General features: G+C 39.3%; 2 protein-coding genes across 11 annotated transcripts; one reads left to right on the top strand and one right to left on the bottom strand.

The window, feature by feature from the left end:
- The first annotated feature begins 4,143 nt into the window (after window positions 1–4,143).
- Window positions 4,144–13,476, top strand: RAB33A (RAB33A, member RAS oncogene family). Of its 2 annotated transcripts, none has more exons than XM_088028645.1 (2): window positions 4,144–4,428; window positions 13,021–13,476. In XM_088028645.1, the coding sequence occupies exons 1-2, from the start codon at window positions 4,159–4,161 to the stop codon at window positions 13,474–13,476; spliced, it is 726 nt and encodes a 241-aa protein (XP_087884771.1). In that variant the 5' UTR covers window positions 4,144–4,158. The 2 variants fall into 2 exon arrangements, with proteins under 2 accessions (XP_087884771.1, XP_027978532.1); XM_028122731.2 differs by having other exon boundaries at window positions 4,159–4,416.
- ZNF280C (zinc finger protein 280C) lies at window positions 7,118–85,519 on the bottom strand. 9 transcript variants are annotated; one of them, XR_015769424.1, is made up of 26 exons: window positions 85,419–85,519; window positions 81,135–81,180; window positions 80,970–81,016; window positions 73,762–73,908; window positions 71,442–71,507; window positions 71,211–71,347; window positions 66,807–66,921; window positions 63,735–63,905; window positions 63,480–63,589; window positions 55,709–55,926; window positions 51,784–51,941; window positions 51,010–51,110; window positions 50,085–50,231; window positions 43,876–44,007; window positions 42,290–42,588; window positions 41,679–41,819; window positions 34,857–34,919; window positions 30,756–30,874; window positions 30,540–30,612; window positions 26,748–26,892; window positions 23,655–23,944; window positions 18,680–18,751; window positions 16,302–17,053; window positions 15,392–15,541; window positions 10,294–10,454; window positions 7,118–8,540 (listed from the first exon to the last, which is right to left on the bottom strand). XR_015769424.1 is itself a non-coding variant. In XM_028122730.1 (20 exons), the coding sequence occupies exons 3-20, from the start codon at window positions 80,998–81,000 to the stop codon at window positions 30,400–30,402; spliced, it is 2,244 nt and encodes a 747-aa protein (XP_027978531.1). In that variant the 5' UTR covers window positions 81,001–81,016; window positions 81,135–81,180; window positions 85,419–85,519; the 3' UTR covers window positions 28,878–30,399. The 9 variants fall into 9 exon arrangements, 1 of the variants encoding a protein (XP_027978531.1); XR_015769426.1 differs by lacking the exons at window positions 15,392–15,541; window positions 23,655–23,944 and adding an exon at window positions 11,213–11,490; XR_015769423.1 differs by lacking the exon at window positions 23,655–23,944 and having other exon boundaries at window positions 7,119–8,540.
- Between the last annotated feature and the right edge of the window lie 25,644 nt (window positions 85,520–111,163).

The following is a 111,163-nucleotide window of genomic DNA, read 5'->3' as shown; positions in this document are numbered from 1 at the left end:
TGTTCTCTTGTTTTAGGCTACTACTCGGTACTAAGCCTTCCGGATTCTCTGGCTGTATTCCACTTCCAATCTTTCCATAAGGTCCGAGCCAGAGCACCTGGCTTACTAGATTCGGAATGGACTTCCGTCTTTTACAAATTGCTGGCACTTTCCCACCCAGCCCGTTTTTCTAGGAGAAGTAATCATTCCGTGCTCTCCTTCCCCATATCGTTTTTATATTGTGCAATTCTATTCCTAGGTGCTGTACCAGGTGCTGCGGATAATCTCCTACTATTATGGCTTCTGTGCTTGAGAGCAAGGATGCTGGCAAAAAGAGTTTGTGCTTTGCAGAGAAATGCTACGCAGGACTTTCGAGTTGTGGGAGGAGTAGGGTGAGGGGCTGAGTGTAAATAGGTGTTTTGACTCTCCCAAATGTGAACTGAGTTGGAAATAAATTTTTTGACTGTTTGCAAAACATAAACATAGGTCTTTTTCAAAGTTTGGGGTTACGTATTCATTTAACAAGTATGTAATGAGTACTTGCCACTTGGACTATATTATGAAAGGGGCTCTGGAGCATGTGGAAAGTATAGGAAGTGGTCACTAGTTGGGGAGATGACACATACTATCATTTAAATAATATGGAATGTCTCCTTCAGTGCCAGAGCAAGAGAAAAGTGAATAGGATGGAGTAGCTAAGGAAAGACTTCGTGCAAGTGTTACTTGAGCTTTGTCTGGAGGGATGTATAGTAAAATTCAAATAGACAGTGGAGGAGGAGGAATGACATTTCAGATGGTGAATACACTGGGACCAAAGGTAATATTTTTAGTGGTTGAGCACCCCTTGACTTTGGATCCAGTCTTGCCCAGGTTGAATCCTGGCTCTACCACTTGGGCAGGTCACTTAACTGTGCCTCACTGTCCTCATTTACCAATCTCAAGGGTTGTTGTTATGAAGATTAAATGAGCTAATATTTGTCAAGTATCTTAGAGGAAGCACCATGCTGTTTAAAAAGGCTTAGAGGTGTAAAACAAAGAAACAAACCCCAGCACATTTCTGGGGGACAGTGACAGAGAATATGTACTAGGAAGTAGATAAGGACAGGTTAATATTCTGGGGCCAGAGCTGACCTGGCAAAAGAATTTGGCCCTAATCTTGTAGGTGATGAAGTTTTTTTTTTCTAGTGGAATAGGGATAGAGAATGAAATCACAAGACCTCGTTTTAGGAAGTTTAACTCAGGAAGCAGTCTTAATTGGGTGAAAAAGGTCCAGGGTCCCCTCAATGTTCAGAAGTGCAGGCAATGGGTGACTTTTTACCTAGGGCTGCTTTGGGGGATAAATATTGAAAATATCAATTTCACAATAGGGTAAAATTATTTATATTAATATATTAAAGGCCTGACAGACATATTTCTTACTATTTCTAAAAGCCAATAACGATAATAAACATGGAATACAAAATTAATCATATCTGTTGGGGAAAGAGGCTTTGGAAAACACAGTCAAAATCATGATGATCAGGTGCCTATGAAAATGGCTGGGTATATTTGAAAGACAATCATTTAGTGATGCACAATTAACACAAAGAACAGGTGCTGTATAGCACATTTATTTTTGCAATAGATGCAATGAGGTACTTTAAAAAATCTCTAATTAAAAATTATATTTCATCATGTTTTTTTGCAAAAGCAATAAACACACAACAAACTAACTCCAAAAATATAAGTGAAAATTTCCCCAAAATCTCACCCCACAGAGGTAACAAGCACTTTTTATTAGGGCATGGTGCCCATTTTGAGATACCATATTTCCAGAAGTCAGTGTTTCTACCTTACAGCTATAATATAAACTCTCAGACTCAGTGACAAGTTTTTGCTGGAAGCACACATCTAAATAATCTCACGTGGATGTAATGGTTTTTTGTATCTCTAAGAGAGTTAGCATTGATTCTATGAGTTGGCGATGCTTCTTTTCACTCTACCTACTGGGTATGCCTAATTAATAGTTACCCCCACTTTTGTAACTACTCTTCTGTAGATAATGATCACCAGGAGCATTACAGATACAGAGGAGAATGATGCAACAAAGTATATTTAGACATCAGCCAATCAAAAAGCCAAAATACTGTACAGTGAAGATTGCTATTCACACTGTACCATAATAATTGGTATTCATAATGATGACCTTGGATTAGCCACTTAAGATTAAATCCTTCTCGAGATGGTTTTAATATAGTAAAATCTAGGGTTTTAGAAATGGGTGACTCACATATTTTGGAAAAGGGTTAGCTATAAGTATATCTGCTAACTCAGCTAAACAGCTTATTAACTAGAAGACCCCAAGTTTTCCCAGCCATTTTGAGTAACTTGGACTTTGGCTGAGCGGTCACATTCCAACTTGCTTACAGATCTATCACCGATTCACTGAATTGTTTTTCTCATAGTGGGAATGGACTTGGTCACGTTTGTCTCTTCTGCCGCTCAGCCTCACACACAAGATGGCAGCTCATGTGCACCGCTGGAATCCCTGACTTCGATGGCATTAGCAAGTAACTCATATGTCGGTGCTACTGACATATGTCAATATTGCCTTGCCTTAGCCTATGAAATGTGTGAGAGGAGGGATAAAGTCTTAAAAGCAAACAAAATGGGTGCATTTTATTGTATGTGAATTGTACCTCAGTAAAGTTGATTTCAAACAAGCAAATTGTGAACCTGCATCAACCTCAAGAGAAGGAATACAGGTCTCCAACAAGATGTGTGATGCTTAGTAAGCTTTGGGAAGCTGCCCCCTAATACCGCAAGAAAGTTCTGTTCATTTATCATCTTCCAAGCATAATCTAGGCTTCTGGCAAATTAGACCCAACCACTTTGTTCTACATTCAGTTGCAGAGGGGTGAACCCTTCTAGGGGTTTCCAATTCCTTTCAAAACTCCACCATTCTGAAAGGACTTATGATTATATGGACATTATATCATATGGGAGACACTGTGGGGCTTATGCCATGTCCCAAGATCCCTCCACCTGGGTCAGTAATGGTTAGCCCCGAAAACAAGATTCCCTTTGGCTGGCGCTGCCACCACTAGCTTCCCCCCTTCCCCTATCCCCCGTTTGGCCCTCTCCGGCGGCGGGCCTTCCCTATTGGCCAGCCAAACACAACCGACTGCGACAGCCAATGGAAGCCGCTCTCCTGAACATTCAGAGGATGGGTGCTCGTGGTGTGATGAGGGGAGGTTGGCGCCTGGCACGCGCCCCCCTACATCTGGCAAGTCGGTGACAGAGACAGTAACTCCCCCTACACACGCACACCCCGTGCCCCCGGCTCCCTCCTGGCAGCTGCGCGGGCCCCCACAACCCAAGGCATGTCTTGGCAGCGCCCTCCCCGGCTCCTTGGGGCGCGCGAGTGCACCTGCTTACTCAATAAGACACAGCATCCCTTTATCCCAAGGCTTGGGAGGGGGCCCGAGGAGGCGCGGGGGGTGAAAGAGGTATCTCTGCCCCTCCCCACCCCCCTCCGAGTCGTGTCGCTCCGGGGCCGAAGTGCTCCAGAGATGCCTTAGGGTGCAGCTCTTTGTCCTCTCCAGCTGTGCTCCCTGCCCGCTGACCCCGCGCGCTCCGAGAACGTGGGGGCGGGGAGCCCGCAACCTATAAAATAAATGGGGGCAAGGAGAAAGGAAGACCTTCCCGGGGCGGCGTGTGCCGCTCTCCTCACCCCCTCCCTTCCCTCCTTAAGCTTCCTCCCTCCGGTGTGTCCCTGGGGTCCAGGCAGGGGAGGGTCTAGGCAACGGCGCGGCGGCGGCGGCGGCGGCGGCCGCCGCCGCTTGGGGAGCGCCGTAGAACCGCCCGCCCGAGTGTCCGGTCCGAGGGCGCAGGCAGAAGGAGGAGGCTCGCGGCCGGCTCACTCTCCTCCATCTCTCTCCCGTTCGCCGGCTTTTGTGTTGGTGCCTCGGAGCGGCAAGGAGGGTGCGCTGGCGGAGGAGGGGGGCCTGGGGAGAGAGGCACCCCCTTCACGCGCGCGCGCACACGTTGCCGGCGCACGCACACACGCGCGGACATACACTCACAGACACGCACACATACACACGCACAAAGCTCGCTCGCCTCGAGCGCACTAACGTGGCCGTTTTCTTTGTGTGGAGCCCTCGAGGGGGGTTGGGGCCCGGGTCCGGTCCGGGGGAGATGGCGCAGCCCATCCTGGGCCATGGGAGCCTGCAGCCCGCCTCGGCCGCTGGCCTGGCGTCCTTGGAGCTCGACTCGTCGCTGGACCAGTACGTGCAGATTCGCATCTTCAAAATCATCGTGATTGGGGACTCCAACGTGGGCAAGACCTGCCTGACCTTCCGCTTCTGCGGGGGGACCTTCCCGGACAAGACTGAGGCCACCATTGGTGTGGACTTCAGGGAGAAGACCGTGGAAATCGAGGGCGAGAAGATCAAGGTGATCCAGACGGTCAGGTCCGGGAAGGGAGGGATCTGGGAGGGGGCCTCGCCCGAGGCATCGCTCCAGTGGTTGTAAACGTCCAGCGCGTGGCCGTGTGGCCGCTTGCCGAGCCCAAGACCCTCGGCACCTCCTCATTCCCTTTCGCTTCTCTCAGTGGCCTGGTTCCCACCTCACCCGTTTTGTTTTGCTTTTTAGGGCTGGCGGGAGTGGTTACACTCCTGCCCTTTGCCCCTGCCTTGACATCTGCCACAGGAAAAGCCTGTCTGATCCCATCCTTGATCCTGAGCCAGGAGCAGTGGCACCTGTGGGCAGAGGGAGGCATCTCTTGGTCCTGGTCTGTGGGATAGATCCCAAAGCACTTTACACATCCTGGGGTCTCTTCTACCTCCTGGGTGTGAATGGGCTGCAAGAACCCACTTGGGCTTAGTTAGCCCTGAGGCATTCGAGAGGGGGAAAAGATGGAAATCCAGAGTGAATGAAAAAGAGCTTTATTTTAAATTACGGCTTATGGTTAAGCTTAGGGCTGAGGTGGAATAGGGGTGAAGTGGGGGTGGTTCTGGCACAAAGCCGTGAGCCCTTTTAAAGCAATTGAGACAGGGTCACACACCAGCCCTGCATATAAGAGACAAACTTGTTCTCTTGGAGCAGTCTCTCTCAAATGGTCTCTTCTTTATTTGTCTTCGATACCTAATGAATGAACTGCTTCATTACTCATTCTGTTTGTATTGTCTTCAGCAGGCCTTTGTAAAAATGCAGAGCAACTTATCTGGAGGCCAAGGAAAAGTGTCTTGCTCCTCCCCCCTCATCAGTTTTTTTTTTTTTTTATCAAATAGGCTAAGCACAGATATTCTTGTCTGACCGTTTATGCTCACTTTAGTTCACAAAAGGTAGAAACCTGATAGGACAGAAATAGTTCAGTGGGCAGAAATATTTCTATGTGCAGAAGGAGGACGTGACAAGGGCAGCTTCATGCGTCAGGGGAGCACGGGGGCCGGATGAGGGGCAGGAACGCGCCTCAAAGGGCGCTGGGCACTAAAGGCCAACCCCTGGGCCCACAGCTGGGCTTTGCTCAAGGCTATGGTCTGACCCTGTCCGGTGAAGGTCAGCCTCCCCCCTGCTGGTCAAAGAGCCCAAATGACCCCAAGGCCCCTCTTCTGGGTGATGTGGAGAGAAGGGCTGAGTAGTGGAGAAAGATGAAACACTCTGAACTGTGCACAACTCTGGATTCCTTGATTATTAAAATGAAGGTGTTTTATTTTATTATTATTATTATTATTATTATTATTATTTCTTGGATGAATGTGTTAAAATGGCTTCAGAGACTGGGCCAAGGCACTAGATGTCAGGAAGATGGGCAGCTCAGTCCTGGTAACAAGTGAGTCCCAGGGTCAGGAAGATAGGGCACTGTTTTGAAATAGTGACCTTTTTGTCCCTTGCATTTTGAGGGGAATTGCTACATTTCCTTTTTAAGTTAAAAGTAGCTATCCGTCTCTATCCTTTTCTAGGGCTCTTACGTTGAGGTTTACTTGGTTTGGACTTTCTCTGGTGTGTCTAACTTCTTTCATGCAAGGTTGTAAGATTCTGGAATTTCTAAAACATGCCTTTTTTTAATGCAAAGTGAGAATATACTTACAGATGTGCTCTTCAACCCTCAAAGGCCTTAACGCTTAATGCTATTGCTTGCTTAAAATCAAGTGTCCCATTGAGCCAAAGAGTTCTCTGGATTTAAAAGAGGGGAAATAAGTCCACCTGAAATTCCTATGGAGGCAAAAGGAGCGTTTGAGAGTTTGGGGGAGGAGGGAGGAAGCCAGAAAGTGGGAAATGGGAGAGAAAAACAAGTGCAAGAGGGCCACTGCCCACTGGCCTTGGGGAAATTTTTAGAAGACTCCTTCCCTTCTAACACCCCAGTACTTAGCAAAACTGGGTTTTACAGTCTTTGCCAAAGATTCCAGACTTTTTCCCAGAGGGCAGAGCCTGTGACAGTGTGACTCACCAGAAACAGAGCTCAGCACAACACCATGTGCCGATAAGTGCTTAATACAGGCTTTTTTGGGAAGATGATATTTTCGAGAGGGCAGAGCCTTGTGACACTGCTCCCCGAGGGGCCCCCTGAGTGCAGATTCTGAAGGAGCTCAGGGTGCGGGGCGGGGGCGGCGAGAGGGTGACTCTGCCTCTTATGAAGCCGCTGCAGCTCCGGGGCCCAAGGCAGCGGGCAAGAGCGGCGTGTCTGTGGGAAGGCGGCCGCAGGGCAGCTAGCACCTGATCTAGAGGGGAGGAGATTTTGCCCAACACTCCCGCGGGCTGGGAGTTTTTCAGGGAACAAATGCCAAACCCCTGCGAGGAGGTGACTGCTGAAGGCTTTTCCCTTTGGGGGAAGCGGCCCTAGACCACAGCCAGCGATAGGAGTGCCAGCCCCCACAGGGCCAGGGTGGAGAGGTCTGGGCAAGCTCTTCCCCGGCCCGGAATAGGGTGTGGCCTCTGCTGGGCTGCCTCCCTGGGTCCCCTGCAGGGGGATGGGGGACTGAGTTATCGGATTGGGGGCTACTCTTAATTACCAGGGCCATCTCTAGGGCTTCGAGGCCCCATTTGGTGTCTCCAATCCATGTAGCCCCGCCCCCTCCCCATCACAACATTTATAATCCAGTGTTTCCTGGTTAACATGAACATCCAGGAAAGCTTCCAATGAGTAGACAACAGCAACAACAATAATAATACTAACTGCTATTTATTGATTAAACCAAGAGCCCGGGCTAGGTGCTTTGCATGCACTATCTAATTTGATCTTCACAGCTGCCCTATGCAAATCAGACTGTTATTATCAGTCCTATTTTATAGATACGGAGACCAAAGGTAGGTTAAATAACTTGCCTAAAGGCGCTTGGATCTGAGCCTCCCTTCTTTGACCCTTGAGCCCAAGCACTCCTCTGTCTCAGTACCCTGCCTTCCCTGGGACAGGGTCCGGATTTCCACGTGGATTCAGAGCCCCTGCTCTTTCCCGCGGCTCTCTGCTCTGTGGGGGCAATCTCTGGCCCTGGGCAGTGTGCTCAGGGGTGGGTAGCAGGCGGGGCAGCCAGCCTTGTGGGCTCTTCTAGGCCAGGGGCCCCGGGTTATAGCCCTGAACTCAGGAGCCTTCAAGATGTCTCCTTCAACTGCACCCCAGACACTGAGTTGAGTGCCTGGGTTTTACTTTTTGCACCTTGACTGTCTCCCTTTGGATGTGGAGAATCAGAGAATGTTCAGAGATAGAAGAGACCTTAAAGAATCTCTAACCCAATGTCCTCATTTAACAGATAGGAAACCGAGGCTTCGAGAGGGAAAGTGACTTGCCCAAGATCACATAGGGACAGGCTTACCGCTCAGGTCTCCCCATTCCCTGGCCGGTGCTCTTCCCTGGCAATTTGGGCTAGTCCCATGGTGTGCCCAACCCACGCAGTTACTTATGACAGGGACACGAGGGGCATCATACAGGAAAGATGACAAGTCTTCCTGACATCAGCCTTTAATGACAGGATGTGTCCATCTCCTACAGGTTAGGTCAATCATATTGAGCTTGCCTCAGCCCCAAAGCACTGGAAAATGCCAGATAGAAGTGGGGGGGGGGAGATGGAATGGGGGAGGTAAGAGAGGGGAGGCTCAGAACTAATTTTTGAGCCATTCTTTGTAAATTCTCATGGAATTTACCCCTGCTCCTGTCTAGTTTGGTTCGCCCCCGACAACTGGGCACCCCCTCTGCCCCAGCCGTCCGGACCAGGGGCGAACTGCAGGTCAGCCATGGCCATGGGCAGGTGCTGCCCAGGACTGTGGACTGTCTTCCTCTGCTGAGCACTTGGACCAACACCTTCCCGTGTTACATTACTGAGTGGATGGAGGCTGAGCTAAGTGTTCCCTCAGAAGCTGCCTGCAGTCAGAATGACATCATGTCTTCCTTAGGGCTTCTGAGCTTCCATCTTCTGCCAGTTCGCTTAATGGCTAATTATCTCTCAGTGTGTGTTTCTCTGTCGGCCTTGCTGCCTCTCTTTCTGCGCGTGAGTTTCTCTTTGTCTCTGTCCTCCTTTGCCATTCTCTGTGTCAGCCTCTTGTGTGAATGGGTGTGTATCTTAGACGCAGATGGGACAGTCCAGCTAGTTGAAAAAAGATTTGTTTTAGACTTTTCCCATCATCCACTCGGGCATCCTCCAAAGGTTACAGATGTATTTGTCTCCCTTTTTCCACTTCTACCCTACCCCACTGGCCTCCAACAAAAGGACATTCATCTATAGAAAGATGCCAGATATGTTCCCCAGGGAAAAGAAATACCCATGTCAGCTAAGAGCACGTGCAGGGGTGGGGGATTGCTGAAACTTGCTCAGGCAGCGGTAGCCCCGGGAAAATGGTTTAAAAAAACTAGATTTATCTTTGGCAGCTCCCCACACTCTGCCCCTCGACCCTCCTCCACCAGGACAGGACCCCCTGTCCCTTTGGGCCTGCCCCCAGCCACCCATGGCATGTTGCTGGCTCTACTCTCCTCTCCCCCTCCCCAGTGACTGCCTTAGCTTTGGCTCTCGCCCATCATCAAGAAGCCAAGCTTTCCGGGCTTTCCAGGAGGAGAACCAGTGGATCCAAGGACCAGTGCTACCAGGACAGCCGATGGGCCTTCTGAGACCATGGCAACAACTAGCACCCAGGTCTCTCAATTCCAAGGCTACTGCTGGGCATTTCCCACAGCACCTGCTCAATTAGTTGTCGGGCCAGACTTGATGGTGGAGGTTTCGGGCCAGGGAGGAAGGGAGAGTGTGCATTAGGCACTGTGTCATGTACTTATAAGGAATGCTAATCTTTACAGCATCCCCACAAGACTGCTGAGGTTATCCTCAGTTTGCAGGGGAGGACACTGAAGATAGAGTAAGTAGCTTGCCTAAGGACACCTGACTAGTAATAGCACATGATTGTGCTGAGGTTTGTACCCAAGCTGGTTTGCCTCCTCTATGCCCCCACTAGCCCTTGGAGAGAACAGAGGATCTGGGGAGCATGTACGTGGCTAAGGGGCAGTCAGCACCCCTGGCTACTGTGTGGATGCAGGGCCCACAGGAAAGGAAGAATGGATGAGAGGAGTACCAGCTGGAAAGCGGAAGGAGATGCTTTCACTGTCTGGCAGGGAGCGCGGGTTTGGGAGGATGCTAAGAACAGGGACACCAATCCCCCAAACAAAATGAGGTCATTTGTGTGCAGTGAACCGACTGCTGTGCTCTCCCTTTGTGATGGCTCTGAGGCCACACCATCCATTCTGATTTTCTGCTGTGAGCAGCCTGTTTCCTGGCTCACTGCTGGCCATAGAGAGGGGTGCAAAAAACTTTAGGGTGGGGTTTATAAGGAGCTAGAACAGAGCAATGCTACAGTTTAAATTCTGAGCCTCCAAACAAAAGCTTCAGGGCTCCCCATGGCATTGGAAAGGCAAAGGAGGTCTACAGCAGAAAGGGTCTTCCCCCACAGCTCCGGCAGTTTGGATGGTGTATACAATTCCGAAGCCAAAGAAAAGCCAAACAGCCAACCTACTCAGCCCCAAACACCTCACACACTCCCACCCGTGTTCCTGCTAGTGGCAGGTATTTTTAGAGTTCTGAGCTCATGGTGTTAAAGCATCTGCCACATGCCTGAGGGCTGGTAGGGATTCAGCCTTGCTCAGAGGCAGGAGTTAGGACTACTGGAGGGTGGGGGTGGGGATCAGGAGCCAAGTGGTAATGATATTCTTGCGCTATACCCGCTCTCTTCCCACTGACCTCCATCCCTTTCCTCGCCCGCTCTCCCTTCCTCCCTGCTCAGAGCACTGGCGAGGTGGAAGAAATGAAATCTTTTCTGTCTCTGCTTTCTGACGCAAATCAGTGTTCAAGGACTTACGTTTTTCTGCGTAACCAAAGTCGAATGTTCTCTCTGAAATCGCCTTGGCAGATATGTAGGATGCCAGACTGCTTGTAGTTTTGGTGGCTCAGGCCAGTACTGCTTTTTGATGATGATGGATGATGATGATGATGGCGGTGGCAACCATGGTGACAAGTGATCTGATGCAGAAAAAGAACTGCTTACAAGTTTGGCTGGAGAAATGCCAAGAGCACTGAGGAAATAACTAGAGAACAAATAATATATTCTAAGTGGTGTGGTACAGGGGCGCCTGGGTGGCGCAGTCAGTTAAGGGTCTGCCTTTGGCTCAGGTCATGATCTTGGGGTCCTGGGATCGAGCCCCGTGTCAGGCTCCCTGCTCAGCCAGAAGCCTGCTTCTCCCTTTCCCCCTGCCCCTACCCTCTGCTCATTCTCTCTCTCCTCCCCTCAAATAAATAAATAACATCTTTAAAAAAATAAATGGTGTGGTACAGGCTCAAAGTGCAATAGAAAGTTTTAAGAAAAGAGAATTTAAGAGAAGTTGGAGAAAAATGGAGTTTTAGGAAGAAGGCAGACGTGACCTGAGCCTTGAAGGCTTCACCAGTTCTGCTGGGGAAGGATGGACTAGCAGGAGGGAACAACCCGGGTGTAGCCGAGCAGTCTGAAACCAGGCTGGGTGGAGTGGAGACTCCTAGAATCAAAAAGACTCTGCTGTAGTCCAGCAGTGAGGAGAGGAGGGTCTGGCCTAGGGACATGAAAATCAAAATAGAAGAAGGGGTGAATCTGACAATCGTGCCAAAGGAATGTGGCAGTCATGTCCCTAGAGGAGATGAAGGGGAGCCTGGACAATGAAAATTGATGTTTAGAATGATGAGGACTCTGGGGCCCTGTAAGATCTTCACTCAGCAAAGAGATTCAATTATATTTACCAGATACTCACTGACTGCTAACTCCAAATAAAGGCTATACTTGGTTTTAAGAGCTGTAGTAGTCAATTAGTGACCATAATCCAATCTTCTTTGATAACTGAGAATTGTATAGGGCCTTGGGACCATCATTCTGATTACGAATTTCTCTTCTCCAAGACTTTGGATGTATAAAGGGAAGTAGATGGGGCTGAATGTATGTTGACTCCAGGGTATCCCTTGGGAGTTGCGTCTTTGTATATGTTACTGATATCAGCATTTTTCCTTCATAATTTGGCCTTTATCCCAAAAGCTAAGATGCAGAAGAAAAATCCAGTGAGCTAAATTGCCTTTTACATACCAAAGAAGTGAACTTAAGCTAAAAGGTGAGACTTTTAACACTAACTTTGTTTTCTTTAAAAAGTCATGCAAATAATGCAAGACAAAGTGATATATGTTTATAGTAGAAAATTTGGAAAATACAAAAAAGAAAGAAAATAAATACCATCTGTAGCCCACGGCCCATAAATAACCATTAATCTCCTGGTACATACACTTCCAGTCTTTCCTAGGCATATATCTATGTTTAATATTTTTCTGAGAAATTGGGACCATAGTATACGGAAAATTTTGTATCCTGCTTTTTTACTTCCTGATACTTTATGAGAATTTCCTCTTTGAAAACATTATTTTTAATGTATGCATAATAGTCCATTGTATAGATATGTACATACATTTTAGCTATTCTCTTACTGAGATTTTAGGTTATTTCCTGTTTTTAAAAGTATAAATAATACTGCAATTAAGACCTTTGTACAGAATTTTGACCACATCTCTATTTTATATAGCTTTCTGGAAGTGAGATTATAGACTTGAAGAATTTTGAATATTTTTAAGGTTCTTAATAATGCCAAATTGCCCTCCAGAAAAGTTCACCAATTTACATTCATTTTTCAACTAAAAGCCTTAAGATTTTTTTAAAAAAGGATTTATTTATTTATTTGACCGAGAGAGAGAGAGAGAGAGAGAGAGTACAAGCAGGAGGACCGGCAGGCAGAGGGAGAAGCAGGCTTCCCGCTGAGCAGGGAGCCCGATGCGGGGCTCGATCCCAGGACCCTCGGATCAGGACCTGAGCCGAAGGCAGACGCTTAACCAACTGAGCCACCGAGGCACCCCCAAGATTTTTTGACTCAAGATTTTCAACTAAAAATTTTAAGAAAAATTTTACGTCCCTGAGAGAAACCTCTCTCTATACTTTGATAAATCCACTCTGCCAGTCTGTGTCAGGGCTTCTCACCACATTTTTGTTTTTTGAAGATTTTAATTTTAATTTTATTTTTTTAAAGATTTTATTTATTTGACAGCGAGAGAGACACAGCGAGAGAGGGAACACAAGCAGGGGGAGTGGGAGAGGGAGAAGCAGGCTTCCCGCGGAGCAGGGAGCCCGATGCGGAGCTTGATCCCAGGACCCTGGGATCACGACCCGCGCCAAAAGCAGACGCTTAACAACTGAGCCACCCAGGCGCCCCTGTTTTTTGAAGATTTTAAAATTTATTTATTTATTTATTTATTTGTCAGAGAGAGAGAGAGAATGAATGAGCGCACAAGCAGGGAGAGCGGCAGGCAGAGGGGAAGCAGGCTCCTCGCTGAGCAGGGAGCCCAGTGCGGGACTGGATCCCAGGATCCTGGGATCCTGACCTGAGCTGAAGGCAGACGCTTACCTGACTGAGCCACCCAGGCATCCCTCTCACCACGTTTTTTTCATAAGATCACAGAATCAAGTTTTCTCCTATGCATTCTTGTTTCCTTTTCTGACTCCACATATGGGTTTTGTATCTTCCAGGTTCAGGTGTGGGACACAGCAGGTCAGGAACGCTTCCGCAAAAGCATGGTCGAGCATTACTACCGCAATGTGCATGCAGTGGTCTTCGTCTATGACGTCACCAAGATGACATCCTTCACCAACCTCAAGATGTGGATCCAAGAATGCAATGGGCATGCCGTGCCCCCACTAGTCCCCAAAGTGCTTGTGGGCAACAAGTGTGACTTGAGGGAACAGATCCAGGTGCCCTCCAACTTAGCCCTGAAATTTGCTGATGCCCACAACATGCTCTTGTTTGAGACTTCAGCCAAGGACCCCAAAGAGAGCCAGAACGTGGAGTCAATTTTCATGTGCCTGGCTTGCCGATTAAAGGCTCAGAAATCCCTGCTCTATCGTGATGCTGAGAGGCAGCAGGGGAAGGTGCAGAAACTGGAGTTCCCACAGGAAGCTAACAGTAAAACTTCCTGTCCCTGTTGAAACCAAATGGTGTAAATACAAGATCCATTATTACTGGAGTTTTTTCTTTCCCTTTTTTTCCGTGCCTGCATAACGCTGACACTTGCTTGTTTCCATAAAAATTGATATTAAAATAAAATTTGTATAGATTATCACATGCCTTTATGTCTTGCTTTCCTCCAAGAAGACATTTCTGATTGTGCTGAGTAGAAGAGCAGCCTGCCCTCCTAGAGCAGTACACTTTGCCAAGGCACACTCCCTACCAGCCTTCTATGCCACCTGAATCATTCGAGTCACTTCTTCAGGACTAATTCTTTCTGTTACTCAGTGTCATCAGTGGGCAGAAACACCCAAATGGGGTGGGATACAGGCCAGACATGTTTTTCTAGGGTGCTAATGAAGGTGGAGGATAGAGAAGTCTTGAAAGGAAATGTTGACTCACAAATATTTCCTAGGTTCCCTGGATTTCGAGAGTAGGTGGCTCTCTCCTTATTTCCCAAAGCTTAAAAATAAAAAGTATAGGGGCGCCTGGGTGGCTCAGTCATTGAGCGTCTGCCTTCGGCTCGGGTCGTGGTCCCGGGGTCCTGGGATCGAGCCCCACATCGGGCTCCCTGCTCAGCGGGAAGCCTGCTTCTCCCTCTCCCACTCCCCCTGCTTGTGTTCCTGCTCTCACTGTGTCTCTCTCTGTCGAATAAATAAATAAAATCTTTAAAAAAATAAATAAATAAAAAGTACAGGTCTCCCAAGGGGCTCAGTTGGCTTCCAAAGTAGTTAAATCCTGCTTCCCATGTTTTACCTTAGAGTCTCTGACACCCACAGTGGTACTTTTTGAAGAGGGTAAGGCTCAAGCCAACAATCCGTTATGCCCCCAGATCCTTGCTGGGTGCTATGGAGGAAACACAGCAAGAGGAGGATTTGTCCCCTATGTTCAAAGACCCTCTGATCTTGTGGGAACAATGTACACACTGAAACCACTTGCAAACGAAAATTAGACAATGACATCACCAAGTTCGAGTCTGTGCTCTGGGAATTGAGAGCGTTATGTACTCAACATTAGGGAGGAGTCACCGAAAAATAACTGACCTTGTTTTGTATGTTGAATAGTGTTACATTAGGATTGGTAAAGAGGAGGGGGCTGGGCCAAAGTAGGGAGGCAGGAATGACCTTGGGGGTTGAGTGAAAGGATAAGAGCTGAGCAGCCCTAGTGGGGAGCTGAGGGTAGGAAGGCCTACACAAGAGGCAGGACAGTTTGTTGCTCTTTGAGTCACTGGGAGTTTTTGGTGGCTCTCCAGCAGGAGTCCTGTAGGTATTTCTTAAATGTCTGGTCCTATGGATGCGAAAGCCCCCCGTCCAATTGTTAAAGCAACTAAGAGTGGCTCTAAAGGCATAACTACAGTAGCCCCAGCTAGATTTCTTTGTTTTGGGGGTGCTCCTTAAGGCTGCTCTCTTGTCAGAAGCCCACAGAGAGAGGGTCCCAGGCAGACGGCCCCTGAGCACTTTCCCCTGGTAGGTGAACTCAGGTCTGTCCCCTGTCCTCCTCCCCGTCACCCCAGCAAAAGGTAGTATGTACCAAATGTGCTTCCCACCCAAACAACTAGCCTGTCCCTACAACCTTCTTCCTCTAGAACTGGCTAACTCCGCACCCCATCCCCATCCCACCCTCCACCCGGCCTCAGGCTGAGTCCCAGCCCCCAGTCTGGTTTTCATCCCTTGGCTTCTGCCTGGATCTGTCTTTGGAGCCTGCCTAATACCCCCTGGTTAGGGCTGTGTTTTCTTACTAGTTGTCCCCACCCAATGCCCTGCCCCTGAATCTCCCCCAAGCGGCTGGGAGCCTGTTGTCTGTTGGCGAACTGCCTGCCAAAACCCCTGTTGCTATGCTTCTCCCCAGCAGAATAACCTTGGGCCTTGTCTCAGACTTGAGATGCTGACTCCTTACCCGGGACACGACCTGCTATTGTGGTGTCTTTGGGTTCTTGACCTGGCTGCAGGGCCAGATCATCTCTCAGTGGCCGCAGGTACGCTCGTCCATTCTGGTGGGTACATTTCAGTCCAGGTCCTGGCCTGTCTTGGTCAGGGACCTTCTCTGCTGTAACAGGGTCAAGATAACAACCTTCTAAGTCCTCTAATCAGGATTGCCTCTTCTAGACCTGAATTGCCTCTGACACCTTTTAGGCATTCAACAAACATTTATTGAGCATCTACTATGAGCCACTGTGCTAAGCCCTCGGGATATGTAGGTGAACAATATAAAATTCTGCTCTCATAAAGGAGATAGGCACTAAACAAGAAATGAGATCCATATGAGAGGATTTGAGAGCAATAAGGACTCTGAGGGCGATAAAATGGTAAATGGATAGAAAGTGAGAGAGGGGGCGGAAGGGCAATATATTAGATAAAGTGAACACAAAAGATACCTTTGAAGAGATAACATTTGAGCTGAGACCCGAATGAAGAAAAGCAACCAGGGGTAACGTCAGAAAGAGAACCCCGAGCAGAGGAAAGAGCAAATGTCAAGGCCCTGAGGCAGAAGTGAGGTTGGTGCATGTGAGGAACAAAAAAGAGGCTAGTGTGAGCAAGGGGGGAAACATGGGAGATGAGGTTGAGGAGTAAGTAAGGCCAGGTCTATTGGCTAGGGTTTTATTTAAGTGCAGTGGGAAGCCAGTGGAAAGTTTTAGCATCATCTAGACTCGGTAACCTTTGGAAAGATTCAGGAGGCTTGCTGACCAGCAAGAAAGAGGGAAAAGCCTCTACTTTTCTTAGCTCCTCTGAGAGGAATAGACACCCTTCCTGGGTAACTCCTGAGTGTGGGTCTCAGGGCTGTCATTTCCATGCTGGCTGGTCCCCACCTTAAAAACCAAACTCTGGGGGTGCCTGGGTGGTTCAGTTGGTTAAGCGTCTGCCTTCAGCTCAGGTCATGATCCCAGGGTCCTGGGACAGAGCCCCGCGTCGGGCTCCCTGCTCGGCAGGAAGCCTGCTTCTCCCTCTCCTACTCCCCCTGCTTCTGTTCCTGCTCTCGCTGTGTCTCTGTCAAATAAATAAATAAAATCTTTAAAAAACAAAACAAAACAAAAAACCAGACTCTGAACTTCCCCAAGACTATCATCTTTTGGTCCTGCGAAGGCTCTTGTAATTTTGCAGTGACTATAGCAGGCACTCACCAATCCTACCTGCCTCTGTCCTCTGAGCCTCACCTTCGTGATCCTCTCCTTACCTGCAGTAATGACACTGCTCTCCCTCAGGTACCTGGGAACAGAGAATCCTGAGAACCTCCGGGCTTCACCCAGTCTCCTAGCCCTAGAACTTTCTGCTGGCACCAGCAGGGTGGCACAATGGCACTCAGGCCTCCATCAGACTGAGCAAAAGGATTTGGGAATGGGCTGTTCCTAGAATGCAACCAGAGGGAGGGAACTCAGGAGGCCAGAGAACCATGACACCCTTGTTGTTGTGAGGGTGGTGAGGAGCAGGAGAATCAAGTGAAGTGAGGTGCTTCCAGGCCTCTCATTCAGCCTCACTATGTCTCTGGAATGATCCATGATGGCCAGGATGTCTCCTCTACAGCTCCTCTTTACTTTTTGGAGCTATGCCCTTGAATCTTCACCTGTGTAACAGAGACAGAACCCAGAGAAATAACTACCAGCATTTGAATGCCTATTATATGCCAGGCCCTGTAATAAAACACTATATTCCTTCACTAGCTCACTTAATGCTCCCTCAACCCTATGAGGTGGGAATAATGATTTCCATTTTACATATATGAATATAGATGTGCTGACAGATTTAGTGACTTGTCCGATATAGTAGGTGGTTAAGCGAGATCTGTCTTACTTCAGTCTAGGCTCTTTCAGTGATATTATACTGTCTTTCTAGCTAGTTCCAAGCTCCAGAACTCTTGCAGGGATTGCAGGTTCAATAGAGGTGGTCCCCCTGACCCATGGGGGTTTGGCAAGCAGGTCATTCAATATCCAGGAGGCCAGAATGGGAACATTCCTTCTTGAATGGGATGCCTGATCAGGTCTCTGCAAGAAGCCCAAGTGGCTGACAGAATTGTCAGCTCTGAGCCAAAGGAGTCCCAAGATATCCCTGCCTTTGGACAATAGCTGGGAACCACAAAGACAGCTGGATTCTGCTGCTCAGCCTTTGAGGCTGTAGGATATTGTCACTGGTCCCCCCCCCCACCCCGACCCACGAACTATCCCTCTCCCAGTATCTTGCATTTGCTCAGGCCTCCAAATTCAGCCTGATGACTTGCTTTGGCCAAGTTCACTGAGGCTGAGGACTGTCTCAGCAAGATCCTTCAGTCAGAGAACCCAAGACCAGATGCTGCTCTGAGCACCACCACCTACAGCAGTGCCCTGGAGGGATACCCAGCCCAGAAAAGCTGGAGAAGCCCACCCACCAAGTGAAACTGACTGCAGCCCACCCTGAGTGTGGGGAGGGGATGGCGAGTGTGGAGATGTGCTGCGAACTCCCTAGATAGCAAGGCTCAGCTTCTCTATAGCAACTTCGAGTAGCAGATGCAGAAAGAGGTCAATGATTATCCTCTTGTAACACCTGAGGGGACAGAGTCACTGCCTTAACTTATAGGCTCTCCTCCACTCACCATCCCTCATCCCCGCACTGGGAGAGGCCTTGCTCCCTTTGGAAGGACTGGTCTAGGCGCCACTGCTTTCAAATCTTGTTCCGACTCCAAGTCCCCTTGAATATCCATGACCCTAACAACTGGCGCTGGGGCAGCAGGACCGAAAGAGAGGTCCCAGAAATTCCCTTAGATTAGCGGCTCCAAAATGCTGGCTCATAGCCACCTGCATGAACTCACTTGGCAACCTGTTAAAGTACAGATTCCTGGGATACTAGCCCCAGACACCCTGATCTACTAGATCTGGGGGCAGAGCTCAGGAATCTGTATTTTTAAAATGTCCATAGTTGGTTCTCATGTGCCTCCCAGGTTTCTTCTCTCTGGCACGTGTTCTCTCTCTCTGGGTAGCTGGGTGTCCCCAGGCTTCCTGATGAACTCTCAAATCAGAAACTACCTTTCCCAAGCCAGAGCTTCAAAACTAGTGATGTGGGCAATCATGGAACCCAGCTTCCGTGAGGACCACTCCACACAAGACACAGCTTGATAATTCAATAGAGATTGCACGTCTGCTGTGTGCCCTCTGCTGGTTAAAATTCATGAAGGTTGGAAAGTGTTCACCAGTGGGAGTTAGAACTGGGGTATACCGACCATTTCCTTGGTTGGAAGGCTGTACAGAAGCAGCTAATCCTGGTCCCAGTTTGGGCACTTAGACACCTGAAACTAGAAGGGTTACTAATTAAAAAAAATAGCTTTATTGAGGTATAACTGATATATAAAAAAACTGAACTTACTTAATTTATACAATGCGATGAGTTTGGACATAGGCATATACCCATAAAATCATTACCACAATTAAGGGAATAAACATATCCATCACCTCCAAGTTTCTTTGTGCCCTTTTTTCGTGTGTGTGGTAAGAACACCTAAAATTTGTTAAGAGGGGAGATCTCACGTTAAGGGTTACTCTACGAAGTAAGCTACCTCTCCCGAATCACTAGGGCTCACCTCTCCTCAGGGAAATCTGCAGACTCTGGTAGGGACTACTAGCATGGCAGCAAGGAGGGAGAAGAGACATTGTGAAGCACCTCACCTGCCCAGGGAGCTAGATTTTGAAGCTGGGTGGGTAAGGAAGCCTGAGAGTCTTAGGAGATACTATTGAGGGCACAAGAATATTCCTCTACACCAGTTGAAAAAGACTGGGAAACAGACCTCAAGACCTGAGCTGACTCTATAGTTGGTACTTAATCCCTTCCCTAGTGATAAATTAAGTACTGTGACCCTTTGCATTTAATCTTAAAGTACTGGAGGAAGTGTCAGGTAAAATCATGGATAAGATGGCCTACCTGACACTTACCCAGCAATCCCAGGTGGAAATCCCAATGCTTCGGATAAAGAGGGTGTGCCCCAGGTACTGTGGTTTTGCCTCTCCTTCCAGGGAGATCATTAGATGCGAAGAATATCAGACCTAGCCTAGTTTCCAACCTCTATTCCTCCAACTGAAATAACATTAATGGCAGCGAACTTTTTTAAAAGACTTTATTTATTTGAGAGAGAGTGTGTGTGAGAGAGAGATCATGAGCAGAGGGGAGGGGCAGAGGGAGAAGCAGACTCCCCACTGAGCAGGGAGTCCAATGCAGGACTAGATCCCAGGACCCTGGGATCATGACCTGAGCCAAAGGCAGACGCTTAACTGACTGAGCCACCCAGGCGCCCAACATTGTTTACTATGCACCAAGTATTCGGTTATGTGCTTAACATGGACTATCATGTGTAATCCTCACAATAACCTGTGAGGCATGGAATGATCAAAGTAGCTTGCCCAGGGTCGCAATGCTGCCCAGTGTTAGAGCAGGGTGTGACCAAGATCTGTCTAACTGCAGAGCTAGTCACAATGCTAACTTCTCTTATTCTTCTCTATTTCTCTTAAGCCCAAGAGGAGGATATGTTCCTGGGCCTGGGACTAAGGGCTCCACTGCTGCTGCATTTAGGACTAAGTAGTAAATGAGTTGGGAGTTGATGCTAGATGCCAGGTCTTGAACTGATTTAATCACTATTAGCTCAGCTATAGGCCCAGAACCTGGGGACAGGGAATGAGTGGGCAACCGAGGACCAAACTGTCCTCCTAGGATGGGAGGGCAGGATAGGGAGATGGAAAGTCTAGGAATGGGCTGGCTCTAATAATCGGAACTGTTTTCATTCAGAAGAGGTATTTTAGAAGACCTTCTTGCACACCATTTGAAATGGGAAGAAATGACCTCTAAGATCCTTTCCGGCCTTCCATTACTATGAACAAAAAGGGTGATCATGCATTAGCTTTTTTTCATGGTCCATATGTATTTTAAGCCACCTATGAAGATAATGCAGTTTTAGGCCTCTGAATGAGGATTGTTCATTTGTCTACAGATCAGAATCAGCTTTGAAATTGTGCATAGCTTTTATTAATGAAAATGCTCAGATTTGACTAAAACAGGGGCAGGGAGGATAATGTTTCTGTAATGTGAGCAAGTCAGTACTTTTTTTTTTTTAAGATTTTATTTATTTATTTGAGAGAGAGAGAATGAGAGATAGAGAGCACGAGAGGGAAGAGGGTCAGAGGGAGAAGCAGACTCCCTGCTGAGCAGGGAGCCCGATGCCGGACTCGATCCTGGGACTCCAGGATCATGACCTGAGCTGAAGGCAGTCACAACCAACTGAGCCACCCAGGCGCCCCAAGTCAGTACTTCTTGATACTGTTTTCAGAATGACAAGTGAAATCAGTTTGCTCAGCTGTAAAATGGGATTGAAAATCATCGTTACAGGATTTTTTTGAAGATTTAACTAAGATAATACATGTGAAATGCAGTTTATGGAAAAAAGTTTGTATACTATACTTATTCAATTCCTCTGATATAAAGGGCAGTGGGAAGGAATGAAAATGGAAGACTATTCAGGTTTTTCCTGATCATTCAGTTTTGAAAATAAAGCTGCATTGAATATATTCTTCTTTTAAATTATTCGGAACTGAAATAATTTGACCACAAAGCTACTTGAAAGTCACCAGAAGAATTAAATAAACTTAAAATCACTTCACATTGTGGTCTTTAGGACATTTGATTGATTGATTGATTGATTTTTTTAAAAGATTTTATTTGACAGAGAGAGAGAGTGAGAGAGGGAACACAAGCAGGGGGAGTGGGAGAGGGAGAAGCAGGCTTCCCGCCGAGCAGGGAGCCCGATGCGGGGCTCGATCCCAGGACCCTGGGATCATGACCTGAGCCGAAGGCAGACGCTTAATGACTAAGCCACTCAGGCGCCCCTAGGACATTTGAGACAACTGGTTCAATAGCCTAGTTTTCTAAGCTTGAGATACTTACTGATTCACTCAAGAATTCTTATGCTACAGGGGTGCCCGGGTGGCTCAGTTGGCTGGGCATCCGACTCTTGGTTTCAGCTCAGGTTATGATCTTGGGGTTGTGGGATCAAGCCTGGCATTGGGCTCCATGCTCAGCAGGGAGTCTGCTTGTGATTCTCCCTCTCCCTCTTCCTTTGCCCCTCCCCTCCATTTGCATGCATGCGTACTCTCTCAAATAAACAATGTTTTAAAAAAAGAATTCTTATGCTCTAAGGCTCTGAAGATTTGCTAGACAGAATTACCCCACTCTATTCTCAAAATTTTATCAAGAAAAGAAAAGTGTACAACTTGGGCGCCTGGGTGGCTCAGTTGGTTAAGCGACTGCCTTCGGCTCAGGTCATGATCCTGGAGTCCCGGGATCGAGTCCCGCATCGGGCTCCCTGCTCAGCAGGGAGTCTGCTTCTCCCTCTGACCCTCTTCCCTCTCGTGCTCTCTCTCTATCTCATTCTCTCTCTCTCAAATAAATAAATAAAATCTATAAAAAAAAAGAGAAGTGTACAACTTAAAATCTTCTGCATTATAATTAATTTAGTCAGGGAGATATACTGGAGAAGATGGATAGCGGGGAAGGAGATAAGGGGAAACAGAACAATTCCAAGACTGAGTAACACTATCTTTAACCTCTGAGAAAAGGCAACTTCTTAATCATTTCAAAGTCCTACAAAAAGAAAGCCCACTTTACTGTTGGTATTTACAATGACACTTTCCCACAAAATTAATAGTATTGGATAAGTAGCCGAGATTCCTGGAAATGAATTCCTGGTAATTACTAAAAAGCCTCCCATAAGGAAAGGATTCTCTAAGCACGAAAGACATGTTTTTCTCCAAGGCAGATTGGATTCTACACTAGTTTTCAACAAGGCAGTATCGTTTCATAGCCTTTAGACAGAACTACACTCATTTCCAACGTTGGAGAATTACACCACATGTAACTGAAGCACTGTGATAAAACATCATCCACCCAGCAGTTCGGAGGAATGTACCGCGAGACCTGGGAACTACAACACAAGGTTCCAGATAACCGCAGTGCTGATGGATTGCCACTAAAACTGTCAAGGAGAAGATTCTACTGATGAGTAGCTTCCAGGGTCTCCTCTCAGCAATGGTAATAGTAGTAACAGCAACGGAAGCAGTAACAGCAGAATCCGCAGGAAGAGCACTAACATGATTGGTAATAGTGGGAGCAGCAGTATTTATCGACTGCCTTCTTTCTGTCAAGCCAGTGCCAAATTTTGCGCGCGTGCGCACACACACACACACACACACACACACACACATACACTCTCTAATTGTTAAAGCAAACTTGTGAGAAAGTCGTCATTACATACCTTTCACTGATGCGAAAGCTGAGGCTTGAGGTAGTTTATTTGAGGTTACGCAACAAACCAGGACGTAAACCTAGGACTGTCTTATTTCAAGGCTTAACTCTATGTACACCAGCATACATCACAGTGGTATGGATAAATAGGTATTTTTAGTGTGAAGGATTGCAAACAATTGAAGAGATACACCTTAGCCTCTCCGAGTTTGTTGAGGATAGCAAGCTTTTCCAGGGAGTTGAATAACAAAGTGACAGGAGGGAGGCTGCAGAAGGATCTCAAAATCAGAGAAGTGAGGTGTGTGAGTCTGAGTGTGAGGCAAACCATGGTGTGGTCAAGGGAAAGGCAGTATAATTTAGGGAAAATACCTTAATACTATTTTAAAAAGGCAGTTATGACTCAAACGAACCTAGAAACATTCATAGACATTCCATAAAGATAGAAGTCTGGTGGGCTTAAGACATGAAGAATCTAATGGTATGCCGACCTTTAGTACTATGTGCTTCCCCAGTGACTCTCAAGAAAGACACAGTGGTTAAGGAAAAGAAAATTACCAGAAATGATTGTAGGAAGGTCATAATGAAAAATAGGGTGGGGGCGTCTGGGTGGCTCAGTTGGTTAAACACCTGACCCTTGATTTCAGCTGGGGTTGTGGTCTCAGGGTCGTGAGACTGAGCCCCACCTCCAGCTCTGTGCTCAGCAGGGAGTGTGCTTGGGATCCCCTCTCCCTCTCCCTTTGCCCTCCCCCTGCTCTTGCACACACTCTCTATAAATTACATGAATGAATGAATGAATGAATGAATAAATAGAAAAATAGGGTAAAGATTAGGGCCATTCTATCTGAATAAAATGAAAACAAAAAATCAGGAAGGGTGGTAATAAACTAACAATAATAGTAAAAATGGTGACTTACATTCCTGTGTGCCAATCACTGTTCTGCTATACACATGTATGAAGTCATTTAATTCCCTCAGCCTGATGAGTAGGTGCTGTTGTTTACATTTTACACATGAGGCACAGAGCTCAAAGTCACACACATGTAGTCATTGGTAGGGTAGGAACTCCATCCCACCTAGGCAGTCTGCTGCAGAGCCTGGACTCGTAGCCCCTCCAGCACACTGCCCCTTGAAGGTACAGGGAGGGTTTACTCTGGAGTCTGGTATTGAAGCTCATAATCTTAGTGTCAAGGAAGATCTCTTGAAGCTGTGTAAGCAGGAAGTAAACTTTAATAGATACTCCTTAATAGATAATAATAGGCTGAAAATAGTAATGGTTTCAAGAAAAGTAGGCAAGTGGGTAGATTGATAAGCTAAGCATAAGTTATAGAGAGAAGCTAGATGTTATTATGGTAAGAGTCTGAAGCTTTTGGAGTTTGAAATAATGTAAAATGACGATGCCCTCCAACACAAATTACTGGTCTGTTCCAGTTATATATTTCTGAGGTTTTATAAACATCATAATGAGCATACAATTTTTTCCTGATATAATTTCTAAGACTATGAAAATGGCTATTACTAGCCTCCAGCTACATATGCCACCTTACAAATGACTCATGAACATGAATGAAATGTCTAGAAGTTCATCTTAGTCAATGCCCTCATTCAACTATTTTTTATTTTTCAATTCAGAAAATCTGACAATAATTAATCTAGGTCAGCATTCTCCATACTGTATCTTATGGAGATGAATGTTTAGAAGTTATTAAGTAGGGGGGGGGGGAAATTCCAGGATCCAGTAAGTGCTCACTAAATTCTAGAGAACCACAGACCACATGTAGCATGAACAATCCCGTAATAAAGAATCTGTGCAACTGTAACCCAGTATTTCCTACATTTACTTGGCCATGGCACCTTTATGTTGCAGACCATTTATAAATTATGGACATTCATTCCAGATCTAGATACTTTTGGACAAGTGTTACTTTTACAAGAGTCCAGGAGGGGAGTTTTCCATGCGTAGGAGTAATTGGGGGTATTTTGTTCTCTCAATGTTTAAAGAGTCCCTGTTTCTGCTATTAGGGATGGTGGTATGTGGCATTCTGAATTCATTTTCTCCTAAGAACAATTTATACCAGCCACTCCTTAGTCTCCTCAGCTGATTCCCTCTCATCTCTCTAACCTCTTATTGTTAGCATGCCCTGGAGCTCGGTCTGTGGACCTTGTCCTTTCTCTATCCCTGTTCTATTTGTGGTGATCTCATAGTCTGTGACTCTTTAATAAATTTAAAGGTTACTGACAGCCTGGACTTCTCCTCTAAACTCCAAACTCACACATTAGGATGTCCAGGGCATCCCCACTAGGATATCTATTAGGCATCTCAAATGCAAACATGTCCCAAATCAAAGTCTGCATCTTCCCTCCCAAATCTACTCCCCTCCTTTAGTCTTTTCCATTTCAGTTAATAACATCACTTTTCCAGTTACCTAGGCTAATGACTGTGCCATCCTCCACACTTTTTCTCTCATACTTCATATCCAAACCATCAACAAATTCTGTTGGCTCAACCTTCAAGATATATCCTCAATTGAGCCACTTATCACCTACACTCTCATTATCCTAATTAAACCTCTATTAACTCCCAAATGGATTATTACAACAGCTTCCTAGCTTATCTTCCTGATTCTGCCCTTGGTCCCCTGCAGCTTGTTCTCAAGACAGCAGCTAGGGTGATCCTGTTAAGACTGTAATAAAGAATTTTTGTGGGGGCACCTGGTGGCTCAGTCGGTTAAGCGTCCGACTCTTGCTCTCAGCTCAGGTCTTGATCTCAAGTGGCAGGGTCATGAGTTCAAGCCCCGCACTGGGGTCTGCGCTGGGCATGGAGCCTACTTAAACAAAAAATTTTTTTTTTTTGTTTTTCATTGAGGTATTAAAGACTTCTCCATTCAGAATCCACTAATGGCTTCCTATCTCTGAATGAAAGCCAAATCCTTACAACTACCTAGGAGGCCCTATACTACATGGTCCACATCACCTTACAGGCCCCATCTCCTACTACACACTCCCCTGTCCAGCGCCACTCTACTGTAGCCCCATCAGTCTTGTTGCTGTTCCTTGAGCTAGGAATGATCCTACTTCAGGACTCATTCTACCTTTCATTGTTATGTTAGCTGAGTTTTATTAGGTTAGGTTAAAAAGGTTTCCTTCATATTCCTGATTTGCTAAGCTTAAGGTTTTTTTTTTTTTTGTAGAGGTGAGATTCACATACCTTAAAATCAAAATTTAAAAAGTCAACCATCTTAAAGTGAACAATTCAGTGGCATTTAATACATTCACAATGTTGTATAACCATCTTTACTTAGTTCCTAAACATTTTCATCACACCCCAAGGTGAACCCTGTACCCATTAAGTAGTCACTCCCCATTCCCCACTGCCCTCTCAGCCCCTGGCAACCACCAAACTTTTCTTCATCTCTATGGATTTAACTATTCTGGATATTACACATAAATGCAATTATACAATATGTGATCTCTTATGACTGGCTTTTTTCACCTAGCATGTTTTTGACGTCCATCCACCTTGTAGCATGTATCAGTACTTCATTCTTTTTATGGCTAAATGTTACTCCATTGTATGAATATACTACCATTTATTTATTCCTTCATCTGTTGGGCTCTTTCCGTCTTTCAGCCATTGGGAATAGTGCTGCTATGAACATGTATGTACGAGTATCTGAGTCCCTGCTTTAGATTCTTTTGGATATACACCTGGGAGCAGAATTGCTGGTTCATATGGTAATTCTATGTTTTAACTTCTTGAGGAGCTGCTGAACTTTTTTCCACAGTTGCTGAACCATTTTACATTCCCCTCAGCCATGTGTGAGGGTTCCAATTTTCCCTTCAGGACTTTTGCGTTTGCTATTCTCTCTCTGGAATGCTCTTCCAATAGATAATCCAGTGGCCCACTTCCTCACTTCCTTCAGGTCTTTACTCAATGTCCTCTTCTCACAGAGGCCTGTCCTGACCACCAGATTTAAAATGGCAACCTCCCAACCCCAGCCCATACTTACCATCCTCCTTGCCCACTTTATTTTTCTCCATAGCATTGATCATCATCTAACACACTACTTAATTTTCTTAATTTTTATTGTCGTCTTCAACCATTGAAATGTAAGCTCCACCAGGGAAAAGATTTCAGTCTGTTTTTTCCAGCACCTAGAATAGTGTTAGGCACATAGTAAGTGCTCAATAAGTATTTGCTGAACAAGTAAGTGAGGCCCAAAGAGATGTTTTGGCAAAGTGTGACAAAAAGGAACAAGAAACTGTCTCTGTAGTTCAGAGGCTATTTTTCTAAGAATGGTGATGGATTGAAACTGAGCCAATCACAACTTTTATTCAGCTATAACCTTTTAAAAAGCACACATGCAAGAGATGGCTATTTCTGAATCAAGTGAAAGAACTATTTAGAAAAGCCTGAGGGTAATGGGATCAAAATGTCAAGCTAAAACTCATTTGCCCCAATTAAAACTCAACTAACTGCCTATAAGCAGCAAGTTTAGTATTTACCATTTGAAATGTTTTAAAGAAAGTAAAAAAAAAAATGGTGCTACAGGACACAGAACTTTAATAAGAGTATTATACTTTAAGAGGATGAACCTAATACATGCTGTTAGAAATAGAACCCTATGGAAGAACAAAAAGACGTACCCCTACCTAAAGTATTGCTATAGCATCAATGTAGTTTATCATATCCTCAAACTATAACAGAGCCAGGGAAAATATCTGCATACAAAAAGAGAATCTATGTTGAAACCACAGAGAATTTATATCTGGACAAAAGTTTAAAACTTGGTGTAATTAGTACTGGATTTTTCACTTGAAAATGGTTAAGATGGCAAAATCTATGTTATATATTTTCATTACAATTTTTGAAAAGTAAAAAAAAATGGATAGAAAGATGGTGGATGAACAAACATTCTGGGGACTATATGGAAATAAAGACTCGAACATTGCCAAGTCTACTATTAAGAAACAAGTATGAGTAGAAACACTACTAAGAAACACTTTTGGAGATTTTGGAAAAATCATTTACAGCAGAAATCAGTCTGGAAAATTAAAACTAATGGATTCAACTTTTTTTTTTAAGATTTTATTTATTTATTTGAGAGAGAGAGAATGAGAGCACAAGAGGGAAGAGGGTCAGGGGGAGAAGCAGACTTCCTGCTGAGCAGGGAGCCCGATGTGGGACTCGATCCCGGGACTCCAGGATCATGACCTGAGCCGAAGGCAGTCGCTTAACCAACTGAGACACCCAGGCGCCCTGGATTCAACTTTTTTTGACTATGAATTATAGGTAGTAAGAAGTGGTCACTGAAACTGGTTTTCAATATGTTTCTGCTATAGGCTGAATGTTTGAATTCGTATGTTGAAACCTAATCCCTAACGTGATGGTATTAGGAAGTATGGCCTTTGGGAGATGACTGCATCAAGAGGGTGGAGCCCTCATGCGTGGGATTAGTACCCTCATAAATTAGACCCCAGAAAACTCTCTCACCCCTTCTGCCAGGAGGATACAGCAATATCCTTCTACGAACCAGGAAGCGGGTCCTCACCAGACACTGAATCTGCCAGTGCCTTGATCATGGACTTTCCGGCCTCCAGGACTGTGAGAAATACATTTCTGTTGTTCGTAAGATATCTAGTCTGTGATACTCTACTACAGCAGCCCAAAGGGACTAAGACCATTTCAAAGTACAATTGTGAGTACAAAGCACAGTAAGTTCTGATGTTAAGATGAAAAAACCACTCATGATTGAGTCAAACAACTTCAGAGCCTGACCACCTTAATGGTTATTAAAGGTCAAAAAGGGACTTTGCCAGTCTCTAAAGTTCAAGAAATTAGTAAAATATACATAGTGAGCTTTTAACTGTGCTGGAGGAAAGACTGTAAGATGCACTCAGTAAAGCTCTCAGTCTGTAGGCCAAGCAAGCAAGCTTCCATGTAAGAAGCAAAGCAATGCTCCTACTTACATGATAAAATCTACAGCTTTTACATGAATAACTCCTGAGGCACTTTACCAATACAAATTTTATTAAAAAAATAAGTAATAACATCAAACTGTTCAGCAAATCTATATTCAATGTAACCAAAATAAACAAACACCAAAATAAAAAAAATATACATCTATATATATATGGGCAAGAAACAAGTGCATTTTTTGGTCCCAATATTTTCTGAATATATTATCTTTATCCAAAGGAATTACATTAATGGCTAAGAAGATATTATGTATTAGATGTACAGAAACATAGCTTTAAAATTTGTTTTAAGCTCTGTAGGAAGTGTTTTTTTGCCAATTATTTATGTCTTTGAACTGATAATCACTAAGATAATGATAGTCCCAAGAGAGACAGAGGATGTAATAATGTCTAATGGTCTGAATAATTACCAAATCTAGAAGCCATCAATAAGTAGCTACATGAAATTTGTAGAGAATTCTAAAGAATTTCTTGAGGTTCTTAACAAAACAAAACAAACACAAAACGAAAGTTTTAAAGAGAAGAGATAAAAGTGGACATAACAAAACACACATTAATAAATTTGGTGAAGGACAACATAAAACCAAGATAAAATTAAACTTAAAAAATTTGAATATTAGTATTGCTGAAAACTCCTAGGGTTAATACTGGATAAAACTTCAAATGACAGTACAAATAACTATAACTTTGGAACTGTAATTTTAGAAACTTGTTTTCCAAGAACATGAAAGTAACCTTGGTTCCCTACACAACCAGTTTTTATATTCCTTGGACTGCATGCAAACTAGACAAAGATTAAAGGGCAGCAGCCAAAATGATTAAACTTCAACTTGGATGTTGAAGCAATGATTTGATGGGTCTTTCTTGGTTAGAATGAACCCAATAAGCATAAGATCAAAAACCAAAGCCCCCAGTGGGAAGTTGTGCTCAATTTGGTGGGCCTTGAGGTCATCTCTGGCCAAATTAGCATCAGCCTTATGGGAGGCCAGTCATGAAGGAAGGGACTCTCCCCAAGGTCTGATTTCTTAAGGCCGCAATCTAGAGGAGGTCTCACAGTCAAATAATTCACATTCCTTGGAAAGAGAGAACAGGCATCAGTTGTGTCCATCGAAGGGGGACACTGACCAGGAGTATCCTGGACATTTTTTGAAATTTCTGTGTTGCTTCTGCATCTGAAAAATATGAAAAATAGAACAATGACAGACAAGGAAAGAGGAAAAAGACAGCTATCTGACCTAAAAATGTAAGACTCATAAGAAATTAACTAAGAAACCAGACAAAACAGACAAAGAAAATGAATAGCCATATCATTTGGAATGCAATATTCTGAAGGGAAGTACAGCAGAGAAAAACACAAATTATTTTAAGCAAAGCAAAAAAAGACCATAGCAACAAAAGTTATTTTTGGAGAGAGCCAACTGGAGAAAAAAGCATATGTTAAGATATGTTAACCTGACACAAAGATAAGGTGGAATAAGAATCTAGTGCCATCTGAAAGCTGAAAAGAGCTGAATCAGAGCTAGTGTCATGAACTTGGCTGTTTAACCGCCTTCGTGTGAGAAAATACTTCAGAAGTTTGAACTTAGGAAACTGCCTTTGTATAAGAAAACACTTCAGAACTTTGAACTTAGGAAATTCCAACTTGTCTTGCACCAGGTTGCACGAGCTCCATAGAGCAGGAATCTATTTCAACAAGCGGCTTTAAAAACAAAAACAAAAACAAAATACTTTAATATTTTTCATTTCTATTAATGATACATTTAAAAATGCAACAGTGCTAAAATCCATCAAAGAAAAATGCACTAAATGAAAATAAAACTTACTCAGAAGTGGGTTCAGAACTGAGTTCAGAAGTGGGTTCAGAATCGGGTTCAGAAGTTGAGGTACTTTTGGGAACTGAAATTAGAAGAGTTTTATGTTTAAAATAGTATAATGAGTGAGACTATTAACTTAATACAGAAGAGCCCATATTGTGGCTGATCAAAAATACTGGAATAAATATCAGAAATTCAAAGTAACACAATTATATATACACATACCATTCTCTATTATAACTTGGCAAGTATGAGTTTTACGTTGACACAAGTGTTTAGCCATACGGTCTAAACCAGAAGAATCAGTTAGGAAGTCACATTTAAGGCACACGAGAGTAATGCCCCTATGAAGAAAAAAAGAAAGCAAAGGTTTTTAATCTTTTCAATCTTTCATGAAAGTCCATATAGAAGTTCAATAATTATTTTTCCATGTAACAACTCTTGATGTGCTTTTTATGTGTCATGACCATCAATTTCCAATTTTGTTATACAAGCCTGATTTATCTGAAATGGTACTCTAGAAAATGATAGAGCCATGTTTAAGTTATGCTAACATTCAGTGCTTTGTAAACTGTTCCCTCTCATATTGGTTGCTAAAAGACAGGAGTTAAGAGACCTAAAACCCAGTGGTGGCTCCACTAACAATTTGTATAGCTTGTGCAAGTCACATCCTTTCTGTACCTTCGCCCATCTGGAAAACAAGGATATAATACTCGTTCAATATACATTTGCTTTTCTTTTTTAAAAAGATTTTATTTATTTATTTGACAGAGAGAGAGAGCGAGGGAGAGAACAAGCAGGGGGAGCAGTAGAGGGAGAGAGAAAAGCAGGTTCCCCACTGCACAGGGAGCCCGATGCGGGGCTCGATCCCAGAACACTGGGATCATGACCTGAGCCGAAGGCAGACGCTTAACCAACTGAGCCACCCAGACGCCCCTCAATATACATTTTCTGAGGACCTTCTTTACACACTCCATATTACTAGGTGTTGTGGATACAAGAGTGAACAAAAAAAGAGGGTAAACTCTGTGGAGCCTATAACCTAGTATCTTATTTTAGTGGTGATAAAATTAGAAAAGAAATGGGAAAGTTTTAAAAATAAATCATGTAATTTAATTATTGTTATTATCTGTCAGTTAACGAGCATAAACATACCTTTACAGTTCACTGAATACTTTAAATTTAAGTACTTCACTTGTATAGGAATAAAAACCAGTAGCATACTTTAGATTGACTTCTCCCCTGTGGCTTTAGGTTTTTTTTTTTTTTTTTTTAGATTTACTTATTTTGAGAGAGAGTAGGGGGAAGGGTACAGGGAGAGAATATTTCAAATCGACTCCCCCACCGAGCACAGGGCCCACCTGCCAGAGGGGGGCTTGATCCCATGACCCATGAAATCATGACCTAAGCTGAAACCAAGAGTTGGACGCTTAACTGACCGAGCCACCCAGGTGCTCCTATTGTAGCTCTAGTCTTAACAGCCCGCTGTATATTTATACCTGGCTGTCATATGCTGGCACATCAAAAATGATCTTCATAAACTGAAATTGTACTTCCGTCCCCACCCCTGAAAACCATTCCTCCTAACTAATCTTTCTTATGATGTCATGCTCCCAACACAAAGGCTCAAAATTATTTGACTCTCTTTGTTCTTAGAACAGCCAATATTTCAAATATTTTACAATATTAACAATTTATTGAGCACTTAACTTTGTGCCAGGCTGAGGGTTTTAGACATATTATCTCATCTAAATCCTGTAACAAACCAAAGAGGTAGGTGCTAAAATTTTTACTTTTTTATAAAGGACAAGGTCAGGTTTAATAACCTACCAAGGCCAAAATTAGATTGAAAATGAGCCCTTTGGGGCACCTGGGTGGCTCAGTCGTTAAGTGTCTGCCTTCGGCTTGGGTCATGATGCCAGGGTCCTGGGATCGAGCCCCGCGCATCGGGCTCCCTGCTCAGCGGGAAGCCTGCTTCTCCCTCTCCCACTCCCCCTGCTTGTGTTCCCTCTCTCGCTGTCTCTCTAATAAATAAATAAAATCTTTAAAAAAAATTAAAAAAAAGAAAATGAACCCTTTGATTCCAGAGTCCATGTTCTTAAACAGTGTGATACCAGTTCACCAGCTTAACCCAGATTCTTATTAAATCAGACTTAACTACCATAATAATCTTAAACAGTCTATGTGTCCCATGCAGCTCCATCTTACCTCATATGCCCTCCACGTTGATCTTCCTTAATTCTACACACAGAACACCAACAGTTTCCCCAATGGGTCCAAACTCCCTAGCCTAGTTTTCAAGGATTTCATAATCTAGATCTGAGCTCAAAACTATTCCCCCAGACTTTGATCTTAATACTATGTTATATAAACTTCATGCTTCATCTAAATTGCACTACTAGTCATTCATTGTGTATGCCTTCTGCTCTTTCCTTTCTGTACTTTTATTTATACTATTTCTTCCAACGAGAATGCCCTTGTGTTTCTTCTAAGTGGAAGTCTCTCCTCCCTTTGAAATCAGTAACTCTCACGGCACTTATTATGAACCTTCCTGTATTACTGTAGTTACTTATATTCACACCTTATCATAAATTGTACATTCCTTGAAGGTTGGTACCAAGCCTTCTTCATTGTCAACTTAATAGGAACTGCTACGTTGTGTTATACATAATAGGTGCACAATAAATAAAAAATGAACATTGCATTGTAACAAAACAGTAATTACAAATTTACTGTTTTATAGAATTATAAATATGTTAAGTCCCATACACAGAAATTTATCAACTTTTTATTTAAATCTGAGGCCCACCCAAGTTAAGAAAAAAGCATCTCAGATCTTTAAAGTCACAGAATGAATTCAAGAATCAAGCACACAACTAAGCTTGACAACAGTGAGGTAAATAAAATTAAACTCTCTAATCTTTAGACTTAATAAATCCCTTTTCATTCTTATAAAATTTTTCAGTAAAATTCTACTTCCTTGAATTTAGTAATATTTTAAAAATAGCACGAATATATTTTTGCAGTAGAATCAATCTTTCCTCTGCCTATGAGCTGTTGGTCCATCATCCATATATGTCATTTTCAACATATACACTAATTTACTCAAAATATTTACAGAATGTGTACCATGTGTCAGGCACTATTCAATGCTTAGTAAGCATCTGACATAGACAAATATCCAAACCATACACATTCTAGTGAGAAGACACAGATAATTAACAAAAGAGTGAAGTATGCAACATGTTGGAAAGTAAAAAGTGAACAAAAATAAAATAAAGGGGGATAGGGAGTGGTGGGAATGGAGCCCAGGGGAAAGAATGCTATTTTAAATGGAGTGGTCAAAGAAAGCCTCACTCATTGGACTAGAGACTTGAAGGAGATGAGGGAGCTAGTCCTGCAGATATCTAGGGAAGAGTCAACAAGCAGAAAGAATAATATGGGCGCATGGGTGGCTCAGTTGGTTAAGTGACTGCCTTCGGCTCAGGTCATGATCCCGGAGTCCTGGGATCGAGTCCCACATCAGGCTCCCGGCTCAGCGCGGAGCCTGCTTCTCCCTCTCACCCTTTCCCCTCTCATGCTGTTTCTCTCTCTCTCTCTCTCAAATAAATAAAATCTTTAAAAAAAAAAAAGAAAGAATAATAAATACAAAGATCTTGAGATCTATCATCCCCTCCTCCACTTTCCCACTAAGTGAAAGCATCAAAATAAGTACTGGCTAAACTTAAGTCTTTGTCTTAGCCTGGTGCTACCAAGATCTTGGCACTGTAATTTCAAATAGCAATGACAACATGAGCAAAATAATTAAACAAAGGAATATGAAGTCAAAAGAAATCAGAAGAACGTGGAAAAAAATGATGCTCAGTGGATTTCTGAGCTAAGGGTGTGTGGTATAATCAAAGTTAATTGTCAGTGCCTTTAGAAATGTTCATCAGCAATTCCTTTTGTAAACAGGTTGTGTACTTTTATTTCAAAATTAAAAAAAAACCCTAAGAATTGTGAAGGCTATATATTGACCAAAACCAGTGTTACTCAATTTAGTAGATATCTTAAACATCTTTCTAACCTTCAAATATTGTTGGAGAGCCTTATTTTTTATTTTATAATGCAAATCCATGAAAATTTCATCTTAATGCCTAACACCACTGCAACAAAGTTTAGCTAGAAAACATAGCTATTTCCTCTTCGATCTATGATATAATGAATAGAACTGTCTTATGTCTGGTAGCAATCATTCATTTTCCAAACTAGGTACTTAAACATCAGGTTAAAAAAAAGTTACTACAATTTTTCAAAAGAGAGAATGGAAAAAGATCAACTAGTTACCTGAGAGTTCCAGAATGCTTCTTAAAAATATAAAACCGTTTACTTGGATGGTCGCTATGAGAGCTGGAGAGACAACAGACAAGTGAGATTTTATTATACAATAAGTCATATTAATTTTATGACCATATTTCAAAGTCCATGTTTAGTTTCTTAGTTTTGAATAAAAGATCATGACCTAAATTATTAAATTCTATTCTTCTGCTTTAATTCATTTTTTATCTTACATTTCATTTTACCTGTGTATTTTCTAACAACATATTTCCCTGAGAATATTCTTAAATGATCAGTACCCTCACCATTATATAAAAAAAACCTCTCAAAGTTAAAAATGTAAAGAGCATCAATTTAAATTTTTACAATTAAGAGTTAAAAACAATCTAAAAGGTATTTGTTAATAATGTATTTTCCTATAATATAAATTGTTATGAATAATAATTATCCCTTTCTTATCTTAATATACTTAGCAAGTGGGGAGAATCTGAATGACCCTTGAAGTAAATGCTACTTGGGCTAAATTACATTACCTTTACCTGCCATCAGTAAAACGAAACACTTAAAGAATCTTTTGCAATTATTAGGAGAGCCTTTAGGGAAAGCAAAGCAGAGCTCATGAGTTAAAACAATATTTCTTTTATGCACAGAACAAAAAAAAAAAACACTAACCAAGCTTTGCAGCCAATGGCATTAGCTTTTATACCCCCTTTTATTTTTATTTCTAAAAGATTTATTTATTTTAGAGAGAGCGCGTGAGCAGGGGGAGGAGTAGAGGGAGAGGGAGAGAGGATTCTCAAGCAGATTCCCTGCTGAGTATGGAGCCTTGGCATGGAGTTTGACCCCAGGACCCTGAGATCATGACCTAAGCCAAAATCAGGAGTCGACCACTTAACTTACTGAGCCACCCAGGCATCCCTATACCCCCTTTTAAACTGATAAGGAAAGCTTTCCTGAATTAGAAAGTCAGGTGGGATTAGCCAGGACTAGCATAGCACAGTATTACTCAAAGTGTGGTTCATGGACCAGCAGCATCCATATCACGTGGGAACTCAACAGAAATACAAAGTCTCAGGCCCTACTCTAGACCTGCTGAATTAATTGCTGTCAGTGAGACCCAGAAACCAGTTTCAACAAGTTTTTCAGGTGATTTTTTTTTTTAAGATTTTACTTACTTATTTGACAGAGAGAGAGCACAAGCAGGGGGAGTAGCAGAGGGAGAGGGAAAAGCAGGCTTCCCGCTGAGCAGGGAACCCGATGTGGGGCTTGATCCCAGGACCCTGGGATCATGCCCTGAGCTGAAGGCAGCCACTTAACCGACTGAGCCACCCAGGTGCCCCTTTTCAGGTGAATTCTTATGCAAGCTAAAGTTTGAGAAACACTAGCTGCCCTAGCTTGCACTGACAGACCCAAACCAGCCAACACACCAGGTCAATGATTATCATTAGACAAAAGGTAACTATCACCAGCATACCATGTACGCATGGGAAAAAAAAAACACGATTCTGGCTAGCTATAACCCCATGAAAATAGCTGCAGAATAGGTGCCATGCTGAATACAAAGAACTGCTCTCTCAAGTAGATAAGACACATATTTAATATGAGGCAGAATAGCTGAATGGTACAGAACTCAAAGGAAGGAATGATTCCTATGAGTGGCTGTGGTGATCATATTCTTCACAGAAGAAGGTAAACTGAGAGGGAAGAAGAGGGGCAGTCCAAGGAATAACAAAGAATATGGAAAACCACTTTAGATATTGAATATGAAACAAACTATATGTTGGGGAAGATTAATTTGGGGGGCCTGACTTGTTACAGAGTTGGTGTGGGCTGGGAATAAAGGTACTCAACCTCTAAGAAAATGAGACTCTGTAGGTACAGAGCTCAAGTCTATGACAAAAGTCCACACTGGGTCAGGGTGTACCATTCGGGGGGAGGTACCTGAGGCAACAAAGGAAGCAAGACACCACTGAATTAGGAGAAATGCAAAGGCCCTTAGAAAAGCAGAAGTGGATACTTTCAGTTCTTTATGAGGCTAGTAATGAGTAAGTGCTCCATGTGTGTGATAACAATGCAGTGCAAGGTTGGGGCTCACTGGAAATTAGGAAAAGGTTATAAAGGAAGCCTGAGGCCAAATGGGAATATTTTGGGATAGAATGGTATTGGAGGTCCTAGAAGACAGCTGAAGGACCTATGGAAAATGGGAGGCAGGAGGATAGAATGACCATGGGTTTAAGAAACACTAAAAATATTTTCCAATTTAATCTCCTATAAATTAGGGGCAGAATTAAAGCTCCATTGGGGCAGCCATGTGTTTGGCACAGAATAAGAGACCAGCGTTCATAATTGCTATCAAAATACCAAGAACATTTTTTGCATAACTGGAAAAAAAAATCCTAAAGTTTGTATGGAACCGCAAAAGACATCAAATAGCCAAAGCAATCTTGAAAAAGAACAAAGCTCGAGGTATCACAATTCCAGATTTCAAGATATACTAGAAAGCTGTAGTGATCACCACAGTCTGGGACTGGCACAAAAACACACACATAGATCAGTGAAACAGAATAGAGAGCCCAGAAATAAACCCGCACTTAACATGGTCAATTAATCTATGACAAAGGAGGCAAGAATATACAATGGGGGAAAAGACAGTATCTTTGACAAATGGTGCTACAAAAATTGGACAGCTACATGCAAAAGAATGAAACTGGACCACTTTCCTACACCATACACAAAAATAAACTCAAAATGGATTAACGACCTAATGTGAGACCTGAAGCCATAAAGCTCCTAGAAGAAAACATAGGCAGTAATTTCTTTGACATCAGCTGTAGAAACATTTTTCTAGATATGTCTCCTCAGGTAAGGGAAACAAAAGCAAAATTAAACTATTGGGGCTATACCAAAATAAAAAGCTTTTTTTTTTTTTTTAAAGTAAGCTCCATGCCCAGTGTGGAACCCAACACAGGGCCTGAACTCACTTGATCCTGAGATCAAGACCTGAGCTGAGAGTAAGAGTTGGAAGCCTGACTGACGGAGCCACCTAGGGGCCCTCAAAATAAAAAGCCTTTGCACAGCAGAGGAAACCATCAGTAAAACAAAAAGGCATCCTACTAAATGGGAGAAATTTGCAAATGTTATGTCTGCTTCTTCCTCTCCTCCCCTGCCCCGCTTGTGCTCTCTCTCAAATAAGTAAATAAAATCTTAAAAAAAGAGTACAATTATCTTGATGAGCACTGAGCAATGTATAGAATTGTTGAATCATTATATTGTACTCCTGAAACTAATATAATTGTATGTTAATTATACTTAAATTAACAAAATACCAGCATTCTTCCCAGCAGTATACTGAGAGAAAGATTTGCTGGGGCCTGGTTTAGAGCAACTGAGGTATAGAAATCCCTGCAGTAGTTGGGAGGCAGAGTGGTAAAGTGCAGAAGGTGGACATTCAGGAAGCCATTATGAATGGTGGCAGATCAAGAGAGCACCATGGGCTTCAGAAACTTAAAGTGTATTATTTTCAGTTGATGCTCCACATTTCCACAAATGACACCTTGAGACAAACTGAGCTTAAAGAGTATTGGGGTGATGGTAGTTTGGATCCCAGACAGTGATGTCTGACTTATTTTTGTTCTTTATAGATGCCAGTGGGTCAAAGATGAAAATATCTATCAAACTGATGAAGAGATGGATCTCAGGAAAACTCAGCATTGAAACTGGAGGATTTACAGTTGAAAGGTAAAACAAAATTCTGAGTGATTAAGGAACCAAGAAAAGGAATGTAAGGAGGCAAGAAGAGTTGAAAAAAAGAAAAGGAGAAAAGGTAAGGAAATAAAGGCAACCTACTGAATGGGAGAAGATATTTGCAAATGACGTATCGAATAAAGGGTTAGTATCCAAAATATATAAAGAACTGATACAACTCAACAAAATAATCCAATTAAAAAATGGGTAGAAGACATGAACAGACATTTCTCCAAAGAAGACATCCAGATGGCTAACAGACACATGAAAAGATGCTCAACATCACTCATTATCAGGGAAATGCAAATCAAAACTGCAATGAGATATCACCTCATACCTGTCAGAATGGCTAAGATCAAAAACACAAGAAACAACAAGTGTTGGCAAGATTGTGTAGAAAAAGGAACCCTCATGCACTGTCGGTGGGATGCAAACTGGTACAGCCACTGTGGAAAACAGTATGGAGGCTCCTCAAAAGGTAAAAATCGAACTACCCTAGGATCCAGTAATTGCACTACTGGGTTTCTGCCCAAAAAGTGCAAAACACTAATTCAAAGGGATACATGCACTACTGTGTTATTGCAGCATTATTTATAATAGCCAAACTGTACAAGCAGCCCAAGTGTCCACTGACAGATGAATGGACAAAGATGTGTGTGTGTGTATATAGCTATATGTATATACACACACATACACAATGGAATATTATTCAGCCATAAAAAGAATGAAATCTTGCCATTTGCAATGATGTGGATGGAGCTAGAGAGTATAATGCCAGGCAAAATAAGTCAGAGAAAGACAAACACCATATGATCTCACTCATATGTGGAATTTAAGAAAAAAGCAAATGAGCAAAGGAAAAAAAGAGACAAAACCAAGAAACAGACTCTTAACTACAGAGAACAAACTGATGGTTACCGGGCGGGGGGGGGGGGAGGTGGGTGGGGGAAGGGTGGGATAGGTGATGGGGAATAAGAGCATACTTATCATGATGCGCACTGAGTAATGTATGGAACTGTTGAATCACTATACTGTACACCTGAAACTAATGTAACACTGTATGTTAACTATACAGGAATTAAAATGAAAAACTTAAAAAGTAAAAAAATGTCTGAGGCAAAAAAAAGAAAAGGTAATGAAACAGAGCAGTAGCCAAAAGGGAAGAAAAACATTATGGTAACATATTAAGAGAAGTTGAGAAGATTTTCAAAAGTGAGTGATCAAAAGCATCAAATATTCTAAAGAAGTCACAGAAAAGTAAGAATGGAAATTAGTGAGTACATTTAGTGATTAGGATATGACTGACTGATAATTTTTAAAGGGGCAGCTTTAACTAATAGGTGGGGGTGATACTCAAATTACAAAGGGTAAAGAAGTGGCAAATAGGTAGTAAAGAAACTCTTTAAAATGTTGACGGTAAAAGGAAGACAAAAAAATATGCAAAGTGAAGGCAAATCTCCTTCATCCTAAAAAAAATGCCTGAAAATATGTGCAGGCAGAAGGAATGTGGTAGAGAAAAAGAGATGAAATGAAGACACAAAATAACTGAATGAGGTTGTGGGGAAAATGGAAGGGACGAGGGGCAGTATTTGCTTTCAAAAAGTGAGAAATGTCTTTTTCTGAGATTTATGTCTGGATAAAGGGAGAAAAACCTGAGGTAGAAAAAAGTTAATCTTGGGAAAAATGAGAAGGATGGCCTCTGAGTAATTAGTAAGAACAAGACTAACAACAAAGAGACTAGAATAAAATCTTGAGGGTACTGAAAAGGATTTAAACAGATGTAGATTAAAAAAACAAAGAGATTTTTTTTTTTTGCATCTGTAATCACCATACATTACATCATTAGTTTTGGATGTAGTGTTCCAGGATTCATTGTTTGTGCGTAACACCCAGTGCTCCATGCAGAACGTGCCCTCAACAAAGAGGTATTTTTAAAAACAGAACGAAATTAAAGTTAAAAATCACAAATTCAGAGCTAATTAAATCAAGTGTAGTTTGGTAGTTTAGAAAGGAGCGCAGCAAAAGATCGAAAAGGATAAGAGATTCACGGATAGCAAGGTTTAACATGTCTGAAGGTTAAAAAAGATTCTAGGATAAAAAGCAAGCAACATTCACAACAGATGACCTTAAGGGTCAGGCTGATAGGAAGTCAGATTGGTGCAGCTGGACTGGAAAGAAGGGTCAAGACTCTAAAAATCATGAGGTAATGAGAATTCAAAATGAATACTGTATATGATGAGCTAAGTTGGGACACTGGTAAGGAAGGGGGTACAACTTAACAGAGGGTCTTGTTATGCTCTGCACGAAAACCACTTTTATTAGTTATATCTTATTTCTGACTGAAAATAAATGGAACTACCTTAGTTTGAATAATCAACTTAGCATATTTATATCTGAACAATTTTTATGTATTTAAAAAAATCCTTCCTGAAAGAATAAAGTAAGCTTCTACAAATGAGGTCCAAATGAAGTAATGTGGTCTCTGACGTCTTTCTCTAGCATAGAGTACACGGTAGGTGCTCAAATAAGATAAATTGAATTGACGTGTGAAAAGGAATTCTAACAGTAGCATCATGACTAGAATATCCCTATAGTCTCTCATTTCACATTTCATTCTTGAATGCAAGGATAAATGGCTTGAATGACTAATGGGCAGAAAGATGGATGAAAAGAAGGGGGAGAAGCTGGGGAGAAATTCTTAGCATCTTTGACAAACCTGAAGTCTCTCAAAGTGACTGCTTTGAAAAGGATAACACTCATGGAGTTACATGTATTTATGTGATAAATATTTTGAAAACATTAAAAATTTTTATGTTTGAGAATAACCACTTTTTAAAAGACTTAGAAAAACAAATTTCCCAAACAAACCTATTCTAATTTCATTGGTCTAACTGTTCTTAAAAATTTCTGTCCCCCTAATTTCATGATTTATTATGTTGGAAAATAATATTAAGTAATATCCTAGAAGTTCCCTATTGCTCAATCCTTTTAGCTCCTTGATGTGACAACTATTAGGACAACTTTATTTTTAAAAAAACAAACATCTTAAATGGGAATTTTGATTGGTGGTGTACATGTTTAACTTACCTCACCATATGATTTATAAAGGCCTTGTTACAGTTAGTGTTGTATTTGCAAAAATTACAGTGGATATATATTGAAAAGTGGCTTGCAAAATCTTTTATTTTGGAATGACACTCAATGCACTTGTGAACTCCCCGACGACACCTTGTAGAGACAGAAAAAAAAGATGAAAATATATCATGAAACAAAAATAATAAGGTAAAGCCTCATTCATGTTTTATTAACTGAAGCTAAAATGTTTAAATTAACATCTTTAAGTAGAGACATAATTTGAAAATTTGATTTGAAACAATAAGCTAGAATAAAGTGTCAAAAATCAAACACCAGTTAATGTTTCCCTGGAATAAAAAGGATCACATTAATCAATTCAACTATCACAAGATATAAGCACAAAATAGATTAGTGTAATTGATGATAATTATACAATGAACACTAATTCCAGTTCTGCTCAGCAGTTGTAAAGAGTACCTTTTTTTTTTTTATCTGCTTAGCCTTTATGCCAGACAAGTGATCAGCACGTAACCATGCAAGGGATCTTTGTGATATGGTAAATTATATTAAAATAAACCTTTAATATTCAATTAGTATTATATATCTGGAATAAAAGATATTACCTTAAGTTCTTCAAAGCTATGCTGATTTTATTCTTTCTGTTGCGTTGTTTCTTTTGCTTGTAAGAGGTTTTAGTCTTGCATTTAGATGCACCTCTACCTCGCTTACTGGTATTAGGTTTAGCTGCCTGAAGCTTACTTGTCTTAGATTTACTTGGATTAGATTTTGTGGAATTTTTAGCAGCTGTACTTTTAGACCTCACAGGTGAGAGCTGAAAAGAAGAAGTGCTTGGAACACTACTACTGGGAGATGATGTAACCGGTTTTGAATGAAGCGGTCCAATTGAGGCTCGAATAGTAACCTATAAAAATGAAGGCAAAATATATACATATTTTAGAAAATTAATCATCGCATTAATATTAAAAAGTTCACTGCATGCCTTGACATTATAGTCCATTGGTTTTTGACAAGGATACCAAAACAACTCGGTGGAGGAAACAATAGTCTTTTCAAACAAATGATGCTATAGCACAACTGGATATCTACATGCAAAAGAATGAATTTGGACCCCTACCTCATACTAGATACAAAAATTAACTCAAAATGTATCAAGGATCAAATTATAAGAGCTAAAACTACAAAACTCTTAAAGAAAAAATAGATTAAATGCACTTCATAAAAATTTTAGACTCTTGTGTTTCAAAGGACACTGTTAAGAAAGTGACAAGACAATCCACAGAATGAGAGAAAGTATTTGCAAATCATATTTCTTTTTTTAAAAAATATTTTATTTATTTGTCAGAGAGAGAGAGCAAGCACGTGAGAGAGCGCATAAGCAGGATGGGCAGCAGGCAGAGGGAGAAGCAGGCTCCCCACTGAGCAAGGAGCTGGATGCAGGACTCGATCCCAGGACCCTGGGATCCTGGGATCATGACCAGCTGAAGGCAGGCACTTAACCAACCGAGCCACCCAGACATCCCGCAAGTCATATTTCTAATAAGGGACTTGTATACAGAATATATAAGGAACTGAGAGTAGACTCAGTAATACCAACTTCAACAAAGTATGGCATTCAAGGCACTATGATAGATGCTAGGGACACAAAGATAAACTAAACATGATTCTTGACCTTATAGTCTAGCAGCTGAAGCAGACATATATGCTGCAAAAGCTCACGAACAGCCTACAGAGTATTGAAACAACTCACTGACTCAGTCTACAGTTAATCTAGTTGCACTCACTACAAAGGAATATGCTCCAATATAGCATGTGTCAATTAACTTAAAAAAAATGGATATTAGTTTTTCTTTCCAAACATAAGAATGACAAAACCTAAGAGATGCCTGGCTGGCTCAGTTGGTTGTGTCTGCCTTCTGCTTGGGTCGTGATCCCAGGGTCCTGGGATCGAGTCCCATATCAGGTTCTTTGCTCAGTGGGGAACGTGCTTGTCCCTCTGCCTGCCGCTCCCCCTGCTTGGGCTCTCTCTCTGACAAATAAATAAATAAAATCTTTAAAAAAGAATGACAAAACCTAAAATTAAATCTTAATGACAAGCAGAAGTTAATTTTTAATATTACAGATAAAGCCAGGCAGGAATTTATTTCTACTACCACACGAATTGTTAAAATACAACATATTTAAAACTCACTTTTGTACCAGGAGGCAATCCTTCTAGCTCTTTAGGCTTTATAAAGGTCCGATGCTGGGTCTTGTGATCCAGTTTCTCTTTGCAGGTCAAAAATTGCAGTCTGCATTTTGTACAACGATGAACTCCTTTTTTCTGTTTACAAAAAACATTAAAAATACTATCAGAAATAATAACTTCTACCACTACAAATCCTGGGACCTGAAGTTGCTCTTAATTGTAATTGCTAAATAATTTTTAAAAACCAGTATTTTACCATATCCCATCATAAATAATGCCAAAATATTATTTCATTTTTAAAAACACTGCTTGCATTAGTATTTGAGTTTCAAAAGTATTTGTGGGGCGCCTGGATGGCTCAGTCGGTAGAGCATACAGTAACTCTTGATCTCAGGTTTTTAAGTTGGAGTCCCACATCAGGTGTAGAGATTACCTAAAAAAAAAAAAATCTTAAAAAAAAGTATTTGTTACCATATAGGCAATCAAAATGAAAATTATATCAGTTAGTTTAAAATGTGACAAGTCCTATACCTTTGTAGTGTGAAAGCTTAATTATAAATTTGAAGTATAAACCATTCAAGCACATGATACTGTGAAAATGAGTTAATTTTTAATCCTAGAAAAGACCAAGTTATTTTTAGTTTTTAAAATTTCTATTTGTTTCATAAAAAAACTGAAATTCCTACAGCCAAACAAATTTAATTAATTTAGATTTAAATAGACACAGGTGGCTAGTGGGTGTGATATTGGACAGCATGGGTGTAGAAGTACAAATCAGAACAACTGATCCCAATCTACTGTCAGAGAACCCCTTGACTAGGTCCCTTCTCAAACTCAGGCCTATTATTATTTTATCAATGGGAATTAGGACCCAAGAGAGATCTAAGTCATTTGCTCACAGCTAGTTGGTCTTCTAGTATATATTATCAACTGCAATCTTTATGTATACGTTCTCACTAATTAAAAAATATATTTTATATTTATATGTAAATTTAGAACATACAAATGCAAAAGAATGTTTTCTCCAAAGCTACATCTCCACAGGCCTGTCACTATTTCCATGTAAAGCACAAATAATCACTTAGGAAAAGCAAATGAGTTAACATAAACGAAAGTAACTAGCAGTTACTGGTGCACAGCAGGCATTTGATAAATAGAAGTTCTTTAAAAATTTCAAAGCAGGGGCGCCTGGGTGGCTCAGTCGGTTAAGTGCCTGCCTTCGGCTCAGGTCATAATCCCAGGGTCCTGGGATTGAGTCCTGCATCGGGCTCCCTGCTCGGCGGGGAGCCTGCTTCTCCCTCTCCCTCTGCCTGCCGCTCCCCCTGCTTGTGCACTCTCTCTCTGTCAAATAAATAAAATCTTTAAAAAAATTTCAAAGCAATATAGAAATATGTTTGTATATTACTGTTTTAGTTTCATTTTTAAGACCATTTTAGAAGTATGGTGTATCGGATCATATCATAGGTACAGGCAATGTAAACAGATTCACCTAATACGTGCTCAAGAGAGAGAAGGAAAGAGGGAAAAAGATCTCAGTCAAGAAACAGACAGCAAGATCACAGGACAGATAAGAAAATTCCCCAGAGTACAGTTCCCAGAAGTCTTTTCTCTGCCTGTACCTATATCTCATCCAGTTTCATGATTTTAAATAGTATACATCCAATTGCCTACTTGACATCACTACTTGATATTTAATAGGCATTTCAAATCAACATGGACAAAACTGAACCCTAGATTTCCCCCCATACACCCTGCAAAGAAAAAAAACTCTGTTCCTTGCCTAGTCTTCCCAATATCTCAATATATGGGAACACCATTCTTGGCAGTGCCTCAGGACAAAAGAACTCGGTTACTCTTAACTCTTGTCTTTCTCTCACACCCCACATCCACCAACCCATTAATAAAACCTGTCAGCTCTACCTTCAGAAACAATCTTTCCACTTTTTTCATCTGTTCAGCCACCATATCAGTCCAAGCCACTCACCTGGACTCTGACAATCGCCTCCTGCCTTCTTGTTTCCACTCTTTCCTCCTAACAGTCTCTTCTCTCCATAGCTGCCAGAGTCATCTCTCACATGCTTAAAGCCTCCAGTGGCTTTCCATACATACCAAAATCCTAACTCTGGCTCACAAGACCCTACATCATCTGCTCTGCACTCTATTTGTACAATCTCCTTTCCTACTGCTCTTCCTCCGCTTGTTTACCATGCTCCCGCCACACTGGCCTTGCTGCTCCTTGAACATCTAGATATATGCTCAACTCACTGCCTACTTACTGTTCCCTGTCCTTGGAATGTTCTCTCCCAGATACCCACACAGCTAACCCGCTTATTTTCTCTGGAGAGGCTCTCTTTGACCCCCGCCCCCCGCCAATATATAAAACAGAAACAGCTCCTCACCTCCTAAGTCCTGGCACTCCCAACCCTCACATGTTTTCTTCCCATGGTATTTATCACCAGCTGGCATACATATACATTCAGACATAATACACATACTTTTTCCACTACAATGCAAATTCCAGAGAGCACAAACTTTGCTTTGTTCACTTCTGTAAAACAGTCCCTGGCATACATTAAGCACTCAATAAATATTTGTTAAATAAATAGTGAGGCAGACAGCAAGAGATTGACAGAGTGTGCACATGAGCAGCAGGCACAATTTAACTAGTTCAAAATGTCTGCCATTTCATTCAATGAGCATTTACCCAGAGCCCTGGGATGGGAGACATTAATCTACTATTCCCTTAGTTGGACTCAAGTCTAGCATATCTCTCTTATGCATGTATGCTTGAGATGTGGTAAGGAGGAAAATACAGTACCTCTTAAATAATATGACATTCAACCAAAAAATTGGTGATCTGTTCCAAGGATAGAGAATAACCTGTCTGGGTTGAACGTTCTGACAAACATACTGTATTGTTTGGGTGATTTGAGGAATTTTCAAGGCTAATTCTGACTATCTGTAATATCTGCTTTGAGACAGTGTCAGTAAAGGATATGACTCTATGATAAAACCTCGGGCTTTAAGTCTATTTTTGGCTCTACCATTTATGAGAGAATATGATATTGGGCAAGTAACTTATTCTCTATAAAGCTTTGTTTCCTTATCAATGAAATGATCAGATATCTGTTTTGTAGGGTGGTTGAGAAGACTAAACAAAATAATGCAAGTAAAAACACTGTGACTGTCATATGGCAAGTGATTAGTATATATTTACTTGTGATTTTTATAAAGATCTAATAAGAATATCTAACATATCTAAAATCCCTCATCCTTTCTTAAAAATTGTGTGAACTGTATTTGTTAGCTCCAAAATCACTTAAGCCATGCTAATATGTTTTTAGGAAAAGGTTACAACTAAAGTCTTTAAAAAGAATAAAATGAGCCATATATTCAATAATTCCTAATATCTAAAATCACACTTATATTACCTCAATTACAAGTATAGTCCTGCTCAGTTATGGTTTTTGAGTCTTTTGTGAACAACTGTGTAAATTGCAAGTGCTTTGAAAAATGTGTGATGATCCTTCTGATTAATAGAGTCTTTCCTCTGTTGAATGCTGACTGCCTACCTCCTAGGTACTCCAAACTCACAAAAACTGGGCACCGATGGTGTGTCAGTAGTTCTCAAGACTACTCCCAGGTTTGATGATGCAGTAGAACTTACAGGACTTAGAAGTTATTATACTCATAGATATGATTTATAATAGTGAAAGGATACAGAGCAGGAGTAATAAAGGAAAAAAGTGCATTGGGTGGAGTCTGGAGGATACTGGCACCAGCTTCCAAGCACCCTCTCCCAATGGAGTTGCAGAGGACACGCCTCAATCAATCCCCCAGCAACTAACTGCAGCAACAGGTATGAAGTGCTTTTTACCAGGAAAGCTCTCTTGAGTATAAGAGGCCAGGTTTTTTTTTAAAGGGTTCAGTCACCCCATCTTCAGTCTTCCAGAAGAAAAGCAGGTGCTCACCATAATCATACTTTTTGTACAAATGATCTAGAAAAGCTGGTACAATATGGCTCAAGGTTCCAGGCATGCAAAACACTCATCAATTAATAACAAAGGCTCCATTTCCAGGAGTTAGCCAAGGGCCAATTATGCAAGTATGCAAGTAGACCCTTCTGAAAATGTACACAATTTGAAGAACTCAGACCTGCTGGGTTAACTCTTTCCTATACACATGGCAAGTTAAGACATACAGTTCAGGGTATGAAGAGTGACTACAGATCAGGTAAACCACTTAAGAGACACAGTCCCCATACCAAGTCCATCCATCTCTTACCTTTCTAAGGATACCATTACTCTCCTTACATCTATACCTCACTCCGGAGCTTAGGAAAGCATGGCAGAAAGCACTATGTTAAAAGCTTCATAATAAAATAGAGCCAGTGTTTTACATCTCATCCTTCCTTTCAAAATCAAAGGTCAGGGGCGCCTGGGTGGCTCAGTCGTTAAGCATCTGCCTTCGGCTCAGGTCATGATTCCAGGGTCCTGGGATCGAGCCCCACATCGGGCTCCCTGCTCCGCGGGAAGCCTGCTTCTCCCTCTCCCACTCCCCCTGCTTGTGTTCCCTCTCTTGCTGTGTCTCTATCAGATAAATAAAATATTTTAAAAAAACCCAAAATCAAAGGTCAAAAGATGGAATAGAGAACCAAGACCAGCGTTTTCCGAACTATTTCTCAAGAAATGTTAATAGGTATTGTGCAAATAAATGGTTAAATAAGTCTTGGAAACAATATGTACAATATCCCTTCCTTGGAGATTTATGAGGTTTTCCAGCATTTTAAAAGCTCTAATCTTAAAAATAAAAAACTTAATTTTATAAATCTAGCCATTTACTGAATTTGTTTTTCCAGGAGCAATTTTAGAGTGGAATATCTATTAACATCTGATGGAAAACTGTTAGGGAAACTCTAGAATAGAAAGATTTTGCCAGAGGTTCTTAACGGTGATATGCCATACCAGCATGTTGGAACCATCCCATTCATAACATAGGTGATCCTGAATGTACTTGGATATTCTACTTTTTTTTTAAAGATTTTATTTATTTATTTGACAGAGAGAGTGAGAGAGCACAAGCAGGGGGAACAGTAGAGGGAGAGGGAGAAGCAGGCTCCCCGCCAAGCAGGGAGCCCGATGTGGGGCTCGATCCCAGGACCCTGAGATCATGACCCGAGCCGAAGGCAGACGCTTAACCATCCGAGCCACCCAGGCGCCCCTGGATATTCTACTTTTGTAATTTTTTTTCAATTAACAACTACAAGTTAATTTCATGATCATCTAATGACTGGAACTGAAAACAGTGTTAGCACCAGTACTGAGTAAATTGGCCATGGCAATGCAATCAATAATAAGAAAATGTAATGAGCTGATCAGTGAGGAGACAAAACTTGATTACATAATCACATTAAGTAAACTCACTGACTTCTAATTTTGGCAAAGGTACTGTTGCTCTTTCAAACACTCAAGAATAGGCTTACGGTTTCATCAAAGTTTTCAGCCTAACTAAAGGATGGTCTAGTTGTGTCAGTAAAAGACCCAGCAAGAATAAAATGAGAATTCAAGAGAAAGGTAGAAGCACTAACACTGGTATCCCAGAAATTACATAGCAGAACTGGCAAAAGTCATCTAGGAAACAAGTTGTAACCTAAATATAGTTCTCTGGCATAGTTCACATATCTAGAAATAAGTGTCATTGCTATTTCCTTTGTCACTGGCTGCTACAGAAGACCATTATGGGTTGCTAATGACAACCACATGTCTTTTCATAATGAAAAGCTAAAAAGTAGAAATGAAGTTTGAAGAGGAGGAAAAAAGATTGAGTCTTCAATCTTATTCCCCAGTTCAAACATATCCTTTTCCCTGCTCTTGATTAACTACCTTCAAAATCATTTTCCATTTTCACCACTCTTAGACCCCTGAAATATTCAACTTAAATATTTCACCCATCTTCCCTTTTCCCTTCCACTCTAGGGTTCCTGTTTCTACCTTTGTTTCCGTATTTTCACTAGTCAAGAGCCTCATCACCACTAGGAAGCAGACAAAGAAAAGAAGTGGAAGTTTCAAAAGTCATTCAGCATAAATTGTAAATTAATTGTGTCATTTGGAACCACTTAACTTTCCTTTTAGAACAAATCTAACAAATGCTCGAAGTTTTATATATCTACCTTTTTACTAAGACAAAATGAGCAAATAACTGCTAAATCTCACCTGATGCTTCATGTAATGATTCATGTAGGGAGTTGCCATTCTACTAACTTTGAGGCAAAATGGACATAGCAAGTTCTTAGTGTTTTCATGGGATGTTCTAAAATGACTTTCTACATCAGAAAATGTTGATGATCTAAACTGGCACACCTAGAAATATAAAGAAGGTTTAGTTTAACTTGAAAGTTTATAACTGATACGCAATTACATCAAAGTAGCAATGAGGAGTCATTTGTTTTAGAGGAATATTATGCACTACTAATTCAGCTCTGTTGCCTATATACAACCAAGAATTCTAGCACTGAAAATAGGAAGTATAATCTTTGAAACAGAAAAGTTACGTTTCAAAGTTTAGGGATCTATTTCTAAATATAACCAGATTTCCTTCTTCTTCTCAGATCTACTACCCTCCCTACCTTGCTTAAATTTTCAAACTCTGACATCTCTTGTCCTAGAAAGTTCTTCCTGCTGTATAAAATAGAATATTCTTTTCTTTGGATTTTAAATAGCATCCAGGCTATGACAGGAAATTTTTATCTTGCTATCTTATTGGGAACCACTTCAAATTCTGGAAAAATACTAGTCCCAAAGCATTTAGTTCAGTTCCCCATAACTAATGGCATTTCCTATCTCTCTGTCATGTCTATATTCTTCTCTACATGGTAAGAAAATCCATATATTTGTCTTCTCCAGCAGGGCATTCTGTCTGTCTAGTAGAGGAGTCAGTAAACTGTAGCCTCCAGTCCAAGTCCGAGCCACCATCTCCACATACAACAGTTATATCAAGGGAGTTTCCACTATTGAAGAGGGTCTTCAATTTTAGTAATTCATTTTATTCTAACGGTTAAAAAGAGCGATAGAATAATACTATTTTGTGGCACATGAAAATAAAACCAACACCGAAGTACATGATAAAATGAATATGTACCTGGCAAATATATGGCATTTCACCGGGTTTATGAGTGTCCTTCATATGTTGCAAAAGAGCATGTTCTGTTTCAAATGATAATTCACAGATTTTACAAATAGCTGAAAGTGGAAAAAAACACATTACACCATTTTATGGATGTATATAAACAAAAGATTCATTTTGTACATCCACAACAGCAATAAGTAGTGATAGTAATCGTGGTGGTGGCTCCAACATTTCTATAGTTGTTAACTCCGTAATATTGTTCCATGGACTTTACTTACATTAGCTTACTTCTCATGCCATCACTGACAGAGTACTGATATTTTACCCCCATTGTTCAGATGTGGAACTTGAGGCACAGAAAGATTAAGTAACTTGCCTGAGATCTCGCAACTATATTAAGATACAGAACTGGAATTTAAATCCTAGCTAGCCCCAGACTCTGTGATTTTTAACTATCATTGCACTTACTTTTCTTATGAGAGTGTAAATCAAGACCGATGATTTCATACTTGCAGACCAAAGAATCTGATTTTCTAACTTAGCCCCCTACATACAATGAACGCATGAGGTATGTGAAGGAAGTTTCTATGTACAAGAGAGACTTCAGTTTTAGCAAGCAATTCTACTGAAAAGTTTCTACAAGTTAAAATGTGTTTTTCAACTGTGCCCTCAAATCCAAAGTCTATTTCTTATTTTTAGGTTTTTTATCAGAATTCTTAAGGATTCCTCATAGTTTAGATGACCAAAATCATTACTGTTCAAGACTTCAATAAAACCATGACTTACTAGAAAACTCATGGGGAGTGTGTGTGCTCTCAATGTGACACTGCAGCTGGAACGGCGTGGGGTACTGACGGTAGCAGTGCTGGCAGGTGGTGTGGTTTTCCCAGCTCTCACTGTTCTGTTTCTCAAGTTCCAAATGGTGCTTCATGTGGTTCATAAACCTGTAAGTGATTGCCAATGGGTGCAAATATGCAGATTTATAACCAAGAGAAAAAACCTCTCAAATAAGGATTTGAACCTAAATGGTAAAAATGCAGTTGTAGTACTCAAAATATCTCCAAAGCTTTAAAGTCCTCTAGAAAAGTATGCACTTTAAATAATCACATTTATTTGTTTGTTTGTCAGTCAGAGGGGGAGAGCAGAGGTAGAGCAAGCCCGATGGGGGACTCGATCCCAGGACCCTGGGATTATGACCTGAGCCGAAAGCAGATGCTTAACCAACTGCGCCACCCAGGTGTCCTAATAATCACTTTCATTAAGTGGCTCAGTAAAGATTTTTCTTTCCATCTTTGTTTTAAAATAATCCATTAATATAGTTCATATGAAATACCACTAGTTTGCTAAAACTCTTCATCATTATTTCATATTTAAAAATTTTTGTAAAGAACAACATGCTCCAGGGGCGCCTGGGTGGCTCAGTCGTTAAGCGTCTGCCTTTGGCTCAGGTCATGATCCCAGGCTCCTGGGATCGAGCCCTGTGTCGGGCTCTCTGCTCAGCGGAAAGCCTGCTTCTCCCTCTCCCACTCCCCCTGCTTGTGTTCCCTCTCTCGCTGTGTCTCTGTCAAATAAATAAAATCTTTAAAAAAACAAAAAACAAAAAACAGGCTTCTTTTCCATACATGAAGTACTATTTACTTTTGAAAATAAAATCCTTAAGGAAAGAAAACCCTATCACCAAAAGCAGCTACAGAGTCCTGAGAGAAATCTTTTAAAGACCTTAAAGATATACAATAGGTTGTCTGCTGCTTAATGGCAAATTAGTATTTTTATTTGTGGTTTGGTTTCTAAATGCATGTACTAGCAATCTTAATACCTATAATTACAAGAACTTTTCTTAATTACAAGAACTTTTGTTTTATTTAATGATGCTGGTTTACTGTGAGCACAAACACTTCACTTTTCACAGACTGTGCCCTCAGAAGCACAGTCCATTTTTCAGCTCTACATTCCGCTGTCAGATTCCATAATAGGTTTCTTATGAGAAGGAACGGTGACCTTCAATGGCAGAGAGTACAATATAAAAAGGCAGATCTATTTCATAGGGCTTATTAAAACTTTTTACTAAATTTCAAAGTAAAGTTATTCAATCAAATTAACAACTTTAATATGCAGTCAAATATTAAGTTATTCATTATGAGTCCCAAAAGGATATAATCATGAAGTGATTATGTCTTTAACCTAGATAGCAACTGTAATATGCAGGCTTTAAGATTTATCTTTTCACATCTCCTGCTGATGGTACACTTTGAAACATCTTTTTTCCTCCTTTAATTTTTTTTTAAGTAGGCTCCACACCCAACGTGAGCCTTGAACTCATGACTCTGAGATCAAGAGTCATATGCTCTGCCAACTGAACCAGCCAGGTACCCCCTCCTCCTTTAATTTTAACATCATCTCTATTAAAATCTGTTTTAAAAAATCCTAGTTTTGCCTAAATATTTACATATAAAGGTCATGAGCCATTAACCTTTCAGCTCATAACTTTAATAAATAAAATCTATCTGTATAAAGTGATCTGTTAACTAACTAGCTATGTCTCAATTATTACACTGCCCCCATCAGCAGTGCACGTTTCTCAAACCAGCAGATGGAGATGTGGGAAAAAGCAACCCCCTCAACAAAGCTATTCTTAGAATAAAATAGCCCTAACTGGTTTTAGTGACACTTAATATAGGAAAAAATAATCCTACAATATCTTGACAGGGCAGAGAGTAGAAATCTTGAACTATTAGCTTCTATCATTCTCTAAAACCATCAATTTGCCATCCTAGATTTTACCATTAAGGTAAAATGTTATTTAACACATATTAACATCTTTGGTTACCTAGTGTCTACTGTTCAGGTTTTATTTGCTAAACAATATGTCAAAAATGCTACAAAATTTCTAAATGTTGGGGCACCTGGGTGGCTCAGTCGTTAATCGTCTGCCTTTGGCTCAGGTCATGATCTCAGGGTCCTGGGATCAAGTCCCACATCGGGCTCCCTGCTCAGCGGGGAGCCTCCTTCTCCCCCTCCCTCTGCCTGCAGCTCCCCCTGCTTGCTCTCTCTTTCTGACAAATAAAGTCTTAAAAATTTTTTTCTAAATGTTATAAAATATGCTTAGCTTAAAATTTCTAGATATTCTGATAATCTGTAACCAGTCTTTTGGAAGGAAAACAAGAAAAAAGGAAATTTCATGTTTAATAGTAAATGGACTAATCTTACGGGAGAAAACAAAAAGCTATTGTTTAAAGAACTTCTAATATCATATGCCTAACATTTAAGTATAATAAGGAACTTAAACAGGGACCCACTTTTCTATGTATTTTACCAAATTTGCTAATTTTATTTTCTGATACATTTTACTGTAAAAAGGTAAAGATATGGAAGCAGGTCACAGAGTTCTATTGTAACACTGTTTCAGTGTTATATCTCAAAGCACAATTCTCTTCTGTTAAGCTACTGGGCCATTAGCAACTGATGGCTGTTAGGGCTTGATAAAAGGAGGTAAAGAAGTGTGAAAACTCATATGAATAATATATGTGAAAGGTCTATGAAAACTATAAGGCACTACCACAAATGTAGCATTCATAATTGTTTCAGGTTTATATTGCAGTGCATTTCAGGGTTTTTCTATGTACTTCATTTTGGACTCAAGGATTCATCAGACAATAAAATAAATGCTAGGCTTAGAAATGACCTATAGGACACTTAAGAATGTTAGTTACAAAGGACAGTTATCAAGGGTAAATATCTTTAAAAGTTTACATATACATGTGTGTATGTGTGTGTGCCACAATATACATACATATGACTATCTCATCTAAGGGAAGTGCACTGATGTCTACAATTTACTCTGAAATGTAAAATAAGTCAGATAGAGTCTATGGATGAACAGGTATGTGGTAACACAAGTGAGGTAAAATGTTAATGGTAGAATCAAGGTGGTAAATATACAGATGTTCACTGTAAAATTTTTTCAACTTTGCTGAATATTTGAAAATTTTTATAATAAAATGTTGAAAAGACAATGTCAAACTACGTAACCAATGCAAAATACCAATGGGTATATCTTGTTACTTTGTTTTGGTTACTATCTTACTTAGGATTGTAGATATGTAATATGCCATATTACTCCATGACTGCAAAGTGTAAGTTCCTAACATTTAAAACATATATGTATAAGTCTTCAAAACCTTCAAAACTGAAAATTAAATCTCTACTTTTAAAATGTGTTAAATTATAAACTCAAAGCTGACATGTTTCATAAACTGGCACTTCTCTAAAGATCATCAAAAATGTCACTTTCTCTGCAAGGTTAATGTGGTAAAAATGATAGAATGAATTGAAAAACTAGAACATTAAATAAGACTAATATGGAAGAGGTCAAACTGGATAAAGTACTTCTTGTGATAGGAAAAGTAGATTCAAAAGAAGCTAAATAGTAAAAATATCACATTGAAAATTCTGAATTCAATGGTAATATAGATAAGTGATTTTTCTCTAAGTTAAAATAAATTTTGCCCTTTCTTAAGCTGTATTAAATACAAATCAAGTGTTAAACTCCTAAAATACAATAAAAGAGAAATGCTTTGACATGATAATCTGCCTTTATTCTTAGGAAGTGTTTAAATTGCTTATCTAGGATAGCACAGGAAAATAAAGATATGATATTTACATCAGTAGCATCCCAATTTTCAGACGGAAAGAGAAATAAGTATTTACATACCTAATATTGTTTTTAAGAACTTTCAAGCAACTGAAGCATTTAAAGGTTGTGTAAGTCTTCTGTTCATCATCAACAGCTCCTTCATGTCTTCCATAGTAAAAGTCACTAACTAACATGATCAATTTTCCTTTCTCTGCACCAGTCTTTTTATTTTCAGTAATTGCAAGTTCTGCTTTAATCATTTCCAAAAATTTATTTACCATGTCTGGACAACAACGCTGAAAGAGAAAAAAATACATGTAAGTTTTACTTAATCTCTTTAAAAAATTAGATACCAAAAAAAATGATTCTGTGTTTATAACTAGGGCAGGCTTATGTAAAACTATGCTTGGCAATATATCTGGAGAGAGTCACCAAAATGTTGGCTTCTTTCTTTATAGAGTCTAAAAAATCAAACAATAAACACCTCTTACCTTAATAAAGAAATAACTTCAAAAACAAAAACCTGAGGCCAGGGACGGTTATATATCTAATACCATTTTCCTTGTAATTCCAGTTTTGAGATGTAAATACTTTTTTTAAAGATTTTTTATTTTTTATTTTTTTGACAGAGAGCAAGACAGCGAGAGACGGAACACTAGCAGGGGGAGTGGGAGAGGGAGAAGCAGGCCTCCTGCTGAGCAGGGAGCCCGATGCGGGGCTCGATCCCAGGACCCTGGATCAGGACCTGAATCGAAGGCAGACGCTTAACCAACTGAACCACCCAAGTGCCCCTCAGATGTAAATATTTAATAATAATTTGATCCCTGGCCAAAAATTGTTCATTTCATATCTGTCAAGATATAGCTTAAAAGGAAAGGTAGTTTTGTTTTTTCTTAAAGATTTTATTTATTTATTTGACAGAGAGGGAGAAAGCACAGTGGGGGGAGCTACAAGCAGGCTTCCCACTGAGCAAGGAGCCCAATGCGGAGCTCGATCCCAGGACCCTAGGATCACGACCTGAGTCGAAAGGAAATGCTTAATCGACAGCCACCCAGGTGCCCCGGAAAGGTAGTTTTATATGCCATTCTGCACATGCTAAATTATCAAATAATATAGTAGTATTTTGGTAAAGCCTGGTTGGAACTAGACGCTGAGCACAGGTAACCTGCCATTCCCCAGATTCAAGATACTGGAAAATGTATGGGACACAAAAAAAGAAGCGTAAGTTATAATTTAAAAACCTCAACACATTCTATCTAGAATGCTGAAATATGTTAAGGGGAAATCAATCTCATGAATAAAATTAAGACCTCATATAAACTGACCCTAATAGGGAATACTTTTTTAAAGATTTTATTTATTTATTTGACAGACACAGACAACACAGCAAGAGAGGGAACACAAGCAGGGGGAATGGGAGAGGGAGAAGCAGGTTTCCCGTTGAGCAGGGAGCCCGATGCGGGGCTCAACCCTGGGAACCCCAGGATCATGACCTGAGCTGAAGGCAGACACTTAACAACTGAGCCACCCGGGGCCCCTGGAATACTTTCATACATAAACTTTTAATTTTCAGTGAGATAAAACTAGTTCATTTATTATATACAATTTTTAGCTGTGGAATTTCACTAGAAGAATTCTTTAAGAATAACTAGAGAGCAAAAATATAAACTTTCCTAAAAACCCAAACTACATACTCGCAAAGCAACCACAAAGGGAAAAATTTAGAAAAATAAAGAAAAAATTGTGACAGAATCAAGACCAATCAAATCTATCAGATCAATTAAATCCAACCTATCAATGAATACAGATGGGTGGGTTTAACTCAGCTACTGAAAAAAGGAATTTCACATGGGATCACAAAAGAAAAAATGACTGTGAAAATTAAGAAATATACCAAAAACAAAGAGATTGGAAGGCTTGAGGAGTGCCTGGGTGGCTCAGTCATTAAGCGTCTGCCTTCGGCTCAGGTCATGATCCCAGGATCCTGGGATCGAGCCGCACATTGGGCTCCCTCTCCAAGGGAAGCCTGCTTCTCCCTCTCCCACTCCCCCTGCTTATTTTCCCTCTCTCGATGTGTCTTTGTCAAATAAATAAACAAAATCTTTAAAAAAATAAAAAGATAAACAAAGAATATAATAGGCAAATGGTAATAATGAGAAAACAAGGGTTGTGAAATTGATGTCAAACAAAACAGAATCCAGGCCAAAAAGGGAACACTTAATAAAAATGCTAAAGGATACATTCACAATGAAGTTAAAAGAGATAGATCCATCTATATCCCAAATATTAACCTCCATAAAACAGAATTGTAAGATATCAAAGAAAATAGTGGTAATTTGAGACTTTGAGACCTACTCAAAAAATGACAGAGCAAATAGATGACTATAAATGAAGACAGAGGAACCTCAATAACATATTAGTATGTTAGATCTGACTGATAACTATCAAATTCCATACTCCAAAAACAAATAACACCCTTTATTTTCAAGTTTCTATGTAACATTCAAGAAAACAGCACATACAAATTTCAAAATGGAGAGAAAAGGAACCTGGGCATTGTCAGCAAAGAAACTGAGGTTTGAATCTCAGCTATGCCAATTAATTGGTTATAAGACAATGAGAAAAAGATCTGGCCTCAAGAATTTTCTAAGGATTAAATGAAATAATACTTTAAAGCGTAGTACAGTGTCTTAGATCAATAGGATGTTTGACTTACACTCCCAAAATTCTTCCTTTGGAAGAAAAGATTACTTTTGTGGTATACCAATCTCCTTACCTATAATAACAGCAAAAGATCATTCACAAATAATCTAAAATTCACTTTTTCAAAATGGAAATCCTTACTGTAATATTATGTAAATTTAACTGATATATAAAAATGCATAAGTGGAATGCCTGGGTAGCTCAGTCGGTTGGGTGTGTGCCTTTGGTTCAGGTCATGGTCCCAGGGTCCTGGGATTGAGTCCCACATCGAGCTCCTTGCTCAGTGGGGAGCCTGTTTCTCCCTCTCCCTCTGCTGCTCCCCTGCTCGTGCTCTCTCTCTCTCTGAGACAAATAAATACAAAATCTTTAAAAAAAAATGCGTAAGGTAAAATGTGAAAGTCTCATTTTTTTAATGACTAACAATGTTACAAGAAATAAAAGCTACATTTTAGAGAATGCTTGCCACTTTCTTCAGGTGCAGAAATATATATAATGTGCTATGATTTGTGTATAAAATAGAGGGAAAATAACATTCATGTGTGCCTGTACATTCAGAAATTAAGTCAAAGAAGACATAAAACAAATTAATAAAAACTGATTTCTTTTGCAAGTCCTATTGGGAACTAAGCAAATAGATGAAGTGGGATTCTTCACTGTATACCTTCTTTTTAATTTAAAATTACTTTATTTTTTAAATTTTATTTTATTGTTATGTTAATCACCATACATCATTAGTTTTTGATGTACTGTTCCATGATTCATTGTGTATAACACCCAGTTATACATGCCCTCTTTAATACCCATCACCAGGCTACCCCATCCCCCGACCCCCCTCCCCTCTAGAACCCTCAGTTTGTTTCTCAGAATCCATAGTCTCTCATGGTTTGTCTCCCCCTCCAATTTCCTCCCCTTCATTTTTCCCTTCCTACTTTTTTTTTTTTTTAACATATAATGTATTATTTGTTTCAGAGGTACAGGTCTGTGATTCATCAGTCTTAACACAATTCACAGCACTCACCATAGCACATACCCTCCCCAATGTCCATCATCCAGCCACCCCATCCCTCCCACCCGCCCCATTCCAGCAACCCTCGGTTTGTTTCCTGAGATTAAGAATTCCTCATATCAGTGAGATCATATGATACACATCTTTCTCTGACTTACTTCACTTAGCATAATACCCTCTAGTTCCAATCACGTCATTGCAAATGGCAAGATTTTGGGTTTTTTGATGCCTGCAAAATATTCCATTGTATATATACACCACATCTTCTTTATCCATTCATCTGTCGATGGACATCTTGGCTCTTTGCATAGTTTGGCTATTGTGGACATTGCTGCTATAAACATTGGGGTGCACGTACCCCTTCGGATCACTACATTTGTATCTCTGGGGTAAATACCCAGTAGTGCAATTGCTGAGTTGTATGGTAGCTCTATTTTCAACTTTTTGAGGAACCTCCATACTGTTTTCCAGAGTGGCTCCCACCAACAGTGTAGGAGGGTTCCCCTTTCTCTGCATCGCTACCAACATCTGTTGTTTCCTGACTTGTTAATTTTAGCCATTCTGACTGGTGTGAGGTGGTATCTCATTGAGGTTTTGATTTGGATTTCCCTGATGCTGAGCGATGTCGAGCACTTTTTCATGTGTCTGTTGGCCATTGGGATGTCTTCTTTGGAAAAATGTTCATGTCTTCTGCCCATTTCTTGATTGGATTATTTGTTCTTTGGGTGTTGAGTTTGATAAGTTCTTTATACATTTTGTATACTAGCCTTTTATCTAATATAGTTAACATACGGTGTTATATTAGTTTCAGGTGTACAATATAATGATTCAACACTTCCACACAACACCTGGTAGTCATCAAAACAAGTGCACTCCTTTTTTTTTTAAAAGATTTTATTTATTTGAGAGAGAGAATGAGAGAGAGCGAGCACATGTGGGGGGGGGAGTCAGAGGGAGAAGCAGACTCCCTGCTGAGCAGGGAGCCCGATGCCAGACTCGATCCTGGGACTCCAGGATCATGACCTGAGCCGAAGGCAGTCACTTAACCAACTGAGCCACCCAGGTGCCCAAAACAAGTGCACTCCTTAATCACCTATTTCACCCATTTCCTCCCCCTCTGGTAACCATCAGTTTGTTCTCTAGAGTTAGGAGTCTGTTTCTTGGTTTGTCTCTTCTCTTTCTCTTTTTCCCTTTGCTCGTTTGTTTTGTTTCTTAAATTCCACATATAAGTGAAATCAGATTGTATTTGTCTTTCTCTGATTTATTTCGCTTGGCATTATACTCTCTAGCTCCATCCATGTCATTGTAAATGGCAAGATTTCAATTTTTATGGCTGAATCATATTCCATTGTGTATATATTCCACATCTTTATTCATTCATCAATTGATGGACACCTGGGCTGCTTCCATATCCTGGCTATTGTAAATAATGCTGCTATGAATATAGGGGTGCAGGTATCTCTCTGAATTAGTGTTTCTGTATTCTCTGGGTAAATACCCAGTAGTGCGATTGCTGGGTGGTAGGGTAGTTCTATTTTTAACATTTTGAGGAATCTCCATACTGTTTTCTGCATCAGTTCACATTCCCACCAACAGTGCATGAGGGTTCCTTTTCCACACATCCTTGCCAACACCTGTTGTGTTGTTGATTTTAGCCATTCTGACAGGTGTGAGGTGGTATCTTATTGTAGTTTTAATTTGCATTTCCTTGATGGTAAAGGATGATGAACACCTACCTTCTTATACTTTTTGATTCACGTGACTTTATTACCCTTCCCCCAAATTAAATAAACTAAAGATAACTACTCAGCCTTTTCTTTTCTCTTTCCATCTATGATGCAAAACATAAAACATCAAGTATCTCTATACAATATTACATAGATAGGAAGACTGAAAACACTGGCAGAAGTTAATTTTTATATAAAACCAAAACCCAAAGTCCAGTTCACAGGAATTACACTCAGGGAGGTAGAAATAGTGATAAATCAAATACAGTTTTGCCCAATGAATAAAGAAATTGTGTTTGGAATTTTACACTTTTCTTTCTACATTTTTTGTAAAATGCTGAATTTCAATGAAAAAACTGGCGATCTTTGAAATAGCAAGCAATAACTTTTTCTAAGTTGCTTCTTTGCTTTGCAGTCTTCTCACCCCCTCTTTCCTGAATATAATTTGCATTGCGTTTTTTCTTGCCTCCTTTCTCCCTTCCTGCCATTTATATTGGGCATGCAAGAAGAATACAGATTCTCTTTCCACAGACACACAGAACACTGTAATATCTACTAAAATATCTTAAGTGGAATAATACCTAGACCTCATACTTCATTAGTACTTCGAAAATTGCCTAAAACTTAATTTTAAGAGTTTCCTACACCAACATAAAGGTAGAATTTATAACAACTATACAAACTATATTCTGGATTGAGCTAACACTATGATTTCTTGAGAAATGCTCCACCATTATGAGTTTATGTCTGAGTTCTGACCATTAAAATGCAAGACTGAGATTTTGAGTAATGTGACATTCATATGTCACCAGACAAAAAAATCATGTTAAAAAAAGGAGTTTTTAAGTTACAGGAAAGATTAAGCACCAAACAAAAGGCCTGCTTTACAAGAGCTTTGAAGAATGGCATGACCTAGTCAATAAAATATTCTGATTAATACATTATTGTCATTAAAAGTTAAAATACAACATGCATAGAGATTTTTTTTAAGTAGGCTAGGCTCCACGCCCAGCATGGAGCCCAATGCAGGGCTCGAACGCACCACTGTGAGATCAAGACCTGAGCAGAGATCAAGAGTCAGACACTTAACTGACTAACCCACCCAGGTGCCCTACAATATGCGTAGAGATTCAAGTGTCATGTGTGAGAGCCATCTACCTGGGGACCCAACCTGACAAAGGCTGCAGCCCCTGCACGACTCGGTGGCTGTGGTACATGGGACTCACTTAGCTGGGAACCGTTTGGGATCGAATAAAGCAATGCGATTAGAGGCCACCCCAGAGAGGGAGAGGATTCCCCTACCCCTGAACCATTTTTGCTGGTTGCGGCAAAGTATTTTCCAAATAAGATTTGCCACAGACATCTGCTCTACAAGTGGCAAAATGTCAGAAATGAAGAGAAAGAAATGTTAAGATCCGAGAAATAAATGACTCAACCTGGGAAAGCTCCAATACCCACAAACACTCAGGGCTGTCACTAAGAGAAACATCGGACTTTCTGCAAAGTCTTCTAGATATAATACTTTAAAGAGGTCGGAGGTAGGTCTATTTCTTCCATTTCTTAAAATACTACATACTGTGTTTAATGTATTCTCTCAAGCCTCAGAGAGATCAATGACAGTCACATCTCTTAGACAAAGCAACAACTAAAGCTTTGATCTAGCATCATTAGTTTTAAGCAACTCCCACAAATTGTCATTTTCACCTTACTTCAGCATCCAGCTCCAGAAAACAGATATTTTTACCAATAATTTTATGGTTGATAAAGCCATTATCACATCTAATAAAATTACCAAGGATTACTTCGTATCCTCTAATATCCCCCCCAAAATACAATATGCATATACGATAGTACATATAAGCTTAATTTTTAAGATTTCATGACTGGGAAAGATTTTAAAATCTTGTATAAAGATAATCATCATGGGGTGCCTGGGTGGCTCAGTCAGTTAAGCGGCTGCCTTCGGCTCAGGTCATGATCCCAGGGTCTTGGGATCAAACCCCGCATCGGGCCCCCTGTGCTACTGGAAGCCTGCTTCTCCCTCTCCCACTCACCCCTGCTTGTGTTCCCTCTCTCGCTGTGTCTCTCTCTGTCAAATAAATAAAATCTTTTTTAAATTTTATTTTATTATGTTATGTTAGTCACCATACATCATTAGTTTTTGATGTAGTGTTCCATGATTATTTGCATATAATACCCAGTGCTCCATTCAATACATGCCCTCCTTAAATAAATAAAATCTTAAAAGATAATCATCACAAATATCAATTTTTACTTAAGTTATATAGAAATACCAATGAGAAGATTTCTTATCTAAATACCTGGACAAACTAGCATTTACTATATATCAATCCTTAATGCTTTCAGGGATTTGTCAGTATTTTTAAAAATCAAATTTTGGAAAAAGTTTTACCTTCATGTGATATTTCAAAGGATCCAGAAGATTAAACTTTACATTGCACTTTGGACAAGATCTTAGAAAAGGTGTTCCAGTTTTATAGTGAGCTGATGAGGTATTTGTACCTAAAATAGATTAAGAACTTTTATGACTCAAATTCTTTTTTAAACATTAAACAACCAGTAAAAAAAGTTTAAAAATTCATCACAATTTCTAAAATTTATGTATAAATAATATAATTTCTATTTTATATGCTAGATTCATATTTACCTTTTGATATCATAACATGGGAAGATGTCACTGGAGGAGAGTTAGTTAGAGACAATGAAGCACAAGGACTTATTTCAGAAACACTTTCGCTGGTCTTTGGCTTTTTTGGAGTAACACTGTTTACTTTAGAAGCAGAAGAACGTTTTAATATAGGCAGAGTTTGATCTATACCTACAATGATATAAATAGTGGGAAAAATATTTGTAAATATGTATAGAACACTGCTTACAAATGCTACTAAAATGGCTTTATATTTGAATTTAAGTAAAAACACTTTGAAGCTAAATTAAAGATAACATAATTGAATTATATCATACAAATAACAAAGAATGATCAAAAAAAGAAAAAATTTATATGATCAATAGGTCAAAAGAAATTGTACAGCTATTATGAACTACACATATTTGAACAATTCATGAAATAAACTTTTTATACAAAATTCTAAAAATACTTTCAAATAAATATGTAAATAGGTATAAAAGAGGTCAGACCAAAAGAATCCGAAGCAAAAAAATTAAAGCACAGAGAATGTTCTAAGCTCAGTTCCCAAAAATGAATTTATCTTTAGATGCTTAAATACATTTGGGCTTGGAAACAAAAACTACCTTTATTCTAAAAATTTAGAGAAACCCTTTAGATACTTAAAAAAAACTTAAGATGTCTAATGGAAAACTCTAGTTGGTTCTTTTTCCACTTATTAACAATCTGATGGATTTAAATTATCTGTTTACTCCCTATGAACAAAGTACAACTAATCTTGAATAATACCTTGTTCATTCATATGGAAAGTCTTAAGAAGTTAGTATAATGGTCTTCAAATGACACTCCCCTGAGGCTAACGATTTTGCTTTAGGGAATACAGTAAGCATGTCAGATAGAAAAACTCTCCTTTTACCCTTTTTAAAAAATTAGATTTTTACATAAAATTTTGTTTGAGGAGATTTCATCACTAAAGATAGTTCTGAGCTTGAAAACCATCACCTTAAAGGCTAAGGGATTGTGTAATTCAGGGCATCTGCAAGAACAGTGGGGCTATTTAGGATATAATCAAACACAGCAAAAGTCCTTTTGAAAATAACACACAACTGTACTTTGTGATAAAGATTCTAAAACTGCACATCATATTTTAATGCTCCCAACTGTACACTAATAGGCGAAGCAGTAGAATAGAGAAATACAAGGAAAAGGAGAGCACTGCATTAGTGGGCTCCCTGTCAAATCTGTCTTTCATTCTTTGAGATAACAGAAACGATTTTTTTTCCATCTTCAAGCACATGGTTACTGACAGCTATACTGCAGGCACTTGGGACTGATTTCTGTGTAATCACTAACATTTTCCTCAGATGCTTAGGTTACTTGAACAACCAATGAGTGCTGGTATTTTGGCAATTAGTTCTCTAGCAGGCTGTATAGTAAAAATAGACTGTTTTGTATATAATTTTTTTAAGCATGAGTAAATCTCCAAGTTAAATAAAATCACTCTGAGCTCAATAGTTTTAAATTCTAACCGTTTAACTTGTTTATTTCTATTGCTTTTGGCTTGTGCCATTCACTCTCTTCAACAATGCCAATAAAAATCCTATTCTCATTCTTCAAAATCAAGTTCAAATCCAACCTTCTCCAAGAACCTTCTATGATCATCCTTGACAGGAGTCCATTAATCATGCTTCTGAACACATAATACATATTATCATTCATAATTATCATTCTAAGAACTGTTTACTGTCAAGTTCTTTAAAGGCTTAGGGCATTTTTCATTTCTCACTTATCTCATTTGAACCTCAAAAAAGGCCTGAGATAAGGAGAGCAAGAATTAAAATTCTATCTCCAAATGGTGACTTCAGGTCTGGAAAATGAATGTATTATCTGAGAAAGATAAAAGTATATATTTCAATAAAATGAGAAAATTGAAGTGTAAAGAGGTGACTTGATAAAGGTCACAAAAATCTTTAGGATACAGGCTCAAATCTACACCTTCCTAACTGACTATAACCCTATTTCCCATCAAGGCAAAGTTCCACTCCCTGCAATACAACAACTTACAGAAAGAGTAGGCATCACTGTTTTACCCCCTAGAATCTTCAAGAATTCAGATGTTTTTATGAATAAAGACCATGTGCATTATAAAATCAGATTTCAGACAACTATTTTACTTTCTCGTTTATTTTGGTTCTTGCCTACTTTACTAACTAGATAAGTGACACCTAGATAGGTAAATAACAAGCCATGTGTTATCAAAATGGGAAAAATATTTTTGGCAAACATATTACTATAATTTTTTTTCTATTTTGGTTTGGTAAATGTATATGAATTTGCTAGTAAACAATTTAAACATTAAAAAATTCTTATGTACCTCTGTCCAATTATTGAAATATAACAAACTTACTAATATACAAACAGCAATTGCTTTGATTATGGGGAATTTTTCAACTAAATAAAATTCTTTCATGGCATACTAATTTATTTCAAGTTAATGAAGAACTTTGTTATTGTACACAAAGAACTAATTCTTCAATTAAAAATTTACATTATTCCTTCAATGGATATTTACTAAGTACTTACTATGCACAAATGACTATTTTTGTAATACTTCCTTTTTATAATGATACTCTATAATCATATTTAACTATCATATCAACATCATTTATTTGGAAAGAAAGACACAAGTCTATTAAAAAACTCAACTATAACCATGTACTTTTTCTCATACTAATGGCCTTCCAAATGATTAATACTTTTTTTTAAAAAATGATAGTATTAGGTCATTAGGAGACTTCCTAGACTCAGAGAATTTATATTAAGATTTTTCAGCCCATGGCTGGCTCTAAGTGAGAATGAGCTCAAAAAATACATGTTAGCTAACTTAATAGAAAGAGATACAATATTCTATTATTAAATACAAATTTATAAAAAAGAAATCACACAAGAAAGGCATTCAGGGATTATTAGCTTCTATTTTACGGTATATGAAAAACTTAACACGAAGGTATGGGTTTCAAAATAAAAATTCATTCCACATCTATATTCATCAAGTTTCTTTTTATTATACCCCAAAAAAGTGCTAAGCCAAACCTTCTATATAAATTGTTGATCCCTCTTGGGACAGTGGAATTGTATCCTGGGTCAAGTCAAATAGTAACTCTGAAGAATCATCCGATTCAACTTGTGATGAATTCTTTGTAAAATCCTGTAAAAAGTTATAATTATTTTGTTTCATAAACTTTTATAAAAGTAAATTTAATTGTATGACAATACTATAAAGATAACACCTTAATAATTTAATTACTAATAAGCTATAAGACACTAAGGTAATTATTATTCTGTCAAAGTTAGCATTTAGTGGGTAAGGGTTATATGGGAACTCTCTGGATTACTTCTGCAGTTTTTCTATAAATCTAAAATTAGTTTGAAATTAAAAGTTAAAGTTAAGAAATAATGACAATATTATTGGCAAAGTAGACATGTTTTGGTACAACTTTTCTACAAGAAAATTTTGGCAATATCTATCAAGGGCTTTAAAAAGTTCATATCCTTTGACCCAAATATTCCACTTACATTAATTTATGCTAAGGAAATGAAAATATTTAATGGAGAATTATTTATAACAGCAAAAAATAAAAACCTGTATATCCAACAATGGAGGAATGGTTAAATAAAATAAATGATAGACTATAATGCAACATCATGCTTTTGAAAAATAACCAAAAACAAAGAAAAATGTTTCCAATATAAAGTTCAGTGAAAAAAGAGGAGCACATATCTGCGTACAAAATATAATCCTGATATATTCTATATACCACACTACCCATCTGCAAAAAAACAAAGTCAAAGTACAGTATGTATTGTCTTGTTTCTTTTCTAACTACTGCCCCCATACACAGTACGTTTATAAAACAGGAATATAGGGATCTTGCTTGCATGTTTTGTGCTTACAAGCTGAGAAAAAAAATCAGGTTTCAAGAATTTTACTTTGTTATTGTTTTCTGTTTACATGGGCTTAGTAAGAAGTTATAGAGACAGATATTGAACTGAACCAAACCATTCCATTCCTAGAATTTGAGCATAACAGGCAGATTTCTGCATTTGAGCCTTAATATGTATTATATAAAATGACTGTATGACTCAATGATGGCTTTATGACTTAACTGTAACCAAGCATAATCTTCTGCAAGGTAAATATTTTCTCCAAATATTTGCACTTACAAATGGAAAATATTCACTAGCAATTCTCCAAACAGTTCTTTCACAGAAGTTCCTCCAAATAAAGTTAATACTTCATTTTTTTCTAAAGATTTTATTTATTTATTTGAGAGAGAGAGAATGAGAGAGAGAGAGCATGAGAGGGGGGAGGGTCAGAGGGAGAAGCAGACTCCCTGCTGAGCAGGGAGCCTGATGAGGGGCTCAATCCTGGGACTCCAGGATCATGACCTGAGCTGAAGGCAGTCACTTCACCAACTGAGGCACCCAGGCGCCCCTAAAGTTAATACTTTAAACCTTTTCCTAGGTGATAACTCTGGCCAATTAAGTACCATTGTTTCAGAGAGCAGACATATTAGTCAACAAATAACTTATTAAAATAATTCTCTAATTGGGAATTTTTTATATCTCATAAAATAGTTCAGAAAGATACCAAATACAACAGTGAGGTACAACAGGCAATAGACTGGAATTTAAAAGACCTCCATTTATTTATGGGCCAGGCACTTGAGATTCAAGTTTTCACCTTTCCAACTGAAATAATAGCTGCCAATTGTCTATTTAAAACGTACTTGACTCTTTTACAGTCCATGTATTATATCAGGTAGTTGTGACAACAGTACTAATAAAGACCTAATATTATCTCCCACCTTATAAATAGGTAAGCTAAAGTTCAGTATAGTTAAGTAAGGTTCCCAATACAATCCAGCTTGTTCTTGATGATGAAGCTGGAATTGGAACCAAGGTTGGCCTGATTATAAAGCCTGTGCCCTTGGGACGCCTGGGTGGCTCAGTCGGTTAAGCGTCCTAATTTTTTTTTTTTTCTAAGTAGGCTCCACACAGCATGGAGATCACGACCTGAGCTGAGACCAGGAGCTGGAAGCCTAACTGACTGAGTCACCCAGGCACCCCAGGCATCCATCCTACTCTTGATCTCAGCTCAAATCTTGATCTCAGGGTCCTGAGTTTAAGACCCGTGGGTGTGGAGCCTATTTAAAAAAAAACAACCTGTGCCCTTAAGCTATATCACACTGACATTAAAAGGGACAATAACAATTATCTTCTAGACTGCCATGAAGAGTTGTGGTAAAGAGAAGAAAAAACTTAAAATTATCAGAGAAAATTCCCTCACATAGGATTCTCAATTAATTTGAAAATATAGATCTGTCATTCTCCACCCTGGCTCACATTAGAATCACTTGGAGAGTTAAAAAAAAAAAACAAAAACTATCATGCCCAGGCCTCACCCCAGATCAAACGACAAAAAACTTTTTTTTAAAGCTCCCTAGGATTGGGAAACTGATTGAGGAGCTTTGATTAAACAACCAAGCCCACAAAAACAAAAAGTTCTGAGTTTTGAATGAGTTCTAGTTTCTAAGTTTTTTTTTAATATGAAAGATACCACCCCCTCCATTGTTCTCCTTCTCTAGGTCCAAGGTAGGAATAATTTTCATCTATCTCCATGTAAATAATCATGTTCCCTTTTTGTTTTTGCTTTTCTTAAATGCCAAACAGCTTATGATAGCATAACCACTGAATTAGTTTGATTCCAGCTAAAATAAAATAATTTTAGCATTTCTGGCAGCCTGCCATTATCAGGTACACCTATTAAGTGTTTATTAAGAACAGCCTGTGGTTGCTTAGAGGATCCAAGTTTGAGAGCCATTGGTTTGGGTAAAGATTCTCATTTTAAAAATGAAGAAAGTGAGGCCCACTGAGGTTGTAAACAATGCTTTAGCTAGGAACAGACAGAATCAACACTCAAGTCTTTCATTTTTAACCTAGATTTCTTGGACTACTACTCCAACACTCAAATTATTATTGTTTCAGAACGCAGATACAAGTCAAGGATTGAGAGTTAATAAAATTAGTAAAAATTTATCACTTCTTCAAGGTTATTCTCAAGTCAAAGTGAAATTTTTCTACCGTGCGTGTTTGATGGTCACTAATACAAAAACTACCCATGCTGTTTGGTGCCACTGCCCTCATTCATATTAAAGCACAGCCGTTTTACCCTCCATTGCTTTTGCATCATCAGTGCAAATGTTGAGAGTGAAAAGAAGAAATGTCTCAGTGTAATTATCACAACAGTTTTAACTTCACGAACCCCCGAAAGGGTCTCAGGGAACCCCAATGGTCTGTGCGCTATGATATTGCTCTAAGGCAGTATTTCTATGTATAGCAATGCTTAAATGTATGAATGGATATGTGTATGCATATTTCAAAACCTCTGGGCTGGGGCACCTGGGTGGCCTAGTTGGTTAAGCATCTGACTTTGGCTCAGGTCATGATTTCAGGGTGCTGGGATCAAGCCCTGCATCATCTGCTTCTCTCTCTCCCTCTGCCCCTCCCCCTGATTATGCTCTCTCTCTAAAAAATAAATCTTTTTTAAAATTCTTTTTAAAGACTTTATTTATTTATTTGACAGAGAGAGACACAGTGAGAGAGGGAACACAAGCAGGAAAAGTAGGAGAAGGAGAAGCAGGCTTCCCGCAGAGCAGGGAGCCCAAAGCGGGGCTCGATCCCAGGATCCTGGGATCATGACCTGAGCCGAAGGCAGACGCCTAACGACTGAGCAACCCAGGCGCCCCTAAATAAATAATACCTTAAAAAAATAAAATAAAACCTCTGGGCTAACCTGGATTGAAATCCCAGATCCATCTTTTATTTATGAGTTATATGGCCTTGAGTGAATCATTTAGCCTGAGTCTCAGTTTCCTCAACTATAAAATGGGGCTAATAATCATGCCTACCTCAGAGGGAAATCATAAGAATTAAATGATATTAATTTACATACAACATTTAGAATAAAGACTTACCCATAGTAACAGAATAACAAATGTTAAATATTACCATTAACTATTACTTCTGTTAAAAGTTTTAAAAGCTAAGCCATGAAAGTATGTTTTCAGAGTAAACAGCAACAATGACCTCAGAACAATCTTCCCAAATAAGAATACCTGGTTCTGTTTACTCTCTTAAGAGTTTTGCCATTATGCAACATTCATTACTGATCTTTTTTTTTTTTTACTCAGTTTTAGCCTAGATTTCAATATTATACCTATTTAATTTAAGCATATTACCTGATTTATTGACAAGTTGGTTAGTTCCTACAGTTACTACTTTGGGTATTGGTTGAGCTGTCAAAGATAGTGACATTTTCTGATTGTGATTATGCTTTTAGTGGAATGGTGACTAGCTATGAGAGTCCACAATTCTAACCGGGTACTATAATATCCATTGCATCCCTGAGCTAATTATAGTTTCAGAAACACTTACAGGCTTAGACACGTTCTGAACAATAACAGAATTCTGTGAAGATTTCGATTCAGGATGAAATCTAGGCAAGGCAGCCACTGGATTTGATGTTGGATCTTTGTAGTGTTGACTTGTAGGCTTGAATGGATCAGTAACACCTGCATTTCAAAATTAAACATATTGAATATTTTTCTATACAACCAATTTTGTTAAAATACTTCACTTTATAATTAAAATGGTATAATACTATACCTTGAGTGAGTGTCTCATTCTTTATTCCCTTTGAAGATGAGCTGGGGTTACCTCTGTTCAAAATATCTACAAATATTACGTTTATTTTAAAACTCATTATTTGAATTTATATTTAGATAATAAAAAACGTCCCAAAAATATATCCACATACAACTAATAATTTAAGTATATTTCTTTCTTTTAGTGGTGACCCCAGATCAAACCCTTCCCCAATTCCCATGCCACATTCATACCCCCCAAAAGCCTGGAAGTTTCATTATGGGTAAGCTGGTCACATTATCTGTACCACTCCTCTTGAGTTCTGAGAGGGACACTAGTGAAGACTGCAGACTAAATTTAGAGTTTACCAGAGTATCTCAAATCTACTACTATACCAAAAGTCAATTTGAGCCTGACATGACCCTATGAATCAGTTTAAGATGCTCACTCCTGTACCCATGTGAACCCATAACTTCTAGGTTATTAAGGAATCAAATGAAAATCTGGAAGAGTAGAGATATGCCTAAAATTGCTAATCAGGAAAACGTACATTTTAAAAATCGCATAAAACCTCAAAAAATTTTCCTTTTCCCCTCCTGGTAGAAAATAACCAGATCTCATAGAATAATTCTATAAAGTAAAGGGTCACACAAAACTAGGGTTGTTTTATGATAATGGAAATTGAGTTCTCTAAAACAGGCACTACAGAAGTTTCCTAGGAGAAAAATCTGCTCAAACAACTTGATATTGTTTTCATTCAGAATTTTAAAATAAGTATTTACTCAAGCCATTAAAGAGTTAAACCTATAGTACTTTGTGGTGACTGTAGTCTATCAAACACAACCTTTTACCATCCCTCCAACTTAATGATGGTTCTATATAAATATTTAGCTCATACTCCATATGCCAAAAATATTTTATGGCTCACACATAAAACATCAATAAAATAACTTAAATTTTGAGTTCATTTAGAAAAGAAATTTCACTGGGGTCAACGTTCTTTTTGATAGAATCACTTAAAACTAATACACATTGTTCAAGTTGAGTACTGTTAACACTTATCTACAGTTGATATAAACCCAATCTGAATTGCCATGCTTTTAAATAAGATGATCTGAATAATAATCTGAAATATGATAATATTTCAGGGATAAAAATAATCACAGCAACTAGGAAACAATATTTATAATATTCTGTTCCACTATCAGCAACAAACATGCCAACATACTTCATTTTATAATTGAAGTAACATTCCACTTAGCACCTCTCAATTTGCCACAGGAAATGATATTGAGAATTAAATTCTATCTCTGATAAAATTGAATAGAAGTGCTATTTGAAGTTTAGAGTCAAGAGAAGCAAAAACAGGGCTTTCAGAAAATTAAAAACTCATCTCTTAACCACAATATTACACACTGCCATGGTAGGTAAGAAAACACTGGTATGCTGGCTACATTCTTTGCTAAATTCTCCTGGCTTAAAAAAAGTAAACATAATGGAAAAGAATCTATTTCCTCTTTCTCCCCTGAAATTCAGTATGTTGTTCCTCTGCACTTTACACATTTTTTATTGAACATTTTAACAAATGTCATCAATATCTTCACTATAATATTATCACAATGGCAATTCTAACTCTAACTGAAATCTAACAATCTACAAAATTACTGAACGTGTTCTGCAAGAAAGCCATGAGGATTAAGTGTGCTAACCGCCTGCAGTGTACAAGCACAGTAGCTAAAGACCAGACCCTCCTTCCTTCATGAATATAATCAGGAGTTGTTGGAAGATGGGTGTGGCCAGAAACTATAGCTCATGTTGGTACACATACTAGAGACTGTATAATCATGCAGTGCCTGTTCATTTTGTAGCCATGATTCAAGATGACACTGTGATGAGGCAGTTGTCTGGATGTGAGAACCCTCACCAGAGACTAACACAAACTTATTCAGTATTCTGATATTTTAAGCAAAGCACTCCAAACACTTCCTATTCTAGGTGTGCTTGGACTTAAGGGAGAAAAAGAAAAATTAACAAACAGGTGAATAGGCTACTTAGCTCCACTAAAACTTAAGATTTCCAATTTCAGAAGGCCTATAATGCTGTCAGGTAATCTTAACCTTTAGTTACCTTAGTTGACATTTCCCTTTTCTCTCGAATGATATTTTAACCTCTGACCTTACTCAAGTCCCCAATCACATCCTCCCTCTGATTCTCACAAATTCTTACTGATCTGTATGCTTCAACTCCTTACAGAATAACAAGGACATAGAAGACAGCTCACAGGTTTTTCTATTAGAAACAGCAACTTACAAAACTTTACTTCACTGAAATAAATGCTTACTTGAAATGGCTGGTTTTGAACTTGATATCTCTCCAACAAAAATCAGCTCATCATCATCTTCATCCAGAATTTCTTCTACTTTCTTCTGCCATGGTTCCAGCTCTTCTTCTTCACATTCCATAAAGAGTTCTGCCATTTTTGGGTTATCTAATTTTCAAGAGAGAAACGCATCTTATTTTTTAAATAACTTTTTGCAATGCATAGTATGATATTTAAGATATACTTTAATAATCTTAAAATTAATTATTGAATTGATATTTACAGTCAGTACAACTCAACTCAATCTCTAAGATCTAAACTAGTAAACTAGTAAAATTAAGCTAGCTGGCTAAGTAACAGACGACAGTAGTTACTAGTAGTTGTCAATAAATTTTAAGAATAATCAAATCCAATAAAAACCTGAAACATAAAAAAAAGAATAATCAAACCCAGGAAAGAATATCCAATGGGAAAAAGATAGTCTCCTCAACAAACGGTGTTGGGAAAACTGGACAGCGACACGCAAAAGAATGAAACTGGACCACTTTTTTTTTTTTGAAAATTTTATTTATTTGACAGAGAGAGAGAGAGAAAGCACAAACAAGGGGAGGAGAGGGAGAAGCAGGCTCCCTGCTGAGCAGGGAGCCGATTCAGGGCTCGATCCCAGTACCCTGGGATCATGACCTGAGCCGAAGGCAGACGCTTAACCCACTGAGCCACCCAGGTGCCCCAGAATCTGGACCACTTTCTTACACCATACACAAAAATAAATTCAAAATGGATGAAAGATGTGAGACAGGAAACCATTAAAATTCTAGAGGAGAACACAGGCAGTAATCTTTTTGACATGAGCTGTAGCAACTTCTTACTAGATATGTCTCCTGAGGCAAGGGAAACAAAAGCAAAAATAAACTACTGGGACTTCATCAAATTAAAAGCTTCTACACAGTGAAGGAAACAATCAACAAAACTAAAAGGCAACCTATGGAATGGGAGAAGATATTTGCAAATGACATACCTAATAAACAGTTAGTATCCAAAATATATAAAAAAACGATACAACTCAAGACCCAAAAAACAATCCAATTAAAAAATGGACAAAAGACATGAATAGAAGGGCGCCTGGGTGGCTCAGTTGGTTAAGTGTTTGCCTTTGGCTCAGGTCATGATCCCAGGGTCCTGGGATTGAGCTCCACATCGAGCTCTCTGCTCAATGGGGAGTCTGCTTCTCCCTCTCCCTCTGCCTGCCGCTCTGCCTACTTGTGCTCTATCCAATAAATAAATAAAATCTGTAAAAAAAAAAAAAAGATATGAAGAGATATTTTTCCAAAAAAGACATATAGATGGCCAACAGACACGTAAAAACATGCTCAACATCACTGATCTTCAAAGAAATACAAATGAAAACTACAGTGAGATACCATCTAACACCTGTCAGAGGGCTAAAATCAAGAACACAAGAAACAACAGGTGTTGGTGAGGATGTGGAGAAAGGGTAACCTTCCTGCACTGTTTGTGGGAATGTAAACTGGTGCAGCGACTCTGGAAAACAGTATGGAAGCTCCTCAAAAGTTAAAAATAGAACTACCCACGATCCAGCAATTGCACTACTAGGTATTTACCAAAAGGATACAAAAATACTAATTCAAAGGGATACATGCACCCTTATGTTTATAGCAGCATTATCTACAACAGCCAAGTTATGGAAATAGCCCAAATGTCCATCAACTGATGAATGGATAAAGAAAAGGTGGTATGTGTATACAATGGAATATTACTCAGCCATAAAAAGAATGAAATCTTGCCATTTGCAACAGTGTGGATGGAGCTAGAGAGTATTATGCTAAGTAAAATAAGTCAGAGAAAGACAAACACCATATGATTTCACTTATATGTGGAATTTAAGAAACAAAACAAATGAGCATAGGGGAAAAAGAGAGAGGCAAACCAAGAAACAGACTCCTAACTACAGAGAACAAACCGATCATTACCAGAGCGGGGTCGGGGGTGGTTGGGGGGGTGGTGGGAATGATGGTTGAAATAGGTGATGGGGATTAAGGAGTGCACTTGTGATGAGCACCAGGTGTTTTATGGAAGTGCTGAATCCCTATATTGTATACCTGAAATTAATATTACATTGTATGTTAACTAACTGGAATTTAAATAAAAACTTAAAAAAGAATAATCAAATCCAATCAAAAGGAGTTTCAGTTTTATGAACAGAATATCTCTTAAATAATATATATCTATTATATCTATATCTGAAAAAAAAACCCATAAACTTTTAAATTAACAAAAAGGAGGTAAGCTAAGAATAAGAGGCAACAGGTTGGAGATATACTAGAAAAACTGAACTAGGTCCATAAACACCAGGCACAGAGCAAAGCAGGGATGAAGTGCAAGAATGAAAATAGGGGACTTAATTGAGGCTTATTCCATCCCAGGAAAGATTAGACGTTTCTCACCTGAAGAAACTAAGCAAAGAACATACGGTGAATACCACCAGCCTACTAGTACTGACCAAGCCATTCAGAGTTCTGAGGAAGCATTTTAGTGCCTCCTAAATATGGATAGACAACCACTGAATACCAGAAATATGACTAAACCTCCAATGTGAAAGACCAAAACAATAAAACAGATTAAAAGCTCTTAAAGAAAACAGAGACAGTACAGAATGCAAAAGTTATTAGACTGTAATTAGGATTTTTAGAGAAACAAATGTTATAAAATGTTATAAAAAGTATGTTATAAAAACTAACATTCAGAAAATAAAAAGTTTAAAAATAAGACAGCCAAAATTCAGTAAAAGAAAAACCCAAAAACACAAATGCCAAAGTTGAATAACTGTCCCATAAGTGGAACTAAAAGACAAAAAATAGATATACACTAAATAGATGAGATTATTAGAAATCAATTTCAAAGGTACAATTCACCTAATAAAAGTTCCAGAAAAATAACAGAGAAAAAAGAAAGGGGATATAATCAAAGGAAAAATACAAAAGAAATTTCTACTTCTAAAGGACATAAATGTCCAGATTGAAAAGGCTTACCAGGACCCAGCACAAAAATCAAGAAAAAAAGTCTACAGTAGAGGAATCTCTCATAAGACTTGAGAATGCTGGAGAGGGAAACTATCCCAAAATCAGCACAAGAGAGAGTTAGAATAATGCTTTCAAAAGTATTAGTGAAAATAATTTTCAAATTAGAATTCTATACCCACCAGCCAAGGTTTTCATCAAGCAAGAGGTACATATTCTTTCATCAAAAATAAAGATCACCAACATCACGCAAAATTTACCCCCCATTCACCCTTTCTTTCTTAGGAAGAATCCACCAAAATATGGGACTTAAGAAAGAGGAAGAGGGGCGCCTGGGTGGCTCAGTTGGTTAAGCAACTGCCTTCGGCTCAGGTCATGATCCTGGAGTCCCTGGATCGAGTCCCGCATTGGGCTCCCTGCTCAGCAGGGAGTCTGCTTCTCCCTCTGACCCTCTTCCCTCTCGTGCTATCTCTCATTCTCTCTCTCTCAAATAAATAAAATCTTTAAAAAAAAAAAAGAAAGAGGAAGATACAGAATGCAGAAAACATGACATTCAATACAATACAAAGACAAAGGAAAGTCCCAGGATAATAGCTGTTCGATAGGTCTAGATAACAACCAGCCAGAGTAGAGCAAGAGAACATGACTCCCAGGAGGAATGTCTCCAGGAGACCACAGACACACACACACACAGACACAGACACAGACAGACAGACACACACACACACACACACACACACACACACAGATTCAAAACTTAAAATGTTAGATTACCTGACAAGTTTTACCATGTAGAAAATTGAGTTAAGAGGCTACGGAAGGGTGTAAGAAGACTTGGCTATAGACTTTAATAAAATTTAGCAAATTCAGTCAACTATACTTCAATAAAAAATAAAATAAAATTTAGCAAATTTTAAAAAATTAAAAATTTAAGTATCTGGGTATATACAAAAAAGAGAAAAAGGGAATATATCCATAACATATTAATACCATAGTACTACACTCATCAGTGAACAATATTTATTATGGCCATTATAATAAAAACATTTAAGATGATTTAACCAAAAATTGAGATATAAATGCAGTGGGAGATGCTTAGAGGGAGGGGTAAGTGTAAGAAAACTAAAATCATCATGTTCCATTGATAGAAAAATTATTAGATAATGGCAAGAAAATGATGATTTAAGAGACAGGAGTATGTGTGTTTTAAAAATTTAGAAATATGGAGGGGCGCCTGGGTGACTCAGTCAGTTGAACATCTGCCTTCGGCTCAGGTCATGATCCCAGGGTCCTGGGAACGAGCCCCACATTGGGCCTCCCTGCTCAGCGGGGAGTCTGCTTCTCCCTCTGCCTCTCCCCCCTCCCCCCGGGCTTGTGCTCTCTCTCTCTCTCTCTCTCTCTAATAAAATCTTAAAAATTTTTTTTAATTTAGAAATATGGAAATTATTAGGAAAAAAAAGCTAAAATATTGAAAGTGAATGCCTTGCAAAAACAGGGAGTAACAGGCCCAGAACACATACACACCACTCTCTCTCACTCTTACCCTTCAAGAAACTGTGGTTATGCAACTTTATAACTTTCAGATTATTTTTTAGAACTATGCATGCATTGTTCTGCTTTTAAAAAAATATTGAGGGGGGTGCTTGAGTGGCTCAGTTGGTTAGGCGACTGCCTTCAGCTCAGGTCATGATCCCAGGGTCCTGGGATCAAACCCCATGTCAGGCTCCCTGCTCAGTGGAGTCTGCTTCTCCCTCTCCCTTTGCCCCTCTCCCACTCGTGCTCGCACGCTCTCTCAAATAAATAAAATCTTAAAAAAAGTATTAAGGGAGCCCCTAAATTAATATAATAGCAATGGGGATGAATACAAGTGGTACTAGATATATGGAGTGAGATGTGGGTGGAAGAACAAAAGGAAACAAAACAAAACAAGATAATAATTCCAGGATTCTGGCTTAGACAATAATCATCTGTTTTTCTTAGACAATGATATCTTTGTTTTTTTAATGCAATCATTTCTAAAGGTAATTTTACTAGATTAAATGTCATTTCTAGTTTTGACTCAAAATTCGTGTGTGAAAACAATGATTTGGGGATGGCTTACAAAAGAAACACCATAACAAATAGGCACCATTCGGGTGCCTGGGTAGCTCAGTTGGTTCAAGCGACTGCCTTCAGCTCAGGTCATGATCCTGGAGTCCCAGGACAGAGGCCCACATCGGGCTCCCTGCTCAGTGGGGAGTCTGCTTCTCCTTTTCATCCTCCCCCTTCTCATGCTCTCTCTCTCATTCTCTCTCAAATAAATAAAATCTTAAAAAAAAACCAAATAGGCACTATTCTTTTAAAATTATTTAAATTTAATTTCCTCATCTATATAGGTATGCCAAAATAATTTCTTGGCATAATGTTGTTTAATGTTTAGTGCTCTACTTACCATAAAACAAAACAAAACAAAAACCTTCTCACCCTTCCAAATGTAACCAGTTTTATGAACTTTCTTTTCTAACTTTACTTCGAAAACACATACACAGAATGGTCTAAGTCAAATAATTAAAAGAGTAACTCAGTTTAGCATTTGCGTATTCTGAATACTTGAAAACACCATCCTCGTTGTGTCCTCTGGAGTCCTCCTTCGTAGTGTTTATTCTAACTAAAATATTCTTCCTCTTTACCTTATATTGTCCATGTTATTCAAGTATAGTAGAAGGAGCATGGACTTGACATCAAAGTGAATAGCTCAAATCTCCATTGCACCATTTCTAATCACGTGACTCTGGAGAAATTACTTGGATCTTGTTTTCTCACCTCTAATATGGGTACAATATCTACCTAATAGAAGTGGCAATGTAGACTGAGAAAAATGTCATATAAAGTTCCTAACCTAACCTCAAGCAAATACTCAACAAAATCTTAATTCCCAACTCTTGGTTCAGTTACAACTTCCTCAGTAAACCAGTAGACCTTGTTTTTCTTCCACCTTTTACTACAATGGCATTCTATACCATACGGTTCAAGATTTACTATTTATAATTTCAAATTGCTCACTATTTCTTAATGTGGTTTTTTTTTAAGTCAGCTCCACACCTAATGTGGGGCTTGAGCTCATGATCCTGAGATCGAGTCAGATGCTCTACTCACCAAGCCACCCAGACACCCCTCTTAAAGTGTGTTTCTTTACTGTACACGTCTAACACCAAAGTAAGATCCAAAGGAAGAGTGAAGAACTTATTTTCTTCTTCCTTTGTATCTCCTCCTATACATAGTAGTCTACTGGATAAGCATCAGCACTTAACATGATAATCAGTGAACTAAGAAACTAGGCAGTCAGGCAATGCCAAATTTAAAAAAAATGAGGGACACTCATGTATATAGATAATAAAAAAATAATTTATATCTATGTTGATACCATGGTCTTGATACCATGTCTGACACATAGATCTTCCTCATTCTTTTTAACGGGGTACTACCACTGTCAATATATTCAAGATAGATTGTTGAGTAAAAAAATTTTAAAGGCACATAATAGCATATATAGTATGGTCTTATTTAGAAATTTTTTGACTATGCATAGAAGAAAATTTGTGGGTGGGGGGATGGGATAACTGGGTGATGGGCATTAAGGATGGAGGACACGTGATGTGATGAGCACTAGGTGTTATATTGAACTGATGAATCATTGAACATTATATAAAAAAACCAATGATGTGGGCGCCTGGGTGGCTCAGTCGTTAAGCGTCTGCCTTCAGCTCAGGTCATGATCCCAGGGTTCTGGGATCGAGTCCTGCATCGGGCTCCCTGCTCGGCAAGAAGCCTGCTTCTCCCTCCCCCACTCCCCCTGCTTGTGTTCCTGCTCTCGCTATCTCTCTCTGTCAAATAAATAAAATCTTTAAAAAAAATGATGTATTATACCTTGCCTAATTGAATTTAAATTAAAAAAAAAAGAAAAAAGCTTGTGATTATGTGTACCAAACCAATAATAGTAGTTATCTCTGAAGCTCAGGAAGAAACACTTCATTTCTACTTTACTGACATTTTTATTGTATATTTTCTTTTTTACTATGAGCATGCATTACTTTAATAAATTTAAGTGTTTTTTTAAAATGTGCATACTTCTGTTTCTTTTACCTTCTGTCATGAAGGTAAATCAGTACAAAAGCCATGCATACTAGTATCACTTGCAGCAGGAATACTTACTTTTTGATTGAAAAGGGTTGTCGTCGTCCATCAAGTTGCAGAGTCACCTAAGCACCAACACATGACATCAATCAATTTTATGAGTTACTTTAACACCAAATATTGAAACATGACACTTGGGATTTAGAAATCTTTGGGTCTAATTTTGATCTCCAGCAAACTCACCATATGACTCCAGAGAAGACAGCAAGTTAAGTCTTAGTTTTCTGCCCTATAAGATAAAGATACCTACTATTAGGGTGGATTTGTTAAATATATTCACATTTAATCATTTTCTCCTACAAAGAGCTTACCTTTTGAGTTTGATATGTTTGATATACGTATGCTACTGACTTTACCTAATTATAGATGCAAATTTAGTACATAAAATTCTGAAACGTATTAAGCATTTATTACTCGAAGAAATCTGATGAACTGTTAAATTACAAATAAGTTTTTTTTTTAAAGATTTTATTTATTTATTTGAGAGAGAGAGAATGAGAGACAGAGAGCACGAGAGGTAAGAGGGTCAGAGGGAGAAGCAGACTCCCTGCTGAGCAGGGAGCCTGATGCGGGACTCGATCCAGGGACTCCAGGATCATGACCTGAGCCGAAGGCAGTCGCTTAACCAACTGAGCCACCCAGGCGCCCCTATTTTAAACATTTTAAGTAGGAAGATGTCTATGAAAATGTTTTCTTATAACAGAAATTAATTGCCACGGTACTCAAATGCAAGGAACACTGGGATATACCTTAATTCCTTAGACAATTTCATCGACACCTAAACAATTCAAACTCTCAAACCAGGTTTTGGGAACAAATCACATATAACTTAGAAGGAAAACTTAGGCTCATCATCTTTTTTTTTTTAAGAAATTTTTATATTGTGGGACTTATTTTTTTGCAAGTCTGAACACATGAAGTCCTGGCATATTTTGAGAAGATATTTATTTAATAACTTTCCTATTTCCCCCTTATTTTATTTAGGTTTTCATTTTTTTCCCTGTCGACATTCAGATTTCATCTATTTGTGGAAAGTAGCTAGTTGACACTACAACTGAAGTTCATTAGCATAATACTTTGCTAAGATTGCTTATATTTTAAAACATTTTCTTTTATGTTAGTTTTTTGGGTGGGGTGCTATAAAATTTACTTTCTGCAAAGTAATTTTTATATCATACTCAAGGTAAAGATTTTACCTATAAGAATGTTTTTATTGCACTTCATATGCAGAAAAGACTAAAATAATTGGCTTTTCAAAGCCAAATTATATAATAAATATTTTATATAAGTTTCGTAAGATATTCTATGATCACTAATTACTAAAGTAATCTCAGGAAGTATTATTAATTAATTCACATTTTATAGGGACAAAACTTATCCACTATGGAAAATGTCAAATAAAAGAGTAGAGTACAATGATGAAAACACTTGACATAAGGGCTGAATAACTGGGAATTTTGAATCTACCACTTTCTGATTGCCAAACCTACAGGATGTTTAATCAATCTCTCTGAGCTTAGTTATACTACCTGTAAAGTAAAAACAGTAGTATCTTCCTTGCAGCATTATTAGGAAGATTAAATAAAGCACAAGAAAAATTACTGTACCGTACTTTACATTATTTTACTCAACTTTTCCTTCTTTACTGGAAGTCATATTACAAGTTGATGAACACTAAAGGAAAACAAAATCCTAGTTGATGTAAAGAACTGCTAAGATATTGTCACCAATAATGTACACCAGACCAGTAGTTCTCGAACTTTTTGGTCTCAGGATGTCTCAGGACCTCTCTGCATTCTTAAAACCTGAAGACCCAAATGAGCTTGTTTATATGGATTGTATCTATTGATACTTACCATATTAGAAATTGAAAGTGAGAAAAAATTAAATATGTATTAATTTATTTAAAGTAATAAGGCCATTACATGTTCATATAAATATTTTAATGAAAATAACCATTTTCTAAAACAAAAAATTTAATGAGAAGAGTGGCACTGATTTACATTTTTGCACGTCTTTAATATCTGTTTAATAAAAGACAGCTGGATTCTTTATCAGCTTCCAAAATGTATTTTTTTCTAAATATATACAAAGAAGTACACCATGTTTCAATCCTTATTAAATATCTAATAAAGTTGATTTCACTATTTCTTTATTTTTATGTACATTATTTGTAAAAGGACTTAAAATATAAAAAATAAAATAAAATGGTCCATTTTATCCAGATAATACATAGAGATCACTATTTTCCTTGACATATTGAGGGTTAATAAAACCACTCCTTAAAATAAAACTGCTTTGCAGAGAATGAATCAAAAACACATTTTTGATACAAATTACTGAGTAAACCATGTCTTCCTGAGTCATTATTTAAAACCTTATGAAAACCAAACATTTTCAAGTCCCTCCCTGAAGCGGGAGGACAGAAAAAATATTCAGCGTTATATATTTAATTACTCAATATATCATAAATATCTCTGTTCTTTGAAAAGTTACTTTTGAAACAACAAACTATGTTTTCAATGTTTCCTATATCCAGTCACTAAACTATGGATTACTTTCTATTCACAAAAATCACGTTTCAGCTAAATATTTTTCCTGTCCAATTAGTATAACAACAGCAACAATTTTTTTGATATGGTTCTAAATGTCCTCTTTAATAAAGAAAACAAATGAGAGAGAAGCAAGGATACTGAATTATATACTCTTTCCACTTAACTCTCCTTTTCTACTAAAAATGCTGGTGCTGGGTAGTAAAACACTGGGCTGAAGAAATCAGATTGGACTAGAAAACTTAAGTGAGGAAATGGGTTAAACAGGGAAGCTGAAATTTGGAGCCCTTCAACATGACAACTTTTTCTGATGGAAAAATGAGCTATTGGAAGAATGGGCTATTCAACATTTCAACATGCTTAGAAATAATAACGATATCATTTAAATACTAAAAAGTTGAAAAGATATTAAGTCTTAAAAATGAAAATATAAAGGAAAGGGGAATTGAAAAATAGCTCCCATATTTTTTTAGGTGAGTGTCCTTGCTTATTCTCCTTGACCACCTCATTCCCATTAGAAGTGCGGCATGATACAGTGAACTGTGCATTGGAGAAGTCAGAAGACCTAGGTTCAAGAACTGGTTCTATCACTTCCTATCCAAGTTGCCTCAGGGAAAGTCTTCTCCTTGAGGCTGTCTTCTCACCTTCTAAGCAATTCTACCAACACTCCACAGCTCACCTTAAAAGGACCAATTATCAATGACTATACAAATGAAAGACGCAATTATAGTGGAATTTGTACCGATGTTAAAGCACCAAGGGCACACAGCCCTAACTTAATTTTATAAGCAAACCAATTCCCTCATAAGCTCAGTAAAGTTTCTGCTTAAACTTGAGTTTTTACATTAACCCCCAAATCAGGACATCTCACAAATGCTAAGAGACTTTTGTAGTTTGAAACTCTATTTCTTGGTTTCAATTTTATTTTTAATGGCACAAAAACACATTAAAATTCAGTCCAAACCTGAAAACAATAAAGGCAAAATTTAAGTTCACAGATAAAAAAAAAATAAAACACATCTAAAAAATCTTTGCAAACAAAGACAATCCCCTGGATGAAGATCTCCTGTGCTTGCAGAAGCTGGCTCACTTGACATTTTCTTCTATGATTTCTCCTTTAAAAAAGCATTAAAACTGAGATAACTTAAGAGGAACTCCCTCTGTGTCTAGAGAAGGATAAAACCTCAAAATGAAATAATTTTTTCCATCCAAGCCAAACGTGCAAAGCTCACTGTTAAAAAATTCTGTATCTAACTCCACGTTTCTCCTCAGGGCTCTTCTCTTCTAGACAATAACTGAATGGAGCACGATTTCTACAACAAGCAGCACAGTCCCTTTGGCAAGAACAAGGGTATCAGCACTGAATGACCAGTAACCTGGACGGAGGAACCGGGACTGAAAAGGAGGGGCCCAAGAGGCCCAGAAGCCAGAAAGTTCAGAACCTTCTGTGGTCTCTTAAGACTGAAGAGACTTGAGGGTGGGCGGGTCTCACCAAACATTGGTATCAAATATACAAAAGACCAAAGGGAGTTGCCTCCAGAAAGAAAAGCCAAAACCAGGCTGAGGACTGACAAGACGCACGGGCCCTGGGTGGTGAGGCGGCGGCGGCGGCGGCCCGCCCGGCCAACGGCCTTAGCGGGCCACCAAACCCTGCCGCCGAGCAGCTACCTTTCCGAGATCCCTCCCCCGCCGGGGCTGGCGCAAGATGGTGGCCCACCCGCCACCGCGCCGCCAAGTTCGTCCCCTCCCCCGCTCCCTGGGCCATCCTAGCAACACACGCCGGCATCCGGACCCTCAACCTGCCCCCCTCAGATTCAAGCCGGCGCCGCCACCCTCAGAGCAATGCGGCCACGGCCGTGTGCCACAACCGCTGCCGGCTTCAGCGAGAAGCAGGCGGGGGCGGGGGATCACTTACCGTGAGCAGAGCAGGTCGCCCTGACTGGGACTCGAAGGAGGAGGAGAAAGAGGAGGAGGAAAGGGAGGAGCGCGAAGACACTAGGCGGCAGCCACAGAAACGGTGGCTGCCGCGGCGACTCCCAGCGCGGAATGAGCGCCTCACACCAAGGCGAAAGTATATAACTACGCGCACTGCCTCATGGGTAGACGCCAACTCCTCCCCGCCCCTGCACATCCGGGTTTCTTTTCTAACCGACTGTTGAGGGCGGCGCGGACATGTGCGTGGTCTTACGCTTTCTCGAAGGCAGAGGCATTCTGGCAGTGGACTCTGCGCCACGGGTCGTGGGGGGAGGGCCAGGGTAAGTAAGGGTCCCACGCTGATGCCCATCTCCTCAGTGAATCCATTGTTCAACCTGAGTTGCAATCTTGAAATTTGGGCTGCCCACCGTGAAAATGGGAATTCTGGGTCTTCCTTGAGTGTAAGAGACAGGAACACCAATAAAAAGAAGTATTGTGGGCGCCTGGGTGGCTCAGCTGGTTAAGCGACTGCCTTCGGCTCCGGTCATGATCCCAGGGCCCTGGGATCGAGTCCCGCATCGGGCTCCCTGCTCCTTGGGGAGCCTGCTTCTCCCTCTCTCTCTCTCTGCCTGTCGCTCCCCCTGCTTGTGCGTGCACTTTCTCTCTATCAAATAAGTAAATAAAATCCTTTAAAAAAAAAAAAAGTATTGTACCTGAGAGGCAAAGACATAAACCAGATGAGTAAAAGGAATGAAAGTCAGATTATTTGAATTATTGGTTAATTTCACCAAATTTGTTTTAAATAATATAACTTCACTTGCAACTCTGTTAATCTTGTCATATAGATATCTATAATAGTTATTAAAATGTTAAGAAAAATATACATTTACAAGAAAAACATTTGCCAAGATACTGCGCACAAACATTTTCTAAACATGTGTGTTCTGAAGAGTAAAAAAGTTTCTTCTCCCAACAGACCTTCAGAAGGTCTATGGCACCAGTGGTCCCGCTCTCAAATTACCCAGATTTAAAATCTTGCTTCATTAGTTCCTGAACACACACGTAAGTTCAGTCAGTTGCTGAATCCTACCAATTCTTCTATTTGAGTTAGTTTCTTCTTTCTCATCTATACTACCCTGCTACTGGTCCTGAAAATAAGCTTTACAGGAAAAACAGAATAATCAAAATAACAAATATGGAAAGTGGGATGATCAGAAAACATTTATAAACCAAATCAAACTTCCAATCCATGTTATTCTTTCTTCATGGAAAATATAACAACCAAGAAGACCAGAAAACCCTGGTCAGCAAATTTTCTCTCAAAAGGAAATGTACACAGAAGCCAAACTATAATAAAAAGGATGCCTGGTGAGAATGGAGTCAACACATGGGAAATTGTTTGAATGGTTGACTCTCCTTAAAACTCCTCCTCAAGCTTCTAGAAAACCAGTCTGTTGGTTCTGTTGATTATCTGGCCACTGGTTATTTTTTTTCTTTTCAGGACTGCCATTAAATGAGGAGTTACTCCTATTAGCCTTTTTGGGGCAATTTTAAAAATCGAGATACTCACATAAAAAAACTCACCATTTTAAAGTGTACATTACAGGGGTGCCTGGGTGGCTCGGTCAGTCGGGCATCTGCCTTCGGCTCGGGTCATGATCTTGGGGTCCTGGGATCGAGCCCCACGTTGGGTTCCCTATTAGGTGGGGAGTCTGCTTCTCCCTCTCCCTCTCCCCTTTCTCTCTGTCTCTCTCAAGTAAATAAATAAGATCTTTAAAAAAAAATTAAAGTGTACAACACAGTGGTTTTTAATATGTTCACAATGTTATGTAACCATCATCACTTTCAGAACATTTCCTTCATCCCAAAAAAGAAACCTCATACTTGTTTAAAGCCATTCCCAATTCCCTCCTGCCCACATACCCTGGTAACTTTTAATTAGCTTTGTGTCTCTACAGATTTGCCTCTTCTGGACATTGCACATTGCATATAAACAGAATCATGCAATATGTAGATTTTTGTATCTGGTTTCTTTCAGTTAACATAATGTTTCTGAGGTAGGTTCATCCATGTGGTAGCATGGGGGGGTATTCCATTCCTTTTCATGGCTGCATAATATTCCATCATATAGATTACACCATATTTTTGTTTATCAGTATTCCATTCCTTTTCATGGCTGCATAATATTCCATCATATAGATTACACCATATTTTTGTTTATCAGTATTCCATTCCTTTTCATGGCTGCATAATATTCCATCATATAGATTACACCATATTTTTGTTTATCAGTATTCCATTCCTTTTCATGGCTGCATAATATTCCATCATATAGATTACACCATATTTTTGTTTATCCATTCTTCAGGTGATGGATATTTGGGTTGTTTCCACTTTTGGGGCTCTTATAAATAATGCAGCTATGAACACTGTGTATAAGACTTTTTCAAAAAAAGCTTTATTGAGATATAGTTCACATTCCATACAATTCACCCATTTAATTGTACAATTCAATGGTTTTTAGTACAATCACAGATATGTGTGATCATAACCACAGTCAATTTTAGAATATTTTAATCACCCCAAAAGAAACCCCATACACGTTAACTGCCATGCCCCTACCCACCTACCAGTTACTCCCCAGCCCTAGGCTACCACCACTCTGCTTTCTGTCTCTATTGACTTCCCTGATTTGGACATTCCATATAGATGGAGTCATATAATGTGTCATTGTTTGTGATTGGCTTTTCTTTCCCTTAGAATAGTATTTTCAAGGTTCATCCATGTTGTAGCACATACATCATTCCTTTTTATGGCTGAATAATATATCATGGTATGCATATAGCACATTTTATTTAGCCATTTGTCAATTGATGGGTAACTGGGTTGTTTCCACATTTAGCTACTATGAATAATGCTGCTATGAACATTCATATATGCATTTCTTTAATTTTCTTGGTATGTACCTAAGAGTGTAGATGCTGAGTCATATGGTAACTCTGATTAACTTTTTGACAAACTACCAATATTTTCCAAAGTGGCTGCACCACCTTTCATTTCTACTAGGATTTATTATGATTCCAATTTCTCCACAACTTTGCCAATAGTTTATTTTTTCTGTTTGTTTGGTGGTTTTTTTTTTTTTGTTTTTGGTTGGTTGGTTGGTTGGTTTTTGTTATAGCCATCCTAGTGGGTGTGAAGCCATCCTAATGGATATAAACTGGTATCCCATTGTAATTTTGATTCACTTAATGCATTTGAGCATTTTTCATGTACTTATTGGTCATTTGTATATCTTCTTTGGATGGATGTCTATTTAAATCCTTTGTTCATTTTTACTTGGATTGTTTATCTTTTTTAAAGATTTTATTTATTAGAGAGAGAGAGAGAGTGAGCGCACGAGCGGGCAAGAGGGGCACAGGGGGAGGGAAAAGCAGGTTCCCAGCTGAGCAGGGAGCCCTAGGTGGGGCTTGATCCCAGGATGCCAGGATAATGACCTGAGCTGAAGGCAGATGCTTAACCAACTGAGCCACCCAGACACCCCTATCTTTTTATTGTTGAGTTGTAAGACTTCTTTAAACATTCTGGATACTAGGTTGTTATTAGATATATAGTTCTACGGTTTGCAAATATTTTCTCCCATTCTGTGAGTTGTCTTTTCATTTACTCGATAGTGTCCTTTGATGCGTCAAAATTTAATTTTGATGAAATCCACTTTATATTCTTATTCTGTTGTATATGCTTTAGGTATCGTATCTGCTGGCTAATCGAAGGTCACAAACATTTACCTATGTTTTCTTCTAAGGGTTTTATTTATTTATTTATTTTAAAAGATTTTAATTTATTTACTTGAGAGAGAGTGAGAGAGCACAGAGGGAGAGGGAGAAGCAGGCTCCCCGCTGAGCAGGGAACCCGATGCAGGGCTTGATCCCAGGACCTTGGGATCATGACCTGAGCCGAAGGCAGATGCTCAACCGACTGAGTTAATCCAGGCACTTCTAAGGGTTTTATAGTTTTAGGTTTTAAATTTAGGTTTTTGATCCATTTTGAGTTAATTTTTATATACAGTGTGACTTAGGGGACCAACTTCATTCTTTGCATGTGAATATCCTGTTGTCCCTGCACCATTCTCTGAAAGGACTATTCTTTCCCTATTGAATGATCTTGATATTCTTGTCAAAAATCAGTTGACTGTAAATGCAAAGATTTATTTCTGGGCTCCCAATTCTATTCCATTGACCTTTATATTTATCTTTATACCAGTACTGTACTGCCTTGATTACTGTAGCTTTTTTAAAAATTTATGTATTTATTTATTTATTTATTTATTTTTTATTTTAGAGAGAGAGAGCATGTGCGAGTGGGGGAAGGGGCAGAGGGAGAGGGAGAGAGAATCTCAAGCAGACTCCATGCTTCTGAGTGCAGAGCCCCACTCAAGGTTTGATCCCTCAACCCCGAGATCATGACCTGAGCCAAAATCAAGAGTTGGATGCTCAACTGACTGAGCCACCCAGGCACCCTGATTACTGTAGCTTTGTACTAAGTTTTGAAATTAGCAAGTGTAAATTCTCCAACTGTTCTTTTTTTTTTTCAAGATTTTTTTTTGACAGTTTAGGGTCTCTTGTATTTCTACATGAATTTTGGGGTCAACTTGTCTATTTCTGGAAAAAAAAAACCAGTTAGAATTTTGATAAAGTTGTATTTAATCTGTAGATCATTTGGGTAGCATTGTCATCTTAACAATATTAAGTGTTCTAACCCATGATTCCAGGATGTCTTTCCATTAATTTAAGTCATATTGAGGATTTTTTGAGTCTATATCCATAGGGACCTTTTCTTTTCCTCCTTTTTTATATGATGTCTCTCTCCGGTCTTCGTATTAGGGTAACAGTGACCTCATAGAATGAGCTGGGAAACATCACATCCTCTTCTATTTCCTGGAAGCATTTGTGAAACACTGGTATTAATTCTTCTTTAAATGTTTGGTAGAATTCTACAGTTAATCCATGTGGTCCTGGACTTTTCTGTGTGGGAAATTTTGAACTACTAGATAAACTTCTTTCCTTGTAATAGACCTATTCAGATTTTCTATTTTTTCTTGCATTCGTTTTCATAACTTGTGTCTTTCTAAGAATTTGCCCATTTCATCCAAGTTATCTAACTTGTTCATGTAAAATTGTGCATAGGGGCGCCTTGGTGGCTCAGTTGGTTAAGTGTCTGACTCTTGGTTCTGGCTTAGGTCATGATCTCATGGTCAAGAGATTGAACCCCATGTGGGGCCCCACACTCAGCATGGAATCTGCTTCAGATTTTTTCTCCCTTTCCCTCCCCCTCCTCCTCTGCCCGTCTCTCCACTTGCACATGCTCTTTCTCTCTCTCTCTCTCTCAAATAAATAAATAAATAAATAAATAAATAAATTGTGCATAGTATTCCCTTACACTTCCATATATGGTAATAACTGAAATTTGAACCATGTTATCTTGGACTGGTGTTCCTTAAACCAAATTCTGGTAAGTAAAATGTGTGAAAATTTTAAAAATTATTTATTAATTTGTTTTAACAATAATAAATCTATTACATGTTAACATACATGACAAAGGCATATATAGTAATGATTATGATTATGGCTAAGGGTTGTCAGCACAGATCCTACAGACATTGAAGAATAAGAAGAAAACACTATGAATAACATTATGTCAACAACTCAACAACATAGCCGGAAGGATAAATTTCTTGAAAAAATACAATTTACCAAAATAGACTTAAGGAGCAGAAAATCTGAATATCATTTTATCTATTAAAAAAATTGAATTTGTTAGAAAAAAATTTCTTCAAAAGAAAACTGCAGTGCCAGATGGCTTCACTACTGAATAACACCAATCTTACAAACATTTTTCAGAAAACAGAAAAAGAGGAAACACTGTCCAGCTCACTTTATGAGGCTAGCATAACCTTCATACCACAACATAAGAAAAGTATTTTAAAGGGTGCCTGGGTGGCTCAGCCGGTTAAGCATCTGCCCTCGGTTCAGGTCACGATCCCAGAGTCCTGGGATCAAGCCCCGCATTGGGCTCCCTGCCCAGTGGGGAGTCTGCTTCTCCCTCTACCCCTCCCCTCTGCTTGTGCTTGCTCTCTCTCTCTCAAATAAATAAAAATCTTTAAAAAAAGAAAAATATTTAAAAAAATTGCAGATCAATATCCTTCATGAATATAGAGGCAAATTTCCTTAGCAAAACATTAGCAAGTAAAATAAACAGGATATAAAAATTATACTTCAAGACTCAAGAGGGTTTATCCCAGAACGCAATGTTAATTTAACTTCTAAAAATCAATCAATGTAATTCACCATAGTTTTTTTTAAAGATTTTATTTATTTATTTGACAGAGACACAGCAAGAGAGGGAACACAAGCAGGGGGAGTGGGAGAGGGAGAAGCAGGCTGCCCACCAAGCAGGGAGCCCGATGCGGGGCTGGATCTCAGGACCCAGGGATCATGACCTGAGTGGAAGGCAGATGCTTAACTGACTGAGCTACCCAGGTGCCCCTGTAATTCACCATATTAACAGGATAGAGAAAACCCGTATGATTATTCCAATAGATGCAGAGAGCACATGACAAAATCCAGTATCTATTCCTGACAAACATTTTTAGAAAATTAGAAATAGTAAGGAACTTCTTCAAATTAATAAAGGGCATCTATAAAACACCAACATGTAGCATCACAATTAATGGTGAAAGATTGAATGACTTTTTTGAGATAGAAACAAGGCAAGGATGCCACTATCAGCACTTCTTTTCAACATGGTACTAAACCACAATGAGATATCCCCTTACACCTGACAGAATGGTTAAAATCAAAAAGACAAAAAAAAAAAAAGTGTTGGCAAGAATGTGGAGGAAATGTACATTGGCATAGTCACTGTAGAAGACAGTATGGAGATTCTTCAAAAAAATTAAAAGTGGAAATACCATATGATCCAATAATTACACTACTGGGTATTACCGCCCCAGAAATGAAAACATTAATTCAAAAAGGTATATGCTTCCCTGGGGCGCCTGGGTGGCTCTGTCGGTTGGGCGTCTGCCTTTGGCTCAGGTCATGGTCCCGGGGTCCTGGGATTGGGCCCCGCGTCGGGGTCCCTGCTTGGCTGGGAGTCTGGGAGTCTGTTCCTCCCTCTCCCTAAGCCCCCCCCATAAAAAAATCTAAAAAAACAATAAGACGTATGCATCCCTATGTTTATTGCAATAGTCAAGATATGTAAGCAACTTAAGCGTTCAATGATAAATAAATGGATAAGGAAGATGTGGTATATATAAGTATATATACATATATACTATATATGTACAATGTGGTATTTATATATGTGGTACACACGCACACACACACACACACACACACACACACACACACACACAAGAATATTATGCAGCCCCAAAAAGGGATGAGATAATGCCATTTGCTACAACATGGTTGGACCTAGAGGGTATTAATGCTAAGTGAAATAAGTCAAACTGAGAAAGACAAATACCATATGATGTCACTCATATGTGGAATCCAAAAAACGAATAAACAAAAAGCAGAATCAGAACTACAAATTCAGAGAACAAATGAATAGTTGAGGGGAGGGAGGTGGGAGGCAGGCAAAATGGGTGATAGGGAGTGGGAAATACAGGCTTCCAGTTATGGAATGAATAAATCACGGAATAAAAGGCACAGCATAAGGAATACAGTCACTGATATTGTAATAGCATTGTGTGGTAACAGATGGTAGCTACATTTGTGGTGAGCATAGCATAATGTATAAACTTGTCAAATCACTATGTTGTACACCTGACAGTAATGTAATGTTGTGTGTAAACTATACTCAAATAAAAAAGTTTAAAATAAACCTACCATAAATTAAAAAAAAAAAACATATACCTACCATATGACCCAGGCATTCTACTTCTAGGTATTCACCATGAGAAATGAAAACATATGTCCCTGTTAAGATCTGTACACAAATGTTCATAGCAGTTTTATTCATAACAGCCTAAACTAGGAACAACCCAAATGTCTATCAACAGATGAATGGATAAACAAATTGTGGTATACAATGGAAATCGGGCCATATCCATACAATGGAATACAGCAATAAAAAGGAAAAAATTATGAATACATGGAACAATATAGACGCATCTTAAAATCAACACTCTGAGTGAAAGAAGCTAGAAAAGAGAGTACATAGTGTGTGATAGCATTTGTATAAAATCTTAGAAATGCAAACTAACCTATAGTAACAATGTGCAAAATCAGTGGTTGCTTGGAGTTGGGGATGGAGGGAGAAATGCACAAGATGGAGGCGTGAGAAAATTTTGGAAGTGATGGAAATGTTTTATATCTTTCTTTTTTTCCCCTTGAACTTATATTCCATTCTACTTCTCTACAGAATTTTATCCTAATGAAATATATTTCTATATTTGGAAGTCTTTAATTAAATATCCTCAAGTACTTCTATGCAATAAAATCATAGATAAAGCAAATAAATTTTAGGGAAGAATTCATAATGAAGCAGAGAATCTGGAAATTCTAGTTTGAAGATGATGAATTATAACATTCATTTGGTGCTTACTACTTTAAATTGTTAAATAACTTATCTATATATGTCTTATTTGACTAGATGATCAGTTCCTTGAAGGCAGGGATGCATCTCAGATCTTCTATAGCACAGGACCTGGCACTCAGTAAATGGCTCATTCATTCATTTTCTCATTCATCCATGCAACAAAGATTTCTTGAGTATTTATATGTAAGGTACTTAGTAGGCCTTGGGCATATAATGATGAGTACACCCAAGGCTCAGTAAATTCCTCTTGATGATTGATAATTATCAAGTAACTTTCAGAAAGGGTGTAATTCTCTTTTCTCCTGTAAGTGCAGTTGCACTATTGGTCCTATTAACCTTGTTATAAAAGCAGGGACACCAAGACCCAGAGATAAATTAAGTGACTTGCTTGGGGTCATGAACTTCCTTGTGAGTGAATTAAGACCCTTACAAGTTCTTTCCTGAACCAAGGTGCTAGGGAATTCATTCAGATTGCCCGGGGTTCATATTTCCTTTAAATGTTCTCATTTCACATCCATCTTCTCAGACTCATATTTCTGAACTGGCTTAGTTCCACTTTGGACACTGTCAGAATAAATTAGAAACCAAGGGTCCATGATACCATCTGAAGCAAAACTACCGTAAGTAGAAAATATAAAACAGCAGTATTGTATTTCCATATAGTGTAGCACCATCTGTCATCTGTGAAACATTTCTTTTTTTCTGAGCAAAAATGGGAATGATAGGGGCACCTGGGTGGCTCAGTCGTTAAGCATCTGTCTTCGGCTCAGGTCATGATCCCAGGGTCCTGGGATCGAGCCCCACATCGGGCTCCCTGCTCCGTGGGAAGCCTGCTTCTCCCTCTCCCACTCCCCCTGCTTGTGTTCCCTCTCTCGCTGTGTCTCTCTCTGTCAAATAAATAAATAAAATCTTTAAAAAAATGGGAATGATAAACTTGGGTGAATTTTTAAACATTAAAATAGAAAATAAAATTCTATTTTACCATATGTTCTCCAGTAAGTGTAACCAAAAGGTAGTGGGTAACAGTAAATACTTTATCCCCTAAAAAATCATCTACAAACTATTCTGTTAAATAATCAGATTGATTCCTGACCATGAGCAGAGAGGGTAACAACTCTGACGGCACATAAACTTGGATCAGATACAAGCTCCTTGTTTGCTGTAATCATCTATCCTTGGCCTAGCCCATCCAGATGACAAGGCATGTTGTTAGTAAAGCATATTGTACCACAAGTACATTGCCCTACAATGTTTATCTTGTTGGAAACGGTAATTGACTGAAACAACGCCCTCAGTGAAAAAATACGATCCTATGAGTTGTACAAAGATCAAAATACTTTAGACTAATAATAGTAGTTGTTTGTGAAGGATTAAAATATGAGTTATACTGTATAGAGTTAATAACTCAGCATTGCTGTTAGGTCTTGTTTCCATTCTGGTCCCTGCCGGAGAGCCATGAATTTCAAGGCATGTCTTGTGAGAGAAACAATTTCCTCCACCAGAATGTAAGCTCCATGAGGCTGGGAACCCTGATTCATTTACCAATGTCTCCCCAGCATATTGTTCTTGAAACAGAGTTGAACATTTGTTGAATGAATAAACGCATCAATGGAGTGTAAGAAAATGGAACAAGTTTCAAGTTCAAGCCAAATCATTCTCAGTCATTCTCATATCTCCAGGATGAGACACAGAAAATTAGAGTGGAACTCAATTTCCAGGGGATTGTGGCTGGTGGAGAAAGGAGGGAGCCTCAAAACAGGCTGTGGATACCACATGATACTCTTACATACCAGAATCGGACAGAGAAACCTTGTGTATAGAATCCTGGTAGGAAAGAATAAAGCATGTTCTTGGTCCTTACCTCTCTACCCCCATTCTTGTCCCACCTCATAGGGTTTGAAAGTGTTCTTGAATCTTTAAATCTGTATTCTTCTGGGACAAATAAAAGGCCTTCAGATATTCTCTGATTTTCAGCTATGGAGTGCCAGGTGGAACAGCATGTAGGTGTGGTTCAGGAATCACTGTGAGGGGCTAGGACAAGAGCAAGGTCAAGGACCTGTCAGGTACACAGAGGGCCAGGTCTTGAAATGGAGGGGTATTACCTCTCAGATTGAGATAGTACAGAATCTGGATGAAGACAGAACAATATACAGGTGATGAAGAGGGATAGATCCACAAAGATTTTATAGTAGAAGGAAGTATGTACAAACCTTTGAAGTGGAGGAGAGGGAAGGTGAAGGAGCTTGAGGCTTAAGCCACAGTCACCTTTCCTTATTTCTGGAAAAAATTGATGTTGTTGGAGCCTACTCTGCCACATGTTTTGGCAAGGCGATTTTCCTCCTCAGCGTGAGGAGCTCATTATGATTAGTCTCATTCGTTTTACAAAGAATTAGTTTAGGATAGGTGCATGACACAATTTTGCCTGATAGGACCCAAGGGAAATTCTGCTAGAGGACTCCTGAAAGGCTTTTCCTTCCTTTGTTGAGAGAGAGGGTGTAAGGAATGAATCACAGACCTGGGAGGCATCGTCCCTCCTTGCTGGATGCCTCCCTTTGCATCTGATGCCAAGGAATGCTGAAACCATGGTGTAGCCCTGACAGGAGATGATAGGAGATATTACCATCATGCTGAGGGTGGCAGAGTAGAAAGAAGAAATCCACTTGGGTCTTCAATTATGTACTTGAGCTACTCAGTTAACCAACCTTGGAATCATCTTCCCCCCAACTTATTTTATTAGATAATACATTTCTTATTTTTAAAAAGTCACTTCTAGTCAGGTATTCTATTGCTTGCACTTGTGTTGATGCCTTGATCCTTCAAGAAAGGTAAGAAATGAGAGCATGTGTGATAAATATAAAGTTTGGGATTTGAAAAGTTTGAAACAGATACTTCAGCTTTTACCTATAGCCCCCCTCCCTCTTCTTTCTCTTCACCCCATCCCACCTCACTGCCCTCTGGACTCAGACAAGGGCCAGGAGACAGAACTGGGCTCAGAGGATCTCTCCCTTCTGATGACCTAGTCTTTGTTTTTGGCTCAAGCTTATTGTGTTTGGCTTCTTCTTCCTTGAGGACATGTGCTCTCCCAGGAGGTTCCTCCGTCCCTGGAGTATTCAGACATGTCTGAATCCCAACCCACAACTTAGGCTCAAGTGGAGAGCCCCAACTTCCACACCATTTTGTGCCTGTATTTAGAATGCTCTGCAGACTTTGAGCACAAATAGGAAGAGAATGAAAATGGACCAGCCTCAGGGCTGGGAACTGGCACAGGCATAAGAGAAGGTCAGAGTGCACAGGTGTTGGCATGGCTCCCCTGGGTTATAACTCCTATGAAAACCACATAGCACACAACCCCAAATGCTGCATATACAGAGTTAGTGCTCAATAGATGCGCATTGAATTTAATTAAATGAATGGCTTGTAAACTGAAGGTCAGATGGCTTTCTTCTACTAAATCTTCCATTCAGAGAGCTCCTTTCACCCACCATTCCCTTCCCTTGCCAAGCAAAACCTTCAATATTTTCACCTCGATTATGTAAGTTTATTTTTATAACATACTTGTGAGATAAGGAATGGTAAGAAGAGTTTAATTTAATTTAATTTACCAAGAAGAAGTGAAGATACATCCAGTTGATCTAACCTGGCCAAGGTCCCAGAGGGTATCTGTGCAGAGTTAGGGTGGTCCACTAAGTCCTCAGGCTCTGAAGCCATTGTTCTGATGTCCTTCTATGTACTTGTTTGATATAACTTTCTTTGTTCTTTCTCACTAGCTTGCTGATTACCCATGCCAATCAAATTCAGGAACACCACGGGCTACAGGTCAGCCACAGTCTCAGGAGGATGTAATGCAAGTGAGAAAACAAGGCACAATATATTTTCCTCTTTCAAATAAGTGCATCAAGTGTGGCTCATAAGTCTGAAAATGTGTGCAGGAGGGAGTGGTGCTTCCCCCCCACCAAGATATAAAAAGTAAAAGATATATCAAATGCTCTGAATGGACCACAGCTGAAAACCAAGTGAGAAATTCACCAGTTTAAGATTCTCTTAATAGAGAACACTCAAGAATGCTGAAAGCGTTCATCACAGAGTCGCTAAAGAATCAGGAGAGATGCATTCTTTCTCCCTCCTCACTGAGAAGTCTCCATGGCATTGCTTTAAACGCAATCTGTTAAGAAAGCCTGGACAGCAGTGGAACGTTTAGTATAAACCTTGACAGAAATGCTAACTACTATTCTAACAAACATCCTCTTCGCTCATTCATTTTCACTGTAGAGAGAAATATCATGGTATTCAGATGGCAGGGTGTAGAACTGGAGGAGGTTCAAAGGAGAAAGGCTGTGGAAGAAAGGATGCTGAGTGAGAAGGGGAGCAAGCATCGGGGTGGAGGCTGCTCAACTAAAAAGATTCTGCATTAGCCCTAGGCTAATCTCCTGCCACTCATCCTGCCAGACAAGCAGACAAGGTCTCTGGGGGCCCAGAATCTTGGACCCCCGCTGCAGAAGGACAAATTTTTCTCTTGGGCCGCTCCACCGCCCAGAGGCTGGGCCAGAGGGAGGTGAGTGGACTGGACCAAAGCTACACTCTTGGAGCCACATGGGCGGACTGTGCTCCCCTGGGCAAAGCATTCAGTTTCTACAGTTAAGTATGATGCTCTATCGTTGTTGAGTATAATATTAGCTGTAGGTTTTTGTATATGTACTTTATGATCTAAGGAAATTCCCTCTATTCCTAGTTTACTGAGAGATTTTATTCTGAATGGAGTTTGGATTTTGACAAATACTTTTCATCATCAATTGATATGATCAGAGGATTTTTTTTTCTTTAGGCTGTTGATATGGTTGGTTGCGTTGAATGATTTTTAAATGTTGAACCAGCTTTTCATACATGGAATAAATCCCGCATGGTTGTGCTATATAATTCTTTTGATAGAATTAGATTTTGTTTGCTAGTGTTTTGTTGAAGATTTTTGTGTCTAAGTTCATGACATATTATTCTGAAGTTCTTTTTTGGTATTGTGTTACCTCCTATTCTATTTTCTGGAAGATGTTGGGTAGAATTGGTATTATTTCTATTTAAATGTTTGGTATAATTATTCAGTAAAACCATCTAAGACTGGAGATTTGTTTTTGAGGAGGTTTAAGTTATGAATTAGTATTACTTAATAGTTACAGGAACATTCAGAATATCTCTTTTGTCTTTAGTGACTTTTGGTAGTTTGTGATTTTCAAGCAACTAGTCTACTTCATCTAAATTCTAAAATACAGGTGTGTAGAATTTTTTGTAATATTCCTTTTCTATCCTTTTGATGTCTGCAGGATCTGTAGTGATATTCCCTGTTTCATTCCTGATATTGGTAATTGTGCCTTTTTTCCTTTGTCAGACTTGCTAGAAATTTGTCAATTTTACTGATCTTTTCAAAGCTCCAGCTCTTTGTTTCGTTGATTATTGTCTTTCTGTTCTCAGTTTTGTTGATTTCTTCTCTTAGACACAGGCCTTTGGGGCACTCATATATAGCAGGAAAAAACCTGTGTAGCAAATAATTATGATTGAATGATCCTATTTATTTGAAATGGCCAGAGAAAGCAAATCTATAGACACAGAAAGTAAATTAGTGGTTGCCCAGGCCTGAGGGTGAATATGAGGATTAGCTAACTGTAAATGGGCCTTAGGGATCTCACTGGGATGATGAAATGTTCTAAAACTGGGTTATGGTGATGGTTGGACAACTTGCTGAATTTACTAAAAGTCATTAAATTGTATACCTGAAATGGGTGAATTTTATGATGTATACTTTGTATCTCAGTAAGATTGTAAAAAAAACAATAATTATGAAATAATGTGAATAAATGCAATAGTACAATCATGGAGCCTTGTCCCCCTTTAACAGGAAATGGAGGACTAAGTGGTTTGCCCAAATCACATAACTGGTTAGTGATAGGGTGGGTATATGAAGCTTGTCCTATTAAGCCAAGACCAATTGTCACCAGAATAATAAGAGAAGAGACATAGAAATGTATGCCAAGAAATAGATATCCTTCCCATGAGTGGAGGTTGCCTCTCTCTTAGAATGAAGCTCACCCTGTGAGGCAAAGATGACCTGAGCGGTGACCTGATAGTATCTCACACATATACTGCCAACTGACAGGGCCATACAAATCAACTAGCCTTTGGCAGATCTTTTGGCTTGATCAGACAGAGGTCTTCGTTTCAAGCCACAAAGATCAGTTCTGAGTGATTGAGGTAGGAAAGGAATCAAGCAGCTCACAGAATCATTATAAGGACTAGGAACCAAGTTCAGAGCTGTGCAGTCAGGAACAATGCCTAAAATCATGCTGCAGATTCAGCCCTGCGAGAGGACTGCTGTTACTGATGCTCTTGCTCATGCTGGACTCTGCCCCTTCCTCCACCACCCCTACTGCCCTGGGAACTCATTTTGGCCACAGCTGTGGCTCTTGTCAGAGAGAGAACTCACTGCCGTCATTGTTTTTATGTGATACTAATTCTTGATTCAGATCACTTTGTAGGGGCTTCTGATTGGTCCAGTGTAGATCATACAGCTAAATCCAGGCTGCAAAGTAGGCTGGTAAAATGAGTATTTGACACTTTTTATCAGCTTCCATAGTGGAAACCAGGCTCTACTTTCCTCCAAGAATCATACACTGGTGAATTCCCTAACGAAAGTGAGTTCAGATGCTGGGCAGCTAAAACTCACGTGCGCGCACACACACACACACACACACACACACACAATTTTCCACCACAGCCTTGCTCAAATGGTGGTCTACAAACCAGGATTATTGTCATCGGCTGTTAAAAATGCAAATCCTCTGGTCCTGCTCCAGATCCTCAGAATCAGAATCTGGTTTTTAACAAGCACCCCAGATAATTTGTATGTACATTAAAGTTTAGAAGTGCTGCTTTAGGGGTGCCTGGGTGGCTCATTCAGTTAGGTGTCCGACTCTTCATTTCTGCTCGGGTCGTGATTTGGGGGTTGTGGGATCGATCAGCCAGCACTGGGCTCTGTACTGGTCAAGGAGAATGCTTGGGATTCTCTCTCTTCCTCTCCCTCTATCTTTCCCACCCCCACCCCCATTTGAGTGCTCTCTCTCTCAAAATAAAAAAAATAAAGAAATGCTGCTTTACGTTATACAATATGTAGTCCTTTTTAATTTCTAAAGATTAGTCACTATTACTCTCTACTCATAAGTAGGGCTGTCAGAGTTAGCAAATAAAAATACAAGACTCATGGTTAAATTTGAATTTCAAGATAAACAATAAATAATTTTTAGTATAAGCATGGCCTGTATTTTATCCAGCACCTGCACTCATCCATATACCCCTCTCCCTACAATTAACAAATTGAACAAAAGGAAAAATTAACATAGCCTACAGGAATGCATGCAAACCAGTTTTCTGTTTTGGCATGGTAGGTTATAGAGAGCACGACAGCAGAACGGTAAACTCTACATAGATTCAAGCACACTGAGTTCTGTTGTAAGCAGTCCATGCCTGGGGTCTCTAAAATTTGAAGGGTGAGTGGCTTCCCCTATTAACTATTCCATAGAATGAAGTCTTTTTTTCCCCCAAATACACTATGAATTGCAACTACTTTTACTTAATGAAATTTGATCAAAAGCACCTTTATCTCATAGAACCTGACTTACATTTCTTTCAAAATATGGATGAAATGAGTCTTAAAGTAAATAAAGAAAATATGTAGTAAATTAAAAAATATGAAAATATGTGCTGGCATTTCTCTGGAGAATGCTTCGTTTTCTTCCTAAAGAGCTATTGCCCATGTCTAGGAGTCTTAGAAAAAGAGCTTTCAAACATTCTGTCTGAGAAAGAGAGAGATTCTATAATGTATCAAGAGGAATTAGAAGCATCATGGTCAAAAATTAAAGAAAACTTTTAGTACTCCAAAATATATACCAATTGCCTTGATATTTATACCAAGTTTGAAATGGCTTAATTCACTCTAACATTTCAGCCAATACAAATATCACCAAGCAACCAAATAGGGAATTTTGGGTGGTTGGGAGAGTGACTTTCTGTTTATAATTCTTAGGAGTAAGAGAGTAGTTTTCTAAATAAAAGCTTCTTGCTGAGATGAATAAGTGAGCCACCTCCAATGACGCTTAACAACAAAAACCTTTCAGTTGTCTTATTCCCACCAAGTCTTACCTAGCTGGCTGGTGATGAAATGTCCAGGGACTGTCAAGGGATTATAGTTCCAGAAAGCAGAACATCCTTAAGGGCTAATGAGTATTAGGGATTAAATATACATACTTTTCCTTCCAGAGATTTTATTTCATGTTTGCTGCCACCTTTTAACTCATTATTTGCAAGCCCCGCTTTAGAGGCAGATGTTTCTCTTTTTTTTAAAGATTTTTATTTATTTACTTATTTGTCAGAGAAGGGGAGACAGAGAGAGCACAAGCAAGGGGAGCGGCAGGCAGAGGGAGAAGCAGGCTCTCCGCTGAGCAAGGAGCCCTTTGAGGGGCTCAATCCTAGACCCTGGGATCATGACCTGAGCCAAAGGCAGACTCTTAACCGACTGAGCCACCCAGGCGTCCCAAGGCAGATGTTTCTAATAGGTTAATGATACACACTAGTTCATGAGTCAGGCCATAAATAAGTCAACTGACTAGGCTTTCGTTAAATATTAAATAATAAAGAAAACATTTATTTATTTTTTGGTACTTTTAAAATCCATTTATTTCAATCTTAGTCCTGATCACATATAAAATTCTTTTCCATAGATTTCCCTTCACAAAACTTCTACAACTTTCTTTTTCTCTCAATAAAATGTATTCGTTTCTTATACCTTCCTTACACATTTCCTACGTCCCTACATACAGAGCTGCTTTCCTTATCATTTCTAGCAGTCTTAATTACATTTAGCAGAATTTTAACTCTTAGAAACCTGAAAATTAAGTAGTAACCAATTGTCAACTGTCTGTTACACTGGAATTCTTTAGATTGGCAAAATTACAAATACATTTCGTAATTTCTAAAAACATATCTTTCCCCGGGGTGCCTGAGTGGCTCAGTCGTTTAAGCGTCTGCCTTCATCTCAGGTCATGATCCCAGGGCCCTGGGATCGAGCTCCGCATCAGGCTCCCTGCTCAGAGGAGAGCCTGCTTCTCCCTCGGCCTGCCCTCTGTCTATTTGTGCTCTCTCTCTATCTCTCTGTCAAATAAATAAATAAAATCCTTTAATGAAAAAACATATCTTTTCCCATAGTACAATAATAAAACATTTATAAGCATACCATCAGTCAACTTATATATACTATTTCTATAAAATAGGTCAGTATTTAATTTATAATACAAAACAATTAGAAATTATCTAAAGCTCTTTCCCTCCAAATAGTGGACTGGTTAAATAAATAATAGTACATCCATAACATGCAGCCATTAAAAATCAACTTTTCCAGGTCTCCTTGGAGATATAGCTGACTTCAGGATTGGAGCAGAAAATTACAAAATGGGGGCACCTGGGTGGCTCAGTCGGTTGAGCGTCTGCCTTTGGCTCAGGTCATGATCCCAGGGTCCTGGGATCGAGTCCTGCATCAGACTCCCTGCTCAGCAGGGAGCCTGCTTCTCCCTCCCTCTACCCCTCCTCACTGCTCTTGCTCTCTCACTCTCTCTCAAATAAAGAAATAAAATCTTTTTTTTTAAAAAGAAAATTATAAAATGATCCTCGAACATCTTGTCATATAAGAGGTTAAGTATCAAAGACCACTGGGTCATGCAAAGAAGGACTCAGGAGCCAACCTGAAGATCTTCCTGCTGCTGAAAGAGGGGACAATTTGAGAAGAATAACTAATGGATTGAAATACATCAAATCTATTTCAGTGCATTAGGTCAGACTGATACTCTAAAACAATGCTAGGGAACCAACTCATGATTTTAAAAACTGGAAAATAAAAAAGAATGAAATATCTTTATCTCACCTTCCTTTTTTTAAGATTTTATTTATTTGACAGAGAGAGAGAACACAAGCAGGGGGAGCGGCAGGCAGAGGGAGAGGGAGAAGCAGGCTCCCTGCAGAGCAGGGAGCCCGATGTGGGACTTGATCCCAAGACCCTGCCTGGGATCATGGCCTGAGCCGAAGGCAGACGCTTAACTGACTGAACCACCCAGGCGTCCCCTTTATCTCACTTTTCATATGCCTATTGTTCCTAAGGTTATCCACATAACTAATAAGAGGACATTTCCTTTTTTTATAGAAGTAGTCCGGTTAATAAATGGAGAAGAAATGATAGAATGTCATAATTTTATTATCTTTAGTGAAAAATTGTAGCTAGGATGGGATCTTAAGTGGCTGTTAGCCTCCCCAAAATAAAGACAAGCAGACAATAATTGCCTCCTGATGGCATGTATACAACACCACATATGAAGTATTCTTGTGAAAAACCTAACTAAAGTCTATTAAGCCTCTAACTCTAAATAATAAGTCACAGAAAATACAGAGGATAAATACACACTAAATGACACAATGCGAAAACCCAGACTATGGAAAACTCTATAGGACAGACAACCCAGTATTGCTTCAACAAATGCATTGAAAGAGAAGGAGGGAGATGCTCTGGATTAAAACACACCTAAAATATATCAAACAATTGTAGTGTGTAGACCTTATTTAGATCCCAGTTTGAACAAACAATCATAGCAAAAGCATTCATGATACAATTGGGGGAAATCTGAACACCGACCGAAAGGTTGATGCTATTAAAATTATTACAAAAATTGTAATATTGGTATTCTTGTTATGGTTTTAAGAAGTATCTTTACCTTTTATATATATGCTGAAATATTTATGGAAAATATGAATTGATGTCTGGGATTTGCTTTGAATTAATCAGGAAGTAAAGATGAAGGAAAATTGACCATGAGTTTAATATTTGTTGACCCAGATAGCAGATTCATGGAGGTTAATTATACTGTTCTATTCATATTGTAAGGGTATGCTCTTTTTAAAAAGTTTTATTTATTTAAGTGATCTCCACACCTAACATGGGGCTTGAACTTATGACCCTGAGATCGAGTCACATGCTCCCCAGCCTGAGCCAACCAGGTACCCCAAGGGTATGAATTTTTTATAAAATATAATTAGGTTGTAAAATTGTATTTGAATATGATCTCACATTTAATTTTGAAATACATGTTATATATGTACACACACACATGTAGATTAGAAGGGAAAGAAAACATACCAAAAAGTCCTTATTGGCTGTTTGGTGGGATTAGAAGTGAAGCAAAATTTTTTAATTTGTTTCTATATTGCTCATGTATAGAAAACATAGTTTTGATTGAGTTGTAGTACACATACCATAAAATTAACCATTTTAAAATGTATAATTCAATGTTTTTTAGTATATTCAAAATATTGTGCAATTATCACCAATCTAATGTCAGAACATTTTCATCACCCTAAAAAATAAACCCATACCCATTAAGCAGTCACTCCTAACCTCCTTTTTTTCTCCCTTAACCATAAGCAACCTCCATTCTGTTAGGCGTTTCTACAGATTTGCCTATTCTGGATGTTACATATAAATGGAATCATACAACATGTAGTCTACTGTGTCTGGCTTTTTTCATATAGCATGTTTTCTAGGTTTATCCATGTGGTACTTCATTCCTTTTTATGGTTGTATAATATTGCATTCCATGGGTATACCTCCTTTGGTTTATCCTTTCATTTGATGGACATTTGGGTTGTTTTCACTTTTTGCTATCATGAATAATGCTGCTGTGAACATTGGTTACAAGTTATTGTGTGAACATATGTTTTTCTTTTCTTAGGGTGTGTATCTAGGCTTGGAATTTTGCTGGGCCATCAAAGAGTTTCCCACAGCAACCGTACTATTTTATGTTCCCACCATCAATGCATGAAGGTTCCAATTTCTCCACATTCTTCCAACACTTAGTTTCCTTAAAAAAAAAAAAAGCCATCCTTGGGGCACCTGGGTGGTGCTGTCAGTTAAGCATCTGACTCTTGGTTCCAACTCAGGTCCTGATCTCAGGGTGGTGAGTTCGAGTCCTGTGTCTGGCTCCCTGCTCAGTGTGGAGTCTGCTTGAGAGTCTCTCTCTCTCTCCCTCTTTCCCTCCCTCACCTCTCTCAAATAAACAAATAAATCTTTCAAAAAAATAGAAAAAATAGCCATCCTAGTAAGTGTGAAGTGGTATCTCATTGTTGTGATGTGTATCTCTCTAATGACGAATGATCTTTTTCAGGTGATTATTGGCCATTTGTATGTCTTCTTTACCATGGTGGATTATCGCACATTTTTATCACTTCAAAAAGAAACTCCCTATACTTTAGCTACATCACTTTCACCCCTAGGCTCCCAGCCCCAATCAAACACAAATCTACTTGCTATCTCTATAGATTTGTCCATTCTGGATATTTCATATAAATGGCATCATACAATATGTGGCCTTTTGTGTCTGGTTTCTTTCCCTTCACAAAATGTGTCCAGGGTTCCTCCATGTGGCAGCGTATAGCGGTACTTCATTTCCTTTTATGGCTGTATACTATTTTATTGTATGGGTTTTCCTCCTTTGTTTATTCATTCACTAGTTGGTGGACATCTGGGTTCTTTCTACTTTTCCTGTATTAAAAATAATGCTGCTAGGGGTGCCTGGCTGGTTCAGTCTGAGTAGCACACAACTCTTGATCTTGGGGTTGTGAGTTCAAGCCCCATGTTGGGTTTAGAGTTTACATTAAAAAAAAAGAGTAATGCTGCTATGAACATTCATGGACAAGTAATTGTACAAACATATGTTTTCAGTTCATTAGGTGTATACCTAAGAGTGGAAAAAAACCTGCCTAATCCAGAAACATGACTTACACCTATGTTTCTTTGCAAGAATTTTAGATTTTTAAGTCCTACATTTAGGTCTTTGATCTTTTTTGAGTTAATTTTTGCTTATGGTGTGAAGTAGGGGGCAAAATCCTTCCTTTGCACGTAGATATCCATTTCTTCTAGAACCACTGGTTGAAAAGATTATTTTCTCATTGAAAGGTTGTGGCACCCTCATTGAAAATCAATTGATTATCGATGTGTGAGGTTATTTCTGTACTTTCATTCTGTTTCATTCCTCTATGTTTTCAATATGATTTTTGCTCTTCAGGGTACTTTTCAAGTCCATATGAATTCTAGGATTTGTTTATCTCTGCAAAAAAGGGCAGGTTTTAATAGACTTTCGTTCACTCTTTAAATCAATTTGGGGAGATTGCCATCTTAACAATATCATGTTCTTTTAGTCCATGAAACTGGAATGGCTTTCCTCTTATTTATGTCTTCTTTATTTCAACAATATCTTGTAGTTTTCAGTGTATAAGTCTTTTACTTCTTTGGTTAATAATTCCTAGGTATTTTTTTAAATCAGTTTTGACTCTATTTTAAATACAGTTCTTTTCTTAATTTTGCTTTCATTTGTTCTATGCAAGTATGTAGCAATACAATAAAAAAAAAAAACCACAGGTTCCTGGCTGGCTCAGTTGGTGGAGCATATGACTCTTGATCTTGGGGTTGTGAGTTCAAGCCGCACATTGGGTATAGAAATTACTTAAGAATAAAATCTTTTTAAAAACCAGCTTTATTGATATATTATTTATGAACATACAATTCACCCATTTAAACTGTACAATTCAATAATTTTTAGTAGAGTCATACACATGTGCACCAATTTCTCTATATGTACACCATCACCACAGCCAATTATTATTAACATATTTATGTCACCTCAATAAAAATCTCATAGTCTTTAGCAATCATTCCCCTATCCTGCAAAACCTTTAGCCATAATAAACAACTAATCTACTTGCTCTCTCTTTAGATTTGCCTAGTCTGAACATTTCATATAAATGGAATCATATAATGTTGCCTTTGTGTCTGGCTTCTTTCACTTAGCATGATGTTATCAAGTTTCATCCATGTTGTAGCATGTGTCAGAAATCTATCTTTTTTAAAGCTAAATAATATCTCATTGTGCACACATACCACAAGTTGTTTATCTATGTATCTGTCAATGGACACTCCCACCTTTTAACCGTTGTGAATAATACTGTTATGAACATGGGTGTACAAATAACTGTTTGAGTCCCTGCTATCAGTTCTTTTGGGTATATATCCAGAAGTGGAATTGATAGGTCATATGGTATTGTTATGGACTAAATGTTCGTGTCCCCCTTAAATTCATATGTTGAAGTCCTAAACCACAATGTGATGGTATTAGAAGTTGGGGCCTGTGGGGGACGACTGGGTGGCTTGGTTGAGCGTCCAACTCTTGATTTCAGCTCAGGTCATGATCTCAGGGTAGTGAGATTGAGCCCTGCCTCTGTTAGGCTCTGCATTTAGGGTGGAGTCTGCATCTCTGCTCCCTCTCCCTGTGCCCCTCCCCCCACTCATGCTCTCTCTCTCTCTCTCTCTCTCTCTCTCTCAGAAAAATAAATAAATAAATCTTAAAAAAAAAAGAAGTTGGTGGGGGGCACCTCAGTGGCTCAGTTGTTAAGCGTCTGCCTTCAGCTCAGGTCATGATCCCAGGGTCCTGGGATCGAGCCCTGCGTCAGGTTCCCTGCTCAGGGGGAAGCCTGCTTCTCCCTCTCCCACTCCCCCTGCTTGTGTTCCCTCTCTCACTGTGTCTCTTTCAAACAAATAAATAAAATCTTAAAAAAAAGGTGGGGCCTTTGGGGGGTAAATGGTTTTAGATGAGGTGATAAAGGTATAGCCCCACGTTGAGATTGGTGTCCTTATAAGAAGAGACAGGAGACAGAACTATGTGAAGATACAGCAGGAAGGCAGCCATCTGTAAGCCAGGAAGAGGGCTCTCACCAGGAATAGAATTGGCCAGCACTTGGATCTTGGACTTCCCAGCCTCCAGAACTATGAGAAATAAATATCTGTTGTTTAAGATACCCAGACCGACTGAGACAATAATTATACCTCTAATTTTTGAGGAGCTGCCAAACTGTTTTCTATAGTGGCTACACCATTTTACTTTCCCACCAGCAATATACAAGGGTTCCAATTTCTCTATATTCTTACCAACACTTGTTATTTTCTCTTTTTTTGAGTACTTATAATGGTGGATGTGAAATGGTATCTCATTGTAGTTTTGATTTGCATTGGAATGATGCTGAACATCTTTTTGTGTGTTTGTTAGCCTTTGGGGAGAAATGTCTGCTCAAGTCCTTTGAATTTGATTGTTTTTAAGTTGATTGTTTTTCTTTTTGTTGAGTTTGGGAAGTTATTTCTGTACTCTGAACTAGCCCTGTATAAGAAATAGGATTTGAAAATATTTTCTCCAATTCTGTGGGTTGTCTTCTCACTTATTAGTTTCCTTTGAGGCACAAACATTTTTAATTCTGATGAAATGCAATTTATCTACTTTTTTCCTTTTGTCAGTTGTGTTTTTGGTGTCATATTTAAAAAACCTGAATAATCCGGGATGCCTGGGTGGCTCAGTCGGTTAAGCCACTACCTTTGGCCCAGGTCATGATCCCAGGGCTTGCAATCGAGCCCCATATTGGGCTCCCTGCTCAGTGGAAAGTCTGCGTCTCCCTCTTCCTCTGCCCCTCCCCACCACTTGTTCACTCTCTCACTCTCTCAAATAAATAAATAATCTTAAAAAAAAGAAACCTGAATAATCCAAAGTCAAGATTTATACATATATTTCATCCTAAGAAAATCATAGTTTTAGGTCTTTGAGCCGTTTTAATTTTTGTATATAGTATGAGATAGGGGACAAAAATCATCCTTTTGTATATGGATATCACTTGTCCCAGAAGCATTCATTGAAAAGACTAATTTTCTTCGCTAAATGGTTGTGGCACCCTTGTAAAAAATCAATTGACCATAGTTGTCTGGGTTTACTTCTGGGCTCTAATTCTATTCCACTTGTCTATATTTCTTTTTTTTTAAGATTTTATTTATTTATTTGACAGAGAGAGAGACAGCAAGAGAGGGAACACAAGCAGGGGGAGTGGGAGAGGGAGAAGCAGGCTTCCCGCCGAGCAGGGAGCCCGATGCGGGGCTCGATCCCAGGACCCTGGGATCATGACCTGAGCCGAAGGCAGTCACTTAACCAACTGAGCCACCCAGGCGCCCCCCTACTTGTCTATATTTCTGTCCTTATGGCAAGACCACACTCTTTTGATTACTGTAGCTTTGTAGAATGTTTTGAAATGGAGAAATGGTAATCCTACATTGTTCTTTTTTAAATTTGTTTTGGCTATTTGGGGTCCTTTGCCATTTCATATGAATTTTATGACCAGCTCATCCATTTCTGAAAAAAGAAAAAAATCAGGTGGTGTTTTGACTGGTCTTACATTCAATCTAGAGGTCAATTTGGGGAGTATTGCCATATTAACACTAACACCCCTCAGCACTAATAAACCCCTAATTTACTTGCTGTCTCTCTTTATTTGCTTATGCTTGACGTTTCATAAAATTTAACCATACAAAATGTGGCTTTTGTGCCTGGCCTCTTCACATAACATAGTATTTTTAAGGTTCATCTATGTGGCAGCATGTATTAGTACTTTATCCTCTTTTGTGGCTATATAGTATTCCATAGTATGGATAAACCATATTTTGTTAATGTATTTATCATTTGATGGATATTTAGGTGTTTCTATTTTGGAACTGCTGGCAAATGCTAAACATGGCTTATGATAGAGTAGATCTCAATCTTGGATTTTAGTTCAGTGGTGATTGGCATGCTGTGAACTAAAGGCATGAACTTGATTGTTATTAATTTTTGTATCATCTTGTTCCCTCTAGTCCCAAGTGGACAGAGCTATTATAGGAAATCCACTGGTGGGAATAACAAAATATGTCATTAAAAACATTAACAATGACACATGCAAAGACTGTATTACAGCATAAAAATTATTTCTGTTATAACGTCATGTGATTGATAGATATCATTTCAGCCCCAATTTCTGAAGTGTCTACTGTGTTAGTTATGTTATAGAAAGAGGCCTGGCAGCTCCAACCCTGATGGAATTTGCAGTCTAATAAGGAAAAGAAAGTATAAAATAAAATATTATGGGCCATGATAGATATGAAAAATTCCACTATTCAGAGGATCAAAAATGACACCAAAGTCAGATCTCTTTCTGCCT

Source organism: Eumetopias jubatus, unplaced genomic scaffold, assembly GCF_037043125.1.
Source record: "Eumetopias jubatus isolate StellerSeaLion01/CBP00866 unplaced genomic scaffold, mEumJub1_p1.0 scaffold_11, whole genome shotgun sequence".
In the NCBI taxonomy this organism is placed as follows: Eukaryota; Metazoa; Chordata; class Mammalia; order Carnivora; family Otariidae; genus Eumetopias; species Eumetopias jubatus.
The sequence above is the reverse complement of the archived record's forward strand: the minus strand, read 5'-3'. Positions and strand labels throughout refer to the sequence as shown.

Coding starts and splice junctions, on each gene's coding strand:
- RAB33A (XM_088028645.1), top strand. CDS start 4,159: ATGGCGCAGCCCATCCTGGGCCATGGGAGCCTGCAGCCCGCCTCGGCC. Junction 4,429..13,020: donor AGATCAAGGTGATCCAGACG/GTCAGGTCCGGG, acceptor TGTATCTTCCAG/GTTCAGGTGTGGGACACAGC.
- ZNF280C (XM_028122730.1), bottom strand. CDS start 81,000: ATGGACGACGACAACCCTTTTCAATCAAAAA. Junction 63,590..63,734: donor CCATGTTATGATATCAAAAG/GTAAATATGAAT, acceptor AATCTATTTTAG/GTACAAATACCTCATCAGCT. Junction 50,232..51,009: donor AAATGCCATATATTTGCCAG/GTACATATTCAT, acceptor TTATATTTCTAG/GTGTGCCAGTTTAGATCATC.